The sequence below is a fragment of the Halichoeres trimaculatus genome, unplaced genomic scaffold (assembly GCF_033239565.1).
Source record: "Halichoeres trimaculatus isolate MK-OKI-2021-1 unplaced genomic scaffold, fHalTri1.1 fHalTri1_scaffold_3, whole genome shotgun sequence".
Classification (NCBI taxonomy): domain Eukaryota; kingdom Metazoa; phylum Chordata; class Actinopteri; order Labriformes; family Labridae; genus Halichoeres; species Halichoeres trimaculatus.
In genome coordinates this window covers 21,322,594-21,444,489 of record NW_027437181.1, presented here as the reverse complement: position 1 = coordinate 21,444,489, position 121,896 = coordinate 21,322,594, and the positions used below count along the sequence as shown (strand labels likewise).

Genomic DNA, 121,896 nt, shown 5'->3' with positions numbered 1-121,896 from the left:
CCAGCCAAACCTCAGGGCCCTTTTTTTTAATGTAGTAACAGACAAAGCCTGCTTATTGTCTTGCCGTACTGCTTGTTTTGGGGTTTGGGCAAAATTAGTTGCAACTGAGTTTGAGGTCCGGAGATGCATACCCCCACAATGTTCAGGCCACCATTTGTCATTATACAATTTGTCTGTACTGTTTTCAACAAACAGGAAGTTCCTTCAGACTGGCAGGGAACCAAGCAAGGATATGTATCCTCCAATAGGCTCCCAAAAATGACTGATGGGATTGGACAGGTTCAAGATGGTGTGGTTGTATCTAATGGCAGGGACTTTTCTCTCTCACTTTTTCTGAGGAAAGAGCCTGTAGACTTGGACAGCCAGCCAGACACTGCAGTGCATGAGTGATCTGTCCCTCAGAAAACATTGTCATTCTTGTACTCTTTGTGCCTCTGGTTTTTCTCCTGAAACACAGGCGCAGGCATCCATGCGTTCCAATAACTGAAGGAGCAATTTGGTGTGCAATCCAAGATTTCCATTACTTCCCCTCCCTGTCTTCCAGTGGTTACAGCTGGTGTTGCTGGATTGCATATTGTAGCTTGATCCTTAGGGAGGGCATTGTTATGAAAGTTGGGTCTAGTGCACTAGAATCCATTCTGACTCCATTCAACAGCCTCCCTGTCTTAACACCACAGCTGTCAGCGATGTCACTACATGATGAGCCGTGACACCACCGAATCTAGCAACGCTTTGTCACCCTGATACACTTAAGCATTGGTTACAGAGCTCTGGCTCTGCAAAGACATGCTGTCAAGTAAGGAAAGACCATTATCTGCAATAGACACAAAAGTACAGGGGATCCCTACAGACACAGAGATGATTACGGGCTAAGTGTCATTCTTCCTGTCTTGGTGTATTTTTTAAAGAGCTCTGTCCCTGTTCTTTTCACTGCGTGCCTCAGAATCCTAGTCCTATCCCCCATGCCTGTGCTGAAGGGACACAGACCCTGAAAACCATGTTTGGGTATCATCTTGGCCTTGGTCTTATTTTACTTTACTTGAAGCCCTCCAAAGATGTCCAAGTATGAAAATGTGTTAGCAGGATTTTCAATGATTGGGAAGTAACATGATGAATCAAGGTGTAGGTCCATTTGGTTAGCTGTACGTACATGTGTAAATATACCCTTACTAATAACCAGTGCTGTATGTGGAAATAATTAAGCACTGGCCCTCCACATTTTTCACTTGTTTGTGTGTCTTGTGCAGCCAGTTTAAGTATTTTTTTTCTTCAGTATAAAAGATACCAGACAATAATTCCGATTTTCTCTGCACACATTTATTGAGTAAAACAAACTACTTCAATGTGTCACCAAAACCAAAAACCTCTGCCTCAGCAAGCTCCTATCCAATTTTCTATCAGGCTACAAAAACTCAACACTGAAGCTTTGGTTACTCTTGGTTACAGCTGGTGTCATGTAATGCCCAAGAAAGGGTTTTTTGAATCACAAAAAGAGAGACTGGGATATGAAAAACAGAACAGGGTACTGGAGGCTAGTGAGGAGTCTTGGTCTGATAGAGAGTTAAATTCAGAACCTTGCATATTGGGGTGTACAGCAAAAGAAAAGGACAAAAAGTGTTTGCTAAGTGAAACTGATACTGTAGAACTGTAAAAGCCCTGCTAACAACTTCTTATTTGGTATTTACTGGTTTAGGTTAACTGATCATCCAGAGGATTCAGAGCCTATCATTACAAGCTTTGACTTGTGATTCTCACAGGGGCCATACTCAATGTTAACACGATCTAGATGCAGTAGTGAGAAACTAAAACTTTTACAAATGAATAACTTATTTGCCACTTATAGCACCAAAAATCAGATACTCAAATTGCTTACAAGAGATTAAGCATAATGTTGATGCAGACAGGCCACAAAATCAAGCTTGGCCCACAGTACATCTGTACAGATGCTCCTAATACCAGCTCTTTATCAGCTGACATCAGCTGATAACATCTGCACATTTGATTGGAAAATAGAAATATGAATGTTCTGACTGACTTGCCCATCACCACTAGACCTCCTTCTATGCTGTGTCTGATTTTATCAGTGTCATGTGTATTGTCACTGATACCTGTCCTGTTAGAGCACTGTGTTTATAAACTGAATAGAGGTATCGATCCTGTGCTCCACCTTTTTGCGATAAGTAACAGTATTTCTAAAAACCATCCCATAACGTAAAAGTTTTGCAAACTATGTTCATCTTGTCCGTCCCAGATTTTGCAGCCAGTTTGATGAGTTCAACGGGAGCTCTTTCTAGAACAAGTCTGCTTTGCCAATCTTTAGGCTACCATGAGCCCCTCAAACAGCTTTAAGATCTGCATTAGTATTCACAGAGACAGGCAGACAGACAATCAGGCTCCAGTTTTATCACTCAGCATTTGTAAGAATCAGATCTGAGACACAGCGGTATCAATAAAAGATCTCATTTCCAGCCGCACTCGAACAACAGCGTCTCTTTCAACCTACACTGTGGGTATCAACTGTGCACTGAATAATGAAAAGCAATTATGTAGCTAAACAAAGCCATGGTGGTAATAGGTCTTTGTTTTATTTTTAACCCCTAAATGAAAATAGATTCTGTGGCTGTGTATGGTTTTCTTTTTTGGGATCCTGTGGGTCATGCCTCGGACAAGCTCCTCCTAACACCAGTCTGCCTACAGCTATAATATGATGGAGGTTTATATTCAGTTGAATTAGACAGCAAGTTGGTATGAATGCGGGGGATGTGGGCAGACAATCTGGCTGAAACGAGAAGGAAACAGAAGTCGGCTGCTTAGATTGTGTCTTGATTAATTATTTATCAACCAGATTCTCTATCCAACGACCCCGGTAAAGAAGCACAAATTATTTAGCAAGCTGCCACTTCAGTGTTTGGTGTGAGGACATGAAGAATAGGCTCTCACTGAGGTATCATAGGAGGCTTGTGAACCTTGGCTAAGGCTCCTCGCCACATGACACACAGGCTCATGGGTATTGATGGCTGTATCAGGGTACAGGGCTACATTTTCTCTAACCAGTCACCTATCCTGGCTGTCAACATTGACAACAACTGATAAGGCAGGTTGAATGTACATTCTCGATGATTAAGACACAACTGTTTTAGTGAGAGGGAACTCAGATACCTGCCATTTCTTAAAGTGGCAACAATCTCAACCTAACCCTAACCTTATACCAGGATTGGTTCTAATAAGTTGATTGGTAATGTTGTAATGTTTAGCTTATATGATCCTTTTATCCTTTTACTTCTTACGTCTTTTAAAGAAGGGGAGTCTTATTTTTTTTTAACTTTATTGTTTAAGGTGAAAAAGGCCAAAGCTAAACTGTTGTCTCCAGAGGCGGTCACCTCTGTTTGATTTTAGTAAGTCCTGTACTGACTACCTAACTATGCTGTGTATAATTAATGTGTATCATTGAAAGGGGTTGATGGAGTTCTGCAGCAGTGTCAACAAGACAAAGTGCTGAACTTGGTGACTTACAGTGAAATGAGACAGCCACATCTGACAGCATGATTGTCACCCTGTTATTTTTGTTGCTCTTAAAAAAGCTATTCTACCCACAGCCACTCAAAATGTGTTATGATTTTAGAGCGTGCCAGCGAGAGTGGGTGAGATGGAGGCAGGGTGAAGGCAAAGGGGATGGACAGTTTGCATACGCATACACAGGTATATGTGTGTTTGTATACTGTGGATGTGATCGGGTGTAAGCCTTGATCTTGTTAGTTGTAATTGGGGTCTCTGTGAGACCTCACACATTGGGCGGTGGGTGTAATTGGCCCTGGCAGCCTGGTCTTTAACCATGTGGAGATTTAGGGAGTAGAAATGGGGAAGAGAGCACACGGCCTTTGTTTGTGGCAGCCGCCACATGTCTGCCTGTGTGGCAGTGCCGAGCTCCCGGGTGTGGAGGCTTGGCTTTGGAGAGATGATTGTTATAGCACTAGTGTTGGCTTTAAAAATGCCTTTTTAATGGGAATGCATTTCACAGGCAGGAGCAGCAAGGTCTGGGAAGCCAACATCACAGCGACAGTGTACAGGAGTTCAGCATGTGCTGTAGTCAGCAGAGGGCCGAACAGTGGAAACAGCCTGCCATCTGCTGCTGCACCCAAGAATAACAGAGGGGCTTTGAAAAATCTCTCTGAATGGGATTTTTCAGAGGCTTGCTCTTGTAAAACAAATTATCTCACAATGTTAAGCATATTCCACTGTGAAAAGATAAATGTATAAAATTCTAGGTTTTGAAGTTGTCTTTTAATGTAAATCTGAAACACACGCACTAAATACACAGTCTCGTCTTTTACAGTTAAGACCCCTTAGAGGTTGTTAAAACTCAAATAATGAGGTCAAATCAACCTCACTAACCCCTTTTTCCATCCCCTTTCCTTCATTTATTGTCTTTCCACACATTAGTTTGACATGTAAACAAACATGATGCATATGTCACCAGTCGTGTAACTATGGTTGTAAAGTAGCTTAATTAAAGATCCATTCAATACATGACCTTTTCCACTTACCTCAAGCACTTTCAACGCTTTTCCTTAATGAACAAATGAATAATGCAGTAACCTAGGCTCAGCCAGCGAAAGGCATTTGCTGCCTAATGTGTTTGCCTAAATAGCAGTGAAGAGCAGGCCTTCCTTTTAAGTGGATAAGGTACCTCTGTTCAGCTTGCGGTAAGTGTCTAGTTTAATTTAATTCAATAATCCTGATAAATGAAATAAATCCCTTTTGGGACATCCGTTCCTTGAGTAGTGAGATAATTTAAAATGAGGTTCACAGAGAAAAAATTAGAACATTATGGTTGATTGAGCTTTAACAAAAAGCAGAAATATTAATACAGAGATCTTCTTTATGTTTATAATTTTGCAATAATGAATGAAGGCATCCATGTGGAAAACAATCAGAGCTCAAAATGGATGACAGTGATTGTGAGGCTTAGTGAAAGAATGCATTAGCATTTTCACACACTCCCAATGCAAATTGTTTCACTTAAACTTTTTAAATACCATTTTGTGTTCTGACTTAATTTTAATAAGTTTGCAGATAAGGAAGCATAAGCAGGGACTTGAAAGGCAGATCGTGAGTCTCTGCAACACATTTTTTTTCACTGTCATTCATGAGAGGAAAGGAGGGAAATTGAAAAGAATGAAAGAACATGATCTTCTCTGAGAAATAATACATTTTCTGCTGAATTGAGATTATTTAAATATAATAAAAATATCCATATCAGACATTAATTTGAATTCAATATAGATGTGTATAATTGAATGCATGGCTTGCACAATGCCTGAGCACAAATTAAAACGGGCCTTTCTGGAGGCTGCTGCTGTTTATATTGAAAATATTATACTTGTGCAGTTTTGCTCGGGCTGAAATCCATTTAATAAACATGTTTTGTGCAATGCCTTCTTATCATAATAAATGGCTAGGCTAACTTTGTGTTTGACTCAGCCAAATGATTGAAGAGTTTAAGCTTTATACTCAAGAACATAAATATGATCCCTAGTTCTTCAAAATGTGCTCACTTAAATAACAAAATATTACTAGCAAATACTTCTTGTCAAATATGCAGCTTGACTTGAAGTAATAACTTTAATGGGCTTCAAGCTAACAATGGACAACAAATCAGACACTGTTAGAGATGGTGTTAGGCCTGAAAATGTCAAGAGGATTTTGATCAGTTCAATTTTTGTTCCAGTCATTGATTAATCTGCTGTGATCTCGTTCCATATAATGGACCTGCTGGAAGCCTCATTCTGCTAAACCTATATGAAACCTCTGTGAACTGTTTTTATCCACCCCCCAGCCCCCCTACAGACTTATGACTTGTTTCCGGCAACTGTAGCCTGCAAGTCAAATTGATTGAGCCGTCCTTGAACATCTGTTGTTCAGCCAAGCCTCAAAGGTAATCCCGCTAATGGCCCTCTAAGCTATCCACATAAACACACACATAAATAAAAATGTTTCCAAAGAGATTTGGTCATTGACTTGGTGCTAATCAATTCTGCAGCCGCATCTGTTGATGAAGGTTTGCGAAGTACAGAGGAAGATATATGTAGCGATCAATGCCTGGCACTACACTGGCCAGGCGATGAGTGACAGTCACAGCTCCAGCGGGAGTCAACATTTACACACAGATGGATCGGCGCTGTCGGATGTCTTGGTGAAAGGCTGCTGTACACATGCACAACAGTCAAAAAATGACGAGAAGAATGTTGTTCATCAATTCATTACCAGCTCATGTGATGTGGAGTCTGTAAAGTGAAGACTTCCATAATTTGAGCTGTTAAGCTCTGGCAAAAAGTGATTTGAATTTTGGATGAAAGCCACTTCAAAATTACAATGTTTCCACCTCAGAATAAAAGGAAAGCAAGCTTTCCAAATAGATCACTTTTTCATGCTTTGTAAGAATAATCAAAATTGAAATAACTCACTTTGAGGCCTTCTTGCTGTATCCACAGGATGTAATTTCAGTTTAACAAGGGTTGCAAAAAGATCATTAAGAACACTGGGGCTAGTGTAACAAAGCTGAGCCTGAACAACATGCTTCCTACCATGCTTATAATTCTATTCTGCGTTGTAATAAGTCGGACTAAATCAATGCTAAATAACTGCAAAAAACATACTATGTCAAGACAGACTGCGATAGCCAAAGCATCCTATGCTTCTTAATGATGATTAAAAAAAAGAAAGGACTGAAAAGAACCTACTTCTCTCTTCATATGATACTCATGAGGAGACAGTCAGAAATATCTCCACCTGTGCGTACATCTAGAGAAATATCTGCATATGACAGACCAGGCTGGGCTTTTTTTGGATCACTTCTGCTGCCAAGCAATATTCAAAAATTTAATTTCCAATCTGCTCTCCTTTTATTAGTTTGGGTGTTATTAAATGAGATTGCTTCATCTTATTATAATATATTTCCAGGGCCTGTGAATGTGGCTAGGCGCTGATATTCAAATTCAATAACATGGCCTGTACTTAGTGCATGGCACTAATAAATGCCAATGTAAGATGCATATGAGGACGGGGCTCAGTGTGGAAGTCACATACCGGCAATAATAATGCTGTGACTGCCCTTCAGAGGTGAGACATGCCTCAATCCACCCCTGCACTCCTCTACTCATATGCCTGAAGAAGCCCAGGTGACCTACATACAGGGATAGGCAGGATGGGAGTGCTGAGGAGGAAAGAGACGGCTGTTCATATTTCCATGTGTTTTATTAACTAGACCAGACAAATCCCCGTAGAATGTAGACACTAGCTTTGATTCTGTGCGTCAGGAAGAGGACCACAGTTAATCAGAACTATGTGGCTGACCTTTAACCTTTTCACTGGACCCGGGAGGAGACTGATCTGCTGTATTCATCACTGAGCTGACATCTGCACTGTTTGTTTGAAGAAGAAGAAAAAAAAAGCAGATGACCATGGAGCAAATGTACAGTGCAGTAGCTTGGTTGCAGTGCCTCACCTCTTGGTCTCCACGGGGTTAAAACTTGACGCCTCTCTCTTTTTCTTATTTTATCGCTGTAACCTGACAACTACTCTCGCAAAGATTGCAGCTTAGGAGCTTAGTAGCAGGAGCGAGTGACCTTTATTTTTATTATGAATATTTCTATTTCCTCATTATTATAGAGTGGAATCTATGCATATGATCAGCACAATGGATTTCTTTTTCATTAGTTGTGTAAAATGCCACTCAGTGAATGGAGGGGCAGCCAGGGCCTCTTGCCAGATTACTCCCTCCCCCACTGGAGGGATCTGACAATTGGAATTAATATGCGTGGAGCTTTCCGTCTCCATTTGTTGGCTGAGGTTTTCCAGGCAACTTTATCAGGGGTAACATTATCGAGAGCTTTGCTGAGAGCTTCTTCATCATGCTCACATCCGAGTCTGCCTAACACTTGTCACTGTCAATCACAAGGTGATAATACACAGATGATTCTCTCATTTGGTTTAATAAAATCTCCAGGCTTATTTCAACCGCAGTCATTACTGCAAATAATTGCTGCATTGAGGTTTTAGCCAGGCCATAGCCTCAGGGATAAGGAAATACTATTGCTATATGAAATATATGGCTGATTTTTTTTCCTTTGAAACCTTCACCCCCAAGTTGTTCATATTTCTACAATGAATATTACATTTGAATTTCACCATGGCTTTCTTTATTCAAACTAACATTGTTTATTACATATTATCTGGACATGGAGCCATATTTTCTCACTTGTTTTATGTCTACTCTGGCAAGAGCAAGACAGGTTTCACCAGGGACAGCCAATTGTAATACTTGACAGTCTTTTAAACCAAATTGTAGATCTGAATCAGTGGGCCTGAAATACTCAGAAGAAATGACTGACTGAAAGGAACATATTTCATCTTAAATTTGAGTTGTGCTGCCAGAGACAAAGTAGTGCATCTGGAAAATGCTGGTTTAACCCTCAAAAATAAGTCTCCCAAACAGGAATATACGGACATATAGTAACATAAGTAAAAATATCAGGTATATATATATATATATATATATATATATATATATATATATATATATATATATATATATATATATATATATATATATATATATATATATATATATATATATATATATATATATATATATATATATATTCCAAATTAGTTTCAAAGTTTAAATGCACTCGTCATCATTTTATGTTTTAATTGACAATCCATCTCCAATGGGTCACATATTAAACAAGTTAATTCAATCTCCAGACTTTAATTATATTCATTTGTATATTTGTTTGACCAAACAAGGTCACAATAGTTGATTAGATAAAGAATCCATGGCAAAGACAAAAAACTCATTACAAAAGCACTGGTGTGGATATTTGCACGCTTGTTTGTGTGAGGCCGTTTATCTCAATGTCGATGAAGGCAAAGCAGCCATAAACTTATTTGTTTTGAGGTGGTCTTTGATTTGTATGTGTCAAATGTGTGACGATGACCTTGCATTGTTAGCTGCCTCAATAAAGAAGCAGGACACTAATTACCTTTGTCACTGAAGTGTACTTGGGACAATATACAATCAGATAGCAATAATGGAGTCAATAATTTCTATTTACTCTGAAACTTGGACGATGTCATTTCTCCCAATTAATACAGTCACCCATGCATTGAATTAGTTTTTTTTTTTTTTTTTTTTATACGCAGAAAAATAATTAGAAGTAATTGTTGGGAAATCAATCAATCAGGGGGATGAACGCCAGTGAAGCGTGGTCAAAAACTAAAGAAACATGTTACACAGATGGCTTGGATGCACCTAACTCTCAAGGGCCTTTTGCTGTGCAGTACAGCGAAACATTACAATCAAGGCCAAGTTAATGTGTATAGTTTTTATGTTTATTAAGGCCCCCTTGGTGCTTACGAGGAGTTTTCAAATAAATGTCACGGAAAAGTTGGGTTGGATAAAGAATGGATTGAAAAGAAGAAAAGCAATACATATTGATGGGCTGAATTTGGCTCTTGACGAAAACATGAAGAAAACTAACAATGCATTTATTATTGTTAGTATTAATTACAACAAAAAAAAGATGTTCTAAAAAAAAATGGTACAAGCTTTCTTAAAAGCAGTGACAAATGTTGGATTTAGTATTTGGGCCGATACAGATTTTGATTATATTTTTTTTATAACCGACAGCTATACCCTCAATGTTCTAATCTTATTTTATTGAAAATCATTGAAAAATACCTGTGAAACAATAAAATATTTATGTTTTTAATTTAAACAAGCAACAAAGTGTTCTGATTTTTAGCTCTCAGAGCAAAAAGTGACAATGGCTGGATGTCAGACCTTGAGGAAGGTATATGAAATAAATTTTATGTAATAATGAGCCGATTGCTGATCCCCCAAAATTAAGGAAATCTGCACCGATTGATCGATGCATGTCAACTAATGATAAAAGCCTTTGGATTAGTCTATTTTGCATGTCATCTCACTGACACAGAGAACTTGTTATTAAAACCAGGATTAATATTTTTTAATGCCCACCTGTGTATTTCCACTTTGGGAATTTTAAACAATTTGTGATTTTTTTTTTCTTTTTGGAAGCTATGGCTCTAGAAAAAAAAGTCACCCCTTCTTTTTTCTTTTTTTTAATTTCCATCATTTAAGGAAAACAATAACAGTGCCAGCAGTGAGGTTACCGTCCTCCTGCTCGGGACAATTGATTTTACAGGACGGAAGTTCCATCGAATCAGCCTCGAGGACGTTTGTCAAATTGACCAATGAAAATCCTCGCTTTAACACAGAAACGCCTCTCATCAAGCTAGATTGAACTCCGGTTTGTGTGTGGATCATGGGTGTCTGTCAAAGTATTTAGCTAAGGCTTTTTGAGCACTCTGGAAATTTTTTGTCCAGGCTACACGTTAACATCTCTTTTAAAGCGACTCAACAGTTCCCTATCAAATACGGTAAGTTATATTACTTAAATGTCTGACGTGAAAGGGCGGAAATTTATACAAATAGTCGAGTGGTTAGCAACGCAACATGCAGCATTGTTAGCTAACGTTAAAGGTAACATTAATTAGAGAACAATATCAGGTGGAGCAATGTCAGTCATCGAACATTAACTCAAATGTGAGCCCAGCTAAGGTGTTGTTAAGCACTTAGTCATATTTTACCCCATGTTTTTACAAGCTAACTTCAAGCAGCTCTGTTATTTGGCTAACGCAACATAGCATGACAACTTCGTACTGTGTCAGATTACAGTATAAACGTATCAAATAGGAATTGCTTGGGTATTAACAGCAACTTTTATTAAATTTACGATGGGCTCGATCTCTTTTATCCCCCGACAGCTGACACTAGCTACCAAAATTATCTTTGAACACAGAAGATTGCTTTATCAAACAGCCAAGTTAGCTCGAAGCTAAGCTATCCAAAACAATCGCTCAATTCACATCACTTCAGTACAGTAACTCTGTTAACTTAACTCTCAAACGTCGCACCTCTCTTGACACACATCGTCAAAACACTGCAATGATAGCTGACAACTTTTGATCATGTTCTGTAGTTATATTGACGGCTTCATACCATAGGGTAAACATCGCTCACTCATGTATAGCTGTTTTGTTTGTGTTATGAATGATATACCTTAAACTGCAACACAAGTCGAACTTAAGTGTATTTTTCCACCACAGCAGCGGATGGCACGGACAGCACTTGTCGTAGGACCGACATAAAAAGAGGGACACCAACCTGAACCTCTTAATGAGTAATGAACCTTAACCCCTTCTGGAGCATGTCTGCAAATACAAGTCGTAAGGTAAATGAAACGTTTGGACAACAGAGCAAAAAGCAATGATGGGTTAACAACAGTGGGTAAAACAAACTTAGCTGTATGGTCTTTTTTTAAATACCATAAATAATGGGTGAAAGTAATCAGACATATTCATTTAGCAGTTTGCATTTCACAAGATTTCATAATGCTTCTATTTTTCATCAAACTGAGTTTGTGTTGTGTATTTTACATATGCTCAAAACTCTGTGAGAGTACTTATAAACAATTTACAATGACTTTACAACACATGTAGAGTATTTGTTAGCTTAAAAAAGGAAAGATTGAGAAGTAATTTAATATACTTTTTTTTCTCTAAACACATCTCCCAAATAGGGTGACACTATCATAAAGATTTATTTTCTTTATTCAGTTGATAGAACTGCTGCTTTTTTCATTCTCAATTGTGGTTTCATTGTTTAGAGGGCTTGATAACTCAGTTTAATGACTTTATTTTCTCAAGAGTGTGTTGTCAGAACCTGCAGCCTTACATTAGGTGTCTTCAGTCATGTATCTGTTCTCAGTTTCAATAATTTCCTAAGAAATCTCAGTTTAGTTACTTTAAGTGCTCAAGTTGAAGGGCTGGTATTTTATTTCACTTTGGAAAAAAAAAAGTTTACCTTAAGGAAAGACTACATCCTTTTTAGAAATATTTGCATTTCAGACTGTAAAATTAAGTGGTCAAATACTCCTGGTTAAAACTGCTGAGCCCTGCTTGTGTCAATGGGTAGACACAGTTGGCAAGTGCTTGCCAGAGTTTTTGGAAACAAAGGGAGGGGAGGTAAATGTAACATGGTAATGCAATCCTGGTGAAGCAGGGAGGATAAAATGTACCTCGAGTATGGGTGTGAGTTTGTTTTTGTTCTGCCGAGTCAGAAGAGCATTCCTAAAATATTTTGCAGTCATGTCAACGTTGTGAATTCGAAGGTTAGTTCTTAGTTAACAACACGTGGTAAGCATTTTTAGCATACTCATGGTTGACGTCAGAACTTTGTCTGAAACTTCCTGTTGCATTCGTGGTGTCCTGCAACTTTGTTCTTCTGTGAACAATGATCCTGTGCAGTCACGCTTAACAACATCAGAGAGTGATGATGGTAGTTGTACATGCTCTTGTCTGGACACTGCTTTTTGATAAGCTGTATAGGAAATGGTGCTGAGCAGGTTTGTGATTACACATGGCCACTAGCCTGGACTATTGGTCCACTTTGAATGCAGAAAGTGACTCAAAAATGGTAGCCTTTTCTTCTCTTGCTGTTAAGACATGCCTTAGTGGTCTCTTTGATACAGCAAGGTTCATCTGCAACTAATGTGCTCACGTATTTTTACATCACTATTTTTAAAAAGCAGCAGAGACCTGACAACGAGGAACAGAGCGGGCATGTGGAGCAGAGAGCCAGCCCAGCTCGACTTCCCTTCGGCAAAAAACAGCTTCCACCTATTCCTAAGAATGCAGCACCCATTACCAAACCTACATCAGCTGGCACTCCAGTGCAGTCGGCCAATGGCACACATGCGTCCTATGGCCCCTTTTACTTGGAGTACTCACTGCTGGCTGAGTTGTATGTATTGGTCTGACTTAAGCTTTTAGTATTTCTCAAAATACACCAATAAAAGAAGTTCTGTGGATGGTATAATGTTTTTTCTTACCATGTGACCTGCAGCACACTGGTGATAAAGCAGAAGCTCCCTGGAATTTATGTCCAGCCATCCTACAAATCAGCACTAAGTAAGAGCCCTCCTTTTGAATATCAAGCATGTTCTATATATAAGATAAACGGGGCTACTGATGTTTGATAAAACATGCCGTTGAACAAAATGAGTAAATTAATTTAAAGTGTTCTGGCATTTGTTGTGCTTTGCTATGCATTCTTCATACCTGTGTTAAAAAGCACTCTGTTTCCTGCTGTCTAGTGTGGTTTGGGGTTATATTCATCAGGCATGGCCTGTACCAAGATGGAGTCTTCAAATTCACTGTGTATATTCCAGACAACTATCCCGATGGAGAATGTCCTGTAAGTTTTTATTCAATGTGCATGTGCTTTGTGTGTTAAAGAAGTGTGCAGAGTTTTAAGATAAAAGATCAATTTCTCACAACTGCCACCCCTCCCTTGTAGTTTTGATAAACTTCTGTAAAAAGGACAAAGTCCAGTCCCCCAGATTTTTTTTTAAAAAAGTAGCCATTGCTTTCTCTTTTCTTATTTAATAGAATTGTACATTCCTGATTCGTCTTTTTTCCTCAGAAATTAGTATTTGATATTCCAGTCTTCCATCCACTTGTTGACCCTGTGTCTGGAGAGCTTGACGTCAGAAGAGCTTTCACCAAATGGAGGTATTTTATGCTTGCAGTTTACTCTGCTACCCTTTCTCCTTTTTGATTTTCAAATTCAATGTTAATCTAAAAACTAATTTATACGTTATGAGGTTTCAATTTCAGTTCAAATATCTAGGAATTTATCAAGTATTTTCCTTAAAACGAGGTTGTAGCTGCCACTTAACTTATGATTTGGTGCCCATTTGCCCATGGCATTTTGTATTTATAACTCAAGTCATTTTTGTATGCCAGACAACGAGAAAAAGTACATTTCCAACAAATAGGTTTTATGCTGTGAAATCCTAATGTCTTCCTATAGACGAAACCACAACCACATCTGGCAAGTCCTGATGTATGCAAGAACAATTTTCTACAAGATCAATACCACAGATCCCCTCAACCCAGAAGCTGCAGTGTTGTAAGTGTTGCTGTATTCTTTTAGTGGCTCTTATCCTTAAGAAATTAACCATCTATTTGTGCCATAGTTTGGACCTGTTACAGATGGATATAGGCTACCCATCACTTTTGCCATTTGGTCCTGCAAGCCTTTCTACTACTTCACAAAGTTGACACATAAACAAGAGCTTAAAATCTTAATGAGTTATTGTTAATAAACCTTTGTCATTCCTGTGCCTTACTTTGAGAGTTAATATTGCTTTTTTATCTTCAGGTATGAAAAGGATGTGCATTTGTTCAAAAGCAAAGTGGTAGACAGTGTGAAACTATGCAACAGTCATCTTTTTGACCAGCCCAAAATAGATGACCCCTACGCAATAAGGTTTGTGAACCCTGCACAATTTCAGCATTCTTCAACCCTCACTGCTACAAATAACCATTCTCTTACCTCATTGTACATGATTACACCATGACAGGGACTTGATATCTCTTGTTGCAACTCTTTCCTATTTTATAGTTTTTCTCCATGGAACCCAGCTGTTCATGAAGAGGCAAAAGAGCGAATGTTCACATACAAGGTAAATTAAAAGAAAATGTGTTTAAGGTTACTATCCATGCACATTTCTTTATCAAATATACCAGCAGTCGTGTAGTCCACAGCAGCTCCTTTCAGATAACTAAAACTTTAGTTTGAAACATCAGTGATCTACAAGCACTTCAATTGATCTGTGCCTTGGTTAATTAACTTTAACTAAGTAACTTTTGTTGCTCCAGAGACGACCCGAGGATCACCACAAGGGAACACAGGTGTCAGGGTTGTCTTGGGTGAAGCCTGGATCGACGCAGCCCTTCAGCAAAGACGACAGCTCTTCCCAGAGCTAAGGCTGTGGTGTCCTGGAAGCGGCCACTAGAGGGATCCACATGCATCAAATGCCATGCCATTGGCTTACCTCAGCTGTTTATAGGAATAGGGTCCTTGAAACTGTGGGAGAACTTTTACATTGAATCTGTGTAATTGCTCAGCTTTAAAAGCTTTGTAGTCATCTCCTCAAACAGCTCTAGAATAAGTAAACAAAGTTTGTATCATAATTCAGCGACGACAAATGGATGTCTCAGCAACACCATTTAGGCTGTAATGCAGTGCAAAGAGCTTTCTCATTTAGATGATCAGATCCATGCACATGTTGGCCACAGTGGTGTTTCATGCTGTCCTTAAAGGAGCTAGAGTATGAGATAAGCATTTCGCAATCACACAGTTAGTACAGTGGATGAAAAATCTACATTGCTTTGTGAAATTGGCTCAGGACTGTTCATTTGTCAGATTTGGAATGTTTTAGTTAACACAGTGTGAATAAAACATCCAAATTGACACCTGTCAAAGAACCCAATTTTACTCATATGTTTTATATTTGTTTATCATTGGACAATGATTTGCTTTTAGTTCCACTGTGTAAACTGTTGTCTTGCATAGTTCCTAATATATAAGTGAAATGCAGAGCAGGAAGGTGTGGATCTTAAAGAGATGCTAAATAAGCAAGCTCATCTATTTTAATTTGTCTGCTTTTAAATCATTTTGAATGTTTTATGTATCATTTGATATTAAAGTTTTGGTGTGTAAATAATGGACACTGGGCTCAGCTTTGACTTTGAGAGATTCATCTGTGTCAATGCTTGGGTCTTCAAAATGAATGGCTTGGTTTTAGCTTTCTTCGCAAGTGTTGCTTAAGTTTCATTATAGATTTTTTTCTTTCTTTTTTATTTTCAGAACTTAAAGAAGTTACTGCAGGATTCCTACATAGGTCTGAGGAAAAACTCAGACATGTATTTTGATAAGATTCAGTTAAAAACTAGTTTCTGATCAGCACAAATGTGAGCTTTTGTCCAGCTACAAGAATACACATCTTCTAGTGTTGTAAGACTCTTTGATGTGTTCATTTGTGGAAGGCTCTTGCTTATTGAACATATCTATAACACTAGAACAGCAGATTTGGTGCTTAACCTATTTAATCTATTTATAACTGCAATAAGAGGCAAACTCTCAGTGTACTGGACATGCTGTGGTTAGGGCTTTTGACATCTCCAAACTTGAGTATGATTGCAGTTCAAGTTTGTGAAAGTGCATTATAGAGTCACAAGATTTAATGCTTTCCTCTTAAATCAATAAAGTGATTAAAAAAAAACCCACAGTGAACTGATTTTTTTTCTTTGTATGAATTCTGTTTTTTTTTCTGTCTAATAGTTAAAACACATTACTGTGCAGTGTAAAAAGTCCCCACAAATCAGTATTTTATAAAACAGCCATTTGACAACTGTAAACCTGTGATAACTGTTAAAAATAATATAGGGATACTACAGCTAACAGAGTAGAAAAGTTTCTATGTGTTACTACGTTGAATATTCAGTTGTGTCAAAGGGGTCTTACAAGGACACTGCCAAAAAATTGTGTGTTCATGCACATGTGTGTTAATGTCATGAAGGAGCAATGTTAGGACTTTAAAAGGTCAATCATGAAAACGTTTAGCGAACTCTGGAAAAAACAGGAAAATAACTTAGTTGATGGCAGTCACCGAGCCAGCCAGCAGATGTCGGTATGTACCCACAGAAGAATACAGCTCTCCAGCTCCTGTCATGTTTGCACTGAGGAGACACGGTGGTGCATGTGCGAAAGTAAAACCTCTCTGGATTGGCTCTGGCTTGTACGCGGCCATCTTATGCACTCTGTCAACATAAGGACTTCACACACAAATCTATGATTTAATCAGCTGCTCTGTTGGGATGGCTGGGGGCGGGGCCCGATTAAAAGTGTTCATATTGGGTTAGCCGGGTTGTAATCTTACACGAAGAAGTAAAATTATAGCAAATTATCTCCGGTCCAATCACAAAGAGGGTCACTTTTATGCAAATGTGGTGTTATCAGAGTCACGTCAGCAGCGGTAGAGCCGCTGTGCCGTGGTCGCCAGCAGGAGTACAACTAACAACACAGTCACAACTTCGCTGATAACTCTCTCTATTCACGTCTTGAATTGGACTCAAGGTAAGGACTATAGTTTATTTTTGTGTTTGAAATAAGAGGTGTTAAAGACTCGTGGAGTTTGGTTTTCATTCAGGCAGGGAGCTGTCAAATGTCTGACAGTCAGTGAGAAGGGCTCGCCTCAGCTGTCTGATGACACACTGTCCTGCTGAGTGTGGATCTTCGCAGATATAAGAGCGTTCGCTTGACAAACTTGTCCGCACTTGTCCCCCGTATGTTCGTACTTTAAAAAGCAAGTGCAATTCTATTTTCGCAAAGTTTGCCGGGTAACTTAAAAATGCGTGTACCCCACTACTCTACGGTTCTTGGTACACGGTGGTCCTGAACTGACAGCGACCAGCTGGGCTCAACCAGAACTGCACCTGTGAACGCGTTAATCAGCCGGGTCGTTTCTCAGGCAGCCCTACTTTAAATGAAATAGCAAGTCAGACGAGATCTAACTGGTTGTATTATCATGGACACCGTCACTGTCGACCTCTCCATCCATCTCCGGCCTCCTCCCCCTCCTCCTCTTTCTCAGTGTGGAAGCGTCACGACACCTCTTGAATCCCGTGGCTTTTCGAGCGAGTCTCGGTGAAGAGCGTATGCGAACCGTCTACCCCAAACAACCCAGGACTGAGGAATATATTTTAAATCAACCGTCCCGCGTGCTGCTGTGTTTGTCTCTTACTTAGTGAGCAGTTGCGCTCAAAGTAGCGCAACAAATTGCCGCCTCGCTGGCTTATCAAACACCGCGCTGGCAGGAGCTGAAGCCATTACTGGGTGAAGATGAAAGGATGCGGTTGACTTCAGAGGTGAGCCCGGTGTCTTTTTCATCATGACCAGATATTCTACCAAAGATGCGAAAACAAGAAGAAGAACCTGTTGCCAAGTGTTTATAGGATCATTTGTGACGAATTTAACTATATCGCAGTAGGCTTCCAAATTAAATTCACCTCCGGTCACAGCAACTTTTTTAACCACTTTTCATCCCAATTTGACAAAGTTTACACGTTTTTATGCATTCTCTTGATAAAGGGCCTGAACATAATTTGGGTTTTCTTTTAACTTGCACTTATTTTGAAGCTGTTAAACGGAGGTGCTTGAATATGTCCAAGGATGCAATGACGACACACGGGCCTACAATTGTGCACACAGGTGTCGGTATTGTGTTGCACGTGCTTGCATGGTGCTTACAATGTCGCGATAATGAGGGAAACAGCTGGAAGGCAGACAAGCGTGTGCCCCAGGTTCGGATTGGGGGTGCTTGGGGGTCATCAGTTTCTTAGCAAGCAAAATCAGAGATACACTGCACTGATTGTCAGCAGAGTGGTGGAAATGTCAATGGGAGATGTTTGAATGCGAACTAACTATCAAATTAGTTTTTGCCCGATGTTTTCGTGTGGCACAATCAGCTTCTCCTGTTAAGCCTTGAAAAATCAGCCGGAATGAACTTATTACTTTCCCTTACACTGCAACCTCTTAGTGACTGGTGCTTTCACTTCGGATTTGGCAGTGAAAAGCACTTTCAGACAACAGAAATAATTTTAAGTGATGCAAAAAAAAAAAGTTGAGGTTTTAATTACGAGAGGTCTCTAGTGGCCCATACATTGTCTTGTGTTTTACCAAAAACTTGCTTCCAGGTTTATTCATTAAGTTTAAATAACTAACATTTTTCATTTGATATAATAATTCAAGTGTGACTATATCTCCAAACTGAGATTTGTCACAGACCTCACATTCCTCCAGTGTTGTCAGGTTGATAAAGATCATCTAGTGGTCATCCAGTGGAAAAATGATGATTTTACAGCCACATATCAGGAGTGTCTGTGATTACTCAGTTGATACAATAGCAAAAAGGCATTCTAGTGGTAGCTGTTGACAATAGTGATGGGAAGAGTAACAGTGTGTATGTCTGGTTTCATTCCAGTGATACATAAAATTAATTAAATTAAAAAGAAATACGCAAGAACATCTTTAATTCCTATTTCACCCCATTTAGATTTTAACGTTTAATTTAGAATTTAATACTTATGATAATGTTAATTTTTTAAGGTTAATTGCTAAAATTTAAGGGTTCTTAAGTCAGTGTCAATTTTGTTCATTAGTGTGGATTAGGTTGGATACATAGTACCAGGATTCATTCAGAAGTAGTGTCTGGCCCTTGTTCTCTTCTGACTAACTATAATAATTTCTGTTCCCACAACCATGACTAAAGCCTAGTAGTTTTAAGAGAATGAAGATAGAAAACACTATAATCATAGGTCCATTACTGCTAATCAACCTTGTGGTAATTTGAAATATCAGGTTTAACTATCTCAACGAGTGAGGCTGAGATTCTGGAAGGTATCAGTGTTTTTTTTTTTTTTTGTGATTTTATGTGCCTGGCCGCATGGCAAGTCAGCATATAATGACTGACCTGTGTAAGCTTCTGTCATCTTCCGCTGGTCTGCGGTTACAGAACACTTACAACCACACACACACACACACACACACACACACACACACACACACACACACACACTCAAAGGATCTCATCTGCTTGTGTCCCTAGCTGTTGAAATTCTATCAGCTGTCTGCACCTCCCACACATTCTGCAGTAGCAGGGCAGGCAGCACCAGTGGTTGTGGGGGTGGGGGGCTTGAGGTGATTTTTTTTTGTATGCGTGTTAGGTAGGAGGGAATACAGCAAGCGTCACCTGTTGGTGGTTGGCTTGCACCGGCTGCTTTGCTGCACACATGAAAGGCTTGGCTGAAAGATGATTGGCATTCCCAAATTACTCCCACATCTTTTTGACCCAGTCATTACCTGTCAAATTCAACATGTCACTTCAATTTCTGATATTGGAGTTGTGTTTAAATGTTTTTTTGCTCTGTTTTGACCAGGTGCACAATATGCTGGAAATGCTGTAGCTCCGGCCACAGTGAGGCTCAGTGGGACCAGCTCAGATCCAGTGGGGTTTCAGAGGTTCCAGTTCAACGCCAGACACTGCCATGGACTTCTTTAATGACCCTAACCTCTTTGTTGGGGGTTTGGAAGGGCTGGATGATGATGGCTTCCCCTCAGCACCTTCACTTGTGGATGAGCTAAACCTTGGTGCTGACTTTGAACCCCTCCAAGTGGGGCCTCTTGGTCCAGGAAAGCACCAAGACATGATTCCACCAGTGTCAACCCAACAAACCATGCCTGTTTATGGCCAGCAGATGGGCCACTACATTGGTGTTAAGGGACAAAACCCAATGGGGCAGGTATTTTCTGGTCCTGGGGGCCAAGGTGGGGGAGGCGGGGGCATGATTGCTGATCAGCATGGCCAGTACCACAATGTCGCCATGAATCAAGTATCTCAATCCAATGGTCTCTACTGTAACAGTAGCAGTCCAATGTGGGGAAACCAAGACCAGAATGGAATTATGTACCACCCCTTATCTCAGCAGCAGCAACAACTTTGCCATCAGCAGCAACTACATGTCCATCAACAACAAACACCGCAGCAACAGCACCACCTGTGTCATCATCCACAACAGCGACAGCAACAGCTGCATCAACAGCAAAGTCATCGGCAGCAGCTGTTAAACCAGCACCAGCACCATCCAATCACACACACACAAACTTTGTCTTTGCAGCAGCAGCAGCATCATAATTTCTCCTTTCATCGAGGGGGTCAATCTCAGGCCCAACAGCAACTTCACCATACTCAGCAGGTTCAGCATCAGCTTGCTGTTGGAGGACCAAGGTTCCATTCAAGGGCTCTACCAAGTAAGCCCTACATGCAGCAGGAAAATGCTTCTCTGGGTGGGACGTGCTTACAGCAACAGCAGCAACAGGGTAACTACAGGCTAACCAGGGGAGGTCAAGCTTTCTCTGGATCAGGGCCCCAAGATTCTGACTTGTCCTTTCCCATGCATTCATCATCAATGGTTCACTCCCTGCCCACATGCTCTGTCAGTTCCACCACTGTTTACCAACCAGCTCAGTACCCTGCATACCCTGGAGAGCCTGAAATATCCCCTCTGTCTCAGCAGTCCACAGCCTTAGCGTCTAGGCCCACCACCACCACTGCACCTACTGTGCCAGAGCTATCACGGACAGTATGTCAGTTTCCACCCACAGCTGTTATGAGTCAGCAGCACACCAGGACTCCAGTCAGCCAGGCAGAGGAATGTCCCTTCCGGGCCCAAACTACACCCGGGGAAACCCAGGGAAACTGCAAGTCAACTGAGATGTTTGGTGAATCTACGAGCTGCTACCCCAGCATGATCAACCACCTGCCCTCTGACCAGCCCCAGAGCTGCAGGACCATCAACACAAATGGATACCAAGCACAGGGAGACAGTCTCCTGCAATCCCAGGCACAGGATGGAGACTTGGAGAGCCTGGAGCCTCCTGACCTCCTGCCTGACCTAATGCCCCAGCTGGAGGCTGCGCTCAGCCAACAGGATGAATCCAACTGCTCCTGGGCCGGGTCCTACCAAGAGAGGGGAGAAGAGGAAAGGAAACCCCCACCTGTTGAGATCAGAGGAGGGAAGGTAATATAATGCCAAAAAGTCAAGTATTTGTTCCAGTTTTTTTGCTGTTTGAATATCAACTTATTTTTCGAATGATGATAATGCCCCAGCACACTGGAATTATCATTTGTGGGAACTAAAGAAGAATGAAGGTAAATAAGTTGAGAAGTTGAGGTGAACTGAGGGATGAGACACTGTCTTTTCGTATAGATCTTTTTGCTTTTGTAGAGTATTTTCTTTCCTACATAAAACTTTTTTAATGTTTTCTTCCCAGCATTGCATGGCAGTGAATCTGGTCATTTGTGTAATGTTTAACTAACAATCCCAGATAGCATGTGTGCTTGTCTGGTAGGAAACCTGCAATCAGTGGTGGAGTGGGGGGAGGTGGAGAAGCAGCACCTAGAGCCATCTGAAAGCCTTCTGAATATGATAATGGTCTGTCCAGCCTAGCCTGTATCTGTCCTGTGTGCCGACAGCAGGTCAGGCCTGATTAGGCTAAGAGTGGCAGGAGTGTCTTCAGGACTTAGCTGTAAGCATACTTAGGGCTATATCAAGATGTGGGTCAGGGCAAGCCAGAGGCACTTGCACACTGCCTCACTGGAGTGTGGGGGAGGTTGCATGCTGTTGTGGTAGCTGCCACAGTTTCTGTGTGTCTGTATATGTGTGTATTTGAGTGCACGTGCACTTGTGAGAGAGCGGGTTGGAAGAAAAAAGCGTGGTGGAGGGAGAGTGGTTAGCACTTCATGGGGGGGAGGGGTTTTGGAGATGGAGAGAGCAGTAGCTCATGGAAAAAAAGGAAAGCTTATGAAAGAAAGAGGGAAAGAGACAGGGGAAGAGCACAGGAGGGAGAGGAGAAGAGGGGGAGGTTGGGAGAGTGCATTAGCTGGCTGTAACAGGCTTCAGGCGGTTCCTGGACCTCAGTTGGATTGTAACCTAGCAGCATCCGCGCAGTCTCCTGGCCCACAAGTGACACATGACCAGCAGCAAAGCAACAGATGCTTCGTCACAGTCTACCCACCCAAGGAAAAGATGTGGTTTCCAACTGAACTTTTTCTGTTTGATAATATCTGTTAGATTTCAGCAGAGTCACTACCTGGAATAAACAGTTAATCTCATAGTCGATTTAAACATATGTTGAAATCTTAGTATTCTCAAGCAAGAGTTGCTCCCTAACAGAAAAGAAAGACATTTTAATGTTTTTTCAACAATGAGCTGTTTTTGACATTATCCTTATCAAACTCACTATTTTAGTCTGCTCTTGACCTAGCGTAGTAAGCACATGAATTATTATTATGTTACAGCAACAGTTTTAATAACTCCTTTACATATTTTCAAAACGATGTCACCGTTCCTTTTCTGAAACCATGCCATTCTGTTGAGATAAATAACAACCTGTTTGCTGAATTTTGTCCCCATTACTCCTAGTGACAACACAGACAAGGCGTCAACACACATGGTAATTTGCCAAACCAAGGCTCGTCCACACCGGCCATTTGCCCACTGCAGAGATCCTTGATTGAAATAAGAGCATGAACCGCAGCATACAAGCCAGCCTCTCCCCGTCTGTGTCAACATCCAGCTCAGTGTTGATGCTTACAGGCTGACTGTGCTATTCATGTGCACTGATGTGTGAAGAGCCTGCTGATAGTGTGTTTGCTGAACAGGCAAGGCATCAGGGGATCTGCCCACTCCTCAATCCCGTGGTGATTGCGGCTAATTAGGATTTCCAATGATTTAATGGTCAGCTACAGCTGTGATGAGGAAGCGCGGTTCAAGATTGAGTCCCAGGTCGCTATATTCAAAGATTAATTGGGGCAAAAATAACATCTTTTGCTGTGGATCAAATGAACAGATGTGTGTTTAATACAAGCTTGTCCTGGAAATGGGTGAAAGATGTGTAACAGATAGATGTCAATTGACGTAACCAGTCTTTCTAAAAAAATCTGATATTGTGCAAAAAAAAGATATTTTGAATACGATTTTAGCAGTCTAATACACTGTGGAAATGAAATGTAGAATGATTTTAGACCAACTGACACAAAAATGGAGAGAAACCATGTCTACGGCATACTGATTTGCTCAGTAAAACAAAAGTTTAGAAATGAAATATTTTAAATATACTTTGAAATATTTCATAACAAATCACTTATTTTATCAATACACTTGCAAAACATCTAGTAAAGTGAATTATTTAATGCTTTTCATGCTTTAGTGGTTGCATCATTCAAGGGGACTGATTCTTTAACTGGTTAAAAATGGTACAAATGTCAGAGAAAATACTACGACACCAACAGAAATGCAAACTGCACATCTAAGCAAACATCTAACACAATGTTCTGACAAGGCTAAAGTATAGTTTTGATACCAACCCTTATTTGTCATTGTCAGCAACTTGTAGTAAGACCCGTTTTTAGTGGGTGTTTTAGTGGCAGATTTAAGAATTGTGAGATGTTAAGTGTATGCTCAAAAGTCATGGGCATTGTTGCAAATCAGTGCGACATCGAAATAGGGCCTGACAACTAAAATATTCTATTAGATGATCAGAATCTAAGGTTAAGGATAGTATTGCTTTAGTAAAAAAAAAAGATGATCTGATCAATGGTCATTTTAGGGCTGTAAGATATTTCACAATTTGTTTTTATTGAAATATGAGCATCATAACAAACACATCTAAGTAAAAAAGAACCATCAGGAACAATAATGCTCTCTCACTCAGAATGTCTACACTTTGATTAAAAAGTATTATGGCTATACCTACACTAAACTAATGCAGGCAGATAAAAATGAGGTTGTCAGTTCCTCTAATGGCATTTGTTGCCAATTTTATGATGAAAAATTGATTTATGACAGGCCTTGATCAACAATTCAGCAGGTGCCATTCCAAAAAAAGGAAAGAATTTGTCGCCTTAAAGTTTCTCACTTGTCTACTCAGCTGTTCGGATCGGTTTGGCTTTGCAGTGTCTGACGCGATGCAAGCTCTTAAGTTTGTCTTCATTCTGAGGCAAACGAAGCAGCAGCTTGTTGTATACATTACAGGACACCTACAGAGGCAGGCAGGCAATTGGGAGCAACGTGTGGAACTGCAAGTTACACAGGATAACTGAATTCTGGAAACACCTGCCAACGGACAGCGTGAAATAATCTAATTAGTTAATCAGATCTGTTGTGCCTATGTGCTGAGGTATTATTTTAAGGCCATACTTCCCAGCCTTGCTTAGTGAAACTTTTTCCACTGAATTGAGCATTAGACTTCCACTTCGGATTTTTTTGTCAGTCGACAATTAGTTTCTTCTTTACCTTGTTTCCTTGATCACAACCCCTTTTGATCTGTTAGAACTAGGGATGCACCAATATGAAAATTCTGGCCGATATTCAATATTAATATTAGTGTTATGGCTGATAACGGATATTTACCGGTATCAATATTGTTAAAAAATGAATAAATCATAATAATCTGAGATGATTCCGAAAGAAAAGTGCCAATCTAAATGGACATTTAATCGGTTTCACAGGGGTGAATTATTCCTTTCCCTGAACCGATTGAGGTATCATGTATCCACTCAAATGGAAAGTTGTCAGGGTGCGCTCTTTCAGCGCATGCTCAGATATGACCTAAGACTCAACTCGAGACGTTCTTTGATAAATCACGTGATGTTTACGTTTTTCTGCGCATGCCCCGTTTAGTATTCTGTTTGATTATAGCGGCGCATGTCGACCAGAGATTGGAATATTCCTTTCTATGTATACTATTGTTTTCGGAAAAGTCATTCAGAAAAATTCCATTCGGAAAGACGAAAAACTCCTCATGTAACCGTGGCTAGTGACTGTGTATTGACAGCACCGTCTGCTTTATTCTTTAGAGGAGTTAGGCACAGCTTAGTGTATTTTTAACGCTGCACTAGAATAAATGCACTAAAATTACTAGCTCTTGTTTGTTTTGCTAATAACAATAACCTCCTGCTACCAGCTTGGAACTATTGAATTTTCATCTGGTCGAGGCTTTAAATAGTTCAAACTGTTATTCTGCTGACCAGAAGAGAGATACAGATGGACTGATGGGTACTGATGGCCTGAGCTGCTGTAGCCACAACAGCTCCCCTGGCAGTGACACTGAGCAGGTGCCTCCTCCCGGCCTGCTTGTGTCGCTGGGTTGGATTTACTAGGTATCACTGCTCGCTGCTCTCTACCCTGCCTTGGCCTCTGAGCTTGTGTTGCGAGTAAGCAACTTAGCATCTGTGTGTTCCCTTTGGAAGTTGTAGTTGGTGGTGTACTAGTGCCTGATACACCAGCTTGGTGTTTGCAGACCTCTCTAAGGTTTATGTAATGGGCGACCAGACTGGGCAGGCAGGCAGGCAGTGCCATGATCAGTCCTGAAACTTGACACCATGCATCACCCGGGCCCTCACCCTACCACCCACATGCTGTACACACAAACACAGACACACTTTGCACACTCGCACACAAACCCCCTTGAGAAACCTGCTGCTTCAGTGGCTGCATGGTGATAGGCTGTGTCATACACACACTTTCTCTGATCACCTCCCCCAACATCCACACACTCTGTCTCCCTCTCCCTCTCTCCCTTTCTAGCGTGCTCTCTCTGTCAAGTGTTCTGTCTGTTTGCATCCGGCCCCATCGGTCTGTCTGTTTGGAGGCCTGCCAGATAAGAGGCGGGAGGCGGGGGATGACGAAAGGGGTCAGAGGTAAACAGGAAGTCAGGCAGTCCTTGCTGTGGGTCGGAAGGGGAGGGCTCAGTGGAGGAGGAGGCGGGGGAGGAGCTGGGAGTGAGTGAGGGAGGAGGGAGTTGTATTTGGATTGAGTGTGTCAGGAGCATGTGGGAACGCTGCCAGCCAAAAGTGCACAGTAGGTCTGAATCTAAAGTATGCTCTTTTACTCCGCTTTGCTGTCCGTCCTTCTCTCTCTTGCCTGTTTCTCTGGGGATTAAACTGCTTTGAATATTTTTCAGGGGTGATGGGTGGGTGAGTGTTTGCTCAGCAGTCAAATGTGATAGGTCTTTTTGTGTGTATGTGACTGGAATGCCTTTTTATTGTGTGTGTGTGTATCTGTGTGTGTTTGTGTCTGTGTGTGTGTGGAAGACGGATATGACACAACCTTTGACTGGCTCTTTGACGTTTGGCTGGCTCGGAGGTTAGACCATGACAGTTTTAATTGGTCACCGTTAAGAAAAACTGTACTCTCACTTTGGGAAAAGGGAACTGAAACCAGTCACTTCAGTTTAGGAGCGTGAAGAAGTTTGAAGGAGTAATCTAATGACCCCTTTGTCCTTGTGGTTACAAATGACAACAGGTTTCCCTGTGGTGGTGTGAGGAAAGGGTTATCTGATAAAATGTCTGATTTTGAATAAAAGTTAATGAAAGGTTTCCAAATTAATTTATTCCGCTTTTCTGTCTCATTCGTGACATGTCTTTCTTTCACATAGTTTGACTTTGACAGACTTTCTGTCGGTCACATTGTCAACAGAGACGTCGGTTGGCTGACTGGTTACTGATTTGTAAGTTCAGTAAACAGGTTCATGTCAGCAGGAAGTCATTAGCTTGTTGCCATGGGTGCCAGTGTTGTAAGGCGAGACTTTGTTTATTGAGCAAAATGATCACGTTCTTTAACACTTGAGTTCAGTTGACACAATGAACTCTGATCAGTGTTAACTTTGGGAAAAGAAAGCTCACTGCAGTAAAAAAAATTTTCCATCCATCTGTCGGTAATATTGGGTGAAGAGACTGAAACTTCCCGGTCAATCAGCGTCAGCATTTATAAAATTATTTTGACACTCCTCTTTAAAAATTACCTTTCTTCTTTTCTTTTTAGAGGCAGAGAGCTCCACTTTGCTGTTAGGGAATGTTTGATGAAACAGAAAAAAAAAGAAAATAAAGGCATGTGATATTTTTATATTGGTAACATGTGAAGGATTATCTATGGATGCATGTCAGGGATCTGAGCTGAAGAACGCTGTCCACAAATAATCCCTCTGTGTGTGCAGTTTTGGCGGAGCAGCCGTATCCTCATACTTTTGAGTACATTTTATTTTTAAATGTCCGATGTTGCGTTTGAGCAGCTTTCTTTAAAAGTTTGCCGTCAATGTAAATTTCAGTTTACTTACATGTGTGACTTAACACAATTTTTTTTTACTGTGAAGAGTTTAAGTTTAATTTTATTTAATCCATAACATCTTAGTTTTAAACCCCAGTCTGAATCCTGTTTAAAATAAAACAACAAAAAAGAAATAGTTTTAACTTTTAAACAGGATTTTTTCAATTGCAGATCCTCCTCTTAATTTTGAAAGAGTTTAAATGGTACATTGCTACCAAATCTTTATATTTCTTCCAGTCTTTCAGAAAAACCCATTCTAGTATCATTGTTCGTATAAGAATAGGTATACCCAAATCAGTGAAAACAAATGGCAGTACTTTGTCGTAGTTGAACCTGAGCCTTACCTGACATACCAGTAGATTCAAGACAAACTTTTTGTTTGTGTTGATTTTGGCACCTGCCCCTTTACATCTGTACATGTGTAAATGTTTTCTGACAGAGAATCTCATTCTGATTTATTTTCACAGTGACAAATGTCATTGAATGTATAAATATCAAAAAACAAGTGTTGAGTTTGAAGAAAAAAAAAGTGGTCTGTTTTTAATCGATTGATTGCTCTTTTTCCAGTAGAAATGTGTTTTATGTGTTAAAGTACAGTTCCCCAGCTCAAGTTTTTTGCCTTGGCTTTCCTCATTTTTCATCAAGATGTTTTCTGTGTCATCACTGGAGGCCTGTTGTCTGCTTTGTCTCACACTGAGTAGCCGCTCTGATTGTCACCACGATTGGCTGTATTCACATGAGTGGATTTGTGAGTATTAACAGTCACAATTGGATGAAATGCAGAAACTTGGGGATATTGAATCAATCCTGTCCTTCTCAAACGGCTTTCTCTGTCAGTTTAAACAGTTGCAATGTCTTTAGCAGCTTTATTTAATCGCACTGAGAGAGTAATGTCATGTACAACACAAGCTGAGATTTAACACCATTCTGTCTGTTTTTAACCAAGAATTTATCCTCAGAAATAGAGAAATTAGATTGATATCAACTAAAAAAAAAAAGGAAAATGTTTAATAAATAAACCAATTTCAGTATCATGGATACTCTTAGACAAAACAAAATTTCTTCCACCAGGTTTTTACTCTTTTATAATTTCTGCAGAAGTTAATTTGTTGAAGGTTTTGCTTATGGTATTTCTTTATGTGTTGTATGTGGCCGTTCCACCCGAGCTTCACTCCACAGACAGTTTTAGCCCTCTTAGCAAGAGATTGAAACAGAAAAACATAGCAGCGGGAGAGGATTCCCTTCTTCAGCATATACTAAAGGCTGCGGGACGATAACTGACTCGCCCTGTCTTTCTTGTGTGAAGATGTGCATAGCTGCCTCTGTGTGAGTTCCTTTTTTAAGCAGACATTGGCCTTGCTCTCACTTTGCTCTGCTTTGATAATGAAGGAGTTGTAAAGGTCTGGCAGTCAGCCCCCTCACTGAATCCCCCCCTTCCCTCCTCGGCTCACGGTCTCTGTCTGGCTCGCGCTCTCTTGCTCTCCCTCTCTCATCCTCAGGGACCTCTTCTCAGCTCGTCTCTTTAGTTTGCACCGATGTTCCCATTAATGAATGGCATCATCCGGCTTGCTTGTTTTGCACAATTCAGCTTCACTTCACTGCCTGGTGTCTGACCTGCTGTGCCGTCTTTGAGAGCGCTGCGTCATTACACAGAGCATCCACTGCTACAAAACAAGCCGTTTCAGGGAGAGTCTATGGTTTTCGTTTGTGACACAGCATATTAACTACATGAAAACCTTGAGCTATTCAATATGCAAAACAAATCTCTGTCCTCAGGGGCAGATGAATCATGCAGCACCTGCCGCTGGTGAAGAGGCCAACGGTACTTTCAGGTCCGTTCTGTTTGCTGTCTTAAAGGAATATTAAAAAAATGTTCAATACATTTTCTTGAGATAGAATGTGATTTCTGCATAACTAGGTACCAATTGTATTTCAAAGCATATTTTTTATAGTATAAGTCTTCCCCCTACCTCTGGTCATACTTGCTTTGAATATGATACTGTTGCAAAACAAACTGATGAAATCTGGGAACCAGGACTCATTGAAAATATGATTTTTTTATTCCTACCTGAATTTTTTTTTTTCTTCGACAGCTGATAACCAAAGTACCAAAAACTTTTTTTCCTGAAACTCTGTGATCATCACAGGTTTTATACTGGAGTTTAGCTCTGACTATACACTTTCTAAACAGCTTCCAATCCTCCTCCCCCCCATTGATTGATACTTACCCGTTGCACACAGTGCTGACCCTGGAAATATCATCTTAGATTTTGCTGAGTGACTGCCCTCGGAGCTGACACTTAAAGATGCTGCCCTAGTTAAGACCACTACCCCTTCTCAGTCACTTGGTCTGATTGGAAAAGAGGTGAATGAGGCTGTACTCTTGACTTTAGCAAAACTCTCCAATCTAGGTCCAGCTGTTTCTTTTGCAGAGGTATCAGGCTAAAGTGAGCCTCACAAAGCAGCCAGGCTGAGTTTAGACATAAGACTACTCTGAAGGCATTACACAGGATAAATAACACGAAAACCTGTCAGATAAAATCTTTTTCATTTTTTTTCCTCCTACTTCTTGATTTAGTTTTTTTTAATTCAAGACAAATATATTTTCTGTACTGTTCCTCATATAGCTGCCAAGTGCCAACACAAAGCTGATGATAGCAGAGGTCTCCTCTCCTTACTCCTTCACCACTCCACTCTCCTCACAGTCACCCCCTAGTGTTTAAAGCTGTCTCAGCAAGGAAACTAGGCTCAACATGCTGCTCCTATAACTCCTCACATCGATCTGTCTGCACTAAAGAACATTTTTGTTGGTAGTAGGGAGTCGGGGTGGCTTTGCTCAGCTTCATGAACATGAGTGAATTAATTAGCTAAATAAAAAAATAGAAGATTGTTCTTACAGTGCAGTCAGCGTGTATGTGTTTTGAGTGTGTGTTTATTCATGTGTGTGCACGTGTGTGTGAAAGGAAACAAGATGTTTGCAAGTGAACTGTGAAAATGTTGCGTTTTGTCTTTATGATTACAGTCCTTTGAGCTCTGTGTGTGTTTGTGTATGTGTCTTGGCTAAAAATACCTCTGAAAGATGCGCACACACTTTTTCTGAAAGAAAAGCGATTGTGAAGTTGTGCTCTACATCCATTTTTTTAACCTTTTGGATTATTTGATTAAAAAAACTAAGAATACAGTGGCACAATAATGATACTGATTTTCTGAACTGTGCTTCTGCTTAACTGTGCATATGAACATTTGGAGCACAAATGTGTTCAGTATATTTTTACTTGAATACATGCTTACATTGGGAACAGAAATAGAACTTCCCCAGGTCATGTGTACATAAATGGTGATGACCACATTTTTCAGAAAGTGTACTCATACTATTTTCACTAAATGCTTAATATGTTTAAAGTATTTTCAGTAAAAGAAAAACAAGGCTTTAATAGAATCCAGTGAATTCAGTTAATTGACTTAATGTGTTGAATAACCATGAAATTGACGCCACTCTTATTCACTCTAATTCACTCTAATTCACTCTTATTATACTCAAGATATTGAATCTTAATACTCAGTTTACAACTAAACAAAATGTCATAATTTTGATGGCGCGTCTGTCAATTCAGAATTATTATGATTCACTAATATAAGCAAGGTTGTCAGAACAAAATTGGTCGGCATGCGCATGTCATGAATCCAACAGTGATTTTGTGTACACTTGTTTTATGTGCAGAGAAAAAGCATTTCTACGCATTTATGAGTGTATGAGGCCCAGTGAAGGGGCAAAAAAGTACCTGTTGCTGTTAGATTAAATGTATTCAACTTTTGTTGTCCAGCCTGTATCAAACTGAAATTAGTTGTTTAGATGTAGTTTTTAATCCTTGTCCAAGTGAAATTCTGTGTGGTCTTTCATCAGTTGGTAAGTAATCTCAAAAACTTGAATGAGATACCTGCTACATTTCTGAGTACGGCAGCAGATAAATTAAAAATATTGCTCTCTTGTCTCCCTATAAAGAGATTACAAACCATTTCCCCCCTTTCTCTCTGTTCATGTCATAACTGTCCTGGTTCCCCTCACACAGTTCTCCGATCAGGCGTGGTGTGTGCTCACAGTGGAGCAGGCCAGACTGTAGTAATGATGCTCTGTTAGACTTGCAGCAGCTTCTCTGGAGGGGAACACGCTCAGCCTGGCTTCTCTTGGCCCTGAATAAAGGATCATTAATGCATGGTGCTGTATTTAATTGGTTGAGGAAGCAATGCTGTGCATCATGTCTCCTTTAATTTATCAACCTCTGCCTCTGCCTTACACTCCAGCGGGGAGGCACACTGAGCTGTAGTCACAGGCCTTATTAGTATGGCCTCATGTTTTTTGTTTTTATTTTAATTTTCACACTTAGACTTAACACTTTATTTACAAAGCCACGGGTTTACGTTTTGGTTATGAGGCTTCTGCGATACTTCTGTTTCTGAGTAAAAGACCAAAGGCCAAGTCTATTGTTAGTAAATAGCACTGAGAAATGTTTTCAGCAAAGTGTGAGGAGAGAGGCGAGGGTCGACACAGGGTCAAGGTGAAGGTGTTAAAACAGGGCTATTGGGTCTAATGTTTACACGCTATCTGTTATTTGGTGTATATTTTCTGTGTAACATGACTGAAGCTATTATTTTTTCTTTATTCAATTTTTTGCAAATTTATTCATCAAATTATTTCTGAGCTGTGAAAGACAGACACAAAACAGCACCCATGATCTGTGTAGACTTGAAGGCTTGCCCAAGGTCACTACAGTAGGATTACCAAAGTAAGCAGCGTTCGCAATACAAACCCAGTTTTACTCCTTTAATGAAAGGAAACCAGTAACCAGATTAAACACTTGATGACATTTTTTTTTGTGTACCAAGGATTAAATCACTGTGTATAAGTAGTAGTATGTAGTAGTGTCTCTGGAGCACCAGCGAGTGCTTGCCATCTTGTCATTTTCAGCCTTTGCTGGCTTTAAGCTTTCATTTCCCTCATGGTGACTTGGAGGAGACCCTCATGGTGGCACTATCAAGAAAAAAGAGCTGTGGTTATTAGTGAGGCTTAGTTATTAGCTAACACGGACCCTTTGGTGAGGAACTAATGGCATGAACAGAGACAGACACCTGTACCTCTTAAACCAGCCTCTCTCTCTCTTCACACACACTCATTTTTTCTCTAGCTTCCCTTTACCAGCCCTCCTCTTCCCCTCCCCTTCCTCCCCTCTCTCCTCCCTCCCCTCTTCTGAAGGAAGCCACGCCCCCATACGGAGCTGCCAGGCTTGTTTGCATATTAACCGTTTACTTGCCAAGTGGCTCTGTGCCATGTGACTGTTGGAGCATGTGTTGACTGTTATTCTCTTTGGTATTCCTTTCCTTCTTCCTTCTTTTCCTCTTTTTGAAACACACATACACCTTACCGGTGAAGAATTGTTTTATTGCTGGTAAAATCTGAGATGGTAAACAAGCTGAATGGTTTTATTTGAGGTGGACTCACCAGATGTCTGTTTCCTTCCGTACCCAATCATACACACAGTCAGCAGTTGAATAAATTAAGCTTGATCATTACTCAATTTGAGCCTTGCAATTTTTAGACCTTTCTTGAAAGTTTTTTTCCACTTTATCAGCAGAAAAGACTACTTCGTGTTGTAATGATTTAAGAGGTTGTATAATGAAGTACACCTTGTAGTGGACAGAGGTTTTTTTCAGTTTAACTGTTTACGATAAGAGAGATTTTGTGACAGCTATTTCATGTGTCTTCATAAAGGCTGTCATGAGTTTTAAAACCCATTGCCCTGTCCCCTGTCTATATATATATATATGTATATCCAAAGATCACCCCCCACAGCTCTGTACTGTGCCCACTCGGGCGATATTTGTCAGTGGATTTGTTTACATTGCAGAGGACGCTGTTTCTCAGCTCCCAGAAAGCATGTGCTCCATTTTAAAGTCCAAACTTCAAGGCCTGGCCTGGCCTGGCCTGGCCTAGCCTGGCAGGTGGATCTACTGCTGCACACACTTGGAAAGGCCGGTCATTGTTGTTGTCTCTGTCATTGTAGATATAAGGCTGTAAAATGTAAAACTACATGCCTCAATGAGATTGAGGATCACACCTGTCTGTTCATGTTTATTTCACTCTTCTGTACTTGCACACACTCAAATGCATACAAAACCAAACACTCAACATATTCACAGTCAAATTGAGGTTGTCCGCACCATTGGGATTGATCAGTCGCTTGAAACTTTATTAAGATTCTCTATGCAACATGGCATCTATGGCCACATTGTTTGGAGAGTGCTTAACTCACCCACATACTCACACCAGTGTTGGATGCTTTGGGCCAAGTGGGGATGGAAAATTATGACACATTATGCAAAAACAACACAAAATAACACATGTTTGTTTCTGGATCTTAGGCCCATAAAAGCAAAAAGTGAAATCCAACAGATCCTCTTCAGCAAGATATCAACATGTGTTGTGCTGCGTTGAATGATGGGCTTTACCAGTCGAGAGATTCACTTACCCGTTGTGATATTCAAAGGATGTTTTTGCGAAACTTGTGTGGTACTTTCTTATCATGAAATATACAAACACATGTCTTTATTTGCTGAAAAAGCAGCCCTTTGTAGGATCTGTACTTCTCACGTGTTATAATCTGGGCAGCTGCATGCAAAGTGAGCTGTGTTTTGACTGGGAAGCAGCATGTCCAGCTGATTTTGCAGAGTGAAGACAGATCTAAAAGCTGATGGGGTATCTGTCAATGACTTGGGCCTGACCCAGTAGTGCTGTGCTCTGCACATGGCTTCAGTCCAGCCCTGTGTCTCTGCATACTCCCGATACCATGTGCCAGCCAGTGCACATGGCTCCTGCATCACGGTGACAAGAGTCCCCTGAGAAGTCGGCTCACTCCTCCAAGATCCCTTCTGGGAGGCAAGAGGGAAGGAATCACAGCCCTGTGGTTTTTCCCTTTTTTGAAATTCATATCCGGGTGACAAGGCCGTGACCTCTCAGGGGCTTCACACCATCCACTTGACCCTTGACTCTGTGTCTGGTGGAGCGAAGGGGAAGAAAGTCTGCTGTGTTCTGCAGTGTTCTTTTCCTGTCTCTCTGGTGGCTGTTGATAACAGACTGTCTTTGGGCATTTCTTTTTTAGTTTGTCTATTTGTACATCTGTCCTTTCTGTGTGACGCTCCTTCATAAATAAATCATCAGCAGTGACCTTCATGGGTGCAAAAAGAAGCGTCAATGTTGACAATCTGTGGTGTGGGCGAAATCCAGTACTTTTGGGGTTAAGTTGTGAAAGTTAATGTAATAACTGCTAGCACCATCTGCTGGCCTACTTCCCTACAAAGAGAGAGAGAGCGAGAGAGAGTGTGTGTGAGTGAGTGAGCGAGAGAGAGAGTGAAAAACGAGTCTGGGTTTTAACGACATCTCTAATATTCATGCTGATGCATTTTGCTGCTTTGTGCTTTCATTTTCCGCCGCTCTGCCTGCCAGAGTCTCGAGCTCACCATACACGCCCCAGCCGGGGAGAAGGGGAGGGCAGCGAGGGAGAACAAGGAAAAAGACAAGTGGGGAAAAGGAGGAAAAAACAACCGGCCAAAGAAGCGAGCAAGACAACACAGAAGCTTTTTTTGTGAGGAGTAAACGGAGTAACCTACCTGGATGGTGGAGAAGACAAGCAGAGGCTCAAAAGGGGAAACAGCCGAGTGAAAAGAGCAAGAGAGAGTGAGAAACACGAGGAAACGGCTGAGAGTGGACAGAGAGCGCACACGAAAGGCAGGCGGAAAGAGGAATCAATGAGAGGGGAGGAGAGAGGAGGCAGGGGAAGGCAACTCCGACACACACTGAGGAAGAGTGAGGGAGACTTGGTTGGAGCCGGACGACGGTGAAGCAGCACGCAGCAGCAGAATGAGAGCTTCCTGGACTGCCACGCACCTCCTCTACCGCCCACAGCGCTGCTCCCTCATCACCCTGTGAAGAGACAAACGAGCGCGAGAGAGAGGGAGGGAGGGAGAGAGCTCCCATGCGCTCCTCTTGAGCCCTGCCCGCTGGGGGAGGAGGAGACGAACGGCTCCGGCGCTCTCACACTGCCTGAGGAGAGGAGCTGACCGGGGAGGAGGAGGGGAGGCAAAACCAGGAGCGAGGGAGGGGAGGGGGGGACAGCACGGCTCTAGGAAGAGTGAGAGAAAACGACTGTTGGAAGGGAAAAGAGAGTGTGTGTTTGTGGAGGGGAAAGCGTGAGCGAGCAACAGAGAGAGGAAAAAACCCGGCGAAAGGGCAAGGCTTTTGTTAGCCGGTCTGAGAGGGGGAGGAAAGAGGAAGAAAAAAAAAACACCATGTCTACAGTGAAGAGGCCAAGAGGAAGGGTAAGTGAGCTGCTCTGAGAGCTGGGAGGAGGAGGGACAAGGGGGGAGGAGGAGGAGGGGCCGGCAGGAACTGAACAACCTCCTCTGCTACTGGCTCATGCTGCACTGCCGCCATCTTGAACTCATTGCTGCTTTATTTTCCTCCCCTCCATACTCATTTACTCTGCTGTGCTAGACCTTATCGAGGCACACTTTCTCAACCCCACCCCCACTGTCTGCTCCTTCCATACATCCCATTCCTGTACTCTTTTGAATTCCTCCCCCTGAGGTGCTCTTCACTGTAGTTTGTGTAGTAGAAGGTGTGTGTGTGTGTGTGTCAGTGCGTGTGTGTCCTCCATGAGTTGAACCTGTCAGTCAGCAGAGCGCTCGCTACATGTGGAAAGGAAAGGGTGAGAGCGAGGGAGAGCTGGCTGGCCCAAATGGAGCTTCCTCTACCTTTTCATAGGCTGTAATGGTCTCCACCGTTTCCATGGGACTACGTGCTGCTCGAGAGATTGAAATCACTGCAGTGCTGGCAGGCTGTAATTTCAGTTATTTATAGATGTATTACACAGCTGCAGTGCTCTCAGATTTGGTGCATTTTATCTTTTCTCTCCCTCCCTCCCTCTCTCTTTCTCTCTTTCTCCCCCCCTCTGATAGGAACCTATTTTCATATTTTCTTCCTCTTGCTGCTTCTTTCATGTGCTCTTATGTTCTTCCGCTCCTAAGCATTACGTTCAACCCCTCCCCCTCTTTTTTTACCTTTTTACTTGAATGGGAACATTCCAGCAAGATCCAGTAAATGTTTTCCTAATAGTCTCAGCACTGTTGCACACGTGAAAATCATAATGCAGGTCTTGTGTGTGTGTGTGTGTGTGTGTGTGTGTGTGTGTGTGTGTGTGTGTGTGTGTGTGTGTGTGTGTGTGTGTGTGTGTGTGTGTGTGTGTGTGTGTGTGTGTGTGTGTGTGTTTTACCCGTGCCTTCCAAATGAATCGCTACTTATTCAACTCCCTCCCCCACTTTGTTGGTGGGGTTCTAACTAATTCTCTTTACTTAGCTAGCTGTGTGGAAAAAACACAGCTGCCCGTCCTGGGCTGCGTCGGCATACGACACACATTTTTAGATTAGGTCATCCATTTATGGGTTCCCTCTCTGCTGGGCCCAAGGCCCACCTCAAGGCGCTTGTGTAGGCATAACTGCAGCCACACCATCTATTATTCAGGTATTATCATGTATCAGCCAGGCTGTATTATTTATGTCTGCGAGGCTCACTGTAACCTGCTACACTGAGTTGGTGTTCACTCTTCTTTTTGAGTATCCAACACCAAAAAGAATTTCAGGTGTTTCACTCTGGCCCAGTGTTCATGACACATTGTGAGCCCTCTCCACTTGATCTGAATCAATGCTTGTGAGGAAATAGTGGCATTACTCATAACGAAAGTCTGCTTGTAAAGTACATGTGAGGCTAAGAGCTGAGGTGAGCATCATGCGGAGCTATGCGGGCCACCCCCCACCCCAGCATCTGTGACTGGAACGCCGACGAGCTCTCCTATCTGAGAGGTTCAGACAGCCTCCAGTAGTTTGTGTTTTTCTGAATGAGTGATAGTTTCAGTGGTCACACCACATCATCACGGTATATATTTCCATTAAAAGGTTAGTCATGGTTTAGGGAAATAATTTAATTCTAAGGTAAAATAGCATCTTGATAGGCTTGCACCATTTCCTGAAATACGTTTTCCTGTATTACTCACACATTAGCTGAGCTGTTTGGCCCGGTAATGGCCTCATATGTTCATAGCCATCATGAATAAAACAGTAGTTATTTATAGCTTTGATATTTATAACCTTGCATGTTGCATGTTACAAAACTCGATGGTGTCTGGTGTAAGATGCATCAGGCTTTCAGCTGAAAGAACACCCTGTGTCCCAAAATGTTGCAGTTAATGGCTTATTTGGTTCCTCTGTATGTTATACTGCATAGTGATAAGGGGCTCAGAAGCAGCACCTGATTGGTTGCATTAACCAAGATTGATCTGAATAAAGTTTGGTCGTATCTTTCTGACTTGTATTTCCTTGTTGCAAGACAGTAGCGCATCTTTGTACACTGTGAGCTTCACTCTCTCAGCTCTGCTTCAAAGGTCAAGTGTCAGCTTTATAGGTCTGTGTGTTACTAGGGTCTTCTATAGCAAGTGCAGGCCTGGATTTGTGTCACCCACAACAGGAAGCACTGTGTCTGTAGTTTTTGGAGAGATAAGAGATTTTCCTCTTTGCTCTAATTAACGTTCCTTTTCTCTCTCTCCTCAGCCTCGAAAGAATTCCAATGGTCCCAGTAGCCAGGTACGGGTCCTCAGTCCCCCCTTGAAGAGCAGCTCATCGTCCTCATCCTCTTCCTCATCATCCTCCTCCTCATCCAGCTCCCCAGCGGAGAAGAGGACGCAGCGGAGGACGCATCATCAGATGGAGGCAAATATACAGGACAAGCAGGAGAAGGCGAACAGAATAATATCAGAGGCTATTGCTAAGGCCCGACAGCGTGGGGAGAAGAATATCCCCAGAGTTATGAGCCCAGAGAGCTTCCCCAGCTCGTCGTCACAGCACAAGAGCCACCGTGACCGTGAGCACAAAGGAAACGGCAAAGCACGGCCAAAAGAGAAGGTCTCTAGGAAGGTCTGCATTGTACCCTCCTCCAAGCCCAAGCAGAAGGCCAAGATCGGGTATGTAATCGCAGCCATTAATACTGCTCTGTAAAGCTCTGCAATGCTCGTTATTTTTAAAAATAATCCAGTAAGTAGAGCTTTGATCGGGTCCTCCCTTCCCCTCCCCTCCCCACAGCAGTGTAGAAATTATTTTAACACAAGCAGAGCCTAACCACCGTGGCGTTTAATGAGCCAGAATAAAAAAGTGACATATGCCACTGCAGTAGGTAAGCCCCCCTGTCAGTGCACCAGCATACCTAAAGAGATTTACACATATTTTATCCCAGAGAAAGGGACGCCATTAACAGTTTTTCCATAACCTGTAAATTTTTTGCTTTAACTCTATTTGGTTCAGTAAATGAGCAATGATAATGAGAAATCCACATAAAAACACAAGCAGCCATTTCTTTCCTTGAACACAGAACAAATTCTTTCACTTCCTCTTCACATTAACATATGATGATCAAAGCATGCTCAAATTATTCAGTCCAAACATTTTGTCATGTATGGATGAATTGGTTATATGCATGTGCAGTTCTCGTCTTTTCACTGATTTGACCTGCTTCTGGACTGGGTATGTTTTTTTACTTAGCAAACATTTTCCGCCCGTGCTTATCAAGATGGAAGCTCAAAGTTCAAAAAAATTTACTGCATGTAATAACAATAAAGCAGGCTCAGTCACCAGCACAGACAGGGGAGGAGCGAACAAAGGCTGCATTTACATGTGAGACACTGCTGCTGAGTATATTCAGGCAAGTAGTGCTGATGTATAGATACAGCGATCGGCCTCCCATCCCCCTGTTAAAGCACTGTTATAAGCAGTGTGGAGCTATAAGCCACACCCAGCATAAGCTTTTGAAATATCAGCTGGTGCAAATTCTGAGGGCCGAGGCAGGAAAGAAAAAAAACAGTGATCGTTCAGAATGGCAACATGAGGATGTGCCTCAGAAGAAACTACATATCTCAGTTTAAAGCATTAGAGAAGGCATGTGTTTTGTGTGAGCGTGACTGACAATGGTCTACAATTGTGTGTAGCTGGCAGCTGTGTTGATTAATAATTAGATGAGCTTTTCAGAGAGAGATGAAGATAATGGGTTTTACTTTTAGTTTGTGTGTGTGATAAATGAGAAAGTTGTGACAATGAGATGATGGAGGGATCACATATTGAGATAGTCACACAAGCTTGCCAGCTTTGGTTGGATGTACGTCTCTTGTGAAGTTAACAGTGACCCAGGCTTTCCTGTTGGTTGGTTGATGTTGTGGTGTCACTGATCAAGCTGGGCTTTGATTTTTGAATTAATAAATAAAACCCCAGTTTGGTTCTGAAATTAAAAAGTTAAGCAAAAGAGTCTTTTGATATCAGGAAGTTAAACATTGCCTCCTTGGGTAAGTGCTCACACCAGTTTCCTTCTCCCTCTTTAACCACTTTGCAGTAGTGGTGACACAGCTGATTAAAGCATGAGCATTAAAATGAAACAGAAGACTTGTTTCTCATGGAGGGCAGCTGGAAAGTGATCTGAATTCTGTCCTCTAAATGTGTCGCTGATAGCAGTTCTTATTGTTCCAACGTAACGTGCTGTGTAACCCATTTTTATTCACTGTAACCATACATGGCCTACATACAGAAAAAGCTTTAGATCAGGGTGAAACATAGCCTGCTTACGGAGCCTAATATTGTCTCAGTCAACCTTTTATAGCCTCCATTACATCATGCATTCCACCCATTTTACACATCCAAATCTTTCACTCTGGTCCGATCAGAGACTCGCACAGTGTAACATATAAATAAATAATTAAATGAACAGCCGTGACCTTTATAATATGCTGGTTTGAGATATTTTTGGATGGATTTCTCAAACAGCTTAAGTTGCTTTCAGTCAGTGGAGTGGATGGAAATGCTTTGGTGCTGCTGGTCATTAAGCAGCAAAACAATTGCATTTAGGTGTATTATTTTGTTAAGGGTTAGAGGTGAAGACACTCCTCAAGGTCTGAAAAAGGAGTATCACTTTGATCAGGTCGGCTTCACACTAAAGTTGGAAAGGGCTGTCACAGTACTTCTTAAAATCATAATTACATCCCCCAGTTTTCCCATGGCAACTATTATAATGTGATTAAAAACAGGCTGCAGTCTGTAGTGAACAGGTGAGGTCACTATTGATGGCACAGTGAGCACATTGTCTGGTCAGATCCTCAGACCAGTTTGGATTTGTAACAAAAATGCTTGGATTTGACACACTTGACTTTGAACTTGTTGTCTGAAACCTAGATGCTTTGATTTCCTCCTCAGTGGTTTTATAAGAGTGACCGAGAACTCTTGTACTGTGTTATAACATGTTTTCATCTGTGCCTTTGTCAGTTTGTCTTAAATAAGGAAAAGTTCAGATTTTTCGGTCCTTGGTGCATTGTGGAAGTGATGTATATCCCTCTCTTTACATGACAAGAGGCCCGTGGGAGTGTGTGAATATTTTGTCTGAGGTGTGAATATTCATAGCTGGCAAATACTCGCTGTAACAGAGCTTCATCTTTTCAATCAAAATATGAACAATGAAGAAAAGACAAGTTGAAGTTAGTTTTGCAAAGGGCTGTGCATATTTTAATTTTGTCCTGAGTGCTAATCATGTAAAAAGGTAGATCATAAATCTTGGTTTTAGTGTTCCTAAAAGACAGTTTTTATTTATGTAGACAAGTCGTAGCAAAGAATTCTGGGAAGTCATACACTGAAGAGTCACAGGCTAATGACACTGTAACATAAACACGAGGACTCAATATAAATACTACGGTATTGGACACCAGATGTCTTCATTTCCTACAGTTTCTATCAAACAGATTCATGCAAAAGAAAAACAGAGCAGACAGATGCACCATTTTCAGCACCATTAAGGGACATAATCACTGTATGAATACAGTAAATGGAAAAAGAAACTCCTGTGCGAAAAAAGAAATTTTGCTCACTTGACTCTTTAGAGGCATGCACTCAGTAAATAATGATTAACTGAATCTTACTCTTGTAACTATAATTTGACACAAGACCAATTGGAGGACGTTTGCTGGGTTAGTAATGTAACCCTGGTCTAGTTGCAGCAGAAGTGAGAAAGCCCACTGTTGTATCTCATTGTGTAACAGAATACATCTGACCACAGTTGTGTCAATGTTTATGAATCAAGAATCTGAGTTTCCTGCAGCTCCAGGTGTTTTCTCAACCACCAGATGCAACAAAACAGGGTGTGTATGGATGCATTTGCACAGAAGAAGACGTTGTATGTCCATGCAGCTTTAGTGAAAGATGGCGTTTCTGTAGCTATTTGAGGTGATGGAGACAGCCTGCATGGATGATAATAAAATCTCCAAGGAGAGAGACGTGTGCAGCAGGAGAGTCCCGTTCAGATGCATGCACCACCCAGGGTCTCCCCATACAATATTAATGCATCTTAGCTGCAGAGGCACCAACCTTCCACTGGAGTCATCACTTCGCCCTGTTGAGGGTGTATGCTGGCCTGTGTTCAGAGAGCTAGATATTTTGTGTGTGTGTGTATGTGTGTGTGTGTGCTCACTCTTTGGTTACATCTGACCCTTCTTTAAGCAGGGAATGGGGCCTGAGATAAGACCATAAACCTAATTGTTTCTGTACTTAAGGGTCTGCTTCTCTGAGACCTCTGTGCTGCCATTACTACCTTCCACTAGATCCATCAGCTTCATTTAATTGCTGGTAAATGCCTTCTGGTTTACTTCTCTGGTGTGCTCTACCAGCCACCTGGCAAACAAGTTAGGGGTCATATTATCATATGGAAAATCTGTCCGACTTATGAAACATCAAAGAAAGCAGCTGGTTACAATATGGATGCGGCAGCCGCTTTGACAGGTGGACAAGCAACATGACACACAGCCAAGAAAAAGATCACTGGCAAAACAAAAAATAACATCTTTACTTGGATATTAAAGAAGTGCTTTATATCAAGCTCCTGATCTGGAGGTCTTTTAGCAAAACATAACGAATTCTCATTACTCTGGTTCCAACTAATGTTGCACTTTGTTGAAATTAATGGAGTACATTAAAGTCAGCTACCCAGGAAATGTAGAAACATTTGTAAATGTGAGTTTCAGTTGAGACACTCTTTATCAACAGAATAACTAGTTTTGAACCGTATCATAGCTAAAACAGACTCTAGATCAGAAGCCTTCAGACAAATTACATAAAACAAATCAACAAGGAAGGGGGAAGTCTCCCTGGGGAATTACTGGGAATTGTCTGTCAACAAATAATGCAGGTGTGTCTCTTCTGAAAGCAGTTATCTATTCATTATGGGAACTCTGTTCAACAAATGTCTGATGTAACTTTAAACACCCAATTCATTGACATGTATATAAGTAGACTCTTATTTTGCACTAACTGATTCTATTGTGTTTGATTTCTTACCTCCATCATTAAATTGAAGAAAGACCTGAGATTAATCTTTTTCAGCATGTCACAAATTTCTCCTCGGCTCTAAGGAAAGTCTAACACAGCTCCCCGTCTTTGGTATGACGAAACTCTCTAACACAAGCAGCCGTGTTTTAGTTTTTCATCCCCCACAATCTAATTTTCAGCGAATGAAACAAAGGCACCAGAAGGTTTTGCTGTATAGTAAAATATTCTGTGCTGAAATATTTACCAACAAAATGCACCCTTTTGTAAGGCGAGGCTGATTTAGCAGGCGAGGCTTCACTGATCACATCTCTCTGCAGGCTGGAATTTGCTTTTCTAGGCAGCCTACCTGCAGAAAAAAAACCCTCATGTAATCATCAGATAAAAGCGCGGTGCCACTTACTCCCTTTTTGTTTCTCCCTCTCCCTCCTCCTTCACGTTTTTTTTTCCACCTAATATAAATTTGGTTCCATCAGCCTGCTCAAAGCAGTGCGTCCAGTGTTTGCTGTTAGCAGGCATGTACTAAATAGGCTGATACTACAAAGCAGCAGGGTTGCAGCAAAATATCAAACAAAATGGTGCTTGTGAGATCAATTACATGATAGAAAATGGAGGTTCAAGTCTGGTGTATATGCTGCAGCGTATAGCTGTTCATATTTCAGTGCTTGCCTGCAAGCCGTCTAATCTCTTTCCCCCCAGTTTTTCATTAGGAAGGGCTAAAGCTGTTTTTTTTAATTGAGTGTTTTTCTTGTTAATCCCTTGCTAGGGAGTGTATGTGTGCATGTTCACACGTGTGCCTGTGTGTGATATATTAACATGTTTGTGGGGTCTGTGTTGCATGTCTTTATGCTGAAAATCATGCACATGCCATTCTTGTGTGTGTATGTGCGTGTGTGTTAGTGTTACCTATTTTAAAATGTTTGCTGTATGAAGCAGCAGTCTCCTGTGTGTCCATATGCACTGTGCTGATAGAGTATTTGTCTTTGAGAGGAGTCTTGATGATGCTTTTACTACTGTCTCCAGTCGTGTGCTGTGTGGCACTGAGATTATAGCCCTCCATTCATAAGAACGGGGATTTCCTGTCAAGAACCAGCACTACGGTCTCAGTAAGCCCCTCAGGATGAGAAAAATACACACAAACGCACCACACTTAGCCGCCGTCACCAGGATGACTCAGTAACACACAATCAGAATTTCTGAGGTAGACACACTCAGGGGCGATAAAGGCCGGTCAGAGATGCTGAAGCACTACACTGCAGTGTCGGCCTGCAAAGCACTATCATAACTTGAATCTATCATAACCAAAGCCACACACACTCACACACAGTCCCGGTGGCAGCATGCCAAGTAGGGCAGGACATCACTGGGGGGACAAGGGATGGAGGTTATTTGGCACAATAGGAGGATGGGAGCCAAGTAAGCCTCCAACAGCAACTAGGCTATCACTCTCAGGAAAAAGCTAATGGTAGCATATCATGGAGGATCACTCTGTAATGTCAGATCAGGGGCAGCTGTGGTCTAATTAGAGATGCAAGATTATGTCTGGAGGATGGCCTCTTTAAATCCTGGTGGAAAGGCAAATAAATCACTTTTCTCTACACCAGAAACAAACATTAGGGAACCAACTAGGTGGAAAAGAAGTACATTATATTTAGGGATGCACAATCCTCTTTCCATAACATCAGTATCAGCAGATATGGAAATTATTACCGATATGCTCAAAAAAATGACAGCCTATGTTTGCCGACTGAGCTCCTATTTTGAATTGTCCCTAACTGACAGCAAAACAACTGTTTGCAATACTCCTGAAGCACAGGTGATGCAAGGAGGAGCAAAACAGCTCTTCTTTAACTTTACCAATTTAAACATGCATCTCAAGAACTGTCACCATGAAGCACCAGTGAAAACCTGTCAGCTGCATTTTCTCCTCTTATTTGATGAAGCTAAGAAATATAGCAGAGACCATACAGAGGTAATGGAGCTATCCAAAAAGTTATTCAACTCATTGCTCTCAATCACTAGCCTTTTAGGTGTTAGATGCAGGCTTCTGCATGCTAATGATGTATTTGGATCAATATCAGTACCAGTATTGGCCAAAATGAAAATAAATACAGCAGCTCATCAGATATTAGCGCTAATCCATTATTGTAAATCTGTAACTGTACAAAAATTGAAGGAATGTGTTATCAGAGGGTGTGATTGAGAAATTATAGCTAAAAAACAAGCCTCTCGGGGATCAAAAACATCTTTGAGAACAAGAAATGAAAGGTGATACATTTAACAGTATCTAAAAATATGAATTCTAAAATAAGACTTTAATTTTGTATCAACCACAGGCTATTTTTCCATAGGGATTAGTTAAATAGCATTTAAAGGTTTGACATAAAATGAAGTCGAAAGCCTTTTATTTTAGCACAGAATGTTTCTCAGCAAACTGATTTTGTTCAGATTTAATTTGTTTCCCAATACAGAAGTAAGTCTTAATCCTGCACAGCTACCCACTCATACTTAAGAAGATCTGTCAACACTCCAACCACCAAGTGACATTTACTGTGTGTACTACTGAATGACAAGCATTTCATGATTCACTTAAGTCAAAGAAAACTGGAATCATGACAGATAACTTGAGAGATCCACAATCATTAAGATTAATTAGCTACACCATTGAAAAGGTTTTTAAAGTAGGATTTCTCTACTTTTACCTGTAGATTACTGCTCACAGTTCTCTTGTTGGATCTCCAACACAGCTGGATTTAGGTTATTTCGAATTTTGTTAATCATACATTTCCTTAAAATTTCATTTCATGCATTTGAATAAGGTCCTGTGTGCCCTGTTTTTTTAATATTTGGTTTTAATAATGTCTCTGCATTACATCTTTGATTGCAAGGACTGGATAAACACACTAATATTCTTTTTGTACTGTTTTAATTCAACAAAAAATTACATGACAGCTGTTGTGAAGCTCCCTGCCAAATGGTTTGGCATGTAATAATTTGCGGTGGTGTGCCAAAACAGAGTTCTTAAAACAGGATTGCAATAACCATTTACCCTGTTAAAAAGGCAAACTTGAGCATTACGCCATCTTGTTGTGCAATGCAGATTGCATGAGCGAAGTACATTCTCATATAGATTATTTTGCAAGAATGTCAGAGCCTTGTATGTGAGCTGAGTAGTCTGTTTTTAGACAGTCACATGTTTAAATTTGTGGGCTTGGTATACCGGCAAGTCCACCTTACAGTTGTTTACTTTCCGGTTGATTGGATCACAGGGTTGGACTTTTAATGCAACACAACTGCCAGCATATGTATGAAAAGTCCTGCTTGACATAATTTCACTTTGCTACTGATGTTTCTTTTGCCAATATTTGAATTTTCTTAAAACTGTGTTTGCCATCTTTTTAAAACAAGGTATAGTTACACTCTTCTGGCATCATTTAGAAACCCTCTCTTATTACTCAAGATCAACATGTATGTATTGTATCCCATTTGAGCATCCTTTGCCGGCCCTCTTTATTCAGTTCTGCCTCTAAAGAGGATCATTTGAAATGTTTCCTCCTTGTAGTTTGAGCTAATATATTTCATCTTGTGGGGAGGCTACCCTGCTGAACGTGTGTGTTAGCTCTGGTGTTGGTAAAGCCTTGGGTGGTCCTGTGTGTCAGCCACAGCCGGGTGGAACAGGCTGTAACCATCACTAAGATGTGGCTTATTTCTTGTGTGTTTCAGTGCGTGTGTGTGTCTAGAATAAACGCCTTTCATTATATGAAGCTTTACTATGCTATGTTGCTCTTGTAAACGCCATGCTTACAGGCAGTTTATCATGGTGCAAAGGAGCCACCAGTGTTCTCTGCCTGTACTGGCTAAACTGATGATTTCACAGCCCTCAAGTCTCTCGTTTCACAGTTCAGGTTTTCCCATATGTGGATCAGATAGATGCTTTAGCCCTGTTATATTCTGTTAGCTGCTGAGCTGCTGCCTGGTAATGTGACACTGTTATTCTGCAAGGCCCGTATCCCAGCCAGCTTTTATTTGGTAGAGGAAGAACATTGTGTTTTGTGCCATTCAGCTGCTTTATCATTTTTTTTTTTTAACTCCATTCTTCTCGCAGTGGCACAGCTGGTTAATTTTTTTCTTTTTCTCCATTGTGTCACACTCTGACTTGGCACATTCCTCAGCCATTGATAGTGTTAGTGGACATGTACTGGTGTTGTTTTTCACGGGAAGTGATGTCACCATGAACATTACCGCCCACATTGCCAAATACCCTCCCAAGGGCGCGTTGCTTGGCAACCATAAAGTGTCATTGTCAAGAGGATTTGTGAAATGTAATATCATCCAGAGGGGGCGGGGACACAAGAAAGATGGGACATTTCTTTAGCACGGTGTGGCTGAAAGGATCCACTGCTTTACATACTGTGAGAACAGCTGAAAGTAGGTGTGTATTAGAAATGACTGACTCAGAGCCTGCTTTTTCCAGTCAAACCATTTTTGTTGATGTTAACTACATTAATGTGGTTAAAATGTTGAAAACCATAACAACCAGGTGTTGTTTGTCTAGTCACTGACTGGACAAGTTAGTTTGACAAGCTTGGCATATTTGTGTATATTACTGTCTTCTGTTTCTGTGTTTATATTTCCACAACAGAAACTTTCAGGGAAACTAGAAGATAATCCAGTCATGTCTGTTTTTATCTCCTCATGATATGAGTTTGTCATAGATTATTTAGAGAACTTGCCAGGGTTTGAATAGGTCAAGAATAAATACACAAACAATGTCTGTCTCTGTCCATCTGGGTTAAAAGGTCACTGTAGTTAGTTGTACTTAAGCTTACTAAGGAAATATTCCATTAAACTGTGGCTATATAGCAACAATTCAGACCTATGAGTTTTGCAACTCTACCTGGACACATTTTACATTCTTAAGGTTTTTTTTTTTTAAATTATTTATATACAACAGCAATACAACCCTTATATCCCAAGATTTAATATGTATTGACTTATGTCTAACTTTTACACTAAGTTGCATTAAGGTGCAATAAACTAAAAAAGGGGGAATTTCTTTCCGACATACATTTCAAAATACAGAAATTTCCTAGCTTTATCTCTTAAAACCTATAATGTAAAAAAAAGTTGCTCAATTTTCTTTTGGAACCATGTTAGATAAAGTCAGTTTTCAATATTTATTAGTCAGAAATATAAACAAAAAACAGTGTAACATTTATAGAGACAATACTAACTTAAAATAAACAGTTTAATATAGTACAATCAAATTTTGAAGGTTGCCAGATACCTATGAACATATTTCATGTACAAAGCCATTGTCATCCACAAAAAGTGTATCTGAACTCAAATGCAAAAAGAATGGTCCATCTATCTTGTCTGGTTTCAAATATACCGCAAAAAATGAATATGTATATGCTGGGCTCTATAGGGTTAATGTTAAATATAAGGTTTATTATTGTACCAGGATTTCTCAAACCCTTCACCATGGGGGGTTTGTTGGACTGTATTATTGTCCACTCAGGTCATGAGTCTACCACCTCTAGGATGTACATTGGATGAAAAGAAATGTTCTCTCCACTGTGGCACACAACATGAAAAATGTCCTTCAACAGCAAACATGTACCCTGCATTTAGCAAGCGACAGGTGTTTATTTTCTAGTGCTGTTATTACTTACTCAGTTTTATATCCACACTGTAAGAAGAACGAGACCAAATATCAGTCAGTTTTCTCCCTTCGTCAGTGTTCAGTCTTGGAGGACAGTCACCAGGATTCTTAACCCAGGAGTGCTACCAGGAAAGAAAGAAACAGAGCTCATTAACTGTGTTTTTAATACATGGCTTAAAGAAAGAGCAGTGTATCATTTTTAATGGCTGACTTGCAGATCAAGCTTATTTGTTGTTTTGAGGGCTAACATCCAGTCTAGTTGGCCTGCTTGATGTCTAACAGAATGTCTTGTTGGCTAACAGAAGAAGATGTTGGCTAGCGTGGGAATTTGTGTTCACACGTGATAGGGGTCTAATGTTATTTCATGTGAACAAGCCTCACAGGGCCATTTTTCTCACCGGAGACATACTCATTCATGCAACAGTCTGTCTGAGTGCATGTGATCATATATGTGTGGTGTTCAAAGCATGATTGGCTGTGTGGATTTGTAACATAGAAGCACGCACGCTGAAGAGCAGGAGGGGAATGATGCCTTCAGTATGATAGCAGTGTTTGTATTTTATTTTCTCCATTAATATCACACCAAGCTTAGAGATCTGGCGCCTGTGCCTTCCAAGATAATACATGTGGAGAGAGGCGCAAGATAGGAAGTGTGTGCATATGTGGTGAGAAAATATATAGAGAAAGGTCACTGAAAATAATATGCAACTGTGTGTGAAAGAGTGAAGAGGGAGTAAGAGGATGAAGCACTGGCGAAAAATATAAGCTTGTGTCTCTTCACACTGCAATCTGCTGCTATCTGATATCATTAGATCCCAGCAGTCTGTCTTTGTGCTGCGATTGTACACGAGGCCGTGGTGAGAATTTGAAAACTTGCAATCGAGCCATGGTGGCTTAAAGAGAAAACGTTTGCCAAATGACGATCAAATGATGCCTGTCTCAATCCTCAGGCTCTGTGGGAGCTTTAGCAAATCAGTGAATTCCTTTCCCCATAAACTCATGCAGCACCCGCAGTGAGCTCGCTAATATGTGTAAGCATTCCCCTAACATACCTTAGCTGGTCCCCAAGCGGTTGTTGAATGACTGCTGGGGTCAGAAATGTAATGCTGACAGCTTCACAAAGAGGCATTCTTGTAGAATATAGGCGAGTGCTGCAAATGCTTGTATTGTTTATGGACTGCAATGCAGTGGATGCAAATCTATGATCTCTTGCTTCACTCTAGTGCCCCTGCAGAGGATTAAGTGTAGTCTAGAGTGGGTTCACAAATTGTTCCCGAGGTCCTCTTTTTCTTCAAGACCTCCTCCCTGTGTACTCCTTTTTTTTTTTTTTAATTCTGCCTGACAGCATGGGCTCATCCTCATCCTCATCTTCCAGTTCGAGGCAGTCTTTCATCCAGGCAGTTTCTGATCACCTCATTAAAAAGCATTTAAGATAAAATGAGATCTGTGCTAAAACTACTGAATAGCTTCAGTGTTTATTTCTACACATAACCCCTTTCTTTATTTGATCTAAAAGTGTTCTGTTTCTTTGTTTGCCCCCATATACATGCCGAGTTCACTGAGTTAGGGATACTTTAATAAAAAAAATAATTCTCAAAAATATTTCTAAACTATTGATAGATTCAGAGATTTTTGCGATGACGCTAAGTTGGGTCTTCATGTAGGTCAGGTGTGATGAAAACATCACTACATGGAAAATAATTCTATGACTTTGGTCTTCCTCTCATCATATTCATGGTGTTTGTGTTTTTCCCTCCTACAGGAAAATCGTCATCAAGATTGGGAAGAAGAAAAAGCGAAAGCCCGAGTCTTCAGAGGAGGAATCGGATGATGACCCTGCTCCTCGACACGCTTCAAAAGATGTCGACTCTGTAAGATCCAACAGAAAGACACGGACATCCTTACAAAATAAAACATCAACTGACATCTAAACTTAGGCTAAACCACTCATTGAATTGAAACCAACATCGCAATGTAATAGAATACAAGTTTCAAATTGCAAAGGCTGCAATTAAAAAAGTTTCATGTTCACAGACCTGTGGGGGTTTATAGTAACTTATTTCCTTAAAATCAGCAAAAGCCAATCTGCTGTTTTTTCTGGTAACAACCGTGTGAGCTACAGAGTTTCAAACAGTAGAATGATTGTGGCTGGCAGAGCCATACTCCTTGTTCAATTCAATTTGTATGGTTTGTTACTCATACTGACAACTGGAGGTCAGTAAAATTTCACAGTTTCACAGTTTGCTCCGTTTTCTTTTTCAATTAAAAAGTGCCGGATAGTTTATTTGATGACAGTATTTTTTGGGAATAAATAAAAGGAATAAATCATTTTATAGTATGAACAACATGTGTTGTTCATACTATAAAATGATTTATTCCTTGTGTTAAGTGAATAATGCAGAAGGACCCCCCCCAAAAAAAAAAAAAAAAAAAAAGATAAATAAATGAATAAAAACAAATTAATTAATTAATAAAATAAAATAAAATGAAATCAAATAAAACAAAATAAAATAAAAAAGATACCAATAATTGTGTACTAAATTACAATTGCAGTATTGGTCCAAAAAATCGCAACTAGATTATTTTCCAAAATCATTCAGCCTTATCTAAACCTACTGTAAAAGTCACTACTGAGTGGTGTCCTTAGTCTGACTGCTCAGAGGAAGGCTTCCCAGCTTTAGTTAAAGCCCAGGAGGATTGAGTCTGTGGTTCACAGAGAGGTCATGCAGTGGGTGGCTATCCCAAGATCACATTTTTGTCTGCGTGGTTGATTTCTTGATCGCAGCATTAATAGAAACCTTTCATACAGACATGAATTAAAGAGAAATTTACTTGATAGGAAATTGTGTTGCCACAGCAGCCACTGGAATTAAAATCTGCAGGCCTTTTTATAATTAGTTTGATAACATATCACTTAGCTAAATTAAATTATCACTTTTTCCTTTTTTCCTTCAAATCCAGAGTGATCACAGCTACTTTCTAGTTTCTATTAAAACATGATATTGCTGGAAAAAATTAATAATTGCCCACCAGAGGTTGAGTTATTTTTTAAGTACAAATAATAATATTACCGTGGGGGATTATTAGAAGCATCCTAATGAAATTGCAAGATGAACTAAACTGTGAAGAAGTCTTCCCCTGCCCCTTGTATTGAATAAATAGTTGTAGAAGTAGATGTAAGGCCATTTTTCATTTAAATTTAAGTCAGACACTTTGTAGTATGGATATTTCCTTTCTATCAAAGCTGTTACCTCACAGCAATGTGATTCCCCAGTTGGGCAGGCGCTTTTCTGAGCTTGTATGTTCTACCTAAGCGCTTGTGTTTACAGTCAGTAAGTTTCTTTAATAATGCATCAGTAATGTTTAAAACCTGACTTTTTAAACCACATATGTACATACATTAAACTGTAGTGATGATTGAAATAGTTGACTGAATTCTTATTGCACTTGAGCACAGTCCTTTCTATCGAGCTGGTTTCGCCCATTGCCAAGTCATGACAGATATCTGCTCTGTCTGATTAAGTGAGGATAAAAAGCAACTTTGTCCCTTTTTATGTCCCACAACCCCTCTCCCCTTGCTACGTCCTATCCGGACTATTGCCTATGATCTAATTATGCTTGTTAAGGGGTGCTCCTGGCTTTAATTAAAACAGTCTGTTGATGACTCATTTAGGATGATCCCGTGGAAGAAGTCAAGGTAGCGTGGCCGACAGCTAGCAAAGAAGCATGGGCGCCGCAGGGGTTCGGCCCCATCGTCATGGCATGTGGCTGATTTGACTTTCCAGCTTCTGGTCAGCTGGCGCTTGAGGATGTGAGGGTGTAACTCCATGGGGATATTGTACTCCACACCTAATTAACTTTGGCTCAGTGGCATTTATTCCTAATTAACTACATATTATCATTAGGAGGGGCTCATGTATTGATGCAGGATACAGCAGCCCACGCATGTGATAATTAGAAAGGCTTGACAGGAAGGATTTGAAAGAAGCTGCTTTTTAAAGCACTTAAGGCTTTGTGTGTGTGGTGTTTTGTACATTTTTGAGTAGCTGGGTTATCTGAATGTCTCCCTTGGCTCACTGAGATAAACTTGTATGTTTTGGGGTTTTAATGACTCTCAGGACATGAGAGATGGTATGTTATTCATTTTTACTGAGCTGGTGTATATGCAATGTAAAAGATACGTGATTCAAGAACATTAAGGACTTAAAAAGCTAAATATTTGATACGTAGCAACAGCCACATTTCGATTGAAATTAAATGCTTTTTTAAAACAGGATTTAGCTAAACCTTGATTACACAACCTCAATTCCAGAGGAGTTGGGAGGCTGAATTGGAAAAAAATAAATGATGGTTCTAAAAAAATAATTAAAGCCCATATTTGGAAATATAGCAAGAATAAAAAACAAACAAACATTAAAACAGAAAAGTTCCATCATTTATGAAAGGTATAATTTGATAAATTGATTAAAAAACTCCTTTGAGACAGGTATAACAAACCACTGAAAAGTATTATATTACAAAAAATATGAGAGAAACATTTCTAAACTAATTAGGTTAATTTCTAAGATAATTAGGTATGAGAAAGGCATCCCAGAGAGGCTGAGTCTCTCAGAAGTAGAGTTGTGAAGAGTTTAACCATTCAGTGAGAGACTAGGTCAGAAAATAGTTCAGCAAATCCAGAATATTGTTCCTTAGTAAATTGCAAGAATTTGTGATTTTTATTGACTATGGTTCATAATATCATGCAAAGATTCAGACAATCCAGAGAAATCTTCGTGCAAAAGGAAAAAGGCCAATAACTGATACTGGATGTGATCTTTGGACCCTCAGGTAGCACTTACTCTGCAGTGGAAATCACTGCATGGGCTCATAAACCCCTCTGAAAACCATTGTCCGTCAACAGTTTGTCAAATCCAAATTAAAACTGCTCCATGTATAGAGGAAAACATTAGTAAACATGGTTCAGAAATACAAGTGACTTCTTTGGGCCCAAGCCACTTTGAGATGCATTGATATGGAAAATTTTCTTATGGTCTGAGGACAAATCTTTTGGAAATCATGGACGCTGCATCCAGAGTTCTAAGGTGAAAAGGGACCAACAAACTTGTTATTGGTGCACGTGGGTCATATATCAACCATGGCTTGTATTGGTCCTGGTTTTAAGCAGTTTTCACATCTGCTCGGTCCAGGCTCAACCTCACTCCAGGGTTCTGGGGAGAGTTGACACTGGATAATTTTTTTTAGCTAAATTTATATCCTGTATCCCAAGCTCTAATTTTTTTTTTAATTGAACTCTAATGTACTGATTACTTAGACACAATTGAAATGTTTCTTTCCCTTTTCCATGCATTCCTAGAAGAGGCGATCTAATCGCCAGGTGAAGAGAAAGAAATACGCTGAAGAGCTGGAAGCCAGGTTGTCAGACGAAGAAGTCAAGGTTATTGTCAAAGCCAAGAAAGCCAACACTGCAGCATCCAAGGCGCCTTCTCTTCAACTCTTTGTAGTAAGTGGCTTTGTCTTCAACTACCTCAAAGCTTTGAGATCACCTTTATCTTTGCTCTATTTTTCGAAAAGCAAAATGCAGAAGCAGCTAAATAATCTTCATTCCTGTTAAATAATCCACCTATTAAGTGTTGGTTTTTGGTGTTTTCCAAACAACGTTCTATTTAAGAACACTTTCTTGAGAAAATGATCCTTGTAGATATAGCTTAAAAGGACTTCATGTACCGACAAACAAAAACCAATCTGTTAAGGAGCTCTACATGCTCAGCGGAGTGCAGCACAGCCTGTTCTTTTTATCACCTCATTGTGACGTGCAAACCAGGACCCCTGCAGTCTGCCTGTACAGAGAGGAGAGATACACACTTAGTGCTCATTTTTCATACTTAAATTTAAACAGCGAAACAATTAAGAGGGCAGTGTTAAAACAGCTATGTAAAAAGAATCATGGTGGCTGTTGGGAGTCATATATTTTAATCCTGGTTAGCTTTGTCTAAGTCAGTGGTTTTCAGTGGCTCTGATACAGGGAGGCAGATTTTGAGTTGCAGTTTTTTCAACAGAAAATCAAAGGAAAGACTCTAGTCACATAACATTCACCTGCCTTTAACCTTGACCATTGAATTAAGAAATCACAAAAGAAAAAAAAAAAACACTTATTTGGTTAACAAAAGCTGGATAAAGCCAGGTTAAGATTTGTTTTCCACATTCTTTAAACTGTGGTGTATTTTTTGTATGTAGTAACCTCAAAGACCCAGAGAAACATCAGCCCCTATATACAATGAACTGAATGAAAAATGGACGAACTTGATATTAAAACGTATTGATCTACTACATTTGCAGGAGAATCCCAGTGAAGAAGATGCTGCAGTTGTCGACAAAATCATGTCCTCACGTATCGCCAAAAATGAGGTGACATTTCCAGTTCTTTTCCTTTAAAAGTGTTTCCATATTGAATTATTTTCTGCACGACACTAGAAAATGCATAACCCAAATGTTTGGCTAGAAAGTGATTGCCAAAATGCTTTCCTCCAGAAATAATTTTATCTGATATGTGTGTCTATATCAAATCTTAAAAATGTGTAGTGTGATATTAATAGGCTTAACTTAACAGCTTTTGTGTTCTAATGTCTTTGTTTTTATCAATTTCTTGAATCTCTATACAGGTCTCTCCTGGAGTCGTGGTCGAAGTGGAGGAGTTTTTTGTAAAATACAAAAACTAGTAAGTTTATTGTGTACTTGTAGCTTCTTGGTTGTTTATTTGAAATACAACACAATGACACCAGAAGGTTGAAAATGTATTTTGGTAATGATATGTGTGTACTTCTGCAAGTATCTTCATATAAAGTGGTTCAAAGTCTACGGATGCACATGACCCAAATCCTACAAAATAGAATACCTGTTCAGAAAAGGCATTACAGAAGAATAATCAGGAAGAACTGTGAGATCATTCAGGCATACAAACACTTTTAAATATTTGTTAACCTAATATGAACGAGGAATAAGCAGCAGAGCATAGTAACATCACCTGACTTCATATTTTACTTGAGATGCAACTTTTAAATGCTTTTTCAAAGTTTCTCTCCTCAATCTAAATGTGTGTTTCTGTTGTTTTGATTTTGTGTGTGTGTGTGTGTGTCAGCTCCTACCTACACTGTGAGTGGGCCACAGAGCAGCACCTGGAGAAGGACAAGAGAATTCAGCAGAAGATCAAACGTTTCAAGATGAAACAGGCTCAGAGGGCACTCTTCTTTGCAGATGTAAGGCTGTGTGTGTGTTTGTGTTTTCGTGTTTACAGACGTACTGTATACCGTTATCCTCATTTTGATGTCAGCAGGTGTGTGTTAGTCTTGTGTGTTCAGTGTTCTTGCATATAGATGTGTGTAGACATTTAATTTGTTATATATATTGTTTGCTCATGTGGGCAGGCAGCTCTGCGTGCATACATTTGAATCTCTTTACTCCTCGGTTGCTACAGTAGTGATGATTGCCTCAGATTCCAGATGGTGAGTTGAAACTCAGGTTTATTGCCTCTTTCTTTACTTCTTGTGTCTCTCAGATGGAAGAGGAACCCTTTAACCCGGACTATGTTGAGGTTGACAGAGTACTGGAAGTGTCATATTGTGAGGACAAAGACACAGGAGAGGTAAAAAAAAAACACGTCTTTCAGTGGTTAATCATATCTGTGCACAGTGTGAGAGTTTATTTGTGTCAGCATGCCTGAACAGGTTTTACTCTTTTTCCGCTTTTTTGTGAAGCTGTTCCTTTCAGTATATCCTCCACTTCAGTGATGTCTTTGTATACCAGAAGTGCCCAAGGCCATCCTAATGGGCTTCCTTGCAGGCTTTGTTAATATTATAAAAGCAGATCATGGCCTCGCTCTGGTCTTTTGCTGTGCTAATTCTAGTCTGCCTGCTGCAGGAGGTGGTATACTACCTGGTGAAGTGGTGCTCTTTGCCATATGAGGACAGCACCTGGGAGCTGAAAGACGACGTAGATCAGAGCAAGATTGAGGAGTTTGAGCAGCTGCAGACAGCTAAGCCAGACTCTCGCAGGATGGTAAGTCACTGGCAATCTTAACAACTCAGGTTTTTTGTATACATCTTCCTCTTTTTATCAACTGCACTTTATTTTGGTTGTATGTATTCAAAAGTGCTTCCCAAAAATGCTGTTTTAGTTTTAAATTGTAGATTTGCGGTAGTAAAATCTTTGGTGAGGATTTGTTTACACCAACCCAACACACTGTACCATAAAATTATTAGGCGTAAACACCCAACATTTATCAACCACACTCTCACTTGGAAGCAAAAAATCTTGGCAGATTGAGCAAACACCTGCCTCAAGTATTTTTAAGAGCAGAAAATTATTCATTTGCCAAAAAAATAACATCCTAAATGTTTTCCAGCTGGTGTTTCCTAATTGATAAATTGTTAGCAACAGCCTGTTGCAACTAAAATTTAGGAGGAAAGAGGAAAACAAAAGCTCAGGCAAAGGCAAAGCCTCCATGCAACAGACTTGGTCGTTTTTGTTGTACAGTTATACTTGGACTACACATAGCAGCATCGAGCTGTACTCTCAGCTTAGGCACCATTTGAGTACTGAGAGTTTTCAAGACAGCATCTCTCCATGCCATATTCACTTCTGTTCACTAGCAAAAGTCATTGACACAGCTGTTGTTTAACTCTTTTTTTATCTGCTTAAAAAAAACAGTATGAACTCACAGGCTTACAGCAAAGTATCCTCTTTATACCATGAACATTTTTAAACAGGTTGTGTGCCAGTGTTCACAAATTTAAACAACACACAGTTTCTGTTCTTACCTATTGACTTGCAGTTATCATAAAAACTACATCTCTCCCCAGCTTTCCCAACCCTGAGGTTACCCCTTATCAATCCCTTTGAGTAAGACATAGAGCATTTTCTTTCCTCAGATGTAGTTTTAAGTGAATCTGAAAATTTGTTTCGCAGGAAAGACCTCCAGCCAATCACTGGAAGAAGAGAGATCAGTCGAGGGAATACAGGAACAGCAACAGCCTCAGGGACTACCAGCTTGAGGGGGTCAATTGGCTCCTCTTCAACTGGTACAACAGGTCAGTGTTTTAATACTTTGTGAATGGACTTTTGTTGTCTGCATGTATACATAAAGACGCCTTGCTAATTCACTGTGACAGGGACACACTGCTATTCTGTGAATGTGTCCTAGCGTGAATAGCTTAGACACACTTCTTAAATAGAGAGACAAGTAAAAGCGTAAAGCTTGATACTTAAGCAAACTGGCTCCTCTTTACATACTGTATATTCTTGTAAGCGCCAGAAATCCCAGGTGAATGGAAGACTACAGTGCATTTATCGATGTACATCCAGAGATTTTACACATGCATTTTATATTTCAAGAGGAATCCTCTGGATGCACTGAGACTGCAGATAATGAATAATAAATCACTTTTTTCATTTTGTGTGTGTGTGGACCACTCTGTGTTTTGGCTGTGTTCACAATATTTGGTTGGGCCTGCAAGAGAGTCAAATTTCCTGTCAAGGTGTACACTACTGCAACAGCGATAGCTTTTCTTCGCCTACGATCACAAAAGAAGCACTGCGCAGTGTAGAATCCGGAGTACACGGTGTCAGTGTGCTTGCATTAACCCTGGGAATTGGTTTTATGTGTGAGCATGCAGGATTTTGTGTTTGCCTACGCAGAGAGATTCATCAGAAGTAGAGAGCTGCTTAAGAGGCCAGTGGGAATACCTGCACGTTGCAATTAGCATCAAGATATAATACCCCCACCCACTGGACAGCTGAATAAATGGTTTGCTGGAGTACACCACGCAGCACAGGCAGTTGTATTTGCCATTATGTTGCTTCTCCTCTCTTTGGACTGTTATTACTGCTGATGATTTTCTCTTCTCCTCCATTGTTTACTGTTTATTATTTAAGCGTTATGGGATTATTCTGATTTGCCTCCCTTTGTGCTTTTATTTCTTCATGTTATCACCTTATTTTTCCTCTCATAACAACAGATTTTGTACGTATCTGAACAGAGCATGACACTCTTTTTTCCAGTAACCCTTGTTATCTCAACCCCTCAGACGAAACTGCATCCTGGCAGACGAGATGGGCCTGGGGAAGACCATCCAGTCCATCACATTCCTAGAGGAGATCTATCGTGTGGGCATTAAAGGGCCATTCCTCATCATTGCCCCACTGTCCACCATAGCAAACTGGGAGCGCGAGTTCCGAACATGGACCCATCTCAATGTCATTGTCTATCACGGAAGCATGGTCAGCAGGCAGATGCTCCAACAGTACGAGATGTATTTCAGGGATGCACAGGTAAATTGTTTTCACTTTTTACTGCATGTTTCAAGCACTAAAACTTAACTTTCCTTCAAGGTGATGAATTTTAAAGTAGTGGAGCTCTAAAGGGAAAAGCTACTTAATACTTATGAAAGTACGCTCCTGTGAAATTTTTTGTTGGAAAGACAAAATTGGATTTTTTAAAATCCAGTCACACACGTCTTTGTAGCCTACAAATTCCTGTCATTCCAATAGTAAGAGATTATTTCCATATTTAAGAAGAATGCAAAGGTATTTTTATCAAGACTTTACTCCTGGGGATTGAAGAATTTACTTTTTTACTGTTCATCACACACTTGTTCTATGAGTTTCATCCATATATTTTAAACATTTTGTGTTACCAGAGCTGTAACATGTTTTTAGAAAAAGCAGTACTTACTTCTCTACAGCTGTCGGTCTGTTTATTCATTCCTGTTGATTTTTAGTTTAAGAAAATCATAAAGAGCTGGCCTAGTATTTTTGTATCAGGTTGTATTGGTCATAGATACATACACTGGAATTGTCGCACACAAAACATACAGACGATGATAAGAACTGAAGGCTTCTGTTCAGTTTACCCACCTGAGTTAAATGTTTTTGAAGACAGGTGGGCAGGAAGCAGCATCAATTCTCTTACCTTCAGAATGGAAAGCAGTTTCAGGTCAATTTAAAGGCCAGAATAGCATTAAGTCCTCTCAATAATGAAATGATGTGTTAAGAAAACGGGAAGCCTGTATTATTCATCAAAAGAGGGTCTGTGGTCTCGTGATCAAAACTCATTCAGAACAATATTACAGAAGAAAAACTATTAGTCGAGAACATTAAAGCAGCCTGCAGAAGCTAATACTTCAGGAAATAAATAAAGGTCTGATTGAAAACATACAGTGGAAAAAACGGTGAATGTATGATTTTTTTGGGACCTGTTATTTTTCAGTCATGGCATTTTTTAGGACATCTTAAATTTACGTCTCAGTACAGTAGAAGTCTTAGATAGCTGGGCTTGCCGAACCTGTTGAGCACGAGAACATCATTACCTACAGTAGGCTGATGGTACTAACATTATATGAACTTCATTCAAAGAAGGCCGCATGCCTCACAATACGTAAGCTGCTGTGTAGCTAGTGAGCCATGGGCTGAGACTTCCTGTGGTTGGCAGGCCATGTGATGTGCCACAACAGGCAGTTAGAGGCTCTTAGCGTTCAGACGAACCGTGGGAGGAATTAAGCCGAACGAGAGCAGAACAGAGCGATGCCGCCACCAGGCTGTCTCCCAGGCAGCCTGTGATGTCACAGCAGCAGCCCCCAAGGGGAGCTCTCTGTCAGCGCTGCTCAGGCATATCAGAGAGAGAGGCTCCTCCACAGCAGTCTGTTGGCTGGCTGGCTGTGGGAGGAGGTTACTGGATAACTGAGTATCCCTAGAGGAGTGTTGTCAAGGCGATAGATACAAATGGAGAGGCGGGATGAAGCAAAGCCTCCCCAGACATACAAACAAATAAACAAACAGCTCGACTCACCACTGCCTGGGCTCTGTCCTGGTTGTGCTGTAGATAATTTCAGATGCAGGAGATGTTCCCTCAGATTGACAGTTAAATGTCAAGTAAAGTAAGCCATGCGTGTCTCTATCAGAAGCATGGGGCTACAACTTTAGTAGGTTTGTTTGGTAAGCAGGTGGGAATAACAACACTCAAGACCTCCTTCTTTTAAACACTTCCATACCCTTTCAGCGTCATTGATAACTACAAAACTAAATGACTTTTTTACACATTTTTTTATCATTTTTTTCTTGTTTGTTTATTTATTTTCTTTTAGATTTCTTTTTATTTACTTATTTTTTTTCCTCTGCATAAATTAATAAAAACATGAAATCAAGAATCACTCTCTTGTTTAATTACAAATTAATACTATTTATACATGCTTGTAAATATGTGATTCAAAATAAATAAACTTAAAAAAAGAAAAGTATACACATCTTTATGAACAGTTAGATCTAACATCTTCTTTAAAAAAACAATTCAGTGTTAAGTCTCAAAATTCTGAGATTTTTTCTGTGAAAGTTTAACGTTCAGTTTTTAAAGTTGTCCTGTATCTCTCCCCTTTTTTCCAGGGCCGTGTAATAAGAGGTGCCTACAGGTTCCAAGCAGTTATCACCACTTTTGAGATGATCCTGGGAGGATGTCCAGAGCTGAATGCCATAGAGTGGCGCTGTGTTATCATTGACGAGGCCCACCGGCTAAAGAACAAAAACTGCAAGCTGCTCGAGGGCTTCAAGCTCATGAACCTGGTACATACAATGAATCAAGTTTTATTTGAACATATCTACATTTTAGGAGAGCTCCTGACAAATAAAACTACCTCTTCTCTTGCAGGAGCACAAGGTCCTGTTGACAGGTACTCCTCTCCAGAACACTGTGGAGGAACTCTTCAGCCTACTCCACTTCCTGGAGCCGGCACGCTTCCCTTCAGAGAACACCTTCATGCAGGAGTTTGGAGACCTTAAGACTGAGGAGCAGGTGATTTTGCTGATGCATAGAGCTCATAGCTCCACAAAATACTTTGTTACTCTGATATGAAATTGTATTGGTACAACTCTTGAGCTTTTTACTCTGCCTTGTGACATTGCTACTTGGCATTTTATTTGAAGGTAAAAAAGATGCTCAAGGAGAGACCACTAGTGCATGTTGGGAGTTTGGTACTCAAGCTGAAAGTTAAAATATTTGAAGCATCTAGCACTTACCACGCGGTACTAAATCTAGAAGCTTATTGTGCCAGGAGGAATGTGAAATCCTTTTCATAGTGAAAGTTGCTGATACTTTAATGCTGAACTCTTCAAGACATAACTCATGTTAGACAGGAGCCTGTGTGCGCAATAAAAAGAGAAGAGTGGTTGGGAAAAGCTGACCTGCCTCTGGGGATCTAGTGGTTACTAAGCTGTGATGCTGTACTGTTGGCACAAACTCTTGATTTTTGGATATGGAGGTGTGTATCAAATACAAGGAAAAACTACTGAAGACTGGTTTTAGTCCCGAACACAGAGATTCAAAAAATAGTAAGTCCACACACTAAATCTATGGCAACATATTACAAGGATACATGCTGGTGCTGTCATAAGAATATGCATATGAGTGAAAGTCTGAAACAAAAAGTAGATATTGTGAAAGAGCTGAGCATTTTAAAAATGCTAGTTAAGAAAGTTATATGCTATAGACTCAATACACATAAACTTAAATGTTTTAAGAATTTGTCTCTTTAATTTTCAGGATTATGGCCTACACCTCAAAAAGATTAGAAAAAAATGGGTATCTCAACATATTATTTTATTTTGAGTTAAAGTTCAGACTATTTAAAGAGAGGAATAAAATGTGGGGAAAATGTAGAAGCAACCAAGAATTGTTAAGAAAAGCTACTTCAAGAACTTGGGGGAACTGAAGCTGGTGTCAGTGCAACCAGTGCAACCAGTGTAACCACGGATGTCAACAGGTCTGGTTTTGATATCAAGCCACTCCTGAACTGCTGATAATGTCTGAAGCCTCTTATCTGGGCTAAGGAGAAAACAAAGTGTATTATTACTCAGTTGTCCAAATTCCCTTCTCAAATGGAAATTGAATTTAGCATTTCAAGGTCCAAGAGTCTGAGAAGAGAGAAACAGAAGCCAAGCTGTTTTAAGTCCAGCAGAATCTGATGATTTGTGATGCCATGTAATCTGCTGGTGTCGATCCATTGTTTTTTTTATAAGTCCAAAGTCAAAAAATCTGTCAAGCAGGAAATTTTAGAGCACCTCATGCTTGTGATTGCTAACAGTTGTTATGAAGATGCTCATTTCCTTTCCCCGCAGGACTTGGCACCTGTCCACTGTGCCAAAACTACCTCCGTATGGTGTTCAGTCCATGATATTCTTGTACATAATACTGCAGCCAAATTGTGTCACCTGAACCCCACAGAAAAATTGTGGGGTATTTGTCAATAGAAAGATGAGAAACATCCACTTTCAAATACAGACAAGCTGAAAGCATCTACTATATGAAACTTGGCTTTAGTAACACCTTAGCTGTGGTAGAGGGTGTTCATCCTGTGTCATGCCACATGCAAGAATTTGACCTTTGTCTAGCTCAAATTCTTTTTTTTCCTTTTGATCAAATGGTAAATATTCTAATAATTTGAGACACAGGATTTCTTTTTATTCTCAGCTGTAACCCATATCAATCGAAATCATAACAAAAATGAGTTCAAGAGTTTCACTCATCCAATGAACCACTTTATCTTACCAAGGCTTACAAAGTAACTGTGTAATTTCAACCATTTTACTGGACTAAAATCATCGTTTGTATCATCGTCTGGGCCCACAGGTACAAAAGCTTCAAGGTATCCTAAAACCAATGATGCTGCGTCGATTGAAGGAGGATGTTGAGAAAAAGCTAGCTCCTAAAGAGGAAACAATCATCGAGGTTGAGCTCACAAATATTCAGAAGAAATACTACAGAGCGATCCTTGAGAAGAACTTCTCTTTCCTGGCTAAAGGAGCTGGTCAGGCTAACATGCCCAACTTGGTCAACACCATGATGGAGCTGAGAAAGTGCTGCAACCACCCCTACCTCATCAAAGGTAGGATGGTATCTATCATTGCTTAAATACAGGTTAATGTAGGTACTGAAATGTTAAGTTGTGATCTTGGCAAGCATCGCAGCAGAAGGTCTGCAATTCCACAATTTCCTGTTTAGTCTTCAGATGGTGTTTTGTGCTCAATTTAGAAGATTAAGCTGCTCACTATAATTTAGTACCTTAAGTGGCAATTATACAAGACTCCACACCTGGTAATTGTACCTCAAAAAGTCATTTAAATCTTATCATTCATCCCTGAATCTATCACTTTTTTTGCTCCCATCCAAATTAAAACAGTACCACAATGAAATCTGTACCCCTCACATATCCTTGAACTTATGAAGTCAAATTGCATTTTATTTGGATGTCTGAAACCCCAACATTCAGTGATAGCAAAAGCCTTTGTTGCAGATATGCTTCCACTGTTTCTTTTTCATACATGAACTGAGGGAAGTTTTGGTCTCTACGATTTGACACGCAAAATCTGGGTTAATAAAGTAATGCATGAAACCACATAAAGTAAGAAAAACATTGTTGCTGATTTCTTCCTGTCTTTGTTGTGTCAGGGGCTGAGGAAAAGATCCTGGAGGACTTCAGGGAGGTGTACAGCCCCACTGCCATGGACTTTCACCTGCAGGCCATGGTACAGTCTGCAGGGAAGCTGGTCCTTATTGATAAGCTGCTGCCTAAAATGAAGGCTGGAGGGCATAGGGTGCTCATCTTCTCCCAAATGGTGCGCTGCCTGGACATTTTGGAAGACTACCTCATTCAGAGAAGGTAACAAAGAAGGAACATTGTTCTGTAAAACTCAGACTTAAAAGTGCTCCACAAGTTTGAGAATGTGAATTTTAACACGAAAACTTTTTGAAATGCTGAGTAAAAAATACCCGTCAGTCAGGAACAGTCATTGTAGTTTTGTTTGTTATAGTGGCTTTAACTTTAAGTAAAAAAAAAATGTACACACACATAAAGACATTTCACTTTCATGCAACATGATTACTGGTATTGAAAATTAAAGGCAGCATCTTTCTTTTCCTGTTATTATACAAAACAGTTGATAAGCTTGCCCATGGATCCCTCTACAGGGTACAGAGGTAGATATGGTGCTGACCAGTAATTTGGACTTCTATCAAGCTCATAGAGTAATAATATACAATTTTACTATCAGCATCAGAATATGAGCTCTATATCCTGACTTTGTGTCCATTTCTACCTCTTCCATTCTTCTGGCTTCTCACCAGCAGCTGGCGCAAACCCTGAACTATTGTAAACACATGAGGTGCTGTGCAGCACAGACCTCAGACAGGGTTCAGCAGCAGGTTATTGAAGCCCTTGGGGCTTGACTACATGAGACAAACAGTGTTTTCTGTGAGTCTTCTCTTGACTACCCTGGGGAGTGCAGGGGGTCGGTTTGTGGGAGGAGATGAGAGTGGACACAAGATGAAAGAGCATAACACCCCCAGAGTTGTCTTCAAGTGTGTTGTTTACAGCGGGTTGAAGGAAAGTCAAATAAACATATGGTATCAGTAGGATACTGCCAAGTTAGTAAAGGTTTGAACAAATCAGACAAAGCTTCATTTGACTAATTATCCTCAAATAAACCAAATATTTTCAGACTTTTTTGTGTATATATTTCAGATTCAGTGGTTTTGTTGCAATGAACATCCACCATGGTTCATATGATCTGTGTTGCAGGTACCTGTATGAACGGATAGATGGACGTGTTCGGGGGAACCTGCGGCAGGCAGCGATAGACCGCTTCAGTAAGCCTGATTCAGAGCGCTTTGTGTTCCTCCTCTGTACACGAGCTGGTGGCCTAGGAATCAACCTCACAGCAGCAGACACCTGCATTATCTTTGACTCTGATTGGAACCCGCAGAACGACCTGCAGGTACGACATAACTACCTGCACTAAGTCACAGCAAACCTTTATGAATGTTGTGGCATTAGATATTCCTGTTGATTATCTCTTGTCCGACATCTGTTCATGTAAACAAATGTTAAAATGCAATGCTTTACATGTTGTCCAATCAAGATCTAGTGTAAATGTTAATCAATGATGCAGTATGCCTTAATCTAGATGGGTGACTCAAACTGAAGATATAGCTGCTCTACTCAGTTTTATGTCCCTACAGGCTCAGGCTCGCTGCCATCGGATCGGTCAGAACAAGGCAGTCAAGGTGTACCGCCTGATCACCAGGAACTCGTATGAAAGAGAAATGTTCGATCGAGCCAGCCTCAAGCTGGGCCTGGACAAAGCAGTGTTGCAAAGCATGAGCGGGCGAGACAACAGTCTGGGAGGAGGCACCGGGGGAGGGGTAAGTTTGGGAAATTTTCCAAATGATTCGAAACAGAAACGGAGAATTAAATCATTAATCATGCTTAATTAGTTCATTTCATCTTCAAAGAGAAGGGATGTTTGATATTTTCATTTCTAGCTGGACATTAATATTTTTTGATCAACCATCTCTCTATGAAATGATTACACTAAGACGCCAGAAACCACATAAGTCTGATGTTACACCATGATAATAATACAGCCCTGTTTAGTTTTTTTTTTTTTTTTTCAGATTTATTGGTGAATTAAATCTTTAACTGTGTGTGAATGAATGAGTGAATTCACAAAAACAGAAAAAACAGAAAAAAAAACAGATTTCTTCTGTTTGTTGTTTTAACAGTAATACAAGTCAACAGTTTATGATATCATTACTCCTAAATGAACAAACAGATGGCAGACAACAAGACGGAAAACAAAGAAAAACAAATGTGCTCAAACCCTCAAACTTGGAGCTTGCTCTTGAGATTTCTACTTAAAGTGTAACCAATCCTATTAGAGTCTAATCTCTTTGTGAGGGAGTGTGTCAACAACATGTGAAATGTGTAGGTGGATGTTTAACTGAGGTTGGTGTCCTCTGAGAATTATCTCAAGTATAAGGAAGTTGAGCCATTAGCAGGCCTCCACATCGATTGTTCTTCATAAACAGCTGCTGCAGTTAGATTCAGGGCTGCTAGTGGGACAAGTTTAATAATGCAGCAGGTGTGTGTTTGATTAAATGTTTAGTTTGTGTGTGTCATGAGAACTACAATGTTTTTAAGGATACCAATCTGTGTAGTGTTAGGTACCATGCTGTTAAATGTTCTAACTGATCAATTTTGTGACTCAAAATCGCTAATTCCTCCATCTCTGAATGGGATGCCTCATATAGATAATGGGTGGATATTGCTAATTTTCATTTCTGAAATACATTCTTCTCCTGTAGGCTGTGCAGCAGCTGTCTAAAAAGGAGATTGAGGACCTGTTACGACGTGGTGCATATGGGGCAATCATGGATGAGGAGGATGAAGGGGCCAAATTCTGTGAGGAGGATATTGACCAAATCCTCCAGCGCAGGACAAAGACCATCACCATCGAGTCTGAAGGACGAGGATCTACCTTTGCTAAGGTGACAGTCAAAGACTCCAAAAACTGCTCTAACAAACTTTATTTAGTTCTGGTTCTGTTAACATTCATTTCATGTCATACAAGATAAATTATACGTTCAACATTTCATATGGTACTTTTAAAATGTAATGTTCAAATTACAAATGCAATCATATTTTAATTTGTGATTCATATTTCTGCTTTCAGGCTAGTTTTGTAGCATCTGGAAATCGCACAGACATCTCTTTGGATGACCCCAACTTCTGGGACAAATGGGCAAAAAAGGCTGATATTGACATGGAAATGGTCAACGGCAGAGTACGTCATACGATTCACAGTTGGTTTTACAAAGCCTGGCATGATTGAGACATTAACAGGGAGGTTAATCTTTAGCCTTTGCACATCTGTGAAAAGACATTTCACTAAAAGTCTTGTTTGTTCTCGGTTCCCTCTCTACAGAACAGCTTGGTGATCGACACTCCTCGTGTCAGGAAGCAGACAAGGCCATTCAGTGCGACAAAGGATGAATTAGCCGAGCTCTCTGAGGGCGACAGCGATAGTGATGATACCAAACCAAAGCTCAGGCGAAACTATGATCGGCTGAACAGCTATGGACGCACGGAGTGCTTTAGAGTAGAGAAGAACCTGCTTGTTTATGGGTGAGCTGACTTCTGCCACCTAAATTAAGTGCCATGATACAAGTGTGCTCTAAAAACTTGTGAAAAATAAAAGGAACTTTTCTTCAGAAATGATTTTTTTAATTTCTTTTTCCTTCTGTTGTCCAGTTGGGGTCGTTGGAAAGATATTCTAAACCATGGGCGTTTTAAGAAGCAGTTAACAGAGTGGGATGTGGAGTCCATCTGCAGGGCTCTGCTGGCTTACTGCCTGGTCCATTACCGTGGAGACGACAAAATCAAAAGCTTCATGTGGGACCTGATCGCCCCTACTGAAGATGGACAAACCAAAGAGCTGCAGAACCACTTGGGTGAGTCTCAGGACTTGTAGCTTGAATATCACAAGCCCTATCTCAACACACATCAAGAGGTTAGATTGCATTTCCTCCACTTCACCGACAATGCTCCATCTCCTTGTATCCTCTAGGTTTGTCAGCCCCAGTGCCTCGTGGCAGAAAGGGAAAGAAGATGAAGACCCAGTCGAGCTCTTTTGACATTCACAAAGCAGAGTGGCTACGGAAACACAACCCAGAGCACATGCTTCAGGACGATGGCTACAAGAAACACCTCAAACACCACTGCAACAAGTAGGCGGCTCTTCATTCCACCCAGCTTGTATTTCACACTTCAGTCAAACTCACTTAACATCTGGATCAGAGTAAAAGAATGAACTTTGCTCTCCTACAGGCAGACAAGAGTGCTTTTGCAGCCACCACGTTACAGTACAGAAATGTTCTGAATGATCTAAAATAGATTCATGAGATAAAAAAGAGCCACTTGTAGCGCTGTTTGTTTCCCGGCTTTAACTTGTTCACAGCACACATGGTGATTAATAGGTAAGGGTTGGTTTGTTTTATTGCCTGTGGGAGAGAGAGTGTGTGTGATTGTCTGTGCTTAAACCTTTGTGCTATTATAGAAACTGGCAGGTGGTCATTATTCTCCTCTTGCACAGATTGTATCAGTTTATTTTTAATAGAATGAAGCCTAAGTGAAAAATGAAAATACAATTTGCACGTGGCTCAAATTCTAACCATGGCACCTCCAAGCCACAGTAATTAGGAGGCACTAAAACATCTATTGGAGCTGACAGCAGACTGATTCATTAACGGACACTCATCACTTGGAGACCAGCTGACTGATATGATTGTTAATGAGACTTCAGCCCAGCTAATGGCCACCATAGATCTCTCTTATTTACAGACAGAGGGAAAAAGATGGCTGCTATCAAAACATGGGCTGCTGAGATATCAGGCTGAATAGATGGCTTCTGCCTCTTTTTAAACCGGGTGCTCATGCTCATTGGGCTTTGGACGCAGAGCGCTGCAGCTTCCATAGAAAGTTCTCCTTTGTTTCCCGGTCCAGTTGTGCTGAATCCAGGGATTATCTGATATGTGACACACCGGGTAAACGGGGACGCACTGCCAGCAGGGTTTGCTGACTTCTGCATTTTTCACCCCGAGGACCTGGAATGTGACTGGTGGGGTAGAAAGGGATGGGGGAGGAGGTGTTGATTGGCCTCCTTAACAGAACAGTTGAAGTAGGACAGAACTCATACACAGAATGAAAAATATAAAAAGTGGACCAACAAGTTTTTATTCAAGCAGAATCACATTTTCACTCTTTACTGTAAAAGTATTCAAAAACTAGATTGTCTGCAGTGTGTAGGATACAGTTGAACAGTTTATGTGTTTTTGATACAGAATTTGAACAGTGACTTGAGATCTTGTTTTCTTTGAAAAGATCATGAGGGATTCTTTGCATGCCTCTCGTGTAATGCATGCTTGGTTTATTTGCCTCTAAAAGACAGCGTATGACTGGGCTGAGATCCTGCGCAGCCTCTGACTGAACCACATTGCACACACATAGACACACACACACGCACACTCTCTGACTAACAAAGGCTTGGAAGAAGAGCGATGAAGGCCCGTGCTGACAGGCAGAGGAAGCAGCAGCTGCTCCTGGGCGGGTCCAGTCACACAGGAGGATAGAGGGTGGAGGAAGGAGGAAGTTCAAGACTTTGAATTTACCAGAGCCACAAGTGCAGACAGGTCACCACAGACATCCATCACTCTGACAGACAGACAGCCTTGGAAATGTTCCTGTCTATGAATCAGGAAAGGGTTTTAAGTTCATTGAGAACAATATTTAGCTGAATTACAGCACGAAAAAGAAAGAATGCCTGGTATGAAATAGTTTATCAGTGAGTAAAGCAGTCCACAATTCTTTTAGTGAAATGAATGCAGAAGTTTTGATAAATGGCTTCAAGTACAGACTATTAGCGAGGGTCACTGTTCGTTTTGAGAGGTATTTTTTCAGGCTCTTGGATTTGTTCTTAATTATAAAACTGTTTAGACTTCAGTTGTTTGCTGACACGGTTAGTTGTGCTCCATGAGGGTAATTTTCTCATCTGTCTTAACAGGAGGCTGTAGAGAGCCTCATTCAGAAATCTCTCATCGTTTGACAGTGTCAGAGGAGCACCCTGTATCCTCTCAGTTGACACCACACTGAGAAGAACAATTGTAAGACGGCTAATAGCTACACAGCCGTGCAAATCCTCCACAGAGTCTCGCTCCGATGCCAGAAATCCTTAAAACCTCCATGCTGAATTTTCCAACAGCAGACATTACACAACAGAATTTAATAATCATTTTGTGTTCAGACAAAATGCAAAATCTCAGGGCGTACCAGACATTACAGCCTGGCACACCGGCGCAAACACATTTCCCACCACTTGACTGTGTCTTCGCTCAAAGCCTGCTGGCTGTGATGTGTGATCATGCATCACAGAGCTAATGTCTCCCCTGTGAGTCAGCCTCCCTCTACCTTGTCAGCCTCGGCTTCCCAGCCTTCATCTACTGCCAGAGCACGACCACATGACGACTGGAGAGAGACTGTTGACTGTTCATTCAGTCGTCAGAGCCGAGCCGTGGAAATGCTCTTGACTCCCTGTGAGGCCTATACACTTATGTCGACTTCAGTCAAACCATAATTCACATTAATTGATCTGGCTTAGTCTGTATTGTGGCGAAAGCTTATGATTAGCAGCTGAACACACAGATCACAGGCATAGGAAGCATATAAATGATAACAAATTTATCAGAATGGATGCTTTTCTGCTTGGTGGATCACGGCTGAATTTTATCTCTTTGCATTGTGTTCAACAGGTCAGAGTGTTTGTGCGTATGTGTGTGTGTGTTTGTTTGTGTGCGTGCGCGTGCGTTTCTCGCTCAGCATTTGTACTCGCTCAGCGTTTGTTCATGGTCAGGGCTTTGTTGTGACCAGTGGGTTTTCTCTGTGCAGGGTGCTGCTCAGGGTCAGAATGCTCTACTACCTGAAACAAGAGGTGATAGGAAGCCAGGCCCAGAAGGTGCTGGATGGCGCAGACTCCAGGTGAGTTCAACTTTGACCTCCTCACACCTTACAATACATATCCAGTCCTTAACTTACCAACATTTTCCCAGTGCTCCAGAAGCTTGTCACAAAACCACTTAAATCTACAACAGCAAGGTTGCACCTATCTCTTTTATTTTCTTCAGTTAAGGTTGTAGATTTTTGTATTCCTAAATCGTACAGTCAGATAGATTTAGCAGCTTTTAATTCAACACTATAGGGTCATGTTTTGGGAATTGTTATGTATTTATAGCTGTTGTACCAACAACAAGATGAAGTCACAATTTTTTCAGTTCAAGTGGCAAGTGTGATCGTTGGCATCTGGTATCCACCTGTTGAAGGAAGGAAGAACCCTCTGCTAAATTAACAAGACGGTTTTAGAGCTCCACCTGCTGGTGAAAATGAGTGTTTCTTCAGACTTTGGCAGCGAGACGTCGAGTTTTGATGAGGCATCTTTAACAACACTATTACAGTGAAATCAATTTATGTCATTATATTATGTATTTCATTTATTTGCCTTATTTTAATTAAAATAGTGACACACTGTAAAATTAGAAGTAATTTAATATAAAGAAAACCACAGTTTCAAATATGAGTTTAAACAGTTATTTACATTAACAGATAAATACTCCAGGATACAACATTTCCACAATATTGGCACTGTATTGTGTTTTGTTAACTTAGATTAAATTGTAAAACCTGAAGAGTTTGTCTGTCGATCAAGGGCTGAATGACATGGCTCATATGAAGAGATCTACTTTATTGCATCTTATGCATGTCCATGCTGGCAACTGGCGAATTCTCTTTCTCCTTCTCTTACATTTTAGTGAGATAAAGATCTGGGTGCCCGACCCCGACCATTCAGAGCTGCCAGCCTTGTGGTGGGATGCCATCTCTGACAAATGTTTGCTGCTGGGCATCTTTAAGCATGGTAAGAAACGTGAGCTCTTACTGTGACTTATTGCTTTAATAATGTTACTCAGAAAAAGAGACCAAGCTGATCTTTGCTGTACTTTCAAAATATGAGTGTCATCGATACAAAGGGATGAAAGCCAGTACAGACATTAAACATTTGCAGTCTGTGATTAACCTGTTATTTTGAGTTTTCCTGGACTCATGGTTTTGAAAAGTTTGTTTAAAAAAGAAAAAGTTTCAACTGAACATTTAGACTTTGTGCTGATTGTGGGAAATCATGCAGCTTGTGTATATTCTTGAATTATATCTAAGAGTTTCCATGTTTTATCTTTTGCTGACTTGTTATTTGCTGATCCTTGTGTGCATGCACAGGTTATGAGAAGTACAACACTATACGTGCAGACCCAGCCCTTTGCTTCATAGAGCGTGTGGGGCGACCAGATGAGAAGGCCATCGCTGCAGAACAGAGAGGCAATGATTTCATGGATGGGTGAGTGCAATGCACCAATCCTGATTTATAAACTGTGTGGGGTTTATTTTTCCGTGCATAACTCCAGGAATTTTTAAGACTGTGTTGGTTGTGTTGTCAATTACAAAAAATCACAGAAACTCTGTCTGTTTATAGGGATGTGGATGATCCAGAGTACAAGCCTGCTCCAGCCCTGGTAAAGGATGATATGGAGGTAAGTCCACATGAACCAAGTGTGGCTGTTGGCTGAACAATTTGACCTCACTTTACCATGTAATACCATACAATATATTGATCTAAGCTTGTCTGTTAACTCCCTTTGGATCAGTTGTGGTCTCAAAGCCTAATGAACTGCTTTAAGTTTTTCAAAACTACAACAAACTAATTTTTCTCTTAGGATGATGCCTCTTCACCTGGAGACTTAGTTGTCGCTGACAATGCCGGAGGTGAGTATTTAATTATTTTATTCAGAACAGACGATCAGGGTTTTTTTTAACAGAAGCTTTCTACAGGCAAGAGACAGTCTACAATTTTATGAAGTATATTTTCCATGCATCTTCTTTTTGCAGTCTGATTATTTGCATTTCATTTGTCTTGTACTATCTTGTGCTCTGATCCAGATGCAGTTCCAGTGACAGGAGGTGAAACCGTTTACTGGCCCTCATCTTCAGTGCTGACAGCCAGGCTGAGGCGTCTGATCACAGCCTCACAACGCTTCACCAAGAGCCGGCAGATACTCCACATCCATCAGACCCAGTCTCAGTCCCAGCCAGCCATGATACTGTCCGCTCCACTCTGCCCGCTACCCCCCACTCTCAACGACACCCTGAACCCCAAGATGGTGGCTAAGATTGAACGTCAGCAAAGGTCAGTACATGCAACGGCCAAAATACACCAGATACAAGTTGGAGCTGGACCTATCAGATCAAGGGTCCTGTTTTTGCTGGATGCTGGAGTAGTGACAATCATCAATTTACAACAAGCAGATTAAAGTGGACAGGAAGTTGTGCACGGAAACCAGTGGCTTTCAAATTAAAACAAACTGTCAAAAACAGATTGTACTTGGCTTGAGTACAACAACTAAGTAAGGTCAGGAGTCATCAGGTTTGAACTTGTACTGCCAAACATGAACAAGGACTGGTTCATTATTAAAGTGGGGCTTAAGGGAACTCCTCTGTTTCCTGACTCTAGCTGTTTGGTGGTCCCTGCAATATGCCAGAGATGTGTCTGGTGTATTCCTGGCGTTAAGGTTCAGTGATTTGTAAAAAAAATTACTGAATATTGGCCCAAACATTGATGGGTTAATGGAAAAGATGGACATGAGGTTGTGAAATAAAGATTATTCTGTTTGCAGAGTTAAAAGACATATATTTTCTTATTTCCCCAGATGGACCAGGCGAGAAGAGGCTGACTTCTACCGTGTGGTCTCCACATTTGGTGTTGTTTTTGACCCAAGCCTGGGCCGGTTCGACTGGACCAAGTTTAGAGCGATGGCTCGTCTGCACAAGAAGACTGATGAGAGCCTGCAGAAATACCTGTGTGCTTTTACCGCCATGTGCCGAAGGGTGTGTCGCCTGCCACCCAAAGAAGGAGGTCAGCAGTCTGCCAGCTTATTCATACATGCACGCAAGCTCACATCTGTCTTTGTACCCTGCAAAAATTAGGATCAATAAACGGCTTATTCATGACATTTTTGCAGTTTGGATAAATTCACTTTGATTTTAAATAATTGTTCATCTTAATACTGGTTTTGTGTTTAGAAAGATGTGGTCTGCATGGAAGAGAATACACTGGGATATGTTGTGATATGTTTAAGCTGAGAGCCGTCTCTGAAGTCCGATCTATACTTTTTACACTATGGTGTAATCAACATGACTTTAGGTTATGCAGTATTTTAGAATATATATAATATCTTTGAATATTTTTGCAGGCTGTTTACATTTAAGAGTTGCTGGCTCAACAGTCCAGAGGCAGAGGAAGATAAGGTTAATCATTTGTGAAAGGCAAACAGTCTGATGTTTTAACCCCAGGCACAGACAGGTCTTCACATTTTACTTCAAGAGTGGAGGTCTCTGTTTCCTCTTACTCACTCTATCCCTTTTTACTTTCTTTGTGTTTCTTATAGACTCTGCTGTGGACCCGTCTTTGAACATCCAACCCATCACAGAGGAGCGAGCGTCTAGAACTCTGTACAGAGTAGAGCTGCTCCGCCAGGTGAGGGAGCAAGTCCTCCGCCATTCATCACTGTATGAGCGTCTGCCGCTGTGCCAGATGAGCTCTGACCTGCCAGTGTGGTGGGAAGCAGGCACTCATGATCGCGACCTGCTAATCGGTGCAGCCAAACATGGCGTCAGTCGGACAGATTACCACATCCTGAGAGACCCAGAGCTCAGCTTCATGGCTGCCCAACGCAACTATAGCCAAACAAAAGCTACACAGCAGCAATCATGCACATCCACCCCACTGCTACACCCTCAGTGCCAGACCAGCAGCTCAGCATTTACAGGCTCTCCGCTGCCTCCATCTGCCCAGAGAGACACTGAGCCAGGCACTGTTGTGCCCAAAGTGGAGCCAGCCTCAGAAGGGGAAGAGGACAAGGAGAAGCCTGGAGAGAGCTGGAGTCCTCCTCAAGCACCAGCCACTCCCACGGGTCTGGAGGAGAAGCCCATCACTGAGGTGAGGGACAGCGAGAAGAAGATGGTGGCAGCACGAACCAAACCTCTCACACCCAACTCCTCTGAGAGGAAACCCAAGAAATCCAGCAAGAGAGGGCGCAGGGAGGCAAGGAGAGGCTCAGAGTCTGACTCAGATGGCTCCTCTTCAAGCTCCTCATCACGCTCTTCCTCTTCTTCATCATCTTCCTCTTCTTCCTCATCACATTCTGGGTCCAGCTCCTCCTCGTCTTCATCTTGCTCTTCTGGGTCTTCATCATCCTCATCCTCATCCTCATCTTCTTCTGATGATAGTGATAGTGAGGAAGGAAAGAAGAAAGGTGAGTACATGTTATTCTTCTATTTAAGTTACCAAAAACTTTTGTGACAAACAGATTTTTTCATGTCACCTGATGCTTTTGCATTTTTTTTCTCCTGCTGTGTTCTGCTGCTTCACACTCTATCTAATGTCTCCTTCCTGTCACATCCTCAGTGCCTGCAGCAACAAGTGTCAAGGGTTTTGATGAGGACAGTGTGGCATCTCTGAGCACTACACAGGATGAAACACAAGACACTCATGTGGACGAGAATGGCATCAACACCCCCTCACATCCTGTCCAGGGGGGAGGGTACATGCTCGCTGCCTCCTATTGGCCAAAGGTCTGTACATGTTAAGGTCTCTTAGTTTTTCATGTGAATATCAACACTTGTGACTAATGAAGAATTTGCATGACCAGGGAAGCTTTTAGATCATAAGTGTAGCTTCCTTTGATAGAGAGAGAGACTGTTTAACTTGTATATTGTAACAGATGAATGAACAAAGAGTTTGACTGTGCTGGTAGTAACGTGTTGTTACTTCAGGATCGTGTGATCATCAACCGCCTGGACAGCATCTGCCAGGCAGTGCTGAAAGGCAAGTGGCCAGGAACACGTCGGGTGTACGAGCCCGGAGGTGCAGTGGCTTCCTTCTACACCACCAAGCTGCTGGACAACAGCCTGAGTGAGGACCTCTCTGCCTCACCACAGGGGTCAAAGGTGACCAAGCATGTTGCAGAAAACAAGGAGTTCTCAGTAAAACTAAACGATGTATGTTGATTTCTCCCTTATCTCCGTTCCTCCTCCTCCCTCTGCTTCGCCCTAATCCTAGGACCTTACCACACTTCTGCTGCCATGACTGGTGTTAGCTGCCGCATTCAGCATGTTTCTCTGGTTTTTCTTCCTTCTTTCCTTTGGGTATGATTAGTGGTTTTGACTGCCTGGCAGGAGGAGAGATTAATTTAATAACAGCCTTCTTCTCTTTTCCCACACACTCAATTTGAATTGGGCTCTGAGGCTGTGATTACATGAGCACAAATCACTCAGTCATGAGAACATAATGAGTTCAGTTTGAAGCCTCTCTATACTGAAGGGGTCGTGCTTATAATCTGATTGAAATGGAGCCCTCGTCTGTGGGTGTTTTCAAGTATGCATCGAGACATGTGGCCATTAACTTGACAGGCTTCAGATTTCCTTTCATTTATTTCTTTGTATTTACGTTTCCATTTGGAATTGATCTTTTCCCAAATTACACCTTCAAACACTTGCTGCTTTTTACCTTTAAAACCTTAAAAGCTGACAGCAACTATCTCTTCAGCATGGCTTCCCAATTCAGTGTGAACTCTGACTAGACTAAACCCACTGCCCTGCTAGCTGCTCCTCATTCCCGTGTCTGTGTGTCCCAATGTTACTAACACAGATATACAAATGATGTCCTCTTAATGTAAGCGATTTTTTTAGATAAATTTTACTTAATTAAATTAATTGAAATGTAGCTATTTCTTCTTAAAGCATAAGCAACAACAAAAAAAATCAAAAGCTGATTTATTATTTCTCATTCTTGGTTTGGATCAAGAGGGGAGCAAAACCTTTTCTAAGAGGTTAAATTAAACCACCAGGGGTTCTCCTTGATTATGTCTTGATCTGTTTTCCCTCTGATTATTTATCTATCTCCTTATGTCTGACATCTTTGTTCTCTGTGTGCAGCAGGAGGGAGGTCTTAAACTGACCTTCCAAAAACAAGGTCTACCTCTGAAGAGGCCCCTGGAGTCAGAGGAGGGTCCTCATGCCCAGCAGCAGTACCTGGCCCGGCTTCATGAGCTGCAGAGCGCCTCAGATACAGGCCTGGCTGACATTACTAAGCCACAGTGCAGCTTCCAAACTGGTGAGTTATTTTAAAACACAGCAAAGGCCCAAAGATCTTTGCAATATGTAACGTGTTGAGTTCATTACTGAGCATTAGCTTGACAACCACTAGATGGCAGCAAAGTGTAAAAGACTGATTTAATTTATTATCTTCTGCAGCCTAGCAAAAGATGATTAATTCATTCATGTGAAAATATGTGCCATCTGAAAAACTCTGACTTGGACTCAACCATGTAAACATAAGAATCCAAGAGTCACAAAAATGGTTTAACTGAATGTGCCCAAATGTTAAAGCATTCCACAATGTACGGCAAAGATGAATCATGTCACATAAACATCTTCAACTACCTACAAACTAGATCAAAGCTGACAGGCTGGTTTTTCTGCAGATCTTTCTAGTCAGATGAGGCTAAATGGAGTACTGGATGGCCAGCCAGTGGTGAAGAGGAGGAGAGGGAGGAGGAAGAATGTAGAGGGGATGGACCTGCTCTTCATGAACAGGAGCAGAGTTCCCGCTCTTTCTGATCAGGTAACAAGCTGACTTTGATTTAATTTAGTTTCAGGTACTTCCTGGTCAGGTTTATGTTTATATGTTTGGTTTGAATAAAAAATATCAGCCATTGTGATGATTCTCAGTTATTACACAGTTGATCATATTTAACATGAAGCCTCTTTTTGTCCTTATTTTTCCAGCTGCCTCCTGGGTGGGGGGGTATAGGCCAGCTGGGCATGCCTGTGGCTTCTATGCCAGGGTTAAGTCAGGGCTCCAGTCAGGCCCCAGGGGACACTGACAGCAGAGTCCCTGTAATTAACCTCAAAGATGGCACACGACTTGCTGGAGACGATGCTCCAAAGAGAAAGGATCTGGATCTGTGGCTGAAAGAACATCCTGGCTTTGTGGAAGACACGGGCGCCTTCATCCCTGTGAGTCCTGTTCTTTTTTCCTCACTGCATCTTTCAAGGTGACAATGTGTTTATTTGAATGTGTGCGCTTGGATAGATCGGCAGATGCTTAGGTCCACACAAAGCATGGCAGCCTCATTTATTTAGTAGTCTTATTTTAACATGAATATTCCTCCATTTCCTGTCCAGGGGGTCAATAAGATGCAGATGCAGTTCCATTTCCAGGACGGTCGACCAAAGCAGAAAAGACACCGCTGCAGGAACCCCAACAAGATAGATGTGAACAGCCTGACTGGGGAAGAGAGGGTCCAGATTATCAACAGAAGAAATGCACGCAAGGTGTGTTTTATGTTTGAGAGTGTCTTGGAGATGATCTGCATGCTGTAACATTCACACTTTTACAGGACTGACAGTAAACACTCAAAGAAACTTTCCAAACAGCATTGTAAAGGAAGGAAAGACTTGTGAAAAATGCATCTTAAAAGCTTTGAACGTTGGTTCATGTTGCCTATAATCTGTCCTGCAGGTTGGTGGAGCCTTTGCGCCTCCTCTCAAGGATCTGTGCCGGTTCCTTCAGGAGAACCCTGAGTATGGAGTCCCACCTGAATGGGCTGATGTTGTCAAACAGTCGGTGCGTAAAGAATAAATGTCATATCCTCACCCTATTAAAACAATGGCCTTGGTCATTTTTTTTTAAAACTTTACCAAATACAAAGCATACAATACTTATTTCTATATGTAACATTAAAAAATGAAGTGACTTATGCCATTTTTCTTTCACTCTAGCGTGACTTAGGCAACTTGAAACCTGGCTTTAAGTGCCCCCATGGTGCAAACTAAAAACTGAAATTACCCTGAGTTAAATTGAACAAATTTCAGGTTAATCAAATCACACTTAGGCCTTTAATCTGACCTTCCTCCTCTTTGTCCTCAGGGGTAGAATGAGTCAGGAGGTCTAAGACCCAGCACTTAGTGAATTTTCAGCAATAATTACTGGATGCTGTTGAAGGTTGAGGTATATTGTTGCAGAAACAAAATGTGGTTAGTTGGCAATATTATTCTACATAAAAAAAATTAAATTAAAATAAAAAAAAATCTTCTTGCACCTGCAGCCAAATAACTTGTAGCACTTTGTTGCACTAATTAGGTTTTCCCTTCTGTCTACTGAATTCTTGCTTTTGTTGTATGTGACTTTGGGCAAAGGCGTCTGTTAAATGAAACTGTAGAACTGTAGAAAAAATTGTGTGGTATTTCATTTTACCATTTATGTTTGGTTACAGAAATGAGTGGGCGAGCCAGGATTAGGTAGCTAGCTACAAGTAGCTAAATTTGTAGTTAAACTATAACATGTGAATTTTAGACTAAACTACTACACAACATCGTACCCTGGCCTTCATGATAGTGAACCTAACCACTCATCAGTAGAAACTGATTCAAGAATCATGTTTACAGCTTCTTCTGCCTTTAAGATTCTGTTTCTTCTTGAAGCAGCCGTTATCATGAAATCTTGCTAAATTGTCCAAGTCACTCATTTTATCCAAAATAATATGAAATTTTGACTTAGGCTACAATAAAATAGCCTAAGTCACCCTCTTAACTTAGGCTATTGTCCTATAGGGCATAAAGAGATGATTTAAGCCAAAACCTCATTTTTGTCAAAGAATGACCTAGGCTGTTATTTTAGTAAGGTGACAATATAAAGATTATTTCAGAGTTGTATACAGGTAGTTACTAGTTAATGAAATACATTGCTGTTAAATCTATTGTAGTGTGAAATTCAATTGCGAGTAATCTTTTAGCTGCAGGGACCTGTTTTCTGGAGATGTAGGGTCATTTCAGAGTAAGAGATAGTTCAGCTTCTGTGTTAGTCTGACTCATAATTTTAAATTCTGTATAAATTAATGCTGCTGGAGTTAATGCTCCAACGAAAAGTATCATTAGTCTATGTGAAAGTAGGGTAAGAGTAAGGTTAACACAACAAAAACGTTCCTGAATGAACATTATTTTATTCATTTAATCTTCATGAGATGGCTCTTCATTACTAGCGCTTTTCATCTCCTATGGTATCATTTGTGTTTTCTCCAGGGTTATCTTCCAGAGAGCATGTTTGACAGGATCCTGACAGGGCCAATTGTTCCAGAGGAAGTGAGCCGCCGTGGGCGTCGTCCTAAGAATCCTCTGGCCAAGGCAGCAGCGGCGGCAGCAGCAGCAGCTGCACCCAATCCAGCAGCCTCAGCCTTGGGTCTGAACCCTCTGCTGACCAACGGCCTCCTCTCTGGAATGGACCTCACCAGCCTGCAGGCCTTCCAGCAAAACCTCCAGAGCTTACAGTCGCTGCAGCTCACTGCAGGCCTGATGGGGCTGCCATCTGATGCCAGCAACCTGGCAGCAAGTAACCTGGCTGCTATGTTTCCCATGATGCTCTCTGGCATGGCAGGAATTCCAAACCTCATTGGCATGAGTAGCCTACTGGGGAAGCCTGCTCAGGAGGGTACTGGAGGCCCAGAAGAGGGGACAAAGGGAACCACCAGTGGTGTCGCAGGAGATCTGTCAGCCCCTAAAGCCCCCTCTCACACTTCAGACACCAAAGGAGAAAGGACAGAGGGCTCAAACACGACTCCTTCCTCCACTTCCAGCTCCTCCTCCTCAGTTGCGGCCCCACAAAGTGCTTCAGCTGCCTCTGCAGCCTCTAGTCACCCACTGTCTCTTAACCCCTTGTTACTCTCCAGTATGCTGTACCCAGGGATGCTTCTCACTCCAGGCCTTAACCTTCCTGTGTCTGCCGCACAGCCACACAGCTTAAACAGTGACCCCACCCTTCCTCTTGCTCCTCCTCCTCCTCCTGCTCAGCCTGCAGCCTCTCAGTCATTGCCACGAGAGACAGGGGAGCCGGCAGCAGAGAAGGAAAAAGAGGAGGATGATGAGGAGTTAGAGGAAGCTTTGGATGAAGATGAAGAAGAAGAAGAGTCAACAGAGCAAAAAGAAAACAGTGGTCCTGAAGGTTCGGGGAAAGCTGAGTCATCTTCATCAGAGTCAGGGAGCTCTTCTTCCTCATCTGATGATTCAGACTCAAGTGATGAAGACTGACCTTCTAAATATATAATTATAGATTTATTTATCTATTGCCTAGAAATGTATACATATATTCACATATATATATATGGATTTTCCAGCACTTATGTTGCGATTTCTTTACATGTAAATACAAGAACTAACTAAAATGTTGTGTAATAAAGGCTACAAAAACATGAAAAAAACAACAGATAACTGACTTAAAGAAACTGAAATGAAATTTCAGTTCTTGTTCAATGGTACAGTCTTGTTTTGAGACATTTTGCATGTCAGACTTTAGTAGGTTTCTGAACTCTGTGAACTTGTACCACATGATTATGTACAAATACAACAAAAAAGGCATTATTGTAATTATGTCAGGATTTAATTTTATTAAAAGAAGTGAAACTACATCAACATGCTCGTTGAGCTGTACTATTAATATATTTTGATTGTCAGGGGTTGGGAGAATGAGACTTGACAAACACTTTGGTTTCTCTTGTACATAGTAAGTACTTTTACAGGTTTGTTGACACTTATGCTTTGCAGATCATACATTAGATATGTCAGCAATAACTTGGGCAGCTAATGAATGTCACTGAAGCTGTAGATTCTCTGTCTGCCATGTTCCAACACAGTGCACAACTCAACCTCACCTCCTTTCATATCATGTGGAAAAGTCAGTTTCTGCATTCGTTCACATCCTGTTAAGGGAAAAAGAATTACCTGAAGCTCCCTGTTTCACAAGGCTTCACATATACAGGGGGAAATCTATTCAAGTATTACTTTCTTCAAACAAACAACATAAGCTTGAATCCTTTAAGGTGGATCAAAGTCAATTCTCAGCTGTGATTTTTTTTTTTTTTTTTTTTTAGTTTTAAAAAAGTAAAACTCCTTATTTTCACCATCACCTTAAGAACATGTCATAAGTCCAAGGCGCACTTTAGCTTCTCACAGTAAGCTTACTCCATTCACTTGCACATTTGTTGATTTTGACTACAGTGTCTCGTTAACTCCTTGAGCTGTGGGGACAGAAAACAACCTTTTACTGTGTGCCAAAAACTGCCCTTTGACCTTTTTTGGTCCTGACAGCGTTTAGTGGTCTCTCTCATGGATATTATTACTACAGCCCCGCCGTATTTGACTGCATCTTACCTCGACTGTGCTAAAACGATTGGCTTCACTGTGCTGATTTACACGTGCATAGGTGTGTCTTTTGCTGTCCGTGTATATAAAGTCTTACTCTGCTAAAATGTATATGTCAGAGGCTATTCTTCTTTCTTTATCTTACTGAGAGCTTCCACTGTGCTGACTACTTTGGCTGGACTGCTCCTCTCACCTGGTTTCTACTGCTTCCACAACTTTTCAGTCTGAATGTCGTCTCTAGAGTAGGGGCCTTGCTTGCCAGTAGAAAATATAAAACCATTGTTTTAAACTTCAAACACTTGTCGATAGGCAATTTCAGTTCCTTTTTGGATTCTGCATTGCATGTTCGCCTGTCTACCAAAGTCTTACACAACACACATGGCACAAGCACAAAATAGTTCAAATCTTGCCTATGATTGTGGTGATTGTCATTGATCAAGCGCTAAATTTGAGGCAGTGCTCAATTGGATAACTTCTGGAAAGGAGAATATTGGCTGCAGCTGGTGTTGCTGAGAGCTTGCAGCTTGTTATATATGTTTCACTCAGTGCTTGACAGTGTTTTAAAAATGAATGGAGCTTCAGCTAGGTGTAGAAGTGCCCTTATCCTGTACCTCGCTCTATCGTTCCTCTTCCGTCTGACAAATGAACAGCTCAGATTTGTGCTAAGTGTCCATGTTTGTGCATTTTGTTTCACTTAGTGCTTGGCTGTGTTTTATCATTTTGTTCGTCATCATCTCTGCTCACGGCAATGTTCAGCTGTAACCAGGATACACACAAACACTTGAGCCTAAGTACCTTTATGTAACCTTCTCAAGCACAACAGTGCTTGCTCTAGGACTGCTGTTACACAGTGGACTGTTAGATATACTTTTCAAAATACTTTCCAAGGTTCAGGTTTCTGTTTGAACTCACAGAGCGCCCCTCCAGTGCTGATAAACCTCCACTGACTTAACTCAGTCTATTTAGTTCTTAAGTACTGCTGTAGCACCTAATCTGGAGTGGCTGAAGACATGTCTGATCTCTAATGTTGCTTTAAGCAGTTTCTTATTATGCCTGTTATTTAGAATTCCTCATGGGTTTTGCTTGCAATGCAATGGCATTTTTTTATATTATTACTAACAGTACAGTATTTTTCTATGTCTGAGCAGTGAACTGAAACATGCCACTGTCATTTTTGTATATCTGCACCCCTGTTCTCTTTAAACTTGTAGTGCCCTTATGCAAAACATCCAGCCATCGCTATACTTCTGCTGTAGGTGATCTGATGACTTTTGCTACTTTTTGTTGCTCAGTGATGATGTAATGATGGATTCATGACAGTGCTAAACCTCTATAGGACACAAATGGAAACAATGGCAGACACAAGATTGGACTTTTTGCTTTCATTTTGCTTACCTTTTTCTCTTTTTTTTGTACTGTACAAAGACTCTCAAACATTGAAAATGCTCGAGAGGCAATGTGGAATCAGACAAAAGTAAATGATGACCAATATGCAAGAGGAAAGACAAAACACACTACTGCTGTACAGGGAGGTTTTCTTTCAGTTTGCATACATGTAATTACTGATATGATGAAACTAGCATCATTGGTTTGTATTTTTATTTCAGGCTTGATAATATCCTAAATGTCACCCTGGTCAGTTTTTGTCTTGTTTTATTTCATTGAACAGTTGTAATATTTGCAAGTTGTGGTTTGTGTAGTCAAAATAATTCTTTATGTAGTGCAGGACAACTTGTCTTAAAAAGTCATTTGTAATTTATTGGATTACTTTCTATGAAGTTCTATAGAGGAAATTGAGGTTTAATTATTTTTATTAAACATATTCTTCTGACTATCACTTAAGTGTGCTTGTGCTTGTTGCTAAATGTGGGGGTCCTTTAAAAATGCATATATCAGTTACTTGTTCTCCTCACATTCACTCTTTGAAGTGTCCCCTTGCAATTTTCTTTGCAGCACTCTAGCAACCAGATCAATAAAAAGACTAACTTTTGTTAAAAATCAAATTAAAACAGTAGTCACAGTAATAATGAGGAGTATTTACATGGTACCTCAGCGTAAATAAAGTGCTAGAATTGGCCAAAAAAAATCCCACAAAATTTGTTTTACTGCATTAATAATATGTCACTAGGTTGCCTCTGTACGTAAAATTATCACACTCAAATATTTACCAGCATAAAAGTTTGGGAATCAACTTTGACTGTGCAGAAAGAAATTTATGAGCCCAAATGTACACAGGGATATCACTTTATTGCAAAAATATTGCTTGAACCTTCACCATAGTGCACTGCTAGAAAGTTGTGTGCTTGAAAGAATGATGCAGTTCTGGTGTTCAACAGGTGTTGGATGAATATTATCTGTATAGGTTCCTGCATGTGTATATCTGCTCAAAGACACCTGCATGTGGATGAGGTGTGGGAAAGGACTGTGGCAATGTGCTTGAATTCTGTTTCATACACCAACTGCAGTCTTGCCCATACATATTCAATGACCAGTTATCAGATATTTCAAAGGGTTATGGATTTAAAGAAAGAAAAGAAATACAGTATTTTTCAACTTATGTTGGTCAAGAAATTGATTTTGAAAAGGTAAAAACAAATGTTCGTACCATAAAATAATTTATTTCAACCGTTTGAGGGGAATATGACGTCAGAGTTAAAGCACTTCATGATGCAGGGTGGTTTTTTCATTTTTATGTCAGGTGGTCCAATAAATTTGTTAAGCACTTTTTTTTTTATCATTTCTGTCAGAATTTAAGGAGAGGTATTAGTTTAGATGAATAACTTGGTATAGACAGAAAACAGTATTGATCTGTTTTTCTTGCCTAACTCCATAAAATACATTCTTTGTTGGCCCCTGGAGTGCCTCCTGGAGCTTTACTGGTACAAACACTGAAGGTGTGTATGCTCAAATGCCATGTGTGAACAATGTCATGGAGCCAAATGACAGATACAAGTTAACTGTACTTTTGAGAGACCAAACTTGTTCGTCGGTCAGATTTGACCCAAACATAAAAGGAAGGTAAATGATTTTGACAAACCCAATGAAACCCAGATTAACTATGCTATCATAGAAGCCAATTTCTGCCAGTTAGGAAAATTAATAATTTTATGTCGGTTGTCAATAAATGAGGTATGGAGTCACATGTGATACTAAGTCATAATATTGAGATAGGCTTCTAAAGTATGATCATGATAATGACTACTCTGACATAGAATCCTATCATAATGTGCCTAATTTATTCATTTATGTTATTTTGTTTTTACCGGCGGGAATAGGCTTTCATATATATTGACCTGAATCAAACAATACAAAACAGCATTAACAGTTACAATGTGGGCTCGAGGTTATGTAAGAACAGGTAACATTGAATTGACAACAGGTACAATATCAAGAGAAAAAAAATCCAATACATCACAAAAAGCTTTCGTTTTAAGAGCTTTGTCATTTTTTCTGACTTGTAGTACTGACCTGACCTGAAGCATTTCTTACCTTGAGGTGACGTGTTGGGGCTAGTCCACAGTCAGCTGATGAGAGAGGCGGGAGATGTGAACTTCCTTTAAGTACGTAGCAGAAATTTAACAACCAGGAACGCAGCCGGACTCTTCTTTCTCTCGGCTACCAAAAAAGAAAAAAGAAAAAAAAGAAGAAGGAGAAGAAGAAGAGACATCTGGGGGCTTCGCTTACTTGTAGAACATTTTGGAAGCTGTAGAAAACACGTAGGTAAGTGACATTGCGTTTGGTGTGTGCGTGAACTTTTTCTCGAGCTCGTTCAAAATTCACCAGGAGCTGTCAAGGTCATTTCGCGTAAAGATTTTTGCAAAATGTTATAATGCTGCTAAAGACTCTTCTTCTAAAATTTACTACTGTATTATAAAGTATTAATGAGTGAAGTTTTCTATTTTCTTTCTATATGAATTAAAAAATGGCGAAACATGTGTCTGAAAGTGAAAGTAAAGAGTGTTAAAAGGAGCTATTCAAGTCAAGAGGAAAACAGGAAACGGTCGAGCCTGTAAAACCTTCTAACCTTCCAACATATTTATACACGTTATTTACAATAACATATTGGTTTGATCTTTAACAATCAGAATAACTGAACAGCTGTGATGCTTATTGTGATGCAGTGCTGTTGTGTTTGAAGCATTTCCACACTCTTTTTTAAAAGATAGAATAAAGCAATAGCTTGCAGTAGTTATAAGCAGACACTTTATGCTCTTTCAGAGGTTTTCATATTACATGCTATTACCATTTATCACACATATTTACCGACTAGAAGCACAAAACTGGAAAAGCTTACTGAGGAGACCCTGTAAAATCTTCATATTGAGCAAAGTCTTTGACTGAGGGAGTGGAAACTTAAGCTAGAGTAAAGATTGTGACTCAGTGCCATTTGTGCTGTAATTTAGATTATCACTAAATAAAGGGATGTTGTAAACATGTCAATAAATTACTTGAGAGTAATTATCGCCATTAAAGCTGTTGAATATACCCTACCATACCCTGTTTTTATTGTCTTGTAGATACCATCCGGTGTCCATGGATGACTCCTGAAAAAAGGCTACCATGTGTATCAAGTCAGTTCCTATTTGGATTTTGACCTATCTATCTGTTTGTTTAATTGTAGGTTACCATGACATCTGAGCCCAGGAGCAGTTTAGAAAAGCCACAGTTTTGTCATGGTTTGGGTTTTTGGTTTCTGCGTTTCTGAGTTTTCTTGTGTTTTTGCCCTTGTGTTTCTTTGTATTCTGTTCTGGTTCTGTGTCACCTGTGTTAGTCTTGTGGAATGTCTGTGTCTCTTGTCTTTAGTTTGTGCTTCTTGTGGTTTTGATTTGCTTCTTGTCATGTGTTTGTCCTCTTGTGATCATTTCTAGTGTTTTGGTGTCTCTTATGTATTTAGTATCTGTCTTGAGTTTCCCTGTGTTTGGTTTGGTTCTCCTAGTGTTTCCCTCCTTGTTGATTGCTCCTCATGTGTTTCACCTGTGTCTTGTTTCACACCTGTGCCAATCACTCCCTGTCTATATAGTCTCTGTGTTCAGTATGTTTCTTGTGGGTTCATTGTATGCTGTCCTTGTTTGTTGTTCCTGTCGCCGTGTCATCGTGCCTCCTGTGTCTCCAGTGTCTCCAGTGCTTTTTGTGAGTTCCTTAGTGTTTTTGGTTTTTGTTTCTTTTGTTGGAGTTTCATGTTTGGTTTAAGTTTTTGAGTTCAGTTAGAATAAAGTTTTTTTTTTCCATCTGCATTTGGGTCCTCCACCTTTTTGGTTTTTTCCCTCGGGACTTTTCATGACAGAATGAACCCACCAAAAGAGGACCCAGCAGATTTTTTACTTTCTATGGACTTTTGTTCTAGAATTTCTTATTTTCAAACTTTTTTCCATGGTCCTGAATGGATTAAGGAGGGCCAGAGTCAGTCTCCCTGGAGGGGAACCAGACTGGCCATTTTTCCTGGCACCCGGGGAGGCCGCCACAAGAGGCGTGGTGGTCCCCCACAGCCAGTCAGGACTACCAACCCTACCCTGCAACCAGCAGGGCATCCCCTACTCCCTGCTCCTGAGGACCTGCGGAGCACAGCTCTTCGTTCTGGGGTCCTACCCAGCCCTGCTCCTTGCCCGGGGGTCCTGCCGAGCACTGTTCCTCGCCCGGGGGTCCTGCCGAGCACTGTTCCTCGCCCGGGGGTCCGGCCGAGCACTGTTCCTCGCCCGGTGGTCCTGCCGAGCACCGTTCCTCGCCCGGAGGTCCTGCCGAGCATCATTCCTCGCTCGGAGGTCCTGCCGAGCACCATTCCTCGCCCGGAGGTCCTGCCGAGCACTGTTCCTCGCCCGGGGGTCCTGCCGAGCACCAGTCCTCGCCCGGAGGTCCTGCCGAGCACCATTCCTCGCCCGGAGGTCCTGCCGAGCACCGTTCCTCGCTCGGAGGTCCTGCCGAGCACTGTTCCTCGCCCGGGGGTCCTGCCGAGCACCCTTCCTCGCTCGGAGGTCCTGCCGAGCACCATTCCTCGCTCGGAGGTCCTGCCGAGCACCATTCCTCGCTCGGAGGTCCTGCAGAGCACCATTCCTCGCCCGGAGGTCCTGCCGAGCACCATTCCTCGCCCGGAGGTCCTGCCGAGCACCCTTCCTCGCCCGGAGGTCCTGCCGAGCACCCTTCCCTGCTCGGAGGTCCTGCCAAGCACCAGTCCTCGCTCGGAGGTCCTGCCAAGCACCAGTCCTCGCTCGGAGGTCCTGCCAAGCACCAGTCCTCGCTCGGAGGTCCTGCCAAGCACCAGTCCTCGCTCGGAGGTCCTGCCAAGCACCAGTCCTCGCTCGGAGGTCCTGCCAAGCACCAGTCCTCGCTCGGAGGTCATGCCAAGCACCATTCCTCGCTCAGAGGGCAAGACCCTGGTGGCTGTCTCGGCTCTCAGGCCGTCCCCAGTGACTCTCTCGGCTCTCAGGCCGTCCCAAGTGACTCTCTCGGCTCTCAGGCCGTCCCCAGTGACTCTCTCGGCTCTCAGGCCGTCCCCAGTGACTCGCCCGGCCGTCCCCAGGCCGACAGCTGTGCCTCGCTCGGCCATCCCCAGGCCGACAGCTGTGCCTCGCTCGGCCGTCCCCAGGCCGACACCTGTGCCTGGCTCGGCCGTCCCCAGGCCGACCCCAGTGCCTCGCTCGGCCGTCCCCAGGCCGACACCTCTTCCTCCCTCTCCTCCCAGGCCGATCCCAGCGCCCCGCTCGGCCATCCCCAGGCCGACCCCTGCTCCTCGTCCGGCCACTCCCAGGCCTACTCCTGCTCCTCGCTCGGCCGTTCCCAGGCCGATCCCAGCGCCCCGCTCGGCACCCAGGCCGACACCAGCGCCCCGCTCGGCTCCCAGGCCGACACCAGCGCCCCGCTCGGCTCCCAGGCCGACACCAGTGCCCCGCCTGGCTCCCAGGCCGACACCAGTGCCCCGCTCGGCTCCCAGGCCGACACCAGTGCCCCGCTCGGCTCCCAGGCCGACACCAGTGCCCCACTCGGCTCCCAGGCCGACACCAGTGCCCCGCTCGGCTGTCCCCAGGCCGACACCTGTGCCTCTCTCGGCTCCCAGGCCGACACCAGTGCCTCGCTCGGCTCCCAGGCCGACACCAGTGCCTCGTTCGGCTCCCAGGCCGACACCAGTGCCTCGCCCGGCTCCCAGGCCGACACCAGTGCCTCGCTCAGCAGTCCCCAGGCCGATACCAGAGACCGGCTCGGCCGTTCCTTGGCGGACACCTGTGCCCCGCTCGGCTGCCCCCAGGCTGACACCTGCTCCTGGCTTGGCTTCCATGCTGACACCTTCTCCTGTTGCTTTTCGTCGCCGGCCACCTGGCCGGCCCCCTGAACAGTCTTCTTTGTGTGGCCTGCCACCTGGCCGGCCCCCTGAACAGTCTCCTTTGTGTGGCCTGCCACCTGGTCGGCCCCCTGAACAGTCTCCTTTGTGTGGCCTGCCACCTGGCCGGCCCCCTGAACAGTCTCCTTCGTGTGGCCTGCCACCTGGCCGGCCCCCTGAACAGCCTCCTTCGTGTGACCCGCCACCTGGCCGGCCTCCTGTACAGCCTCCTTCGTGTGGCCCGCCACCTGGCCGGCCTCCTGAACATTCTCCCTCGTGTGGCCCGCCTCCTGAACATTCTCCCTCGTGTGGCTGGCCACCTGGCCGGCCTCCTGAACATTTTCCTTTGCGTGGCTCGGCACCTGGCCAGCCTTTTGAACTTTGCCTTTTGTGCGGCCCACTACCTGGCCGGCCTCCCTGACTTTTTGTGTACTGTGTCCCTCCGGCCTTGCCCCCTCCACCCGCCCGAGTTGGGCCTTCAGAGATTTTTGTTTTTTTGTTTTTGGGACATCTGGTATCTGTCCTTTGAGGGGGGGTACTGTCATGGTTTGGGTTTTTGGTTTCTGCGTTTCTGAGTTTTCTTGTGTTTTTGCCCTTGTGTTTCTTTGTATTCTGTTCTGGTTCTGTGTCACCTGTGTTAGTCTTGTGGAATGTCTGTGTCTCTTGTCTTTAGTTTGTGCTTCTTGTGGTTTTGATTTGCTTCTTGTCATGTGTTTGTCCTCTTGTGATCATTTCTAGTGTTTTGGTGTCTCTTATGTATTTAGTATCTGTCTTGAGTTTCCCTGTGTTTGGTTTGGTTCTCCTAGTGTTTCCCTCCTTGTTGATTGCTCCTCATGTGTTTCACCTGTGTCTTGTTTCACACCTGTGCCAATCACTCCCTGTCTATATAGTCTCTGTGTTCAGTATGTTTCTTGTGGGTTCATTGTATGCTGTCCTTGTTTGTTGTTCCTGTCGCCGTGTCATCGTGCCTCCTGTGTCTCCAGTGTCTCCAGTGCTTTTTGTGAGTTCCTTAGTGTTTTTGGTTTTTGTTTCTTTTGTTGGAGTTTCATGTTTGGTTTAAGTTTTTGAGTTCAGTTAGAATAAAGTTTTTTTTTTTCCATCTGCATTTGGGTCCTCCACCTTTTTGGTTTTTTCCCTCGGGACTTTTCATGACAAGTTTGGCCCCAGTGATCACCTGACCACCATGTTCAAGTAAGCCTCCCCTGTAGATTTTCTCCCATGCAGAGGCTTTTTGGTTGTATGGATCATAGTAAAGCAACTTGCTGGTAGGTTTAGGTAATGAACCACTGCTACAGTACAAGCCTTCTGCACCTCAGGTTCCGGTTTTTACCTTAATTTAGGACAGACTGTCTGTCACTGTATTTAGTGTTCACTGTATGAGATGAAATGACCAATGAAAACAAGTTATTAAAGGAGTTTGCAAGGACTTGTATGAACCTTCTGTTTTTCAACCAACAACCCCTTCTTATGTGACTGCTGTGCTAATGTATGTGTTTCTACAAATCACCGGATTTAGGGCCTGCATCAAAGATCCAGCTGAGGTGATTCAGACCAGACTGAGATGCATGCTGGACACATTCTTGCAATACTTCAGGGCAAATGCAGAAGATGAGAGAACTAGAGGTATGCTGCTGTTGTCATATTAAAACCCTTGATTTTTATGATGGCAGTTGTCAGTCACATTCAAAACATGTCATGAATTCTAAGTGAATACACCAGAAACATTAGTGTTCCCTGAAGCAGAGAGAAAGCACTTTCTGGAGTGCATCATGAGCCAACAAGAATAGAGGTTTTTCTTTATTTACACAGATATCAAATTGAGCGCTATATCTCTTTTGTTGACATGTTACACAAACAGTCTGTGTGATGTTATTCTCAGAGGCAGATAAGTGCTGTCATCAAGCTGGGAGCTGGTATTACAAGATCCTAGAGAAGCTTGCCATTCAAGAGAGTAAGCGGTTGTGCATCAGGGACATGTGGGTGAGTGCTCTGCCCTCCTGTGGATGAAACTACAACTGCGGTTTTGTCTTTTTTTGCACAGTAAGGGCAACGCATGAGAAGTGGCTGTAAAGTGATGTAACATAAAGCTTAAAAATAGTTTCAATTTTTGTTTGCAGGGATTCTTCAATGATGAACTTCAGCAGAAGTGTCTTGTGGCCTGTTGTCTTGAAATCACCATATCAACAAACAGACTGCCTTGTGAATTCCCTCTACTCCTCCAGATACTCCAGCTGGCACCATACCACTTTAGAAAGGTTTGTGTTCAGTACAAAAAAATGCTTGCAGTGAGGATGTTCCCATTTGCTTATTCTTTTTGGGGACATGTATGTTTTAATGAAATAAGCAAATACATTTTAATGTATTTATCTTTTCTTCAAATGTCTATGTAGTTGTCATGAAAGCAGCACAGTATATTTTCTATATTTTCTTTTTCACACCAGTACTTTTCATATCTTTTTTACGATTTGAAGTGTTTTTGAGAATTCTCCATGTTGTTTTACCTTGCTCTGACAGATGATCGAGCCACTGATACGGGCTGAAGAGAACCTGCCTGAGACAGCAAAGAAACACCTGACCCAAGTGGAGGAAAAAATTCATGAAAGCTTGGCTTGGACCAGTGACTCGCCACTGTGGGAGATAATCAAAGCTAATGGGGGCCGTTTGCTGACCTTTCAACAGGTTGCTAATAAATGAATCACTCAAAAGCACATTACCAAAATCTAACAAAGCCCCTTTCATAAATGAACCCTGTTCATTTCCTTCACAATTGACAGATGCACGGGTGTTAAAGTTTTGTCACATTAACATTGACATATGAGAGGATAATTCACAAAACTCTTTTCTTTTATCTTGGTTTTGTTTTGAAACTCTGAGTTAGACTTCGAAAAATACTTCTTTAAAATGTTTTTGCCCTTAACCAAAAAATGTTATCCTGGTGTCAAAACCGTATGTAGTGTTGATGAAGACTCTGTGTCATACACAGGTGATGCCTCCTTACAGACTGGAAGACCCAAACAGAAGTGATTTGCAATCTGAAAGCAACCTACCAGGAGGTATTAATTAGTGTTTAACTGCTACTTTCTGATTAAGTCGCTGTAAAGTCATCGATCAGTTTGAAATATTTTCACAATGCAAACTACATGGGTCTTGTTTGTGTATCAACTGGTCTGTCCTGTTTCTGTCAGTGCCAGCAAACCCTGACCAGCAGCCTTTCACACCAGCTGAAAGCGGACCACGGAGAAGCAAGTCCCTCATCGTCTTTCTTCGTAAGGTCAGTTCATTCACCAACATTCAACATTTTCCAACTTTTTGTTGTTTTGGAGCATCATGTTTAGTCAACAGATGTTCAGAAAAGGAATGCAAGTCTTCCTCCTCTTTGTCCTGATCAATGTGTAAGAGCTGATCAACAGTTTGAGATCCATAGATTTGAGTTGATAAATAACTTGATGTACTAGTGTCTGACATTGAAAAGCGAATAACTAGCAGAGGTTCTGGCCCTCTCTGCTCATTTCTTGGTCCAACCAAGGCCAGTTCAAAATATCAATAAATATGCACAATGATGATACAGTTATAATATGTGATACAGTAATGTTAGTGTTTCTTCTCTGTCCAAGGTTTACATGATGGTGGACAGGCGTCTGAAGACACAGTTTTCCACAATGTCAATGTCTGATGAGCGGCAAAGAAAGGTCTGGACTTGTTTCGAGCACTCTCTGGTCAACTTCCCTGATCTAATGAAAGACCGTCACCTGGACCAGATGCTTAAGTGTGCCATCTTGATTATAGACAAGGTAGACTGAAATACATCTGGGGAAATTGTTTACTTCTCTGAAAAGAAATTCATTTTCCATGTATGTATGTATGTATGTTTGCATGCATGTGAGTATTTTTCATTAATTAATTAATTAATTAATTTATTAATTGATTGATTCATTCATTGATTCATTCACTCATTCATTCATTCACTCATTCATTTATTTGTTCATTCATCCATTCATTTGTTTTCTGTGCTCAGGTCTGCAATGATGGTCTGATTTTTGGAAAAAGCATAAAAGATTCACCAACAGGAAACAACAGTAAGAAAACCATGCTAACTTGCTATATACACTTTGCCATGATCAGTGCCTACAGCCAGACTCTACATCATCTCATCATTAGCAGCATCATAAAACATATGACGACTGACAGTAGTCCTATCTGGCTCAAACACCAATATCATAGACTGTATAAAACATGGACGTAGTCTCCTTGACGTCACCCAGCCGTTTCTGAAACCGTAAATGAAGCACATTTGCTATAGCCCCCATATTGGTAGTGGCAAGGGCTTTGGGTATAGCTATAGGGCGCCTGCCGGTCACGTGACCCTGAGCTGTGCCTCTGATTGGGCAAGCTCACGATCTTAATATCCTATGAACGGCCGAGTAAGAAAAATATTAACCCCCGTACAGTAGGTGCCGATAGTAAAATTAGTGACTCAGACAGGAGATGTTTTCTGAACCAGGCTGTAAATAGGTTAATTTCTGCTTTGAAAATGGCTTTTTTTGGCTTGGTGTGTATGTGACTTTAGGTACTCCAGAGCCAACCCCAAGCGAACACTCGAGACACAGCAGATTTAAGCACTTCCGCATTGTCTCATATTCTAAGACTGGAGGTTGCCACTTGACCAATATACCTTGTATCAAACCCGTATAGGACAGGGTATCTGGTGGCAGGATAAAGTTCAGATATTTTTCTTAAGTCATTTCTGAGAAGACAGTATTCTCTCAATTTACACTAAGAGGTTATCATTTATTTTTCTTTTAATTACAGATAATGTAGGAAACAGTGCTGCTTTTCCAACCCCTGACACACCTTCAGCACATTATCCTGTACCCTGTGAGGAGCAGAGGAGGAAGCTTTTAGAGTTTTTCAACCAGGTCTACTCTCCAAAGATGTCAGACTTTGCCAAGCAATTCGCAGCCCCTGTTGGAGTAAGTAAACCATCAGAAGTCCAAATTTTGAGGAAATTTAACCAGCTGAAGAATGTTAAGTTTATCATGCTCTGTTTTGCTTCATGCCTTAAAGTGAAATTTTCTGTAACTCCTTGTAGCTTGGCAGCCCGCCTTTGACTCCATATCCCAAAGCAAGTCTTCACTGGCCGTCGAACAAATTAAACATAAACATTTCACCGTTAGAAAGAGGAATGACTCCCAAACAAACCTCAGGACACACTTACATCTTCCACACTTCCAACTCAGAGGTCTGTAAAAAAATGATGGTCACATTAGAATCTGATTTTATACTAAGGGTTAAGTTTAGATGTATGGAATAGCAATAGAAAAACACCTTTCAAAGAACTAAATAGTTATTTTTATTATTATGACTAAAATGTTAAGTGTTAAATTTTTTTTTCATCTATCCCCCCACCATCACAGAGCCTGCGTGAGATAAATAAAACGGTGGCAGGAAGCAGGATCCCCAACAAGCGAAGCTGTGTTGCTTTACCAATGGAGGCAGAAGGAGAGGAAGAAGATGATGATGGTCCTCCTCCAAGAAGGCACTGCTCGGACAGTCAGCCAGCCTTGCTGAGACGACTAATGGATGTGGAGAATGATCGAGCAGCAGGACAGGACCAGGACTAACCACCTGTAGGTCAACAACCTGACCTGCACTCAAGCTGAGTGAGTGATCCAGCTCCACTTCAGCTAATGTAATAACATTAAGAGCTTTAAGAAATACACAAAGTAGCTTTGTTTTCCTCTAAATTTATCTTAAAAGACATCCTTTGTTATATGTATGAAGAAGTATAATTGTATTTGTGTCAACAGATTAAGACCAGCATTGGCGAAGATATAGATGTGCAATGTTTTATAAGGTAGATATGTTACTCACTTATTTTCCAACTTACCAACTTTATTTATAAAGCACTTTAAAAAACAACCACAGCAGTAAACAAAATGCTGTTTAAAATAAAAATGACAATGATAATAGCTTCTAATCTTACTCATTATACGCTGACATCATGATTGTGGACATTTGGAACATCATCTGTGCTCAGGAATGTTTTTTATATTTTTTAAACTTTTTTGATCTAGTGCCAAACTCGCATGAATGTGTGTATGGAAACAAAAACCTTATGAGTACTTTTGCAAAGCATTAACAGCTTACAGCCATGAAAGAAATGCCCCACAAACCTTGTTGTTATTTTCATGTTTTAAAGATTTCACAGAACACATACATTTTATTTATATCAGACTGTATATTGTAACAAAAATGGTATATGATATTAAAAATGAAACAATAAACACTGACTGGTAGTTTCTTAGTATTATCTTTATTGTTGAAATCACTCTCTTTGCTCTTTGATACTCTTATCAAGACATTAATAACCACAAACTATTCATTAAATCAAAACTTTTTTATGATGCTGTCTTTTTTCCTGGAAGACTGTTTCAGACTCAGTGTTTGACTGACTCACTTCACAGTGCTGCTTCTTTTATCAAAGCAGTGTTTACAAGTGAAGCTGTCCGTCTGTCTTGTGGCCGTCTGAACTATGTGTTTGTAGTTATACCTCATAGTAGGGATGCATGATATATCCATGTCAATATTGGCTAATGTTGGTCTTTTTTTAACATATCAGAAATGGCAGATGTGTAAAAGGTGGCCGATATTTACTCATTAGCTGCGGGCCATTTTCAGAGCATCTTGATCAATCTTTCAAGACCCAAATAATATTATTTTCTATGACTATATAAACAACAAAACTACCTAGAAGAATAGAGCCTCTTTTATGTCTCTCTTCCTGTTTTGATCCAAAACAACAGAAAAAACATACTTTTTTGATTGCGTTAATTTTGGGCGCTCCATCCTTTGATCCTCTCCATGGTCGTCTTTTTTCACAATCAGGCCGCTCTTTCTCTCTGAACTACCTCGACACATCTTCTCAGATTGTTTTTTTTTTTTTTCACCAATATTCATCGGCTATAAGAGCAATAATAATATCGGTATCAGCCAAAATTGTTCATATTGGTGCATCCCTACCTTGTAGTTTCCTTTTGATTTCCAAGATGCAAATTCTTCAAGTGCTACAGCCAAATAAGTAAAAAGTGTGTTGGTTGTCTCCTTTTTTTGCTGGGTCAACACAAATATTTCCACAAATATTTCCCGTTCGTGTAGCTTCTTCATCAATGTAGTGCACAGTGGCTTATCATGACTTAATGGAGAAGCCAACACTTGTGTGGTAAACAGCTGCACTGTTGTCTAGTTTGATTCACTGATGCAATGATGGATTAAGAGCTGATTTTGATTATTTTCCTCATTCTGCCCTCACCCTTAACTTGAAGCCTTGCTGTGATTTGTCACCCAAGTAGATAAAAAATTAAGTTGCAGAATTTTGGTCCTGAGCTTATTCAGTAACCAAACAGCTAGCGACTCTCAGATTAATGGTCAGATACTTCTTTTGTCTCGCTTATCTACCAAAGCAACAATCAATGTTTTATCTTCAGCCTCATCTTCAGAGACACTAGTCCTGAATTAAAGAATCTGCATCAGATTACTTGAGCTGCATGGTCAGATTAAGCTCATACTCCTAGAACCAGAAACTCAGACTACATTAAAGGTTACAAGGTTGGTGACATTGGCTGCTGTGATAGAAACCAAGTCACCTTCTGTGTTTATCAGTAACCATGCTGTGGCATGCCACTGAGTTAATACTCCACTATTGTTGCTTAGGAGGTAATTATGGCCCACAGTCAAACACCTGTAAAATAAAACCACACACATGCAGATACCATACTCAACAAGTCTTTTGGTTGCCATAGGAAACAAAGGAACTAATTCCACAACATGTATGCAGGTTTTAAGGTTATCACCAGTGTTTGAACACTTTATTTATCTCCGGAGTCTTGGAGCAGCTGAACAGCACGCTGTGGGGTCTTAGGTTTTGCTTAATCATGGGTTGCAACACGAGCCGGGGAAGCACAGTTGTGGATCCTTCTGAGAAGCCTGAGGAGAGGCCAAAGACAGCCGCTTCAGACAAAGAGGCATCTTCTGAGGACGCTACTGAAACAACAGACAAAGAAAAGGATGATAAAACAGAGAGTTCTGACTGACCTCAACACCTCATCCCTAACTTTTCTCAAAGTAAGACGTCATTTATAACCTAAAAATGTTTTGTTCTTTGAAAATGTCTTGTATCTCAAATATATGTGAAAAGTGTTTTCTCATTTTACCTATCAGCTGACTTTGTCCTTTTACTGTTTTCAATTCTATCAATGGAACAAGGTTGAAGTACCTCACTACAAAGCGAGCAATTTATGACCATCACATTGGGGTCACTTTGATACAATAACCTCTATAACTTGACCACCATGTCTTTCCTGAGGCTATTTGACATGACAAATGGGTTGTGTGGTGACTGAGATGGGCTGTGTGTGTCTGTGTCGCAGTGTGTACAGATTGGACTGTCTGGGTTGAAGGAGGACCTGTCAGCAAGAGGAGGAGGCGACGCTGCACTACTGTCCATCAACCTTTGTGTCATCCGGGCCAACTGCACACACACAAATGCACATATTTCTGAAGAGATGCAGCTCTTGTGTTCATAACCTATAGATTATTTTGTGATAAAAACAATGAGTCAATCACTACTGTGGTGGGTTTTTTTGTACCAGTTCTGTGTTTTTAATTTTCTGAAGCAGATCTGTGTAAAGCCCCCTGCTGTGTTTTATTTACATGTCTCAGTTAGCTTTCACAGCAGCTATATGTTCGCTCTGTTCACATTCTCTGACTCGCTCACACACCTCTGGCCAAGCCTGATAGCTACGACACACTTTCAAATGCTTCCAATTCTGCTGCAGGCTAAGGCAGCTACCCTTTAAGATAGCCAGCTTACGTTCCAGCCGTGGATATCTCACAATTCTCCAACACACTCTGCATATCAGAAGGCTGCTCATTTGAACACTCACACATAAATAGAGAGATTTATACAGCAAGTGATGACATACAGCCAAGAAGAGGAGCTGCAAAATACACAGGCACCTCCTGGTTTTGGCCACCAGAGGGCATGCACTAACACACTGAAGTACTTTCTGCCTCCACCAGAGGACAGAAGTGATCTTCCACACATTGCTCTGAGACATCTGAGGCTGGCTCCATTTGCTGAAGACATTTAATCTGAAATATAGGTTGTAAGTTTATTACCTGCTGGTGAATGGAGCTGGAATGGAATAGCCATTTCACAAAGCCATATCAAAAATACCCATCTCAGAGGCAGTTGGAAATTACATGAAAATATTACCATTATACAAATGGAAAGTGTGATTGAATAATGTGCTGGAGAAGATAAATGAAAAGCACTTTGTTGGAAAACGTGGTCCTAAATAGGTTTTTAATTTCAGTAGTGGGATAAAAGAAGCGCATTTTTAGCCCATTTCACTGCCAATTGATTAGTGGTTCCACATCTGCAGATAAAGGAGAGGCCTTATCGTCTCATTATCAGTTAATTAATATGCATGCACACATGCCAATTATCTTTCCTCTTCCATTAAGCAAAAATGAGACATTGATGTTTTAATGGTGCCAGAATGGATAACTCCTCTGTTGCTTTAAAGACAAAGCAGACACGGTGATTGACAAAGCCAGAGAATGCTAAGAAAGACAATTGAAATAAGACGAACCTCAAATACTTGATTATTATATTAATGCTGCTCAGCACTTTAACCATTGTCTGTTCCTTTCCAGGAGCTGTAACCCTGAGATCAAGAGTTTTATTTTGATGAACTCTCTCTCTAATATAGAAAAAGGGCAGATCTTATGATGCAGTTAAAGTAGATACATATAGCTACCACTGAAAATCCATTATGGAAACATTTCTTTGAAGGACATGCAGAGTAATGCGCTATTAAATTTTCCACTGTGCCATGACTATTAAAGAACCCAAGGCCATAACAAGTGAAGCAAACCCAAGATGAAGTTATATTAATCTTTATTCGGTTTACTGTACTGTGTGCACTAAATTTATGTTCATGAGTCACAGGCCAGTGTTATTTGCCAGTGAAATAGGCAATATTATGGAAGGGAGCACTATTGACATTTTTCATTTCTGCATAAATGCTTCTGGTTGCACATTTAACCCAAGGCTGTCAGCTTTTTCTCTTTCTTTTTCTTTTATCAGTGCTCGTAAAGTTCAATGCCACAGTGCTATAATGTTAGAGTGATTCTCAGCAATCAAAAAATAAGTAGAAGATAAAGCTCTCCTGTTTAAATTCAAACCAAAGATTCATGAAGTTCCCACACGTAAAACATCACAGAGGACAAACTAGAGCCACTGGAGGCAGCTGCTCACAGGATTGTGCCAAAAAAGAGGACAAACAGAAAATGAGAAGGGTAGCTAAAAAAAACTCTCCGGGGTGTAATCTCCTTACTCAGTAATAGACCATTTATATGATATGTATAATGGGCTGCCACAAAATATTCACAAGTAGCAGTCTTATTTTCTGCCAGCTTCTCTTTAAAGATATGTTCTTCACAGGGTATCTTTTGTGAATATATGATCAGAGGCTCGACAGCCCTGGTCTTTAATCTTACACTGGCCTTGAAGAATGTCACTGATTCCAACACCCCCCTCCCCATCCTCCTCCTTCTCCCCTTCCTCCTCCTCTTCCATTTCCCCCATCACCACCTCAACAGCAAGTACAGACACCATCCTATTCAAACTGCTCTGCAGCAAAGCATCTCTGGATGTTCAAAAAGCTGTGTTTCTTTATTTTGATTTCAAAAAAAACAAAAAAAACAAGAAGAATGTGTATTTATATAAAACCTTGTCACATCAATCTTATCTTGCAGTATGGCAGAGGCCTTTGGAGTGCTGGTTTATAACACAAAAGGCTTTCTCAAAGATCTACTCCCCTTTTAAATTTGTTTTTTTGACCTCTCGAGGAGACTACGTGCTGCAATGTCAGGGCAATTTGTACACAGCCATCTTCTCACCGACGTGCAGGCTGCTCACTTTAGATGGCATCTTTTATACTTTTACAGAACAGTTTTACTGAGCATACCTGTTCCCTACAGTGTTATATCCATACAGTGGATCAAAGAGACCAATTATAGAATTATAGCGCTGACACATAACTGGTTGTTCTAATTAGAACAAACTGACACCTATTGATACATTTCTCAGTGGGATCAATTATTTTCTAGCAACCAAATGGAAAAGTTAGTAATAAAAAAGTGTAATGTAACATATAATAACATTTTGGTGGGTATGTAACACTGTGTGATCATCATACAAAGAGAAAGTAGTGAAACAATTAATTCTACATCATTAATCTTGTGATTTCTACTTCTCCTGTGGCCACAGCATCAGTGGATGACAAATTAAACGACTGCCAACAGTCGCTGGTTCCTGTCCAACATGTGAAGCCATTGTCTTCCAACGTAAATAAGATAGAATGTCTCAACAACAAAAATGACCAGAGTTCAAACTGATTTAACACTGTGGTAGTGCAAGAGTAATGTAAGTCACCAACTCTGAAAATAACTCTTCAGTCCTTCATCTTGTACATTTATGTAATTTCTTGCCCGGATTTCTAAAATGAAACAGTGCCATGACAACTGCTATAAATGCTACATGGCCTCAGTGGAATGTCTGTTTTTGCATCAGCATGTCCATTTTGATCAACAACTGGCACAATTGGCAAATGTAAGTATCATATGTATCCTCATTTACGACGTTATTCTTGTTTCTCTTTTGCACGACAATATTTTTCTTACTTAAATTTAAAATGAACGTAGATGTTATTTCAGTGCTCTAATCATGCTACTTTTTCTGCAATAACATTTGGACATTGCATTTAAGTAGCGTGTTCTTCAGTTCAGTCAAAGGTTGTTAATTTACCATAATCATTATCTTCTACTTTTTAGAACAAAGAAGAAACCTCAGATGACTTAACAGATAAGATCAGTTATACTGACCACAGTGATGTTGATTACATATACCTGACACTGGTAAAATTGACTGTGATCCTCAGCTGTAAACTAAAAAGTACTGTAAATAGGAGTATTTGAACGTTGGGACCCAGAGTCAACTGTTTATAGCACTGTTAGGGTGTTATACCAAATTACAGCACATTACTGTTGGGATCCTGCTGTAAATTTATATCTAAGTCTTCCAGAGAAGGGCGGAAACAATATTTCTGAAAGTTCAGTATTCATTCTTCAGCTTCAATGTCACAGGATCTATGTGGTCAGGTATAGCTGCTTCTGCTGCAGCTGATGACCATTTATTTTGTAATAACTGTCCTTGTTGATAAAAGATCAGTGAGGCTGCAACAAACATTACTCTCTTTGGACTTTATTCCCTGTGTTTTGTCTTTGAGTGTTGGTCCCCTTCTCATTGGTTTTCACATTTGCTTGTCATAGATTCAAGTGTTGTCAAATTCATGCGTTGATTTAGTTAGTATTAACATAATGTCTGGAATCTCAGCCCACAAATGCAAATGACTCCCCGAAAGGGAAGGTAAGACAAATCTCAAGGTGTGGAATCTGTGGCTTGCAAGAAATATCTCAGAGATGTTGTCTGTAAGAGTTTGTGTATAGCCAAGGTCCCCAAAGGTTGCTTAAATAGGACCTGTCACTAAAGTAAAAGTGAAAATCATGATGTAAAAAATGAAAATAAAAAATGAAGAAGTCTTAATCAAAAACATTTAATGATTTATGTAATGAGGACATCCCTCGATATACGGAAACAGTTTCAGCTTCTTTCTCTATACCATCAAGCCCTGTTGCCACCAAGCGGTCCAGTATGGATCGTTATATTTTGGTACAGGTTGGACTGGTAAAGCCTGATCCTGTTTGTGTTCCACAGCCAACCGTGCCGTACTTGGTAGGCGATATGTAAACTGAATGCTGATAGCCATGTCAGCTACCTAATAGCATGACGGCACAGCAGCGCGACACAGTGCACCTCGGTAATAAATCCAACAAAGTTGAAAAAATACAACACGGTAATCAAAGAGCAACTGTGGAAGACATCCAGTAATTTGTCTCCTTTTTGATTGCCATGTGGCTCTTTGTTACAAAGCAAAACCTAGCTTTGTTTCAGAGAAGGCTGTTGCACAGGAACAGGAGGTGACGATTCTTTCCACCAAACAACAGTCTGCAGTTGTGTAGCTCCACCTATTGGGATCGTATTTGTTTAGTTTGGCACCCCAAAGGACAGTTACTTGGGAATCTGTTCTTGGATTGGTCAGTGAAAACGCCTCTAAATGTGTGCCGTACTGAGACGAACTGAAATGAACCGAACCGAACCGCTTGGTGGAAATGGGGTTTTACAGAACACCGAAGTTTGTGTGTGTGTTTGTGCGTGTGTATGTGGTTTACAAGGAAGGGGATAGCTTGAACAAATGCATAGACATGCACATGTGTATCAGTGCAACAGTGCGTCATATCCAACATATGCTCCCCAGCGGCTCAGTCCACTGAGGGGGGCTGAGCTGTGGCGCATGGTGAACCTCCTCATGATATGATCCAAGGGGACAACAAGGAGCATGGGCCAGGGGGCTCACCCTGGAGCCCTTTATAAGGCTGGAGAACTGTTTGTGGCCTCACTGTCAATTTCTTTGTAGCTGGGTGTGCAGGCCGTAGGCTACAACTGCACCACACATACCAAGTATACGACAACAATCCTGGGTAATGAAATGTATAAACAACACATGAACACAGATACACATGAGTTTGCCATTGATATATGATCACTGGATGTTAATATGAATACTCTTTCTTTAGTACCTCTGGTAACTGTTAGAGAACCTTCAAATGTCACAGCAGCTGCCTCAGTAGATCTGCAGCCAATGCACACAATGAGATGTGACGTGATTTTGCTGCAGTAACATGCAAACACTACTATTGAAACAACTCTGGCTTCAGCCTGCATTGGTCTCTCTGCCTCTCCAAACTTGGAGAGCTGCACCCAAAGCTGTGTGCAGTTACACGTCCCTAATCCTGTAATTACTGGCCCATCAGCGCCTAGTAAAGCCATAATTGGAACCAGCTGTCTATTTGTTTTGTCCTTTCCTCTCCCAATCGGCACCATGACCAATTTGACATTTGCAAACACATCTCTGGACCTCCAATTGAGCCTTTTTTTTTTTTTTTTTTTTTTTAACAAGTTGAGACAATTTGGTCCAGATTACATTTGTGCAAAACCATGAGCCAGACAGGGGAGGGAGCACTATCTATATGGCAACCTCTGCTCAAATGTCCCATGATTCCACAGTGCATAGTGTTTGGCTGTTGATGAGTTAGGCATGAGGTCCAGATGTACAGTGAAGCAAATAATAACCTGGCTGGAAAAAAATGGATGAAATAAATCATCAAACAAGTGCATGGCATGCTTGAAAGGAGAAAGTGGGGACAAAAAAAATGGTTGAAGGAGAAAACAAACATCAAACAAACAGACAACAAAAAGAGAGTGGAGTTTCATTCTCATGCAAACATTTCCCAAAAATGACTGCTCTCTAAGAAACAAGACCTGTTTGCTTTGTATTAATTTCATGGCCAAGTAATGCCTCTATCTATCTATCTATCTATCTATCTATCTATCTATCTATCTATCTATCTATCTATCTATCTATCTATCTATCTATCTATCTATCTATCTATCTACAGTATATTATATTGGTATTGGTCAATTAAACTACACCAGTGGTCGATGCCACCCAAGTGGCTGCCTACCATGGCAGCTTTCTCTTCCTTGTCTGTTTCTTGTAATTTTTTCATCAAACTGGTTAAGTCTTCAGTGATATTTTTACTATTTTTGCTTCAGTGTTTGTCTGGAGTTCCTACATGTAACCATGGCCGTGTTGTTTAAATATGAGATCAGCTGTTAGCAGTCTGTAGCACGTCAATGCTAACTGTTGCAAGGCCTGTTGCAAGGCCTGATGTTTACCTAAAAAGGTGAGGAGAAGGAGGTGAGGACAACGTGCTGGTTCTCAGGTGTGAGCTAAGAAGTGACAACATCGACCTGTCCTTCCATCCATCTTTATTGGGAAAGTAAGATCCACCTCCAATAAGATGGACAAGCTAGCCGTGCTAACCCAGCAACAGAGGGAATACCAGAGGGCAGAGTAGCATCATGCTATTCACAGACATGGCTAACGGAGCTAACATCAGACACCAACGCCTCATTGGAAGAACTTCACCTGCTGTGAGCAGGATACAGGTGACAGAGACTGAACAGACTGCTGAAGAAGCTCAGTCCTGGACCATGTGGAGGTGGAGGCTGGCTGAACTGGAGAATGATGGGCAAGCTATCAACATCTATTTTTTATGGACCTTTTTCCACTATACACTTTCTTACTTACTTTTTTTTTTCTTGTATTGCTGCTGTGACTCTTGAATTTCCCCTTGGGGATAGATAGGTATAATATATATTCTATTCTATTCTATTCTATTCTATTCTATTCTATTCTATTCTAAAACTTCATCACCATCCCAACAAGCAATTGTACCTAACATGTAACAGAAGCCTGACAAAATAGACAAGAAAATATCCTGTTTTTTCTCTTTTGAGGGGTGAGACCATGTTCTTAGACAATTCTAATGGAGTCAGATGTAGCTACAGCTAGATATCAGTTAGCATCAGACTAATTAGTGTCAATGGACAGGATAGAGTTGGTTTATTAGATCTATGTATAGAAAATATACTTATCACAGCTGAGCAATGACAATGAGACAGAAAGAATGAAAGATTCTAAAAAGAAAAAAAGTTTCTGGAAAATACAGACTGTGGATTAAGCACTGAGCCAAGTGCTCTATGGTCTACAAACCTTAACCCTATTCAGTGCAGTCACATCAGTCTGAAGCAATAATTAGCACAAAAATGAGAGGAGCTGCCATACACATTACCCATCAGAGCACTGCAAATGTTATTCTGTCAGTCTGTTTGGATAAAGCAGTAAGAACAAGACAATAAGAAAACATTGCTAAGGCACGCACAGGGCGAACTGAGCACAGAGATAGAAATCAGAGAATTGAATGGTGAACAAGAAAGCTAAGAGACATGCAAACACACTGGTCATCTTTGGTTTGAACAGAGTCTGAGTAGGCTCTCTAAGACAGAAAAGTATGTATTTGCAGCTGTATACAGGAGGTCACAGTCTGTGAGGTCACATAGTCATATTAGAAATCATTATATAAAAACTGCTGACCCTTGTTTTTTGTGTCAAGTTTATGCTGCATCAGTGTTTTCTCCAGTCCCTAATAATAAAAGGCTTGTACGTATTTCTTTTTTAAGCTCTTTAAAGCACTAAACATGCTGCTTTGGGCAATAAAGGTCACCACAATCAGCACAAGGTTTATTATAGTTTAAACCTGTTGATGCCTTAAACTGAAATCAACCTCTCTACATTTTCCAGGATCAGTATTCCTTCTCCATGTTCACATTCACACATGACTGATGTCAAATATATATGAGGAGAACATAATGTTTCAGAAGTCATGTTTTGGCAGTAGATATAGTAAGTGTTTATGACATCAGGAAAGATTTTCCACACAGCCCCACTAACCTTCACTTTTGTTCTGTTTTTCTTATGAAGGTCACTGTGAGCGTTCCTCTCTGTTTACATTACATTTCACAGTCTGCTGCTTTATTCTCATCTAACCACTTGCAGGCTCCTTCTGTCTGATTTGCCAGAAATGAAAGCAGACATGACGGACTGAATGACTTCAATTCTACAGCGGAGTATAGAAATACATGTCCTCAGTGGAAAAACACACGGAGGACAAATAACAAATAAAACAGCAGGCAGAACTATCAAGGAAAACAGTCATGATGCAATAAAGCTGCACAACAACAGAGCAGACATGATTAAAGTTGTTTGTGGAGGCAAAATGGAAGATGTTATTAATTTATTTTTGAATGGTGCTTTTGGAAAATTGTTCCCAGGTGCATTTTGTCACGGACTGCACATGATTATTATTGTTAAAACAGCCTGTGTGCAATATTACAAAAACAAAACAAAACAGAAAACTCTGGGTCTATTTCAAACTCATAAAGGAAACATTTAATGTATCTTTGTAACACCTGACCAGCAGAAGCTAAAGACAGATTTGTTTTTTTAAATAAACATTACATTTGGTACTGAAATGATGCTGTACAAGCTGTAACTGAGACAAGAAGAGGCATTTAGACATGAGCAAGGATGATGATTTTCAGGCACAGCATACCTATAATGAACTAAACAAAAAGTGCATATTGTTTGTGTATAATTTGGCATGATGCGTACTCGAAATGTTTTTCCTCATTTCTCTTTCATTCCAGGAAAGAAAGAAAGAAAGAAAGAAAGAAAGAAAGAAAGAAAGAAAGAAAGAAAGAAAGAAAGAAAGAAAGAAAGAAACATAACCGATTAACCACTTGACAGGTATAAAGTGTAAAGTCTGTTTTTGAAGAAAGCAAAGCTGAGGAAAAAGTTGGGAATTTAAAGTTTGATTGATCAAAAAATAATAATAATTCACAGAATAACCATTTTTAACATGGTTGTTAGTTGCAGCCCTAGAATCAATTTTATATTACATTTGAGAACCAACTTGACATAGGACTGGATATAATCTCTGAAATTAACTGTGCTGTGATCTGTTTTTCACTATACATGAGCCTTGATATGATTTTAGGAGAGTGAAGTTAGATATGAAACATACTGTGAGTACTCTTAACCTGAAAAGGCAGAGTGTTTCTGATACATTAATGTCATTTAATAGTATAACTTAATCTGAATTCAGTGACATTATGCTGTAGAGTTCTCAGTCTTTCTTCCTTTACAGTGTTTGATACTTTACCTTCAGCCGGCGTTGCTTCAGGGCTCATATTTGAAATGCTACAAATGCTGTAGCATCAGAGGATAATTTAATAGGTTTCTGACTGCCAATCCCCAAGAGCCAACACCAGACAAGGAAAAAAGGCAGCTACTCTAATGTTCACTTGGCTCTCTTCCTTGACTCAGCTACAACAAGCACTGATAGGAATGATGGTTTTTATATGTATCGCTTTCTGAGTGGCGGCAGATGTTCCGCATTCTCCAGCAGCGCTTCGTTCCAGGGGGAAATCAGGGAAAACTACGCACTATAAAATTAAACCACTGACACTTCACCAGCCCTGAAAACCAAATAGGGCCTGCAGCATCAGCAAGCTGGAGCGAATCCATCATTTCTCATTTTTAGAGGGTTCCATCTGTGCTAACTTTCATTAACACTGGCTGTATCTGCAGTGAACTGCTCTAAAATAGATAAACACTGCACTACTCATTCAGCAGGCCCCATTGTGCTTAATATAACAGAAAACATACAGAGAGTGTTTTCTATTATATCAAGGATTAGGAAATCCCAGTGTGGGGAAGAAAAGCTAACATTGTCAGATTCCATTTCATACAAAACAGCAATGATTGTTTACATTATAGAGTGAGATGACCAATTAGACGGGAAGTTGCCAGAGAAAACAACTTTGTTCCAAACATGTGTCAGTTGGAATCAGGTTTTTATTATTTGATAGGTTATTTTAAAGAGAATTATGTGCTACATGCCTCATTCAACTTTTAGTTACTTTGCCAGAAAAGAGAAAAGTTGGATGAGGTGTGAACCAAGCAGCAACATCTAGGTCAAAAAACTGCAGTTCCTCAAGAATCCACAAGAGGTTAGTTCCTGAAGAATGCTCTTAACAACCATGTTAAAAAGCCCTTTCCTAAGCAAAATTAAACAGGTTCAAAGATGCATTCGGAATCTGTGTTTTTCTTTGCTTGAAAACAATTTCGGTGATAATTTTCTAGTGATGGAGGACATTGGAGCCTAACTGTCAGACAGAAAAATGACAGAAGAGCATTAGAAAGCTAAACGGGAGAGTGTTATAGCCCAAGCTAAAGGCTAAGAAAGGGGCTAATCTGTTTGTGATAATGTCCATTCCAACCCACATGCAGCAGTTATCTATAGTAGTCTGTTCAAACTTGAGAATCTATCAATAAAATGAAGAGTGAAGTTACGTTAACTCTGCTTGGTAGATGTCTGGCAGGACATAGCTTACCAGAATTCTCTATTACACATAATGGACATGCCTTAAAGCACCAGGCTGTCAGCTGTGCTAAATATAGATGGCTACTAAACAACATGCAAACTAACAGTGTTCACTTGTTGTCATGTTAACCTATAGATACGTCAAGCACTGGGCTGACAATATTGCTACATATAGCCAGCTACCACAACAATTTCCTGATGTCCTATTTCAAGTCGTATCGCTACATAACTGTACTGATAAATACCTTACCTCAGAGCGTTTTATCCAGTAAAAAGTTGTCTTGAACAAAGAAAACTGGTTTTGATTCAATCACCATTTAATTACAAAACAAACACACGCCTCTCTAAAAGTATTTTATGACAGTGTGTGTGAGACTTCTAGCCAAAAGGTGGTGAGCCAGTCCAATTAAAAGAGATCCCCCTCTTTGCATCTTTAATAAAACTGTTGAGGGTAAAATGGGGTTCTAGCTCACCTTAAAAAAAAAAACATAAAAAGCTGTACCACAGTTTTGGGATTTGTTTTAACCAAAGACTGTAAAAAAAAAAAAAGGAGATGTAATCTTGCTAGGCTTGAAGTGAGGTCAGCACAAAAACTGCTCCCCCTGGTGACTGGCTTCAGTAAAGGTCGAAAAATCCATCTCCCCAGCTATTCCAAATGAGCTGTGGTCAGACTTTAAGAATTTAATATACATGTAGAAATGTTTCTGTCATCTGATTGTTGTGGTAATTTGAATATATTGTTTGGCTGCCTTGTATTCAAGTCCTCTCTATTTTTAAAGGTTTGATGTCATAAAGTATGAGAGGTTAAAAACAAAGCTCACATCTATCACGACTGCCATTCTTGTGTACTTTTTCAAGGGTTTGTAAAATTTGTCGGGAGGGAGAGTCTTGACAATACTCGACTCTTATATATATATATATATATATATATATATATATATATATATATATATATATATATATATATATATATATATATATATATATATATATATATATATATATATATAATAACTATTATTATTATTTTATTTTATTTTTTTGTCACCTGGCTCCAGTCAAATTCTCTCATAGCCTCTACTGCGCAGACTCTGGCTGTACAACAGCAGCCAATGGCTGCGCCTGTGACAAGGGTAATTTGGCCTCAAAACCATACAATGGTAAATGATGGAGTCACGCTGTCCACTCTAGATACAGTCTAAGGTTTAACACTTTCAGTTCACATTTATAAAGCAAGAAAACACATCCAAAAAAAAAGCAAAGGAGTTTTCAGTGAGGCAGCAGCTAACTGCCACAGCATGTTCTGTCACTGGTACGCCGTCACAAACAAGCATTCAGACAACAGGTGTAAGTTGGTTTGTAAGCCAACATGAAGAAGAAACCCAAAAGTGATGGTACACTAATGCAAATTCTACACTATTCTTTTGCCAATGCAAAAAACTGTCCTATTCACATTTTCCAGGTCAAAAAGCAAAAAAAAGAAAAAAAGAAAAAAGTGTGTCGCATTTCTTATACTACAAATGTGAAATGTATATATTCCAAAGTAAGTTGTTCATACATCTTTAACAAGTATTTAGTGCAAATTTACATAAAGATTGAATATGATTCAATTTCACTGACAGGCAAATAACTTTTTTTTTTTTTTTTTTTTTTTTAAGAAAGAAAATGTACAACATGACTGGTGCCTATCATTTCTTTTAAAATTGTAGTGCTCCACCGAGAGTTAAGTTTAGATTCATGTAGTCCAGGTTGTTGTCAGATAGTGGTGCAGTGAAGTTGTTTGCTCGGAGCTCCCTGTCTTTGTGATTTAGGACCTGGCCCATGGGTTAACCAAGGGTTACACACATGCATCTACTGCTTATTTTCTTCTGTTAGGCAGTTAATATTTATATTCCAGTGGTTGTAATCGTGCTTCCTCTTTCATTTTATTTTTTAGTTCTTTACATTGTAATCTGTCAGCTTCCACCAGTAGTTGGTCACACCCAGTTGAACCTGGAAAGAGGGATTAGACCTCGGGCATTATGGAAATACTACAGATCAAAAGAAGACCAGCAATGGTCACACTGCTCATGCAGGTAGGCTGGTGGAACAAAGCCTTTTTAATTACCCTTTTAATTGCCCCTTTAACAGTATGAATTAGCATTTTAATGATGGGTATGTAATTAGGGTGGAAAAGACTATGAGAGCTGCGGGCTGCTAATAATGCCTCTCAGCTCAGAGATCACAGCAACAGGAGACAAGAGCAGCTGCACCTGAGCGCTATGCACACTGCACCACTCAGCCGACAATGAACAGATGCCACATGTACTGTAAACACAGATACAAAGAGAGGGTACTGCTCAACTCACACAGAAACATCTATGAGTGCATACACTGAAAGAATTAGTCATTTGGGGGGAACAGTTGGGTGGCTCATAGAGGTAACAAAATGACTTCAGTACAAATGCCTGACTACACCCACAGCAGGCCACATCTAAGCCTTGATCATAACTATATGTATTAGTTTTCCAACCTGATTATTTGCAGTGTTTGTGTGATGTAGTCTTGCTTTGCCTTCAACCAACAAAGATATTATTTTACCCGATATCAAGCCAAAGATATAAACATCCCCTAAGAGTGTTTTGTGTTCATTCAAAGAGTCACCATCAAGACTGAGCTTACAGCAAGTTGACTAATGGCTTGCATAAAACTAATAGTCTCTAAAAACATTTTGTTTTGGGCAGCCATATTGCTGGAAATCTTACTTTGGAGAAGTACTTTGTGTACCATTGAATATGAACACAGATGCACATGTATGCTCACATTGCTCCAAGCACACGGCTCAGCAGTGCAGCAGCCTCACAGAGGAAAGCTTTAAGGACACTGGTAATTACACCATTTTCCTAACAGCTCATATGTAGAGATTGAAAGATGGTAAAGGATGAGAGCTGTTTAGCTAAAGGCTTTCCAGCTAATTAACAGACTAACATAGCCTCCAAATGGCTGTTAGGAGTCATACCGCTGAGATGTATATCTCATTATGAAATGTGTGGGAGATGAAAGCAGAAGAGATCAAATATGTCGATTGTGTATGCACATCGTTTTTCTTCTCAGAAACCTTTGCCTATGTTTACATGCTCATCAAACTGTACACACACACACACACACACACACACACACACACACACACACACACACACACACACACACACACACACACACACACACACACACATAACCTAACACATAGCCTCTGCTTTTTTTTCGTTTTGTATGAAACCTTACTAGGTTTACTCTTATTACACTTTTACGGGCCATATACTTGTTTCTGTTTAGTGCCCCTATTTGGATTGTTCAGTCAGGGCCCTGTCAGAAATATCAAGGTGGAGCCATCTTTAAGAACAGTGGACTGGCTGTGTGCAGTGTTGCTGCTGAAAGAGAGAGAGGAGGGTTTCTCAGCACACTCTGGAAGGCCATCCTAATTATTTTCCCAGAGATGAGGTCACATTCCTCATGGAACAATCACTGAAGAGAGGAGAGCTTGTTATTAACAATGAGCAGACAAACAAACATCCAAGCTAAAAAGGCATCTATTCAGTAACAGAGAACTACGTGTAATGATCAAATTCAAACAAACAAATGTAGACACAGAGTGAACACAGCGAAGTAAAAAAAACCATCATATTCTGCCCATCATTGCTTTTGCTTAGAACAACAGAGGTAGATTTTTCTCTTTTCCCCTTGGGGCATGTAGGACTGTGGTATGATGACACAGTGTGCAATAACACCATTAGCAGGCTATTACTGTTATTTGATGTGCATTAAGCAGCCCTTCTACAGATGGTTTAGTAATGTTCAGGGGTATTAAGCTTGTTGTCATGGCAAACACAAAGGCTCTGTAGAGGAAAATGAGTCTGATAATTAGCATATCATCCCCTAATGGATTTGTTTCTAGTATTGTTAAATGTTGAACAAGCCAAGAAAAAAGACGTAAATCAAACTGGCGTATATATATATATATATATATATATATATATATATATATATATATATATATATATATATATATATATATATATATATATATATATATATATATATATATATATATATATATATATATATATATATATATATATATATATATGCTAGTGTGTAGAGACTCTAAATTTACACTTGATCACAGCATCTCTAAATTTTACCTTTAAACAGGTTAGAAATACCAACTGAAACTCAGCTAGTGACATTGTATCGTCAGGAGTGCACAGATACATGGGTCAGCTGTGATCTGACACTTTAATCTATCTAAGCACAAAAGGCAAAGCAAAACAAAAGAACCCACAGTAGTGTTCTTCCAGTTACACTGCACATTGGTTGATCTGATGCCATACTTACCTTACAGGACCATCACACATTTCCTTCAACGCCAGCTTTTTTTTTCTTATCAAATCTGATATTTAACAGAGCCCACTTGTCCACATTACAATAGAAAAAGCTGATTCTGCTGAAGGTCACTTTGACATCAGTGCTGAATGAATGACATTTGGAGTACATTTCCTGTCTTTCACCATTTTCTTTGGAAACATTATTTTACAAGTACCCGCCATGCACACATTCACACCAGTCCACATGTGTTCACATAATCATATGAAAAGCTTTTAGCTGCACCATACCTTTTTGTATTTTTCATTTGCAATGAGTTGACTTGGATGACTCATAAGGCATTCTCTCCTCGTGTCAACTAAAAAATATACTGCAAACAGAAAAAGGCCAACAATTATACCAACGGTGAACCGTATTTACTCAACAGAAAACAAATCCGTCTGATTGCTCCAATTAAAAAAAAGGAAATGTTTGGAGTATTAGTAGAGGATTTGAAATGTGATTTGGAATTTTAAAGTAGCTTGCAACTAAACAAAATTTATGTGAAAAACAAGGTTATTTGAAGGTAAAGTTTACATCACAGAACTCCTTGTTATTTATATTCATTTCACAGAAAACAATACAACATTATCGCACTACATAAAAAAACTTTGTTTAACATCTTGAATACGATGTATCTTACAGTACAGCACAAATACAGTCACCTCCATAACAAAACAAAGGCATGCAAGACAGGAGCTGTGCTTCAGTACGCTTAAGGTTGACGGATTAATTTACCTGCCAGGTGTAGATAATGCTGGGCACACAGCACAGTTATTTGAAACGCTCACCACTGGACAGTATGAAAACAGTTTCTTCAGTCTTCTTCTATACTGTTCTCCTGATCTCACTGTCCCCTCCACCACTTTAGAAATTAACATACTCTGCTTCCTGTATTCATTCTCAAAAATGACATTGTCACGTTGTCGTTATCTCTAAAACTGCATTCTCTCTCCTGTTTCTTATTAATAATGATATAAAATTCCTATCAGATCACAAGTTTTACACACAACAACTTAATTACATTGTGAAAAAAAACGTTAGAGGTTTTTTTTTTTTTTTTTTTGCAAATTTATCAAAATCAAAAACCAACAAATCACATGTTGATTTCTCACAGCCTTTGCTCAATACTTTATTGATGCACCCTTGGCAGCAAATACAGCCACTAGTTTATTTGAATATGATGCCACAAGCTTTACAGCTATCCTTGGGCAGTTTGGCCTGTTCCTCTTTGCAGCAACTCTAAACCTCAATGAGATTGGATGAGAAGTGTCGGTGCACAGACGTTTTTTTTTTGCGCAATAACGTTCAGTCATGGTAAAAGGGCTATGGTTTGTATAGAGAAAAATATACATAGAGAGACAGATTTATAAATATTAATATATTCTTACACAGACAGTCTTTTTAGCAGGTCTCTTTGAAGCCCTCATCTATGTATTATTTGTCACTTTTGAAGTGGAGGCTGGTAAGGAGATAAATAAATGAATATATATATATATATATATATATATATATATATATATATATATATATATATATATATATATATATATATATATATATATATATTTATATATATTTGTTGGTGATGATTTTAACATGGGGCCCATGATTCTTAGTGATGCACCTCTTTCTTGCTGGCACTTTTGCCCCTGTTGTATTAAGATGGTATTTCTTGTAACCCTGTTGCAAAAAGGACATGTCTCTTTGTTCTCCCATCCAGGATAATCAAGTCATCCTTGTCCACATGCCTCCCTCTATCTCTCCTCCAGCACCCTGACCTTTATCTTCAGCTAAATCTTATTTGCCTTCAGGACTTTATAAGGTTTTCCACTCGTTCATAATCTATTTGCAGTGTCCTACAGACCTTTCATTGCTATGACATTTGACAAAAAAAAAGCAGAAGAAGTTAATGGTAAGATATTTCAGTCCCTGCATTTATTTGTGGTTGACTTTGAGTGAATCATTCTGGAAGCAGTGAGGAAAAAGATTGTGAACAGTTTTGCCTCAGGTACATTGTGTCTGTAGTTCAAGGAGATTACTTTTTTTATGCCTGTATGCTCCATTAAACAGCTCCTAAAATCCTAAAAATACAAAATTCCCTCAAAAGTTAGTGCAGTTGCTTTTGTTTTCTGCCCACTGAAGAGGGAGTCAAATAGAATCTGTAACAGAGTGATGACTTCATCCCGATTGCCATCTGACTTTGTCTCATCAAATGAAATCAGGATGTTTTTTCTCTGCAGAGAGGTGCTGACAGTGACTCACAAAATCCACATTATCTGGGTCTTTTCACCACCATTTTTGTCCTTCTCACTCCTGTTAGAGTGAGGGGTGTGGTTGTTGTAAGCAAACAAATATGTACTGACAGAAGTTTTGGTTGTAAAAACTTAACATGCATCACAGCAGCTTCTTATCCTCAAGATCCTCCTTAAGATTTTTTATATTTTGTTTATTCCTGGTGTTTTATTAGACTTCAAACAATTTTTGAGGCCAAGCTTTAGAGGGAGTTAAACACCAAGTTCAATATTTGAAAAAAACTTTAACATTATTAAATCCACTTGGACCAAGTTGAAATTCCTTAATAAATACGTACAGCATTAGCATACTACTTGAATATTGCAGAGCTCATGTCTTCAGAAGCAGGCCAAAGGATATGCTGCAAGAAGAGTTAATAACTGCCCTAGAATTAGAAAATGGATGAGTTTTTCATATCGATCAATTCTGTAGTTAATTTAACATCATGCAAGCTGTCTAGGTTTTGACTAGTGTTGACAAGTTTTGTTTGGAGAAAACATTTAGTCAGCATGGCCATAACTGTTTAGTGTAACAATTTTCTATGGTCTTAAAGTTGTTAAACCAGGGTTACATCACAATGGTCACACACTGTTAAGGAGAAAAGCATCCACTAAAAATAATTCAAGTATGTTTGCTTGTATTTATTTGTAAATTCTCTCACATTTGTAAAACCTATCTTTTATGCAAACTAACATGCCACCAGATTAGGAAACTGGTAGAGCTGATTTTTTTTTTTTATTGTACATTTAAGGATATACTGAAGAGCCAGTCTGTATTTGGCTCATGAATAGAATATGTTTCCCATTACAAAAGGGCCATTGAAATAAAATGTATACTGGCAACTGTTCCCTTTCATGTAGTTTCCCTTTTCTTTTGTTAAAAAAACCCCCAACAACTTAAGAGCCAGAATTGACAAAACAATAATATATATATATATAAATATGTATGTATATATATATATATATATATATATATATATATATATATATATATATATATATATATATATATATATATATATATATATATATATATATATATATATATTTATTTATTTATTAGCTTGCATATTAAAAATACAAAATACATGGCAAAAAATGTATTCATTCAGTTGTAACATTAGACAAAGAGGATTCAGTGTTGTACCTTGACTATCAATCCAAGCTACTGTTTTACTTGAGTTAAGAATACATGCTAGTTTTGTCACTTGTGATGAACTAAGAAGAGACGACATGGACCTGTCCATGTCGTCTCTTCGTAAGATCTATCTCCAATCTCCAAACGAGCTAGCCATGCTAACCCAGCAACAGAGGGAATACCAGAAGGCAAAGTAGCATCATGCTATTCACATACATGGCTAACGGAGCTAACATCAGACACTAATGCCACATTGGAAGAGCTTCACCTGCTGTGAGCAGACAGGAGACAGGAGACAGAGATGGAGCATGACTGAAGAAGCTCATACCTGGACCCTGTGGAGGTGGAGGCTGAACTGGACAATGATGGACAAGCTGTCATCATCTATTTTTTTATGAACCTTTTTGCACTTTCTATACACTTTCTTACTTTTGTTTTCTTGATTGCTGCTGTGACTTCAATTTCATTGTACTTGTTATACTGGCAATAAAGTTCTATTCTATTCTATTCTATTCTATTCTATTCTAAATTCCAAATGAAAAATTTGGCAAAATTTTAAAGAGTTTGAAGACATAAAAATACATTATAGTATATATTGGACAGCCTTTTGCTCGACTGGCAACCTTGAAACTAACGGCTGTAGTATATTTAACAAGAAAATGTGATAAATATCACATAACACTGGGGAACAATTTTTTAAAAATTCAGTTGAGTTAGATTTCTATACTGCTTGAAACTAAAATTGGCATGCTGATTCCAAAACTGCAGTCAGTTTTTTTCTAGCACATTAAATATTTTCTCCACGGCTTACCCTACAGAATTCCACTGATTAGCTGTAGTAAGACTTGACCACTGATTACGACTGGATTCATCTACAGCTACATGGCAACTTGTTTGCTCAGTCACAATTGTAACAGTGCAATGAGAGGTGTGTGCAGCTCCCAATAGGTCAGTACTATCAATATCTGCAAACAGAAAGCTAGCATCAGAGGAATTAAGAGGATTTGTGCTGGCTTTTCTTTTAACCTTTTAATCATGGGCATATCGCTGTAAGTTCACTTTCATTTTATGCTGTTTTTTTTTTTTGTTTTAGTTAGTTAGTTAGTTTAGTTAGTTAGTGTTTTATTTACATAGGTATATATATTTCCTTGATTCCAGGTCATGTCTGCTCCTGTAGCTTCTCCAGTTGCCACATCCTCTGTAAAAACACAATAGTGTTAAATAAACATTGCAGTCATGCCTGTTTCTTTCATACTTCATTGTATGTCAATATTTGAAGATTTTTATAAAACAAGCTCATCTGTTAAGAAAATTATTTTTCATATTTTTTTTTTTTTTTAGAAAACAGGGGTCCCATAGTTTAAAAATTTGACGTGATAGAGAAAAACTGAGGTCAGTTTTGGATTCTGCACCTAAAAAGTAGTTAAAATCAGCTGTTAGACCTAACTCAACAAAAATTGTGTTCCCCAGTGTATTCCATACTCAAATTGAGGACCTGTGTATGATGCAGTTCCACACACAGCCACAAGGGGCAGAGTGCTGGATTATACACAGATTGAGTGGGGTTGGTGGGGGCCTCACTTATTCTCGCCTGTATCGCCAGTTGAACAAATCAGTTTTTCCCTGGTAGCACATACTCCATCCCAGACCCCTCCACCGCATAGGCAACAACACCATGGCAACCAGCTGGACTGCATCCAGCATAGTATGTATTAGATTTGATAGAGTCAAAGTGCTGGCCACAATCTAATTAGAGCTAATGTGTTTATATTTGTGTAGTGTGCTGCTGATTGCAGTCTCTGTGGACTGGAGTGGGGCTGAAGCTGACATGCTGAGGCCAATGTTTTGGCTGCTCAGACGTTCCCTGTAATTGAAGCCGCTGAATTACTCTGCTCTGATTGGTTGGCTTTAGGTTCCTCTTGTACAACAGACGCTGGGTAAATTCAAAGGGGCATGTCTACCAGGCATGTTTTGGATCCAGTATTTGACGTGCATATGTTGGAACCGACATGGAGTCATTTTGTTCATCTGAGCTGTGTCCACCAGGCGTAGATATGGCATGACAGACTGGAGCCTCACGGCAATCTCTGCTGTTTGTTTAATCACATTTTCAGCTTGTTGTCTGGACCAAATAGTGTGTAGTCTGATAAAGATCATTTGATTTGTATTACTTTATTTTCTGTGTGTGTGTGTGTGTGTGTGTGTGTGTGTGTGTGTGTTGAATATGGGAACTAGAAAATTAAAATGACACATCAAACATGCCTTCTGTCATGCATGTTAAATCTTTGGAGAGGTTAAGTTTTATTTCATTTATTTGATTTTCAAAATGTGACATCATGGCTGACAGCTTGACAATGTCTATTTAAGTTCATTCTTTAAGGAGGGGCTATTGTGCGTTTTATTGGCTTTAAACGGTCCCTCTGGTATCCCCACAGTGACTTTACATGATTTACAGCAAAAAGAAAATTCTCAAATTTGTGTTTTAGAAAGTCTTATTTCAGCCTCTCAGAAATGTTTAATTTTAGCTGGTGTCTCTTTAAGGCTCCCTTCTCTGATTGGCCAGCTCCAAGAAGCCTGTTAGGAGCAGAGCTATGGACAGATCCTGGAGTTCGAGGCCATCCTTTCTCCATTTTATGAATCAGTAAGGAAATCCCGTTGCTTTAATCTCATCATTTTGTCAAGACTCTTGACGATCTCAAGACAATGGCGGAAATCTTGTGATGACGAGATCTTCTGAAGATCTTATTATTTTTCATTTGTTAATTAGACTGAGTGGTTTACAGATAGATTTGGGGATTTCTGCAATATGAATATGAATATGTAGCAGCATAAAAACATTTACATATTTAGTTTGGACTTTTAGTATCATTTCTTAATAATAATCTTTAAAATATGATAAAGGATAATGCCTCATCTCTTACATATGGAGGGGATAAGGACAACATTATTATTTAATGTTTTATTGACAAAAGATAAACTATTGGCGGTAAGAAAATAAATCATTAGTACTGTCTTTTCCAAGGCCACATATATATACATCACGTCCAAATCTTTCTTCTAGTTTAAATTATTCAAATCCAGTTTGTTATAAATCTGTTTTATGTAAGGGAAAAAAAGTATCCTGATGCAGCCTTGGTACAAACTTAAAATATGTCTTCACTTCTGTAGATTGTGGACAAGCAACTGATTGATTGATATGTTTAAATGTATTTTCAACAACCATGTATTTATATTTTAGAATTATGTCCCTCATCCTTAAAAAACATTCATCCCATCTCAGGTGTAAACATGATAACTCATGCTGACGCTGGGAGATTTTCATATCATGATAAAGAGAGTCAATCTGCTGCAGAGTTCAACATGAGATAGAGTCACACACTCCTCTCAGCCTTGTAAAGTGTGGAGTACCCGGCTCTCGCAAGGTAACCATCTTTCTGGGCTGTCCATCTCATTCACTTGTAAAACACAGCTATACTTTATAGGCTTGTTACTGCCACAGGGTTACTCTTTTATTTATTAGCCCGTCCACAGTGAATGGATGTGTTTCTGTCTGTTATGTGAACCCCTTGAAGTGAGCCTGATTCCTGTGTTGCTTCTATCAGGGTTGGACAGGAATGCTAATGTTATCAGACAATCAGTCCCTTGCCTTTGGGTGGATAGGACATGTTTGTGCCTGTATGTGTGAATTTCTGTGTGTGTGTGTGTTTGCATCCATGCAAAAGAGATGTTATTAAGTCACCAACCCTGGCATGTAAATAGCTCATGTTTATGTCTTTTAAAGAGTCACATAAAATTTTCAGAAAAAGGCAACAGCAGTTTTATTTTTTGACCATTCATTACACAAACTGTTTCACAGATTGAGCCGTTTGAATTTTTCATTTTGGCTACATCCCTCCAGAGGGCTTTTTGGGGGTTGGGGGATTGCCTGCCTTGTCAGGTGACTGGCTGCATCTTGGACCACTGAGCCTCAGTGCATTGAACTCTGAGATAAATGATAAAAGAGAGCTAATCTTCAATGGCATACCATCATAGCTCATTTCCATAGCAGGCTCTCTCATTGTAGTGGGATCAAATCAGAGTTGGCACAGAACAGTTGTTTCCATTTGATATGCCCCTCTGCCCACTGCACCATAATAGCCGCCGTGCAATAAGGATATACTTTTTGATTGCCTGTGAATATCCTGCAGCGATTCAGTGCTTTTCCCCTCTGACGGTGAGTGTAGAGCCCATTCTGTTTCTGCAGCTGAGTTCATCTCGATTTGGACAGGCAGGCAGAGGATGGAGGGGAGAAGAAAAGAGAAGAGATTTTAGTGCACTCTCTGTTCTCAGCGATAATGAATGCTTTGTCAGGGAGAATCCATCAACGGTCACTGTGGGGGGAGGAAATGTCAGGGAAAGTTATGGTTTGTTGGCTTTTAACCCACGTGGCCCAGCTCCGCAAAGTAATTGAAGTACAGAAAATGTCATGTTGTTGCACTTCATCTATTTGTATAGCTGTCTCACAGGATAAATAGAAATATTGCTGTGGCAACACAACCAACAACAAGCACAGTGTCTGTTTAGATCTGCAAAGTGTGGGTGGAAGGTTGATGTAGCGCACAATACACCACATCACACAGTTCCAATGTTGCAGAAAGAGGATCTCTATCGATTCTTTTCCTCCTTTGCTTTTTACGCTCTTGTGCCTCTTTCAGAAATAACTCCTTCTTTGTCAGTTTGATAGTGTGGAGACCTGAGTCAAAAAATCAGGGGTTGATGATCGCATCCTTGTTGAAAGCAGTCGTGTATCTGTGATATGGATGGGAAAGGGATGAGTAGTTCACAAGGCATGAGAGAAGGAAATCTGGGTTTGCCATTTGCACAAACTAAGGTGTCACCCTATGACAAGGGAATGACAAGATCCTAAAACAGTTACTTTCTTGAGGGGACTATTACTTAAATATGTAGTGAAGGGGATCTGTTTTAATGGTAAAGGACTGCCTCGCCACCTTCTGGCCCAGAGTCTCACACACACACTGTCATAAAGATGTGACCTTAAACAAGGTGTGTGTATGTTTTGGAATTAAATGCAGATTTGATTGAGACAAATTTTGTAAGCTTGAAACAACTTTGTATTGGATACAATGTGCTAAGGTAAGTTATTTGTCAGTACAGTTATGTAGTACTGTTGTTTGAAATGTGACAACAGGCAAACAATGTAAGTTTTTACCATTGTTCAGTAG

General features: G+C 40.5%; 3 protein-coding genes across 9 annotated transcripts; all 3 read left to right on the top strand.

Annotated features, from left to right (window-relative positions):
• Positions 1-10,303: 10,303 nt before the first annotated feature.
• Positions 10,304-16,140, top strand: aktip (akt interacting protein). Of its 2 annotated transcripts, none has more exons than XM_074667249.1 (10): positions 10,304-10,464; positions 11,194-11,318; positions 12,675-12,889; positions 12,992-13,056; positions 13,242-13,342; positions 13,571-13,659; positions 13,961-14,059; positions 14,312-14,419; positions 14,555-14,615; positions 14,812-16,140. In XM_074667249.1, exons 2-10 carry the CDS (start codon positions 11,271-11,273, stop codon positions 14,917-14,919), a joined length of 894 nt encoding a protein of 297 aa, XP_074523350.1. In that variant the 5' UTR covers positions 10,304-10,464; positions 11,194-11,270; the 3' UTR covers positions 14,920-16,140. The 2 variants fall into 2 exon arrangements, with proteins under 2 accessions (XP_074523350.1, XP_074523351.1); XM_074667250.1 differs by having other exon boundaries at positions 12,678-12,889; positions 14,812-16,139.
• An 845-nt stretch (positions 16,141-16,985) lies between these two features.
• On the top strand, positions 16,986-84,290 carry chd9 (chromodomain helicase DNA binding protein 9). Of its 6 annotated transcripts, none has more exons than XM_074665605.1 (39): positions 16,986-17,071; positions 19,933-21,573; positions 38,314-38,723; positions 50,535-50,643; positions 54,129-54,275; positions 55,112-55,180; positions 55,435-55,490; positions 55,911-56,028; positions 56,328-56,414; positions 56,690-56,827; positions 57,737-57,858; positions 58,855-59,098; positions 61,205-61,381; positions 61,467-61,610; positions 63,444-63,699; positions 64,263-64,473; positions 65,392-65,587; positions 65,832-66,014; positions 66,957-67,139; positions 67,325-67,435; positions 67,577-67,776; positions 67,903-68,102; positions 68,219-68,378; positions 71,092-71,181; positions 72,009-72,112; positions 72,469-72,586; positions 72,722-72,779; positions 72,963-73,011; positions 73,186-73,432; positions 73,953-74,158; positions 74,691-75,557; positions 75,710-75,876; positions 76,078-76,251; positions 77,242-77,416; positions 77,787-77,926; positions 78,091-78,321; positions 78,490-78,639; positions 78,827-78,931; positions 80,386-84,290. In XM_074665605.1, the coding sequence occupies exons 2-39, from the start codon at positions 20,041-20,043 to the stop codon at positions 81,385-81,387; spliced, it is 8,937 nt and encodes a 2,978-aa protein (XP_074521706.1). In that variant the 5' UTR covers positions 16,986-17,071; positions 19,933-20,040; the 3' UTR covers positions 81,388-84,290. The 6 variants fall into 6 exon arrangements, with proteins under 6 accessions (XP_074521706.1, XP_074521705.1, XP_074521704.1 ...); XM_074665604.1 differs by having other exon boundaries at positions 77,239-77,416; XM_074665603.1 differs by having other exon boundaries at positions 76,078-76,302.
• A 1,757-nt stretch (positions 84,291-86,047) lies between these two features.
• On the top strand, positions 86,048-96,015 carry LOC141788108 (retinoblastoma-like protein 1). Its single transcript, XM_074666949.1, has 14 exons — positions 86,048-86,217; positions 87,119-87,166; positions 90,966-90,997; positions 91,323-91,429; positions 91,686-91,786; positions 91,924-92,061; positions 92,321-92,485; positions 92,790-92,859; positions 92,992-93,077; positions 93,421-93,597; positions 93,822-93,882; positions 94,616-94,776; positions 94,896-95,045; positions 95,221-96,015. The coding sequence occupies exons 2-14, from the start codon at positions 87,125-87,127 to the stop codon at positions 95,425-95,427; spliced, it is 1,497 nt and encodes a 498-aa protein (XP_074523050.1). The 5' UTR covers positions 86,048-86,217; positions 87,119-87,124; the 3' UTR covers positions 95,428-96,015.
• Positions 96,016-121,896: the final 25,881 nt, after the last annotated feature.

What these genes read in the sequence shown, in the direction of transcription:
- chd9 (XM_074665602.1), top strand. Translation starts at nt 20,041, where the DNA reads ATGGACTTCTTTAATGACCCTAACCTCTTTGTTGGGGGTTTGGAAGGG. An exon ending in CACGTATCGCCAAAAATGAG is followed by an intron (nt 55,181 to 55,434) that starts GTGACATTTCCA and finishes ATCTCTATACAG; the next exon opens with GTCTCTCCTGGAGTCGTGGT. An exon ending in CCACCCCTACCTCATCAAAG is followed by an intron (nt 63,700 to 64,262) that starts GTAGGATGGTAT and finishes TTGTTGTGTCAG; the next exon opens with GGGCTGAGGAAAAGATCCTG.
- aktip (XM_074667249.1), top strand. Translation starts at nt 11,271, where the DNA reads ATGAACCTTAACCCCTTCTGGAGCATGTCTGCAAATACAAGTCGTAAG. An exon ending in TACTCACTGCTGGCTGAGTT is followed by an intron (nt 12,890 to 12,991) that starts GTATGTATTGGT and finishes TGTGACCTGCAG; the next exon opens with CACACTGGTGATAAAGCAGA. An exon ending in AGAGCTTTCACCAAATGGAG is followed by an intron (nt 13,660 to 13,960) that starts GTATTTTATGCT and finishes GTCTTCCTATAG; the next exon opens with ACGAAACCACAACCACATCT.
- LOC141788108 (XM_074666949.1), top strand. Translation starts at nt 87,125, where the DNA reads ATGACATCTGAGCCCAGGAGCAGTTTAGAAAAGCCACAGTTT. An exon ending in AGAAGATGAGAGAACTAGAG is followed by an intron (nt 91,430 to 91,685) that starts GTATGCTGCTGT and finishes TGTTATTCTCAG; the next exon opens with AGGCAGATAAGTGCTGTCAT. An exon ending in AATTCGCAGCCCCTGTTGGA is followed by an intron (nt 94,777 to 94,895) that starts GTAAGTAAACCA and finishes AACTCCTTGTAG; the next exon opens with CTTGGCAGCCCGCCTTTGAC.